Source organism: Crinia signifera, chromosome 7, assembly GCF_055691185.1.
Source record: "Crinia signifera chromosome 7, ASM5569118v1, whole genome shotgun sequence".
NCBI classification, from domain to species: domain Eukaryota; kingdom Metazoa; phylum Chordata; class Amphibia; order Anura; family Myobatrachidae; genus Crinia; species Crinia signifera.
The window spans coordinates 194,722,236-194,843,735 of NC_139223.1; the positions used below are offsets into that span (position 1 = coordinate 194,722,236).

At 44.3% G+C, this 121,500-nt stretch overlaps 1 protein-coding gene and 1 long non-coding RNA gene across 6 annotated transcripts; one reads left to right on the plus strand and one right to left on the minus strand.

Annotated features, from left to right (window-relative positions):
- Window positions 1–11,110: 11,110 nt before the first annotated feature.
- LOC146021019 (uncharacterized) lies at window positions 11,111–22,552 on the minus strand. 2 transcript variants are annotated; one of them, XR_014450863.1, is made up of 3 exons: window positions 22,202–22,552; window positions 15,854–15,933; window positions 11,111–11,285 (listed from the first exon to the last, which is right to left on the minus strand). It is a non-coding gene; the product is annotated as an uncharacterized LOC146021019 (long non-coding RNA). The 2 variants fall into 2 exon arrangements; XR_014450864.1 differs by having other exon boundaries at window positions 22,187–22,552.
- A 123-nt stretch (window positions 22,553–22,675) lies between these two features.
- On the plus strand, window positions 22,676–115,331 carry LOC146021018 (neurabin-1-like). Of its 4 annotated transcripts, none has more exons than XM_083154800.1 (19): window positions 22,676–22,921; window positions 24,518–26,238; window positions 63,220–63,352; window positions 65,047–65,167; window positions 67,614–67,718; window positions 78,987–79,116; window positions 79,261–79,416; window positions 81,581–81,634; window positions 83,344–83,573; window positions 86,671–86,767; window positions 88,511–88,685; window positions 91,436–91,587; window positions 93,654–93,783; window positions 95,504–95,582; window positions 96,165–96,236; window positions 96,515–96,701; window positions 99,376–99,492; window positions 107,221–107,409; window positions 113,042–115,331. In XM_083154800.1, the coding sequence occupies exons 2-19, from the start codon at window positions 24,697–24,699 to the stop codon at window positions 113,204–113,206; spliced, it is 3,834 nt and encodes a 1,277-aa protein (XP_083010926.1). In that variant the 5' UTR covers window positions 22,676–22,921; window positions 24,518–24,696; the 3' UTR covers window positions 113,207–115,331. The 4 variants fall into 4 exon arrangements, with proteins under 4 accessions (XP_083010926.1, XP_083010922.1, XP_083010924.1 ...); XM_083154796.1 differs by having other exon boundaries at window positions 22,679–22,921; window positions 93,654–93,969; XM_083154798.1 differs by having other exon boundaries at window positions 22,679–22,921; window positions 24,521–26,238; window positions 93,654–93,969.
- The last annotated feature ends 6,169 nt before the right edge of the window (window positions 115,332–121,500 follow it).

Consider the following 121,500-nt stretch of genomic DNA (forward strand, 5'->3'; position numbering starts at 1 on the left):
GGTTGATGTGTGTGTTGGCAGACGAACATGAAACCTGCACAGGTCCGAGAGATCTGGGCATCTCTGTGTAATTGTAATTAAATGGTTGCATATCAGAGAAAAAATAGTACCCCCCCCCCCCAACAAACAGCATGATATGGTACAGGTAAGTCTACCAAATAACCAGACAGTAGTTCGTGGGGCTCGGAATAAGCAGAATCTAATGTTGATGTTTTGGGGCAAGACATTGCCAACTGCATCTTGTCCTTTGTGGAATGATCAGAGTGCTGGTTCCTGCTTCATGCGAGTTAGAGACCTAGATGCATTTCCTCTGTGAAAGATCAGTCTCAGCAGTAAAGGTGCCCATACACATACCAATTACCCGGTACTTTTTGTGCTAAAATAGCATCACATCGCATGCAAAACTATGTTATTTTAGCACAAAAAGTACCGGGTAATTGGTACATTTATGGGCACCTTAAGGCCCTTTTCTAGCATCAGTTGCAAAGATTAAAACCAGAAGCCTCTCAAGGCAAATAGCATGTGTCCGGTAAAGCACCAGGCAATTGCTATCTATTGCCTTTCTGAAAGGGAGGGGTCCAACAGCTATATACATCAGGGCTGCCATGATAAACCATGGGGCCCGGGGCTGACAAAAATTGTCAGGGCCCCCTCTCCCAGGAAGTATAGGTGGATGGTGGTAGGCAGAGGTGGGAGGAGCTACAACGTGGGGGGGAATATCAATAAGTGCAATTGACACCCACGTGCCTGAATCGGGCCCAGTATCCCAATAATGTTTTCCAAGCTCAGAGAGCTAGCTCTGGGCCCCCGACACAGACAGGCGGATGGACAGGCGGGTGGACGGTGGCCACATGCTGCTCTCCCTTCAACACTCCTTATCCTCATTGTCTAGAGTGGAGACAGCGTAACGTCATTACATGGCGGCGGTCGCTCGGTGGGGGCTTTCTGTGGGAGCTCCCGGCTTTCCTGCTGCCCTCTGCACTGCCTGTTTGGCCTAGGGTTACCACCTTTGTGTTGAGAGATTCCCAGATAGTGGCACACCCCTTGACCCACTCACAGCTCACCCCTTGACCCGCCCGATCTTTGCTTCAATTCTATTCTTGATTATGCACACCGTTATGCCCATTACACTTTATGCCACACACCATGATGCCCATTACACATTATGCCTCACACCGTAATGCCCATTACACATTATGCCTCACACCATGATGCCCATTACACATTATGCCACATACCCTGATGCCCATTACACATTATGTGACATGTTGTAATGACTATTACATATTATGCCACATAAGTGCTGCTTACCTACATGTTAATTGCCAGGGGCTGCTTCATCCTCGATGCGAGCGTTCATGCTCAATGTCAGGGCCTTAAGGCATAATGTCAGGGCCTTCATGCTTGTCATGCTTGATGCCATGGGGGAAGATCTCCCATTCTTAAAGTACAGTCTTTTGTGATCCTTGAAGTTCCCCGGTCGGGTGGGGCAGCTGCTGCCCTAGTCATCTGGCCGAATTGGCAGGGTGGTAATGCTGCCTGCTAGCATGCCCCTTCTCCTTTGCACACTAGTGAGGGTACAGCAGGTAGCAGCTCCCAGTTCTCCAGACACAGACTCACAGTCCTCCTGACACAGACTCACAGTCCCTCCACAGTCGATGTCTCCTCGCTGCTTATTCAATTGCTGATTGCTGGAAGTAGCTGTAGTGTAGTAGCTGCGGCAGCTACATATTAATCAGAGCTAGTGGGAGTAGCGGCTACTACTCCGGACAACAAGGCCCCTCGCTCTCATGATGGCACTGGTGTGATACGGAGGTTCAGGTGGTCGCCGCAACTGTGCTGCACAGCACATAGAACAGGCGGGCCTGTAAAATTGGCCCTGGGTACAAGATTTAAAATAACCATGGCCCTGCTCCCAGCACAGAGGGGGATGATGGCCAGACGACCCATGGCCGGGCGCAGCTATTTGTGAAGGGGGTGCTGATGGCCCTGCAGGGATAGAGCTGCCCGGGCCCAGTTCTCTGATGGCGTCCCTGAGATAGATCACTGTGGGTGAGATGTACCAAGCCTTGAAAAGTGATAAAATGAAGAGTGATACACCACTAACCAGTGTGTGGCTATAACCAGTGCACAGCACTGCTCACACCCACACTGCCTACACCAACACTGCACTGGTTATAATCACACGCAGTGACCACACTGCACTGCTCACACGTACACAGCACTGCTCACACCCACACACACTGCCCATACCAACACTGCACTGGTTATAATCACACACGGTGACTACACTGCACTGCCCACACCAACACTGTACTGCTCACACCCACACACACACTGCCCACATCCACACAGTGCTGGTTATAACCACACACACAGTAACCTACACAGCACTGCTCAGGCCCACACACACACCGCCCACACCAACACTGCACCGGTTATAATCACACACTGCACTGCTCACACCTACACAGCACTGCTCATGCCCACACACACTGCCCACATCCACACAGCGCTGGTTATAAGTGACCACACTGCACTGCTCACACCTACACAGCATTGCTGACGCCCACACCAACAATGCACTGGTTATAACCGCACACAGTGACCACACAGCACTGCCCACACCAACCCTGCACTGGTTATAGCCACACACAGTGACCACGCTGTACTGCTCACACCTACACAGCACCGCTCACACCCACACACACTGCCCACACCAACACTGTACTGCTCACACCCACACAGCACTGACCACATCCACAGAGAGCTGGTCACACTGACAAACACTGGCCACACCTCTTCTGCGTCTCGCAAACATAAATTTTGGCCTTTAATTCGGCTTTGTTAAAAGTGCATGAAATGCAAAATAATAACGTGTGAAAAATGTGTTTCCATGTGAATGAAAGTAAAGGAAAGAGAAGCTATACAAAGTTTACACTCTGCTTTCTAATGACACTAGGAGCAAGAGTGGCAATGCCACGCTCCTGCTCAAGGTTGCTATGAGACCCAACAATGTATTATTCCACCAGTGGATGTGATCATTGTGTTAGTGATAGAGAAAATCAGGGGAGAAGTATTATCCATGATATTTTGTAAAATTCACTTTAAGATAATGGCAGTAAGAAGCTGAAATATTGTGACGATACAAAATCAGAAATTAAATTATAAGGAAGACGGCATCTTTGGAGTACTGCAATTAATTTGACTATTGTAGGTGTATAGGCATCATTTAATGGCTTGTAAATATATTAGTTCATCGCTGATTAGTGAATTATCAACTGCCTGCAGACATGTATTGGGGTGGGCTAGGGACAGCCATCGACCAACGATGATTCGAAATAATCAATGGTTTATGGCCGATGTCGAATAATTTTGCCATCGATGGGGAGAACCAGATGGTTTCCCTCCATCGATGGCACAGCAAAACGATGTTTCACTTTTTTTTTTAAAGTGCCGGGACACAGAGCATAGCTCCACCCCTGACACCTGCGAAGCTCCGCCCCATGTTTTGATTGGCCCACAGGCCAAACAGACAAACACAATTGATGACCATCGATTAAAAATAAAACCACTATGGCAATGGCAACGATGGCCATCCCTAGGGCGGGTCCAAATATTGGAAGAAATTGCGTATGGATCGTCAATACAAAACGACCGGAGTTTGACTAACAGGAAGCCGGTGTTTGTGGGTGCACTCCTGCCATTTTCAGGTAGTGTCAGAAAAAAAAACAGACATGCACTAACCAAGTCTATGCATGGCAGTTGTCAGTCAAATGTGGTTTAGTAAGAGACAACCCTATTTTTTTTTTTTTGTGCACAACTGCGTTATTTGGAAAGAAGTAAGATAATAGGGAAAAAGCCCCCCCCCACCTTCCTTGTTGCCCTTGGAATAACAATATACATTGAAGCTTTAAACTAAAAAAGCTTTTAAACTAAAAAGTGATTGCAGTTTGACACAGGTTTTTGCGCATGGAATTTACACTAATCATTATTAGTCATTTCTTAAGTTGCAGATGTTAGCCATGTAACCTAGGGCAACCACAAGGAATAAATAAACAATGGTAATTATACATTCTCTCAGGGTTTTGTAATCAGCCTTCCGGCTGGGTGGCATTTCTGACATACTGTATATTTATGAATTAATTGAAACAATCTGAAGGAAAATACTTATTTCACTGATTGGAAGAATCATTTTAGAGTAAATATTTCCTTAAAAGAGAGAAAGTTGCTTCATTATGTCATTTACATACATAAACCCTTCTGATGAACTTGAAGTAGGGCCTCCTGAACGTCCAAAAAAGTTTAGAATAGTGATGTGTTTAGGGGGGTTGTCACTGGTGGTGTTTCTACCTATGTTAACCCCCCCCCCCCCCCAAAAAAAAAAAAAACACAGAAACACACACTCACATATACAGACACAGTAAATATGATTGGCTTATGTTCAGCCAATCATTATTTGCAACCAATGGGAGAACACTGTTTTTCCATTGACTATTACTATTTCAGGTGATAAAGTGCTGAAAAAACTATGGTGGAAGTTCCTGCGTTACAGAAACACCGATATCTGGCATATAGGCTCTGGTTAATTTCAATCAGTTAATTCAACTAGTGTAAACCACGGAACCTGTAGTTCCTTTGTGCTTTATAAAAATATGTAGGTTCCAAATGATTTGATCTTTGCCCTAGATCAATGATTTTGAACCTTTTCCAAGGTACACCATCAGACCCCCCCCCCCCCCGCCCCCACACACACACACACACACACACACACACACACACACACACACAGAAAAACATAAAAGATTTGGCTCCATATGAAGAAAAAAAATCACACTGGTCGACACAGATAACAAAAATTATATTCACTGGTCTTCAAATGAAAGCAAGAGACCAGTGAGTAACAGTTGAACTGGTGTTGGTGGTGTTGGTGGTGGTGGTGGCGGCTGTAAACACTTATTGAAAAATGCTGCCCTAGAGCCTTTTAAATTGTCCTAGTTCTCCTGAACTGCTCTTTTGAGGAAACTATGGACCTTATTCTGACCCATTGGTTGGCCAGCGTGCATTCGCACAGGGCCGATGTTTGCAGCTTGCATGTGCTGGATGCGTGCACCCACAGCAAACAAACTGTTCGCTGGGTGCACGCTGGGGGGCGGCGGACTGGCCCATTAGCATATGGGAACATCACTGGATGTCAGCTGCCCCCCACTTCCCCCCGAGCTTACACGCATATGAAAGGTTGCTCAGAGCAACCTTACATATTCAGGCACCTTCCACATCTTCCGATGGCCGGGGACCATGAAAAGATGTGGGAGGGTCCCAGTGGCCGGCAATTGGATGTTTTTGTAAAACATCCGTTCGCAGCCAGTGCGAACATACGTGCCTTGCGAATGGTAGGCCGGCGTACCACCATTCACAAGGCGGGTTCTGGTTCACTCGCAAGGATGCAAATTCGCATCCGAGCAAATGAACCAGAATACCCCCCCCCCCCCCTATAAATTCTAGTTTTTTGGGTACCCTTGTAAAATGCCTCTTATGTTTTAAAAGAAGGCAGAGTCATCAAATGTGCTCCTTATCCTGTACCAGAATATCTTATAACAGCTTTGGCTATTCCTTCCAAAATTGTTTCTAATTTTGGATCATTTGGAAATATTGTGGAAATGGGATTTCAGCAAAAACATTTCTTAGAATTCCTCAAACGTTTTCAGTGTTTGTCAGTTGCGATGACACCCCTATCGATGCCAAGAAAAGATAAAGGAGACTAAACCGCTTTCTCTGTGGATCAATCGCTGTCTATTTCAGAGGACAGCTGTGTTTTTCTAGGAGCTAGAATAAGAACCGTTAAATTTTGCAAAGACAATTGAATTTCTACATAATCATGATCATTACTTTACAGGGCGGACTCTTTGCTTTCCAAAGTGTTCTAGTTTACTGTTCCATAGTACAATATCAACAACCAAAGTGTGTTATCTAATATACTGTATGGGTGCAGAGGACACATTCTGTTCCCCATAACAGTAACTTGCATACATGAGGGCCCATCATCTATGGCTGGGTAAGTTCAGGACCCCAGCTTACAAGGGAAAATTCCTGGACAATTTATGTTTTTTTCACTTGCAGATCATTGCAGATAACATGAATACAAAGCTAAAATAATACATAAAATCTCAATAAAAAGTCGTTCTATATCACAAGAAGGATGTCATTGTAAGGATGTCTTCTGACAGCCTTCTACCAGGTCCAAAAAGTGCACAATGAATGGAACAAGGGCCAAAATGAATCAACTGCGGATTTTTAGCCCTGCCGATTATCGAACTACTGCGCATGGGCACTGTACACAGTGAGGTGTCCGTGCTAACGAAGCCAGCGATGGATTGTCATCATTGGCATTCATGCCACCCATTCGTGGGTGGCATGCCTACATTTTCTGGCAGTGCCCCAGAAACTGCAGGCAGCGCCCAGCTGTTTAAAGTAGAGATGTGCAGGCTCTGATTTACTCTGATTTCAAAGCAGGATCTTATTGGCTATCAACTGTCCACAACTGTCATGTGATTTGGGATAGCCAATAAGATCCTGCTTTGAAATCAGAGTAACTCAGAGTAAATCAGAGCCTGCACATCTCCAGTTTAAAGGGAGAGGCGCTGATGTCAGCAGTGGCCCCGATATTCCTACGGCCTTCGCAACGCTGACTAAGTTTCGATGGTGAGAGATTGCAAATGGATTCCCCCCTATGTGCATGGCGGCGAATGCATTTGTAGCCATGCACAGGGACAGGGATCCATACTGGCAGGGCGGGGTTTACCTGACCACTAGGCTGAAAAGATTTACTGCCCAGCGATCAGTTCTGAATCAGGCCCATAGAGCCAGATTAGTGGAACACCAAACAGCAGGCCATTCTATTATTGGTTACTACTAAAACTGACTACTCCAGGCTATTTACAGCTGCATTTACTGTTCCTCCTGATTGCAGCACATCATTGCAGTTAACAACATGTTATTTATTGGTCATTTAATACAAGTGAAACCATAGGTGTCAACCAGACAATTTGTGGATTGGTTGCGGCTATTCGATACATGTCTTTTACCTAATTGCAATGGAGAGTACAAGATATTGTGCACTGTGAATTCAGCATGTGCAATGTAGTTGCTAGGTACACCATAATATAATAGGATTAACATATAAGTGCAGGTGCTGGAGAAAGTGGAATGGGATAAGTGTGGACTGGGATAGGGTAAGAAATGAGAGTGTTCCCTCTAAACTTCCTACATTTTGGAACGTGGTCCTGATTCAAAGCAATGGTTTGCATAGCAGTATATCCATAGCAGTATATCTTTGCTGCTGAGTGCAGGCGGCATCTATAGAGAACCTTGGCATGTGCACAGTCTATCAATATCAAGCTGCGTGAACATTGGCATTGCGTACAATATATGAATCAGGCCCTGGGTCTTTTGAAAGTAGCTGAATACCTGTGTCACATTTACAGTAAACTGACTGCCCACATACACGTCCACTTTGTGTGTGTCCAAACATTTTATATCCTATCAAAGGGACTTTGGGAGTGCGGCAGGTTTGCGCGATGACATGACACAACACGGTAGTCGCGCAATGTTCCTCTGGACACATTTTGAATAACCAGGATATCTTTATGGGGCACCTTGAGACCTGCTGGGCCATAGGCAGGTGCCTAGGTGGCCTTGTAGAAAATCGTCCTCTGCTACAGTATTAGTAGAGACTCATGAACATTGTTATTACTTATATTATCAGCATACTTATATTTATAATGCTCCCATAAATCCATAAAAAAACATCATGTTTGTTAATAATTGTTAGATTCCAATAGAGCATTGTGCTACTAAAAAATCGTCTCTAAGAAATCAGGAAAGTATGAAAAATAAATGAGTATATAATTTACTATACGCTAGCCAGACATACCCTGATGTGCATATAGATTCTGTTGCAGAAGGTTCTGTGTGTGGGCGGATGTACAAGTATCCCGTATTTCCAGCAGCGGATAACCCCTTCATTAACCTCTGCCTAGTGTCGTTTCCCTGCACACAGATTCATGTAAATAACACAGTGGATGATGCTACATGATAACTACTTATAAGTGATGATTAGGTGGGTGGAGACAATTTCATAATAACATTATATATACATACATACACTACAGCAGGCATGTCCAAACTATGGCCCTTCAGCTGTGGTGAAACTACACATCCCAGCATGCCTTGCCATAGTTTTAGCATTCCCTAATAGCAAAACTGTGGCAAGGCATGATGGGGCTTGTAGTTTCACCACAGCTGGAGGGCCATAGTTTGGACATGCCTGCACTAGAGGGATGTCCGAGCATTTCAATGAAGTCAAATGGAGCAGTTGCACATATTGGGGCAGAATCATTTATTGAATAGTAATAATCTCTATACGATGATTTGCGCTATGCTGAGCAAGTGCACACGCCGCAGGCTGAGGGCTTAAACTGCGTTCATTTTCCAGAAAAGGGAACTGCAGTCTAAGTGACGGTGGGAGGTGGCAAAGTGTTGTTGGGTGGGTGGTGATGCGGCGTTGGACGGCACGGTCAAGACAACGGTCTGGACCATTTTTGGAACGTCACACGCAACCGCTGTGTGCCAGAACATGGGCCCTTATTCTGGTTGGTGCGGATATGTCCGCGTGCGTTCGTTCCGCCGATGTTTTGTGTCTGCGCATGTGCAGAGGCATATCTGCGCATGTGCGAAAGGGACATACGTCCAAATTCCGCATGAATTGTTTACACTACGAACAGGAGGAGGAGAGGGGCGTGAAGGGCTGTTTGGCCTCATTAACATATGCATACGCCCTGCGTTTCATGGGCGTTCCCATGAAAACGCTGGGCGTACGTATGGTAATGCGGCCGTGACGCACGTGTAGGGGGCGGACATATGACATTGCCGGATGTCAGCTGCCCGCCCAGATCCGTGCTTTTGCACGGAGAAATGCCCAAGTGGTCTGAGCTCGCGGGAGCTGCCTGACCGCTCGGTCCTGCATTCGATGGTCTGCGACCATCGAATGATGGGGGAGGTTCCCAGAGATGGAGGAGGTGTATACATGAGAAATCCACTCGTGCTCCGTGCGGTCAGCGGCTTACCGCATTCGGATGGAGTGAGCGATCCGTACGGAAGGCGGGGTTTAGGACGCACGGTCCTGGCCGCATATTCGGCTCCGGCCGCACAGACCAGAATAAGGCCCTTGGTGTCCCCAGAACCTGCCCTCACAGCTACTGTAGGCTGCACAGTGGGCTACCAAAGCTATATGAGCGCATCACATTTTTGCACTGTGCTTGCATTTATGCAATGAGATTGCAAATATTTAGCAACTGATACTAGATCAGGCCCATTGTACTGCAGCAACCAATTAGCTGTAGCGATCTATTAATTGATGTTATGAGCTTGCCATTTTTAAAATTCAAGAGGGTAACGGTGAGCCAATCGTGGTCTCCCGTGCCATTGCTCTACGCACTGCCTAATATTAGACAGTGTCAGGGGGTAGATGAGCATGTAAGAGCGCCTAAGCAACAAATATGTCCAAATCGACCACATTGTAGGAACATATGGCTGAAAAGCAAAATTTGCCAAAAGCCCCGATATGTACAACAGCATTGCAGGTTTAAAGCCCAATTCAGCATGGACCGCTTATAGGAGCATCTGCAGTCCAACCAATTCTTTGCAGTCTGACCGCATGCGCAGTGTTCGCATTGTGCATGTGCATATTGCGAATAAATATCCATATGCATAGCAGTCGCAGGTTGATTGACTGGAAGCCGGCATTTAGAGACAGACACGTGGTCTTTTCTGGGTGTGATTGTGAAAACGCTGGTGTGCCCAGGTAGTTTTTGGGTGGGTCTCTGATGTCAGCGATGACCACTTCCAGCCTGGTTCCTTAGCAGATTTGTATAAGCCCTTAGACTGGTGCAGATGGAAAAAAAATGATGTTTTGGGTTTTGCAAATGGATCTGTGATGCATGGCTATTTGTGATGCATTCCCAATTTTGCAATGGGTGCAATTCTTTCTTTCTGGGGGTGACTTTTTTCTCTAATTAGCAATCCATGCCGACTAAGGCCTGTAGGGGTAGATTCAAATTTTCAACATTAGTTCCCATGTATTATCCACATTGGAATTGAAGGTTTTACAAAAGGGTCTAAAATATGTCCCGAAATTTGAGACCTTTGTAGACGTACATAAGTTTATCAGAAAGTTATGTATTAAAAAGTTTTTTCTTCAGAAAGATTCTGAGACACCAAATCTCACACAAATAGTCCCACAGATGGAACAGAATAGATTTAAACCTAAATCATTTTTTTTTCCTGCTCATGTAAAGGGGAATTTCCTGGACACTTTTAGTAGTCTTGTCCAGGAAGATATCAAAAATATTAAACCGGTGAATGTGAAATACAATTTATCTCTGAAGGAAAAATAAATTTTGGGGAAAATAAATCAATTATAATCAAACCTGTCGAAGAAGGAGGAGGAAATGTGGTAATGGACAAAGTTTGGTATGTGAGAGAGGTATTATCACAAATAGGATGGATCTTTTTACCAAAAATTATGAACAGACCCTACAGAGAGGATCCAAAAGAAACTAAAAATCTTTTTAGAGAAATTTAAACAAAAGGGAGTTTTGGCTGATAATAATGTGAAATTCCTTTATAATGAGGAACCCTCAGTACCCGCCATTTATTTATTACCAAAAGTCAATAAAAGTGTCACCCATCCTCCCAATAGGCCTATAATGTCAGGTACAAATTCTGTTACTGCCAACCTCTCTGAATTTATTGATTTTTATCTCCAACCCCTGGTTTTAACTAATTGTTCACATTTGAGAGACACTAAGAGCCTTTTAAGTATTCTTCCCACCATACCATATAATGAGGGTCTCATCATGGTCACTGCAGAAGTCCCTATATACCATTATTGACCACAAGATGGGACTCTCAGCCATAAAAAGTTTTTTATGTACCTGCACTTTAAGTCCAGGTCTTTAGGCTTTCCTGGTTGAAGGGATCGATTTTATATTAAATAACAATTATTTTTTATTTGAAGATGGTTTTTATTTGCAGAGAACAGGTACTGCAATGGGCACCAGGTTCGTTCCAAGTTACGCAAATATCTTCATGAGCCAATGGGAGCAAGATCCAGTGTGGTCAAATAATGCTTATGGGGCGAACCTGGTGACCTGGAAAAGATACATCGACGATGTTATCTTCTTTTGGAATGGGACAGAGGATGATCTTACCCTTTTTGCAGCCACCTAAATGAGAATGATAGAAATATTGATTTGAGTTTTAATATAAGTAAAACCACGATTGACTTTTTAGATATAACCGTATTTATTAAAGATAGTAGTATTAAACCAAAGACCTTCATAAAGCCCACTGATTCACAATTGTATATACAACGTGACAGTTGCCATCAAGTCCAATGGCTTGATGCGATTCCGGGGGGGTGGATAGTTTAAGAGGTTAAGACGAAACTGCACGGATGATACTATTTTTCATGAACAATCTGATAAAATGGGCAAAAGATTTTTAAGTAGTGGTTATAATTCTGATTTTTATTGATAAAAAGGTTAATGATACCAGTGAGATTAATAGGAGTGATCTGTTGAGAGATACGGCAACCAAACCTAGCTGATGAACACGCATTAGCTTTTATTACTGGTTTTAATGCTCAATGTAAAATTTTAGAAGGATCCTTTAAAAAGAATTGGGGGATCTTAAAGAAAGACCCCATATTGGGGAAAATTTTACCTGATCACCCAAAATTTATATACAGAAAAGCACCCACCATTAAAAAGAAAATTGTACGTAGTGCCCTTCTTCTTCCGCCGGAAGCAACATTGCCGGAGCATGATGCGAGTTCCGGTCCAGGCGGCAAGCCACGCCGGAAGGATAGTGCGTGCACCGGAAGTGATTTAAGACGTTGATCGCCGGGGCAGATATGGGCATTGTCTCTCTTTTTCTATTTGATGTTATTTTGATGCTTTTCTTTATTGGTTAAATACAATGTGTAAATCATGTTGGATTTGTCTGGGATTGGCTAATGTCATCTTAAAATCCATTCTGGGCTTCACTAGAGACACTCTCCTTGAGAAAGACCGAAGTGACGGTCGAAAACGCGTTTGGAGCTCAAGCCATCTATCACATGGGACTGTGGATGTGATTTGAACCAATTGCCTGCCTAGCCTGATTTGGAGGAGGCATCCCGGGTTTATCCTCGTTTTTCATGCGCTTATGAAAACTATTCTATCTGGTTCTCCACCATCTGGGTAATTGGCCATTTTTTACATTCCATGTTCCATGTTTCTGTGTGTTTATATGAAATAAAATGGTGTTACACCATATACCATTTTCTCATTTATTTCCGGTATTATCCTGAGTAACTGTGGACTATCCAGTGTTATAACCGTTTTGGAATAAGGGTATTCTGTCATATGCTGTCTATTATTTGGAGAAGAGGATATGCCCCTTGACATGGAGGAACGTATGGTATATTTAATTTATCTGTTCAATACGGAGAAGAGGATCGTCCCCTCATCTTAAGGGACATATTATTCTGTAGAGGCGCCATTGAAGGGAACATCTCTGTTGTACCTTAGGGGTAGCTGTATGAAGCAGTGATAAGGGAGGAGAAGTGATAAAGTGCCTGGTACTTTATCACCGGCCAATCAGCTCCTGACTACTCATTTTTAAACCCAGCCTATAACTTAACAGTCAGGAGCTGATGGGCCGGTCATAAAGTACCAGACACTTTACCACTTCTCATCCCTTATCACTGCTTCATACAGCTACCCCTCAATTCCATGTCAGCTGCCGGCGCTACTTGTTGGGATGCTTCAGGGACAATAGTGCCCTAGGCATTCGCCTAGGTTCACATCGTAGTAGTATATGCCCTAGCGACAGATGCTTTAATTCCTAAAATTTCATTATGCAGTCTCTAACTATAAGATTCAGATCATTAAGATGTGTTGTGTCAAAATGCAGCATGTCGATGTGCACACTGAGGAAATTTTGACATTATAGAATGGGGACAAACCATTCTCTTTTGTTAAATTCTATGCATACATTCTCCATACACCCACTGTATTTTTATGAGGAAAATAAGTGACTTGCATTGGAATGTAGATCTTGCCTTCTCCAGGATGCGTGGTTGTGTAACCTGTGTCCAGCACACTGCATTGCGTTACCTGCTACAGCTTGCTGCAACTCGCTTTTGAAAAAGTCATCGTTCCGTGTGATTCTTGCTGAATCAACATGTCTAGAAAGTCACGTACTCGACAATTCCGTATTGTCAAACACTTGTAATACATGATATGGGCTATGAAGGACTGATGGCTCAAACAGGAAGCACATCCAGGTATATATTTGTTGAAGTGGCGACCAATGATAATGGGTTTGGCTGCAAAATAATTAAATGCACAACTAAGTGTGCTGTGCATGAAACACCATTGTGGTTTTAATACTGTGGCCAAAACTGTGGACACTTGGTGGCTTTTAAGACCCGCCACTTTGTAAATATGCTGTGGTATATACTGTAATGTGGACATTCATAATGGCAGCAGGAGTATGTCAAATGGTCCAAAGGTCAACATGCAGCATGTTGACAGTCACCATAGGCACACTGATGAAATGTCGACATTAGAGAATGCTGATAAATCCTTCTTGGAGGTCTAGCAGTGCTCCCGATAGTAGTGACATCTCCTAACGTGGCTTCTGGGTCCTGGTGGTCTCTAGTGGAGCAGTTTTGGTGCAGACATCTGATGGAGCAACGGTTGCAGTATTTCTCCCTATTTTGACAATAGGCCGCACTGGGAGTTGCTCTCATCTCCCAGCGCCGGCTCAGAACCGACTTCCGGTGACATCACCCGCCCTGGCACTATGCCGGGTGGCGGGGGCAATGTAAAAGGGGTCTTCAAGCCGCGTCGCATCCTGATTAGAGCCAGGTCTAAAATCCTGGGTACGATCAGACTTGCTGGTGTAAAAGGGGTATTACAGACAATGTCTAGGTTGACAGTCATTAGGGCAACACCAAAAGGTTGACGTGTACAAGGTTGAATTTAACAAAAGGTCCCCGAAACCCTCAACATGACCTGACCACTGTTGGCATTTACCTATTGACGGTTGATGTAGCTACCCAGATACCGCACAGAATATAGTCGTGCCACATATCATTTTAAACAGCATAACTTGTTTGTGTGTTCTATTGCCATCACTTTGCAAATAAGACTCATATTAATGGAAAAAGTTGCACAGCGCAGAGATGTTCTGCACTACCAAGTCACGCCACTAGAGGGGCTGTTTACCACGCAAGGAGGCTAGATGCATGTGGACACATCTGTATTTTTGCAATTTGTAAATAAAGTTTGAGAACAGGCAATATTGTAATGCGATGGCTGGCACTCCACATTCTCTATGATTGTTTGAATGTCTGGCAGGTAACCCGAAGCTCCCATTCTAACACAATTGTCAACATCATCTTCAGTCATCCTGTATATGATCTTTCATTGTTGAAAAGGAAGACTCACAAGCAAGTCAAGCAGAACTAACATTTCCCACAAAGCGGAATCGGATATTTATGTTTCGGTAGAAGAGGCCAAATAGTGGATCCAGAGTAATGTTTTTCACTGGAAAGGTCACTTTGCAGCACTATGCTCTCCAATTCTGTTGATGGTATATCTTCCTGAAATAGTTCAATAAAACTGGAGGTTTGCGCGATGTAAGCTTCCAGAAAAAGTAAATGAATTAAACTGAACGAGGGGCTCAAATTTTGTTGTAATCATTGAAACACCGCTGGAACTATAAGGGGTGTCCTGGTTGCTTCTGCGAATAGTGGAATTGCTGGGTGCACCCACCCAGGACAGCGGGCTGGGCTGGTGTCAGCCTTGTCCCCACCCCCCTGACGTGTTGCCTCTCCGGCTTCCTCCTGGAGATGCGACAATAAAAGTAGGCAAGTAGGCAAGTATGCACACACCCCATGTGACACAAATCATGGCCACCGGCGCCTGACTTCTCAGCTGCCCTCAAGATCCGAGCACTACTCTGTATAGCAAAGTTATGCAACTTCACCTTAAACAATATAAACAGACCACTGTTATCAGCTCTTTGATGTAAAGAAAAGCACAGTGCAGATGCTATAAAAAATAAGAGTTTTATCCAGAGTTATATACATCTAGCTCCATTATCGTGCTTTTAGTAGTCTGTATAAATAAATGCTTTTAAATCCATGACACACAAATAATACAGGTAGATTACTGTCAATGCATAATTTATTTTTAAAGAGAGAACAGTTTCTTGGCACCTTATTTCATGCTGAACATTATGCCATACAAGCCACAAACAGCCGCAGCGTTTAGCTGTACAAATAATGAGCAAAAATTTTTTAGAGATAGACGTAGGGAAGGCCATCGGGGCAGTCGCCATCGATGGCGATTCTGCACCTAGTCAACGATAGTCATAAACTATGTGATGGATAACCATTGATAGTTTTTAGCTATCGCTGGTTAGCCATTATCTTTGACTGAGACGGCACGAAGGGCCAATAACAATGTGGGGGTGGGGCTTCTGGGTGTCAGGGGTGGAACTATGCTCTGTGTCCTGACACACGAAAAAAAAAAAAAAGAAACGTCTGTTTTCCTTTGCCAACGATGTAGCGAAACCATCTGGTTCTCCCACATCGATGGCAAAAGAATTCAACATCGCCATAAACCATCGATGATGGCAAAACATCGATGGTCGATGGCCATCCCAAGATAGACAATGGCTCAGTTATACGGAAGACGTGAGATTATATATTTCATTTGTAAGCTCTTCATTTGTCTACCTCAAGATGCTGTATTGCAGGCTGGATGGCTTCCGTCTCTGATTGATGTTGTCCATTTCTCCAATCACCCTTTAATTAACCTTTAAAACAAAGACATAAGATGTGCATTTTGCTTTTGAACTTATCATCCAATACCTAAAATGAGAAACTGTTTAAAAATGCAATAAGCAATTAGGGGCAATCTTTAGAAAAAATATAACAACACAATAAAACCGAAGACTTTGAAATAGCAGACACACCCAATGCATTAGAGAAACTCTAAAGGCATTTGCCAATAGTGCAGAATAGGCGGTGAACAATTGTCAAAGGAGGGCGTGAACATGTGACTTCATGTCCAACCATAAAAAACACTAGGGGGGGGGGCGATTCTCTAACACAGAAATGCGGTAAAAAACCCCGTTATTAAGGTTTTTACCGCATTTCTGTATGCTCTACCCCCCTCCGCAGTGTCCCTTGTGTTAATAACCGCATATGTTAGAGCATATGTGGTTATTAATAATGGGATGCCCGGCGATAATGGGCAGCGGGTGTTAGAACATCCCGCCCTAGATCTGTAGCTATAGAGCGGAGTACACACCAATACAATCCATGGTCCAAGCACCAATATCAGGTGAAGACACTGACATTTATATTGGTGTGTATGCAGGTCCTTTGCAGGAGTATTAGCTGATAGCACATCCAGGGGCTGGCTGGCAACCTCTAGCCTGGGGGGCAAGACCAGAGCACTGGCCCTGTATAATAACAACAACAACAGGACCCACAGACTGCTCCTCTACTATAAGAAACCAGAACACCACGGGCTGCTCCCCTGCATAATAACAGTAGGACACTAAAGGCTGCTCTCCCTGCATAATAAGAGAACACCACTGGCTGTTCCCCCTGCATAATAAGAGAACACCACTGGCTGTTCCCCCTGCATAATAACTGGAAACCTCCGACTGCTCCCCCTGCGTAATAACGACACCACAGGCTGCTCAACCTTCATAATAACAGGACACCACAGGCTACTACCCCTTCATAATAACAGGACACCACAGGATACTCCCCCTGCATAATAACTGGACACCACAGGCTGCTGCCCCTGCATTATAACTGGACAGCATAGGCTACTCCTCCTTCATAATAAAAGGACACCACATGCTACTCCCCCTGCATAATAACGACACCACAGGCTGCTGCCCCTGCATTATAACTGGACACCACAGGCTACTCCCCCTTCATAATAAAAGGACACCACAGGCTACTCACCCTGCATAATAACGACACCACAGGCTGCTCCCCCTGCATTATAACTGGACAACACAGGCTACTCCCCCTTCATAATAAAAGGACACCACAGGCTACTCCCCCTGCATAATAACGACACCACAGGCTGCTCCCCCTGCATTGTAACTGGACACCACAGGCTACTCCCCCTTCATAATAACAGGTGAGGAGTCAGGACATCACAGGCTTCTCCTCAGTCCTGTTCTCCCGGCCTGTACAGATGCTATTACCTACTGTAAGTCTGGGCGCTCCACCACCGCCGGGCGGACACAGAGGCTCTGTTGCAGGGGGGAGGTGGACGGCTGGACGCATAGGCCGGCCGCCGGAAGTAGGGTGCCGTGTGATGCACTGCTGGCATCTCGTCCCGCCCACAGCCTGCCCTCTAGTGGCCTCCTGCACTGTCTGTGATATGTCCTCAGTGCAGGAGGCCGGCGGCCATGTTCTTAAAGCCACGGACGGTGCTGCAGTGCTGAACAGAGGATGTAGCAATCCTCGGTGGACCACCAGGCGGCCGACCCCTCAGTACTAACTGATGAAGCGGCCCGGGGGGCATATGGCATCCTGCCACCCGGCCCAGCCCGCCACTGAGCACATCTACAATGGTTGGGATCAAATGCTCATATCTTATCTTATGTGCTGTTTAATATTTGTCAAGCTGACCTCCTGATCCCATAGGAGCCCACACGCACTGAGCTTGATCTAGCACAGGGGTAAATGTGTGACGCTAGAGAACTGGTATCTATCCCCATAAAGAATGTTTTGTGCAAGGTGATAATGCTCCAGCCAATTAGCTCCATCTGTCAATTTACATATTGCAGCTGATTGGCTGGTGCATTATCACCTTGCACATAATGGGGTAGAAGTATGAAGCCGTTATAATGGAGGAGAAGTGATAAAGGGGCAGATGTATTAAGCCTTAACAAGAGATAAATCCCAGGGTGATAAAGAGAGATCCACGTCCAGCCAATCACCTGCTAACTGCCATGTTACAGGCTGTGTTTGAAAAAAGTAAGTAAGGAGCTGATTGGCTGGACGTTTATCTCTCTTTATCACCCTTGCATTTATCTCTTGTTAAGGCTTAATACACCTGCCCCAATGTGTCTGGTACTTTATCACTGGCCAATCAGCTCCTGACTGTTAAGTTGTAGGCTGGGTTTAAAAAGGGACAGTAAGGAGCTGATTGGTCGCTGATAAAGTACCAGACACTTTTATCACTTTTCCTCCCTTATCACTGCTTCATACATCTACCCTAATGTTCTCTATAGGGACAGATACCACTTCTCCAAGCTTCACACATTCACCACACAAAGGGGGAAATTTACTAAGATGGGAATAAGACTTCACATGAGATGTTGCTATGGGCAACCAATCAGATCATGTCTACTATCTTTTAGAGGGTGCTAAATAAGTAGATTCTGATTGGTTGCCTATAGCAACATCCCATGTGAAGTAGAATTCCCATCTTAGTAAATTTCCCCCACATTGTGCTGTGGTTCCAGCTGATAGGTCGACAGTCAGTAGGTCGACCACTATTGGTTGGCAGGCAATAGGTCAGCACGTGAAAAAGGTCAACATGGATTAGATTGACATTGAAAAAAGGTGGACGTGGTAATGAATGACACATGAAAAGGCCACCCTGCTATGAAATCCTGATACTTTTTATCGCTGGCCGTAGGCAAGTTGAGTGACATGATGCCGGCGTTTGGGGGTGGTAACCGGACAGGCATGCCCAAGTGTTTGTGGGGAAGACATGTGACGTCAGCTCCGCCCCCGATCTGCCTGTTCCTATTGCACTGGCCGAGTATGTCCTGGGCTACGCACAGACTGCACACACTGGGGATTGTGCAGTGATTACCTGACCGCGGGGCTCTGCAAATTAGCAGCCCAGCGATCAAGTCTGAATAACCCCCTTTGCATTACCGCTGTGTTAAAACATTTTTCCTGTTGAACATTATTAATACATTTATATTACATACTTCTCAAAACATAACTTCTTATTGTTGTGATTAATAACAGTAACAAATGATACTTTATGCATACCTCCCAACTGTCCCGTTTTTTGCTGGACTGTCCTGATTTTTTGGGACAGTCGCACTTCCCTCCCAGGGCCGGCACTGTCCCGCGGCGGGGGTTGGGTGTCGGGGGGGGAGGCAGTTGGGAGTACACTCAGCCTAATGAATAGACACTGTGGGTGAGATTTAATAGGATGGGATATTCAAAAAGTGAGAGATTTGGTAAAGCGGCAATCATTTACACTGCAAAATCAGACAGGTTGTAAATGATTGCCGCTTTAAAAAAACTGGAGATTTCTTACCAAATCTCTCACTTTCTGAATCTCTCATCCTATTAAATCTCACCCTGTGCGTCTATTGAGCGCCGCAGATGGGAAAAACGGGGGCATGGCCTAATCACTGATAATTTGCATATGCCGTGGCCTCATTAGCATAGGCAATGCCCCCTTTCTGGCCGCGTGAGTGTCCCTACTTCACATTGACAGAAGTTGGGAGGTATGCTTTATGAGCCATAAGGCCGATAATTGATACAGTGCATCTGCCTCGTAATCCTTCTCCTGAAGAAGCTCCCATATTTGCACAAGCATTACCAGTCACCTTGGCAACTGTTAAAATGTGCAAAGAGTAGCAGCCAACAATATAAAGAAAATTGATCACAATACAATGTTAATGTATTGAAAATTAAGAATATATGTCTTGTTACGATGTTGATTAAAACAGGGTACAAATTTTCTGATGTCACAGATCTGATATCGCAAAGTAACATAATTCACTTTGTTGTGATGCACGAATATAAAATATTGTAATAAATAAAAATGTTACCAGGAATACATAGAAGTATTGTGTGCATTTTCAATAATAATATTTCACTATTAAAATATTGTTCATTTTTAGTGACCATCATGGGCCTGATTCAGAGATAAAAAAGGAGCAATAAATAAATAAAAAGGGGACGGGGGAATAAATAAAGCTGTTCTCTGAGAGTGTCAGGGAAAATGCAGAGGTGCCCAGGTATTTGAGGGGAAGTTGTGTGATGTCAGCTCCAGGCCCGATCAGCCTGTTTCTATCGCAGCCGCCGAGTAATTCCTGGGCTACCCACAGACTGCACACAATGGAATAATAACTTAAACTTATGTTCTCACTGCCAGTGGGAAATACACGGCTTTTCTCCGGCATTAAAATGCTGGGGACTGCAGGGACGGACCCCCATTCTCACTGCAAGGCAAATTCCTGGGTGAAGAAGTTCTACCTGGTATTTTGCCTTTTAACATGGGTTTTTCTGCAGTGTGAACGGGTCAACCTGTGTCTGCATACCCGGATCTCAAACACGGGTAAAAAGAAGGGTTTTACCCGTGTATGAGATCCGGGTATGCGACCCGTTCACACTGTAGAAAAACCTGTGTTAAAAGGCAAATTCCCGGGTCGACATGCTAGACCCGGAAATTTGCCTGCAGTGAGAACGGGGTATTAGAAATGGATTTGCAGCCAATCGCAGTTCTGTGATTTTTTTCGCAAGCCCAGCTAAGCAAATTGCAGGCCTGCTGGGGCAGGATTTCACTTTTGCAGGGCGGCAAATACTCGATCGTAGGGCTCCTAAAATTAGCAGACATGTGATCATATCTGATTTAGGCCCTTAGGGGGGATTCTGCTTCATTCGGGCGCCCCTGATGAAGACTGGTAGGACCCAGTTGAAACAGCTGTCGGGACCGCTGTTATAACTCTTGTACTTATGGAATAAACCACATCTTTTTCTTCACTACTCGTGTGCCGGTTTGGACTCCTTCCGCAGTGGGGGGGGGGGGGGGGGGGGGTGTAAGTGTACTATATATATATATATATATATATATATATATATATATAGTAGATGATCAGTGTCATCCTACGTTGACACAGAAACGGAAAAGCTTAAAAACCCCTCATGTCAACATCTTGTTTTGTCGAACGTTTGCCCTGTCGACATAATGCACATCGACTTTTTTTATTATTTAATCAATAGTGCATGGGAGCGCAATGTTTTTGTCATGCGCATTTATGCACACGTGCATGCGCTGTGTGCTAGAGGTCACAGCGAAGTGTTCTCCGGGCGCTTGCACACAACAGTGTGGGCGCGGGGCTTGCCTATGGGAATGCTTAGTTTTGCGTGTACTCACCACATCATTCGATAGTCGGCGATCATGAAATGATGTGGGTGTTGCCTCATAGGTTGCGAATGCATGTTTATGCAAAACATCCATTCACAGCTGTGCAGATGAATTTGCACTGTGAAGGGTGGGCAGGCTTCACATCGCTGCGTGTCAACTAGAATAAGGTTTTTAGAAAAATCCAAAACAATTGAAAAAAAGACTACAAAAGACCATCAAACACTGTGTGTGACATCCTGTGTTTTGTACATAAAGCACCTTTTAATGATGGGTCATTGCTCTTAAGGCACCCATACACTACGCCGAGGTATTGCATGCGAGGCCACCTCGGCAACTGCACATCGGAGACCCGGCAGGCTCCCCGGCAGCTAGGATCGCATACGTTACAACACATACTTGTGGCAGCCATGACGATCTCTGCATCCATTCCAATACCCACGGGACCGTGCAATGGATCGGAAGTAAGTCACATACAATAAGGCACTTTTCACAAGTGCAATCGCATGTAGTTTGTATACCCCCAGATAGCCCAGCCCTAATTACCCCATTTCAGGTCGCAAGGGGCATGCAATTAATTGCATCCAAATCAAATGCTAAAAAGTGGAAATGTGATTTATTGCACGGGGAGCTTCAATGGAAATCTCAGCGCGATATCGCATAACCTCGCTCAATGTGTACACACGGTGAGATTTGACATTAGATGTATAGTCAAAATCGTACGCAGATCATATGCGGATCGCACAGGTTTTTTACCTTGCGATACCGACGCACGCTCCCGGGACAGCACAAATCGAAACCCAGATAGACAGGGCTGCGATGACTATATAGTGCAAATCGAATGTAGATTGCATGAATTGTATGTAAATAGTACAGTTGGCAAAGATTGCATAAGTCGAATAGCAAGGGACTCTCACCGTGTGTGCACACACCTTATGGGTAGGGGTACCATTACTTCCAGTGGCTGTCACCCTGCACGACCCTGCATTGGGCAAGAAAGAGCCTGCCATCTGCCTGCATAACACACTGTATATACTGTGCCCGGCCAGCTGCTGTGTGTGGGCACTTGTATCCCCCAGGCGGCAGAGCATGCTGGGAGTTATAGATCCCCAGCGCCATGCACTGGGCAGCCACATGTTGCTGCTGCCTAGCTTCTGGGATCATCATGGATGATGATGATGGCTACATCGTGTCCGCGGCCGCGTCCTGAGGACGACGCAGCAGGCAGAAGAAGCGGTCCGGGGGCGCGCCTTGGGAAGCTCTCTCTCTCTCTCTCTCCAACCCTCCTCCCGTGCTGCCCGCTCCCCCTCCTCCCCGCGGCGCAGGAGAGGGGGGAGCGCGGGCGCGCGCAAGCCCTGGAGCGGGGACGCGCCCTCCGCTTAGCCCACGATTGGCTGGGAGCCGGGGTGCGCGCGCTCCGCTTGCGCTTGGCAGTTTAGTTATTATTTGGGAAGAGGAGGAAGAAGGAGACGGACGGAGCCCGGGGGAGGAGGAGGGAGAAGTCATGGCGGCACGGCCAAGAGTGGCATAAGACACGCTCTCTGGGTGCAGGCAACCCCTCCGGCCCCGGTTGGATTGTTCCTTGGCTTCGTATCTCACACGGGACGGATCCAACGAGAACACCGCGGCGGGGGGGAGACGGAGAAGTTCAGGTACTTTCCGAAGTTTTCCCGCGAGATGGGACGCAGCCTGGGAAGTTTATTTGGGGCCGGGGCGAGCATGGAGGTGCCTCCTGTACTGTACCTGCGTACTGGGGAGGCAGCGTGGGGTGTCCAAGCTCCCCCTGTCATGGTGGATGCACTAATTCATCAGCCCCCCTACATCCATTGTCTGCTCCTCCTGAGATCACCCAGCTGGGCTGCCTTCCAGCAAGAGAGGAGGCTGGGGAGCGCTGTGTGCTGCTGCATGGGAGCCTCCTCAGGGCTGCGGCATCTGCTGCATGGGAGCCTCCTCAGGGCTGCGGCATCTGCTGCATGGGAGCCTCCTCAGGGCTGCGGCATCTGCTGCATGGGAGCCTCCCCTGTTCCACAACTAAAGTTATTCTTCCACCTTGAACCACTGAAGCCTATTTACTAATCTTACCCTCCAGCTGTGGTGCTTTTACATCAAAACATACACTGGCACTAAAGCTTACTGAGACTTATAGTTCCACAACTGCCTGAGCGCCCCAAAAAAGCTTTGTTTTTATGAGGCATGAAGTTTTACTTCATTGAATTGTGTCCAGCGAGTCTTGGAAAGTGTTTATGCCAAGGGGTAAAGCTGGGTACACACTTGGTGATCACCGGCGGTAACACTGATATGGTTAACTACATCGACATAATGTCTGCCGGAGAATGATACAGTGCTTACACACTGATTGATATAGTTAATGATATCGGTCTGTGATGTCACCTATCCCCCCCCCATACTTGCAGGCTCTGACTATATTGTCAGGTTGAGCTGCATATATACGCAAACAACAGAGGTGGTAATTAAGGAAGAGCAATATAGTGGGTACTCGAGGAGCATTTTGCATTATATATCTTTAACAATATCAATATTGTCCATATTGTTAACATTGCTATATTGATAAACATTGATATATCACCCAGTGTGTAGGCAGCTTAAAGGCCCAAATGCACTAGACGACTAGGGGCACTGGCCAAGCAATATGAAGTGTAAGCATTGATTCCGGAAAACCATTTTGTTCAATGACCTCACCTGGACACGCAGAACATGTTGGCCATGTGCTATGTAGCCAAAGTTGGCCTACATGTTGAGGTGGGGGTGAAGGGTCGTTAACAATGCATCGTTAATGATATTGACTGTACACACGTAATTTTTTTTTTAAGATATCGCTCAGAAGGGCGTCTTAAGACTACGGTGTAGCCCTCCTAATTCAATGCGTGTGTTGGTTTGTGACAATACTGTATGTTCTGAACAGCTGTGGGTTATGGCGCATCAGACTTTTTTTATTTTTTTGGGGTATGTCTGTACCCATCATCTGTATTTTTAACAGGGAAGCAATATGCAGCCTACCGCTGGGGCACTGTAAGTCTCAGCATGACCTGCCAGCCTCAGTTGCTTGAGACTGATATATCTACCATTATGGTTTGGACACTGTCACTTTATTATTTAGTGCAGGTGTTCCAGTTTGGGCACTTGAAATACGTTTGATTTTGACACACATCGGGGCTTTGTCATACTAGTAGCTTGCATGCATGTTGCAAAATGTTTTGTCCGTGGTTTGATTTTCTTTCTTCCTTCAGCAGATGGTTGTCTTGTTGCGATGAAATTATTCTGGCAGCTGAGCAAGGAGGCAGTGATTCATTGCTTGGGATTTCCCATGCACCCAGCACAGCAATAATTCCTATGATCCTTGTTGTCCATGTGGAAAAGGGAGTAACACTGCTAAGTTTCTCCAGCGGTTGTAGTTTGTGGCACAAAAATGATGAAAACTGAAGGGAAAGGGGAGAGGACCCTCCGGAGTGCTTCTCCACACAGAAATTCATACAAGTCTGATTTTCATGCCATCAAGTGTTCGTTTGATGGTATAAAGCCTGAAATCTCTCCAAAGCCTGCATCATTAAAGCTTAACACCAATGGGGCCCCAGCCGACCTTACCCGAGGTCGTGCCTCGTATGGTAACAGGGTTCATAAGATCAAAAATATGTTTATGCAGATGAGCTCAACTCCCAATGAAAATCAGATTGAAACCAAACTTATAAAGTCTGATGTTTCCCCTCCACCAACAAACTCTACTGTTGTAAATGTTCAAAAGAATAATGCCTTAAACATCAGCCCTGATCTTTCATCTCCCGACAAGGTGGCCAAGACCAGCGAGGAAGTGGACCTAGACAAGTTTGCCCTGGCAGAGAAGTTCTCCGAAACCAGGAAACTATTTGAAAGGAATCTTAATCGCCAAGCCACTATTGAAGGGTCTTCACCGACCAAGGAGGAGGTGACCAGAACTGAACGCCGACAAGGGTCTTTCGAAGTGGAAAGTACCTCCAGCGATCTTAGTCCAACTAGTACACCTTCGTATGTCACCAAGTCAACGTCGGCTGAGGATAGTACATATAGCCGAAAGTCTACTTCCTCTTCAACTTCTTCTTCTCTCAATGCAGGGCCAATAAGCAGGAGGCTGGAAAGTTTTCTTGCTGACAGTGATGGGGAGGAGCCCAGAAACTTGTCCAAGACGGAGGAGATTTTAATAGATGCAAGTAGTACTTCCGCTCCAGCATCTGTAAACCACTTGGCTACGTTGACAAATGCAGGCGTCAACACAAATAATAATGATGGGCCCAGTAGTGTAATTACTACTAAGGACCAAAGGTTAGAAAAGAAAGTGAGCTTTGATGATGAAGGCCACATAAAAAATTCTGTAAGGGACGAGGACGCTGCTTCTTCTCAGAATAACAATATATCTCCAGCTAGAGAAGTCGGTGATTCTAAGGTTCCTACATCCGACAAAACGCAGACGGAAATGGTAAGAGCAGAACTAGTGGTATTACAAAATGAATCTTCAGAGAGTGAAGAAGATGAAATCTTAAAGGATGACGTATTTGACGACATAAAACCTCTTGATCCGAAGATTTGTCTCAACGACAGCGTCCAGATTGCAAAGAGTCATGTCAAAGAGAAAGGTGAGGGTCACTTGGCAGAACCTGGCAAGGAAGTGAGTGCTAAGCCCACCGATGAAGCCACGGGTGACCTAGAAAGCGACGAAGAGGACGGCAGTGAATTTGATGAACAGATTGATAAGAACAAAAACTTGCTGAGGTATTCCACTGGGGCGTTTGGTATCGAAAATGCTGCTTTTGATGATGATCGAGAGACAGAACAGCCAACAACTAAAAGTCAGAAGTTATTGGCCAATGAAGAAGAGGATTATGATCTCTGTAGTGATTATGAGGAAGTACCCGGTCTGCCCGAGGAGGAAGACCCAATGCCAACACGAACAGTCAAGTTCTCTACAGCCCCTATTAAGGTATTTATTGTAGAAAAATCCATATTTCGAATATCTAAGTATTACCAAAACAAAATTTACCTAATGTTATGTTTTATTTCCATCTAGTGTTTCAAAATAGTTTTACTTTTTTGTTCTTGTTTCTTGTATAACTCTTGCTGACTTCCCTGACTTGTGGTCTACCTGAATTATCATCAATGCTAGTTAGGTTCCATCTGATACTTGTCCACTTTGAGAATGTGTTGTGATGATTTAAAGGTTTATCTTGTAGCTATCACGTATGGTCCCTGTATTTGATTTTTCAATATTAGAAATGAAAAAATGCCCAATTGATTGTGAGCTCATTGATGATGATATGGATTGAACTTTGTGGGGTAGCACAGACAGTGTAATGGTTAGCAATGCTGCCTTATAGCACTGAGGTCATGGGTTGGAGTTTGTATTAGTCTTGTGCTTGCCTAGGTTTCCGGTTTTCTGCCACAATCCTTGACTCTAGTGGGGGGGTGTGTATGTCGTTGGGAATATAGATTGTAAGCTCCACAGGGACGTGTTTGTGTGTGTGTGTGACAAATATTCTCAGTAAAGCGCTGCGGAAAATGTATGCGCTATATAAATAACTGGTATTAAATAAATCTATGGGCCAGTCAAAGTACTTTACTGCAGGGCATTTTAGGATATGTTTATGGAAACTGTACTTAAGTATTCAGGTTATTTTTAGTATCTTTATGATTTTACCATCTTTATATTATCATGGAACATTAAGTAGAAATATGATGCTGAGTAATGTGTTCCTGCACAATTATCAGTAATATACTGTATATTTGTTTACTTCCAGTTCCTCCTTGGTTTTAGGAAGTTATTGCCTCTGACCTACTGTAGGGAAAGAGCTGATAATAGTTATCACAGACATAAAGCAACGTGTAGGCCTGTATCTCCCAGCATCAGTCCTCCGGGACCCCTAACAGTGCATGTTTTCCCATACTCCTTGCTACGTTACTGATTCACTGGTGTTTCTGTAAGGAGACCTGGAAGACACTCGCTGTTTGGGTCCCCTGGGGACTGGAGTTGGAAAATACTGACAGGCCGTTGTTAGTATTGTAAATCAATATATGGTTTTGTTATAAAATTAGAGCTTAGTTAATGGTGCAGATTTGAATAATGTACCCCTTTCCAAACTTGGAATTTCTGTTTCACGGCACCTGTCATGTCGGTGTCTATGGCTACATTGCCTACACCTCGCTCAATGACACACACTGCTGATGTGCCCGGAGGCTTGAAATGTGTGTTCCTACTGCGGTTGTTGAATTATACTATGATTAGGTGCGGAGGGTGTGGGATGATTATCTCACGTTTGGCGAGGTTGCCAGAACCTGGACCTCTGTGGATCTATTGGTCGAGGAATGTTACAGCCTCATTTTCATTCTGGGTGGAGTTATTTAATCTCCTTACTGGTTTAATTGCAGATTTAAGACCATGTAAAGTAAACTGTAGTATTCTGCAGGTTTGTTTACTGGCTGTTTTTAACCATACAAACACTCCGGGGTGAATTTACTAAGGTGAGAGTTATATTGAAGATTGGATGTTGCCCATAGCAACCATATTCAACATTAATCTCTTCTAGAAGGTGCTAAATAATGTTCAATAGAAATTCCATTTTAGTTATTTCACCCCTTTGTGTCTAAAGTTGCCCATACACAGTGCATTTTTGCAATACGATACACGCTCCTGATCACATCGCGTAGTACGAAAAGTATTTGCAGACAGTACTTTTTGTACTAGATCGCATTTAGGCCCTTATCCTGGTTCACTCACAAAGGCAAATTCCTTCTCAAATGGACAAAACCATGTGCACTGCAGGTGGGGCAGATGTAACCTGTGCAGAGAGAATTAGATTTGCGTGGGGTTTCAAAGTGTGATCTGTATTGCAGTTTAAAATAAAGCAGTCAGTATATTCCCTGCACAGAAAGAAAATCTCACCCAAATCTAATTCTCTCTGCACATGTTACATCTGCCCCACCTGCAGTGCACATGGGTTTTGTCCATATGAGAAGGAATTTGCCTTTGTGAGTGAACCAGAATAAGGGCCCTAGTTGAAAACGCATGCTGTTGTAGCGTATCGCATGCAATTTGAACGCGATACGTTTAGTGTTCCCGCTAGGCTGTTTTAGCGGGGCGCTGCACCCTGCCCGATTTTTAAAGGGCAAAATGCGCCCTGCCCGTCTCGCAGCGCCCCGCTAAAACAGCCTCACGGGGAAGACCAGCGTCGCCGTTGACGGCGATGCCTGGCGCTTCCCCGGCAGCACAGTGTATTCGGGGTCCGGGCACGCCCCCTTCATGACGTCGGCGGCCCGGGCATGCCCCCTTCATGACGTCGGTGTGCCCAGTCCGCCCCCCAGCGCCCTGCCCGGTGTCACTCCTAGAGTGAACACTAACGTTCTAGTACAAAACGCACAGAGCACATTGCACCTTGTGGCCACCTTTTAATGCAACATTCCACAAACGGTACTCTATTAGAAATTAGTTTTCCAGCTATGCTGTTTTAGTGGGGCGCTGCGCCCATTGCCTGATTTTTGCCAACGTCTTTCACTTTCTTGGGTGCTGTATTTAACTAAACTTCATTTAATTGACTTGGCTGTATCGGTATTTATACTAAAAGAACATTCGCTGTGAGCAACTTGTAGCGGATGTTTTTGGGGATCTCTCACAAACGTTGGCACTCAAAAGGTTAAACCCTCCCACTGGTTCTTTCACCCCTATAAGTGTGGCATCTGCATTCTATTCACATTATTGGATATTTACAATTGGTCCACTGTATTTTAGACCAGGAAAGCAAATTTCCATTTTTTTTTTTCATCTCTATTTAATTGAACTTAATATATTATTGACCTATTAATAACACTGTCCACACATAGGTTAATTGAACTTAATATATTATTGACCTATTAATAACACTGTCCACACATAGGGCAGTATCCAATCTGGGATTCCGACTGTCAGAACATCCTGGCAGTCGGATTCCAGGGCCATTTTCGCTCATCAGGCAGAATTCAATCGAAAAGCGGCTGTGACTTCGACAATCCACGGCAGTTTCTGCCAAAACAGATCCGACTTTTTTTTTTAAAGTCTGATCTGTCTTGTCGAAATCCGCCTTCAGACTGACTGTATACCGGTATATGATGCTTATTTTATGTACTGGAATTAAAAACAATTAAGGCTGTATTACTATGAGCGACATCTGCTGGTGTTTTTCAGGTGCTTATACTACTTTTTTGTCCTGGTCTGAACTGAGCGCAAATACCAATGTTCTCTCATGGCATAGATGTAGTCCATATGCTACCCCTCTACAAGCTGAGCAGAAAGACAGATTGTGTGTTTTTATTTATATTTTTTTTAGGCACATTTTACACATTTATTAGAAACCGATGGCAGATAAGAATCACTTGGCCCAGCAATTCTGTTGCTTATGTCTTTGTCACATATAAGTAACTACATTTTGAGGGTTTACAATGTTTCACTTTAAAACCAGTGTGTGGGGTATTCTACAATCACGCAATTGCCCAGCTATGTCATCATTATACATGGCATCAGTAAGAAGGGCGAATGAGTTCAAAAACCACTGTACACTGTTCATCAGTCTACAATAAAGTTTAATCTGCATTTTTTTTAATTTTTTTTGTTTTTTAAGAGTAAGTAATTGTTTTGTGTATGTTGTCATGATGATCTTTTCCTGTTGATATTGCAGCATGTGATAGTCCACTGTCGCTATAAGAGTCTACTCTAGAACAACTGTGATGTCTCATTTACGGGCCGATTTATCCCGATTTATCCCCATTCTCAGATGTGAATGTGACACGATAAAGTCGGACAGATTTATAATGCGATAATTGATTGCATTGCACGCATGTATGAATTATTGGACTTGCGAGTAAGCTCTGTCCCTACAATGCCTCTCCACCGCCATATCTATATGCCGGTGCTGTAAAGTAAGCTGCCGCTTTGCAGCGTTGCTTTACTGTATCGGAGGTCATAGTATCATCAGGGAGCCTCAATGGCCGACAAAACAATGTGAAAAGGGTGTGAAGACGTATTGATGGCTCAACATTGGATTTCACGGAACTCCATTCTATCCTTTCTCACGATTTCACGCGCGCACAATGTACCCATTAGTTGTCGTTACACAGTCCTTTCGCACTTTCTTCTGTGGTATTGGACATGGATGTTCTGTTTATGCCACTAGGTACTTAACATACTGTTCGCACAGACTTTGTCCTCTGGATCCCTCAGATTGATAAGCCATAAAAGCACTTCAACAAGCTAATATTCCTTTGTATAAGTCCACATGGTAACTGAATGTCCCGCAACGGTGGTAGTATAAATAGTGGCTGTCCAATACAGGGTTAGAACCCCCCAAAAATTGTGTGGAACCCCATTTCATATTTTGAATTAAGTAACGAGGAAACTTCAGTTAGGTAGATGGTGAGAATTTTGATAAAAATAATTCTGCGATTGGAAAGAACATTGCATTCTCCAACCACGCATATTTACGCTGGAAGATATAGTTACTATGGAAACCCCTTTTTCATTTGCCCTTTCTTTTTGTCTATTTTTTCTAAATTCTGTGACATTGCTACACACGTGTGCGTTCCCCCCCCCCCCCTTCCCGAAAAAACTATTATCATTCTAGAAGTAAGGTCTCTCTGTTCTGCCACTAATATGCTTTTATACAACTAACCTCGCAGAGCTGTGATGCTGTCACTTCATATCCCGTGTTCTGCTGTATATGTTGGTACCTGTTGCTGTCTCCGCACTTAAGATATCTGTTACAGAATACCTTCTGTACGCAGCATTTCTCCGCTCCTGTTGCTGCAGTTTTCTGGTAGTAGAACTAGAGATGAGCAAATCGGATTTACTCGGTTCTTATCGCCAAATTTAGCGCATGTTTGGATTTTTCCTATTGGCTGCCACATGTTTTGGATCGCCAATATGATCCTGCTTTAGGAGCCGAGCAAAATAGATTTTGCACATCTCTGATTAAAACATGATGTTGATAACTGTAACTGTTTTAGAAAAGCATTGTTAGAAGAACTTCTATTCTACCTGCATAGTATATTGTATTATTGACATTGGCAGCTTATGCAGTCGTTTAAAGTTCTGTGTTGGAAGCTGACAGATGGGTAAAGACGCAGAGGCCATGATCAATCTGTGCTTGATGAGCAAGTTCCACTAATATCAGGCCTGGTTCACAGCTGTACGCATTGTGTGGTGATCAGGCGACTGTCCTGTTCACACTGGGCACTAGTCATGGCGGTTGCAGAGAATTTATTCTCCTAGTGATAGGCCGGGACCATTTTATGGGAGGTGACGTTGGTGGCATAAAAGCAGGCATGTCACGTAAGTTTTTGCGGCATGTCTCCGTCTAGTATTCAGAAATCATGACGCCAAAGTCTCAATTCCCACCCCCAATCTCCAGAGCCGTAGAGTTATTCAGGAATGATCTGAGACCGATGCCACGTCCTGGTTGCACAGTTGCTTGGATCCGAAAAGCCTCATTAACAGGTCATTTTGACATCTGGTTGACCAGTTGTTCCACCAGCATTGTGCATCCAGAGCTGGCGCAGCACAATTCTGATTTCTACCTGTTGCCCTTGGTAGCATTTAATGCGCCGCTTGGTACAAATTTGTGTACACAGATGTTTCGCAAAACAATGGGTAATAACAGGGCCTGCCTAATATAGTATTTCCCTTTTTGTAAGGATATAAAAAATAATCCTAGTGACTTTCAGCCAATACAATTAGTGCACGATGTCCCTCCGTATGGTTCACTTCTTCTCTCTTAGGCGTAAAATTACTAAGATTGGGGTTCTATTGAAGATAGCAACCAATATAGTCCACCCACTTAGTCCATGAGGGTGGTCAAGTATGAAAAAGATGAAAGATTTTGACCGTATGCGTTCGACCTTTTTAACCATGTCTACCTAGTACATGTCGACCAAGAGTGGCTGACCTATTGACCCCTAAAATCCAGTTTATGCCACAGTTGACGCTCGGAATACAGACCGGTTTGGGCCTACAACATATAAAGGACTGTTAGGGCAACAAGGCACCGGGCCACAGATAAATCACCGGCGGGCATTTTGTAGTCCATTCCTTTTTTAAAACCATTGTGTAGCTGGCAGATGATTACAATAGTCTTGTTGTTATGGCGATACAAGATGTAATATTTTTTACCAATGTTCTGTTCCTGTCATAGCTGTCTGTCATCCTCAGAAATACATAAACCAGCTTCTGTTTTGGAAACAACGTTTCATTGTACCGCTTGTGATTGCTAAGAAGAAAAAAGTTTTTTGTTAATGGAGTCAAGTTCATTCTCCATGCTGTGAAAAGCAATACTAACCAGCGCACTTGGGTGGTATTCAATGTTAGGGTCACGGTAATCGAGCTTGCTTGAGCGCCGTGACCCAGCCCCGTTCACGGTCAGCTTGACCGAGAACATGCAGGCGGGATTCAATGTCCCGCCTGCCGGGGAGCGAAAAGGGGGCGTGGCCGCGAGTTGCAGCCCGGAAGAAGCGAGCTGCAGCTCGTCACTTCCCAGCTGTTCTAGGCAGAACGAGGTCAGGCTCGTTCTGCCGAGATACCTTGCTCAATGCTGTCGGGGAAGACAGCATTGAATAGGGCCCGGCGAGCATCTCCCCGACGAGAGGTGCTCACCGGAGTTTGAATATCCCCCTAAGTTGGAGAGTGCCGGTATCCACTGGGGGTTTAGTCTCGTGTGCCGGCATTTTCTGACTTAAGTGCCCCGTGGCGATGCTGTTTGCACCACGCTAGGGCTTAAAAGAGCATTTAAAAAAAAAAAATGGAATTGTAATCCATATTAATAAAATTAATGACTTAGGGAATGGACCTATTGGTCTCTTCAAGTGATGCGGTTCAGCTTTCCTCATGTTCCATAAAGCAGCTGCAACAGTAACTATGGTCCCACCGCTCTCACAAGGTTGTTTAGCTGATTGTTCTGTGAAATATTTGTTTAAGTAGCCGAGTGAAGATACTTTGTATGTGTTTTTGGTTTTTGCTTTTTAGCTGTAATCTAAACAATTCCTGATGTGTTTTGTACTTGAAAAACAATGCTAACTTAAAAAAAAAAAATCTTTGTATCCTGTTGTAATGGTCTTTTTAGATTCAGTTTAATATAGAACACAAGGGGAGTGTGACCTTCTTAAGTAAACTTTCTTATTTACAATCCAAGCTTTAGGCCTCCATAAACTCCCCGAGTGCCCTTCCCTACAATTTGGTACTTGATGTGCTGTTTGCACATACGAGATATCTCCGGAGGCGACAAATCACGTACGATATATCGTACTGCATACATATTGTCCCTTATTCTGGTTCACTCGCAAAGGCAAATTCCTTCTCAAACCATGTGCACTGCAGATGGGGCAGATGTAACTTGTGCAGAGAGAGTTAGATTTGTGTGGGGTTTTACTTCAAAGTGAGATCTATATTGCAGTGTAAAAGTAAAGCAGCCAGTATTTATCCTGCACAGAAAGAAAACTCACCTAAATCTAACTCTCGCTGCACATGGTACACCTGCAGTGCACATGGTTTTGTCCATTTGAGAAGGAATGTGCCTTTGTGAGTGAACTAGAATAAGGGCCATTGTACCTACAATTTATCTGATGGGCCAGACTATAGGGTGCCAGTAATGCCAGTCAAGTGAGTTGTGGAACATATTGCATGCAATTTATCACAGGTACTACAAACGCTCCCAATGTGAAACATTCTGCCTGCTATTCCAATAAATCTGGATCTCCGGCTCTGATCCGATGCCCATTATACCATAACCCATCACATCACACGTGTAGTCAGCAGACAGCACATACATGGCAGCTTTGTGGAGGCACAGAGTGATGGGAGGAGTCTGATATACCATAACCCATCACATCACACGTGTAGTCAGCAGACAGCACATACATGGCAGCATTGTGGAGGCACAGAGTGATGGGAGGAGTCTAATATACCATAACCCATCACATCACATGTGTAGGCAGCAGACAGCACATACATGGCAGCATTGTGGAGGCACAGAGTGATGGGAGGAGTCTAATATGCCATAACCCATCACATCACACGTGTAGTCAGCAGACAGCACATACATGGCAGCATTGTGGAGGCACAGAGTGATGGGAGGAGTCTAATATACCATAACCCATCACATCACATGTGTAGGCAGCAGACAGCACATACATGGCAGCATTGTGGAGGCACAGAGTGATGGGAGGAGTCTAATATACCATAACCCATCACATCACACGTGTAGTCAGCATACAGCACATACATGGCAGCATTGTGGAGGCACAGAGTGATGGGAGGAGTCTAATATACCATAACCCATCACATCACATGTGTAGTCAGCAGACAGCACATACATGGCAGCATTGTAGGGGCACAGAGTGATGGGAGGAGTCTAATATACCATAACCCATCACATCACACGTGTAGTCAGCACACAGCACATACATGGCAGCATTGTGGGGGCACAGAGTGATGGGAGGAGTCTGATATACCATAACCCACCACATCACACGTGTAGCCAGCAGACAGCATATACATGGCAGCATTGTAGGGGCACAGAGTGATGGGAGGAGTCTAATATACCATAACCCATCACATCACACATGTAGTCAGCAGATAACACATACATGGCAGCATTGTGGAGGTACAGAGTGATGGGAGGAGTCTGATATACCATATCCCATCACACGTGCAGACAGCACATACATGGCAGCATTGTGGAGGCACAGAGTGATGGGAGGAGTCTAATATACCATAACCCATCACATCACACGTGTAGTCAGCAGACAGCACATACATGGCAGCATTGTGGAGGTACAGAATGATGGGAGGAGTCTGACATAACAGAAAATTCAACTGATCTATCAGACTCATTGAATCGACCCCATGCTGAGAAGGTCGGGTCCCACTTTGGGGCCAGGACCCACCGTTTGAGAACCACCGATCTAGTATATAGTTTGGGCTTTCTTTCAAAGTGGTCGGAGGAATGGCCATTAAACCGAAGAACTAAGGGGGGAAATTGATCACTCCATTCGACACATTATCCCTGAACATTAACATCTATAGTGTATGATTGGATCCCATGTTTACAGAATTGTGTTTCAGTGTACAAGGCAATGAAGTAAGATAAACATTGTTTTTACAGTTTGGGTAAACGGGGAGATTTGCTGAGCGATGATAGATCGCTCAGCACACAGCGCTGTGTGCTGAGCGATCGTCAGGGCCAGTGTTCTTCATTGTCCCTTCGTGTGTAGCCCCCATTTTTGTATGTGCTATAAACTTCTGTGTGAGCTGCTGCTGTCGTTGTTTTGTAATTCAAAAATGACAATGAAATGCTTCCAGCTCACATGGAACTGTTTCCACTTGCTTTATCCTACTTAATCCCCATTCAGATACATAGGGATCATTGTGCGAGTGGAACAGCCTTCATCATCTTTTACAAGGGGAAACTTACTTTAAAGTTTGTGTGTGCAATTGTTAGAAGTCCGATTTATTGCGTCTTGTTTACATATAATTTGCCGGTACTGTTAACATTTACTAGCTAGTTGAAGCATTGAATTGTTACTATTGAAGGCTGCCGATTTTACCTGAAAGAGTTTGTATAATCTCCCTGTGGTTTATATACTTTTACGGGTTTCGATTACGCTTGTAGTAACGAATGTAGTGTTTTTAGACGCACGCTTTTCGTGTTGAAGCAGAAAATTAGACAACACAGGAGTAGGTGTGGGCTGCTTTGCATTAAATGTAAGCATGGGAAAATCATAAATGGTTAGGTTATAAACCATGTGATGTACTAGTGATCCGATAGCCCAGCGGTTCTCAAACTGTGAGTCCCGACCTTCTCAGCATGGGGCCGTGACTCCACGTTGCTGGAGAGTTTTCTAATCTCAGTCAGTGATTCAAGGAGTCTGATAAATCTGATGAATTGTCTGTTATGTCAGACTCTTCCCATCAGTTTGTGCCTCCACAATGCTGCCATGTATGTGCTGTCTTCTGCACATGTGATGTGATGGGTTATGGTATATTAGACTCCTCCCATCACTCTGTACCTCCACAATGCTGCCATGTATGTGCTGTCTGCTGACTACACATATGATGTGATGGGTTATGGTATATTAGACTCCTCCCATCACTCTGTGCCTCCACAGTGCTGCCATGTATGTGCTGTCTGCTGACTACACGTGTGATGTGATGGGTTATGGTATATTAGACTCCTCCCATCACTCTGTGCCTCCACAATGCTGTCGTGTTTGTGCTGACTACACGTGTGATGTGGTGGGTTATGGTATATCAGACTCCTCCCATCACTCTGTGCCCCCACAATGCTGCCATGTATGTGCTGTCTGCTGACTACACGTGTTATGTGATGGGTTATGGTATATTAGACTCCTCCCATCAGTCTGTGCCTCCACAATGCTGCCATGTATGTGCTGTCTGCTGACTACACGTGTGATGGGATGGGTTATGGTATATTAGACTCCTCCCATCAGTCTGTGCCTCCACAATGCTGCCATGTATGTGCTGTCTGCTGACTACACGTGTGATGTGATGGGTTATGGTATATTAGACTCCTCCCATCACTCTGTGCCTCCACAATGCTGCCATGTATGTGCTGTCTGCTGCCCACACATGATGTGAGGACCTTCTGTATCAACTTGCTGGTGTCCTGTAATTATTTTTATTGTCTGATGGGGTCCCAGAGCAAAATAGATTGAGGACCCCTGTGATATCCATTCGAACCGGGTATGGTATGAGTTTCCGAGAGCTGGGATTCCAATGGTCATTGCGCCAACATCGGAATCCAAACTGTCAGAATCTTAATAGGGGACAAGCACATTTAAGCCCCTTCTGGGCCCGGTGGCAGGCTGACCTCTCAACCTATTCTATTTTCCCTCTATGGGGGTTGTGGACCCCCATGAGGGAAAATAGCCCTTAAAAGTCGAGATTCCAATGTCTGGGAAAGGACCGTCTGAATCCTGATTTGTCAGTGAGTTATTCGGCACCCATTCAGCCCACAGGTTTGTCGTCTGTAGGTCACTCCATAGTAATAGGATGACATTCGCAGAGCAGTTGTACATAAGTAAATCACCTGTCTGATTACTCTGCAGGGCCGACGAACGCCCTGGTGCATTTTTGTGTTGCAGTCTTTTCAGTGCTGGCTGCATGACTCAATAGCTCTATTCTTCTGAGCTTTTCTCTGCTGTAGATTTGGGCCTCTGTATTGGATAACAAATGACAGCAAACCTATTGTCTTACAGTGTTTACATGTGATGTAAAACAGGATCGCAGCCAAAGTCAAGTTGCAGGATTGTACAGTACTCTCTCCCCTAATCTGCTCTGCTTCACATGAGCCATCCAGCAGCTAGATCCCATGCACCGCACACAGTGACAGTTACTCTGTTTGTACAACTGGACATTAGATGATTGTTCATTAGTGACTGCCTACTGTAGGCCGCATTAAAGGACCTTGAGAGAAAGTTATATTGTAGCCACTATGACCTTCTACACATAACCTTTTACAATGATGTGATCGAATAACCGGAAAGCCGGGGCGCTGATGTGGCTTCTGGCCGTAGTGGGTGGAACTAATGGATGTATTTATAAAAGTCTGGGTATAATTAATGGATCCTCTTATCTGTGTACTTGTCACTTTGGTATTTGGTACGAGCACGGTTCAAGGTGTGTGTTTTTTTTTTTTTCTTTTTTTTTTTCATACTTTCAATATCCAAGTGGGCAAACATGGAGACTATAAAAGTGTGGCCAAAGAAGTGCAAGCGAATCGGTACTTATATGGTTTACATGTTGCCGTAAATTGACATATACACCAATAAAATGTGAAAAACTTTTCTTTTCAATTAAAAAAATGGTTTACATTGATTGATTGTAGAACGATGTTAATGTTTTTATTTTAAAGTGGTTCACCATTGGATCTGCTACTAGCGCTAGGGCTGTTGAGCCTGACTAGATGTTGGACTTGAATGGCTTAATTTACAGATGTACTTCGAAAAGTGAGTTTGGAATGAAGTTGCAAATTTAATTTGCAGTTCGATCTCGCCAATCATGAGTTTGGTTTTCATGAGTTTGGTTCGCCCCCATGTCCCAGTATGTCCCAGGATTCCTCCTGTGCTGGTAAGTATGCACCTTGATTCATTTAAACATGCTTTTGTACATAACAACCCAATGGCATAAAGACTTCTCAAAAATGTTTGCAACTCTTTCCACATCCACATTGTGCTTACATCTTTGCCAGCTGGCAAAGATGTAAGCACCACACTCGCAACAAAATTAAAACTGGTTTTCCAAGAAGGCATACCAAAAGACAATTTGTTGTAACATTAGGAACAACGTGGAAGTTATTCCAAAGAAAATGCGAATGATTCTGCACAGACAGCCAATTTGTTATAAGCAACCGACCTAACGTTAGCAATGGCAATTTCAGAAAGGCGTAACGTTAGTGATAAAGCAAAATAGTCTTTTTAGAAATGTATGCGTTCTTTATCTAATAAGCAGCTCAGCGTGATATCCGTGGAGAAGCAGAGCAGTTTTTCTGTATGTGCTTGAGGTTTATTACCAATAAGTAGTTCAGCACAACACTGATGGAAAAATAAGTCTTTTATATAGGATTGGGTACGAAATCCCAAGTCAGGATGTGTCAGTGGTGGCATCCCCACAGTCAAAATTCTAATTCATCTGGGTAAATAATTTAACCCTATCCTTTCCCCCAAATCCGTTCCTAGTGTCTAACTTTAACGCCAAACCCAGTACTTCCCTTTGGGATTCTGAGCGCATCTGTTGCATGTCATTGGTGGAACAGCAAAACAGTCCTCCTGTAGATGTATGCGATTTACACTTCATCCCCTCCATTGTTTACATGACAACATCTTGCCACAGATATATATAATTAGATCGGATGTATTTATTTTAGTTTCCTATGGGCGTCCGAGGTTTCTTGCCTCTGAACTTTAATACTGCTGTTGGCACTCGTCCTGGATTTCTCTGGGGCACTGATTATTGGTACTCCTAAATATCAGGAGGTCCTGTCCTTACTGGTTTACTGCTCATTCATTGTCGGCTCTCCTGATCTCAGGGTCTCCAACAGATGCGGTTGTTACTTTGCTCCTGGTCCATCTGTCAGTGGTGCCAGCTTCTTCGGAAATAGAATGCCTTTGACCCCATATCAGCAGGCTCCTCTGCCATCGGTAGCCACTGCTTACAACTGAGTGTTCCTCCATCATGGCTGCAAAATAGTCACTCCATAACTTTTGTCTCCTCGCTGTCCTTGCCTCACTTCCAGGCTGATGACCTGATGTAAACAACCTCACAGGCTTTCCTTCCCAGGCTTGCTCTCTGCAGAGGCCACTGTCACCTTTTATCGCCTCTATTCAACCCCTGCCCCCTGATGAGACTTCTTCCCATTGGTTTACGTTTCTTATGACCAGGGGACCGCTACCCAATACCTAATAGTGTCTAAAGAAAATCTAGAATTAACCAGCGAATGGAAATGTAGTTAAACATTTGCCAATCATAACACGTGTCAGCCACATTTTTCTTTCATTAGCTTGTTCTGTGCGTCCATCTCTGGTCATTTCTCATTTTTTGGATGTTAAATGTGAATTATGTACATAGTTAAACAGTCATAGGGCCTAATTCAGACCTGATCGCAGGACAAAATTGTTCTCAAAATGGGAAAAAACGTGCTGCACTGCAGGTGGGTCAGATGTAACATGTGCAGAGAAAGTTAGGTTTGGGCGAGGTGTGTTCAAACTCAAAATATAAATTGCAGTGGAAAAAAAATAGCAACCAGTATTTACGCTGCACAGAAACATCTCTCTCCTTAGGCCCATATGGTTCATTCTAGCACCCTGCACCTTTCAAACCCCATGTAGTTCCTCTTTCCTGCCTGGGGTGTCGCTGTCTGCTTTTGTGCTTTTAGTACAGTCTGGTCTGTAGTGAGATACAGGCTACAATGCGATGAACACGACAGCAGACTGTGACACTCCAAGCAGGCAAGAGGGATTGCACGTGTTTTGAAAGGTGCAGGGTGGTAGAATGGACATTAAAACACATCTTTTAAAGTAGGACATAAATTCAAAGTGATAGGAGAATATTAGCTCTTAGCTGAGCAATTCAGGAGTTTAAAGAGGTGGAAAACAGCAGAACAATCTCAGAAATCTCTGCTTCTCAGGACTGCTTTCATCTAGCTGCTGTGAGTCAGTGGTGGCACCAGGGTCAGTGTTACCTGTTATAGAGATCCGCTGCATGTGTGGCTGTGAAGGGGGGGTCTGGGATTCAAGTTAACCCCTCCCACCACCTTATGTCACCATAACCTGGACATTCTTTGTTGAACTCCCTGTCTGGACATTGCAATGACTTGCCACATTGCTCTTTTATTCCCCCCCCCCCCCCATAACTTAATTTATGTATCATTTAACAATGTTACCTTGAACACCCCTCACATTTCTGTCTATTGTCAGTATTCAATGTGAAAAATTCTCCGTGCATGGCGAGAGATTTCTCTCGCCATGCACTCGCCCTGTTCCGGAGGGCTCGCTGCCACTCCTGCTCCCACTATTCAATGTGGTTAAGACTCGCCGCCACTCGCGGCGAGTCTTAACCCCTGCAGCAGACGAGCGTCCGTGGCAGGGAGCTGGCAGGGAGCCGGGGGACGGTGGCAGCCAGGGAGATTAAAGTCTCCCTGGCTGCCCCAGAACATATTTGGAGGGGAGGTGGGATTTCCGGAACCCAGGCAGCACAAGCTGCCCCCCCCTATAGCCAGCGGGGGACCCAGTATTCACTGCACCCGATCGTGCATATGTAATGATCGGATGCAGTGAATATATGAATATCTAATGAGCGGCTCGAGAGCTCCGGCCCCCTGCTGGCTGCTCTGTGTAAATAAAATTTAAAAAATATATATTTTTTTAATTAAATATATATTCATGTGCTATAAGCACATGAATAAAAATAACATGCCCCTTCACAGAAAAAAAAATCCTGATTTTTTTTTTTTTTTTTTTTACACCAAAAAACAAACACCTTTTAGTTTAAAAGTTCACATTCCAGTTCTCCATGAAAAGATGGAGAATTGCTACACGGAGAGACACGGCGAAAATCACTTAAAAAGACGGCGAAAATATCACATTGAATAGGGTTGGTTCACTTTTGGAGAGCAAAACAGCACAAACTCGCCATAAAACAAGGCGAATTTTTTCTCATTGAATACTGGCCTATGTTGCCATAGCTTTTTACCACACCCACACATCAATGCATGCACTTCTAATACTGTTATTTAACACACGTTATTTTATTCCTTGAACCACAACCTCTCCTGTTTTTTTCCTAACAATACACTATTGTACTTGTACTTATAACTTTCACTGTTCTGACCTGTTTTTTTTCTTAATTCATGTCATTGCATTGTCTCCATCTACTGCACACTGCGCAACGCTCTACTGCTTACTGGCTGGAGCACTCCCAGAAAGGAGCCTACAAGAGCCATGATAATGTCATTCCTGTGGGACACCCCCTTTTTTTTATTTTGTGGCACTCTGTGTAAGAATAGCGCATATAAGCGAAGTGATGGAGGGACAAATATACAGGGCGACAGTAGGACATATACAAGAGGCCGTAGTTCACTGCCACGTGCACAGAATGACAGGGACGTTCAGTACATCATATTAAAATGGGACATACGCACACACTGTACAATGACCATTCCCCCCCCCCCCCCCTCTTCATCCAGGGTCCGATCCGTACTGTGTGCTAAGCGGCTGCATTTCCCCTGTACAAAGACATGCGCGGATGCTGTCCTAGATCCTGATTCAGACCGGATCGCTCATCTGCAACGTTGCACGGGGCCTGAGAGGTGTTTCTGGCTGGTGAAATAGCAGCTGCTGGTGACTCCTATGAAGTCTGAGTATTTATAGGAGTCACCAGACTCCGGAACATGAAGTGTAGGCCACAGCTACATAGGTCGTATTCTGTGGTTCCGTTTGTGTCCAACACTGAATGAGGCTCACTGTCTATAAACAAAGGGCCTGATTCAGACATGAGCGTTTATCTGTACAGTTGCAGCTTACTGCAAGTGGTCGCCACTGCCCCGGGCAAATCTGCTAATTAATTTTTTATTCGCTATACAGTCGCGAATCCATACGCAATCGCAAACCATCTAGTGCGAGTCTGTGCAAATGTAATTCTGAACTGAACGGTCATCTGCTACAGATTACCCCCCCCCCCCCCCCGATTATCACCCCCAAACGCCGGCTTCCTGTCAGTCAAATTGCAAGGGGATTGCAATGACAACCCAGTGTACCATTTTTGCTGCTGTTTGGGTTTGCGCATGCGTAGTCAATTGATAGTCGCTCGATTTGCGAATTTGCACATCAGCGATCAATTCTGAATCAGGCCCTTAGTCGGGACTCCAGCAAGCCGCTGGGTCCTAGTTCCCAGCAGGTTTAAGGCTCCCCACCCACCGGGCTGAGGCGATTGGCATTGATGCTGCTCGGTTTAAAAAAAAAAAACACAAATGGTTCTGGATTCATAGGCGCTGCCTCTCAAGGTGGGCAGAGTGAGCGTATAAAGCTGGAGGTACTGTATAAATATTACCTTTGGACATCAATGACCAAGCAAGTGAATTACGTTTGACAGACATTTCTCGCTCAACTCTGTGAAAGATCCAGAACTTATAGCCATAAATCAAATAATACTTTGTTTATTGTATGTTGTTGCTTCTTTCGTATACAAAGGTGAATGTTAAACAAGGATTAATCGATGACTGCCTCAGCTGGTACCTTGTGAGGGTGGACTACATAACCCGGGGAAGTTATTACTCCTGCACCCTGCATTATGCTTACGGTGCACTCTTGGTTTTCTATTTCTGTCTGCTGATGTATTACTTAACCCCTTCCCGACATTGCCTTTTTTGTTAATTTTTTTTTTTTTTCCTCCTTGTGTTCAAATAAGCGTAACTTTTTTAATTTTCCGGCTATATAGACACATGAGGGCTTTTTTTTTGCGGGACAAGTTGTACTTTGTAATGGTACCATTTACTATACCGTATAATATTCTGGGGAATCAGGAAATAATTCAATGTGTGGTAAAAAAAAAAAAACGCCATTCCACAATTTTGCGCTGGTTACGCTTTTTTTGGAGTTCATAGTTCGTTTAAAATGATGGGTTATCTTTATTCTATGGGTCGTTACGATTTTGGTGATACCAAACTTATATAGTTTTCGTTATGTTTTACCACTAAAAAAAAAAATAGCAACTTTTACGGTTTTTCTAATTTGCGTCGCGTCGCCATGTTCTGCGGCTTATAACTTTTTTATTTTTCCACCTACGGACCTGGGTGAGGGCTCATTTTTTGCGGGCTGAAGTGTACTTTTTAATTAATACCATTATGGGATATGGGCGACTTTCTGATCTCTTTTAGTTATTTTTTTTTGGGTACGCGATGCGACCAAAAAACGTAGTTTTGGCGTTTGGAATTATTTTCCGTTTACGCCTTTAACCGTGCGGGATAACTAATGTTATATTTTAATAGATCGGACTTTTAGGAACGCGGCGATACCAAATATGTTTATTTTTTTTATTTTTTATTTATTTTTATTTGTGAAATGGGGAAAGGGGGGTAATTTGAACTTTTTTTTTTTTGTATTTTTTTGTATTTTTAAACTTTTTTTTTTTTTTTTTTTTTTTTTTTTACTTTTACTACAAGGCCCCCTAGTGTACTTGACCACTAGGGGGCGCGATCGCCTGTACTAGGTTCAGCCATAGAGCTCTATGGCTGAACATAGTGATTTTCAGCACTTTCTATTACATCCTGCCTCAGGCAGGATGTAATAGGAATACTGACACGGCCAGCACAGGGGTCTACATTAGACCCCTGGCTACCATGGCAACCGATCGTCACCCTCCGATCTTGCCGCGGGGGGCCCCGATCGGCGCCGGAGGGGGGCGCCCCCCCTCCGATCAGCTATTTAAGCACTGCGGGTGCTTTGCCCGCGGTGCTTAAAGGGTTAAACGGCCACGATCGGCGAACTCGCCGCTCGTGGCCGTGAGAGCAGGTGCCTGGCTGTAATATACAGCCATTACCTGCTCTCTTTCAAGCCAGCTCACTCCGTGAGCTGGCTTGATTCCCCCGCAACCGACACATGACGTATATATACGTCATGTGTCGGGAAGGGGTTAAATCTGGGGAAGCCAACTCCAGTCCTCGAGAGCTACCAACAGTGCATATTTTCCAGATCTCACAGAATCACAAGCAATTAGCTCCACCTGTGGATCATTTAACATGTTAGTGAGTAATGAGTGCACCTGTGCAGCAGCTAGGTTGTCTGGAAAATGTGAACTGTTGGTAGCTCTCGAGGACTGGAGTTGGCTACCACTGACTTAAATCTTCTGTATTATGTGCATTTTTTTTTTTTTTGTCAAGTGCCTTGAGTCATGTTGGGGAAATCGCTATATAAATATTATAATTCTATCATCTTTAAGTCCTTATCAATGTGTAGTGCAGCTTCTGTGCTACCCCCAAATAGCTGAGAGGTCTGGATACGGTCACTAGGTTTACAAGCATTAGGTCGACATGCAGGAAGGTTGACATGGGTTATTAGGTGGACAAGTATTAGGTCAACATGGGGAAAGACGACAGTCAAAAAGTTGACGTGGGGGTCTTCCCGTTTTTTTTTTTTTTTATTTTTGAGCTGGCAGGTTGTATTTCTTGACCTACCATCCACTAGGGCGTGGTGGGAGAATAAAATAGTGTGCCGAGCAGACGCGGTGATACGTTTCAGTGTCCATGTCGACTGTGTCTACATTCGGGACAAAAAAAGTGAAAAAACCCCATGTGTACCTAATGCTTGTTGACCTAGTTGCTGTCTATCTAATGATCCATACCCGAGAGGTCTGCTTTAGGTTCTTGTAAGGGGCTTGGGGATAGAGCCATTGCGAATCATGCAGACATTTCTTTGTTAAAGTAATTGTACAGCTAATACTGGTTTCCAGTTCTAGGCATAGCCACATTAATAGGTAGCCGAATGTTTCATTACATTTTATTTTGAGTATTCAATATATTCAAGGACATTGTGCATCATCTCCCAGGGTTGAAGACCTCACAAATGATGTATACCTGAAAGAAGCATCTTCTTATTCAGCAAACACTGGTAGTGCTTTCCCTTGTGCAGTTGTTGACGGTTTTCAGAACTCTGGTAGTAAAAACCCATCTCCGTGTTGGCCGGGAAGTCACAGACTTTGCTGCCAAAGATGAGCTTCTACGTCAGCACTGAAATTGTACTTTTATTAATGCTGCTGTGATCGCGCTTTACAAGCCAACTTGCGTATATCTCCTTTATGTTGGACTTTTGTGTTCTCTCCTGAATACCTGTAGCTATGGCATCTAGCCGGTTGTCATGGAAATAATGAATGCTTCAACAGAACACACGGGAACTTTAAAGCGTTGACCAGTTACCTTGGCTGAGGTGGTAGGAGTAGGAGGACGGTGTTCATCCTAGCACCCTGCATCTTTCAAAGCCCATGCCCTTCTCTTTGCTGTGGTGCTCTAGCACAGGGTGGCCTGTATTTTAGCACTGATATGCAGACAAGATGTGTGCTAGAAGCAGAGAGAGACACTCCAGGCAGGGAACCAGATCTGCACGGATTTTGAAAAATGCAGGGTGCTAAAATGCACATAGTATATATACTGTCCTTGAAAACGGGGGTGTGTTGCCCCGAAACGCCGTTGGAAATAAAGGCTGTTTTAATCTATATTGGAATGAAGTCTGATTGAGTGCCGCCCTCTTCACTGGTATATATATATATATATATATTGTTCACTCTAGGATTTTTTTTAGGGCAGGGTGCTGACCACCGAGAAGGGCACTTTTTTCAATCGGGAGGGCACACATTGTATATTCGAAAATTTACACTTGATTACTCCCATTAAACATTGCTATGTCCATTACATATTCTGTGGTAATGACAATTACAAATTATGGCACACACTGTAGTGCCTGTTACACATTGTGCCACATACATTAATGCCCATTACACATGATGGCATACACTGTAATAGCCATGACACATGATGGGACACACTGAATGTTGTCAATGGCATGTCAGCACGGTGGGGGGGCATCGTAACGGCACAATTGTCACACAAAAAGGGAAGGGTGGTGCATTTTGAGGTTTTAAAAATGGTCAGGGCGCGGCACCCTGCAAAAGAAGCTTAGAGGGAACACTAACTAGACATATGTGGCATTGTACTTGTGCGTGTGTTTTGCATGACCACTGCGTGCCGTGTTCCCAGCTCGGACACGGTGTATATAGACGTGCATAAGACATCTGGGCTATTTATTTATTTATTTTGCAATTAGGTCTCGTTGCTATGCTTGCGAAGGCATGCTGGCTGAACGAGAGCATATCATTTGGGATTTGCTTGGCTTCCCTCTACTAAGAGGCTTTTGGTGAAGAATGAGGCATTGTGTGCCATAGCTGAGGTATTCCATAGCAACCGCTGGCATTCTTTCTGTAAGACACAAGCTGCAGTTTATGTTTCCGTGGCATAGTTCTGGGAGTAGAGCAAACCACAGTGTCCTGATTAGCAGAAGGATGCAGGGATCCTAAATAAATCTGTGTATTTATTTCTAGTAACTTTTCTTACGAACGCAAACACGTGGCTTTTTGTTCTATTTATATATTTGTGATACGGGAACATTTTGACCTTCTACAGGCAGGATGCAATCCACATAAAGAGCTCTCTGAGCTAGGGAATTCATTGTTTTGAGGTGTGTCCGTTCCTGGCATGCAGAATCCCATAAGGCAAACGATAGGTATGTCTCGCGCTCCCAACTGTCATGATTTGTATCCTGTCCGATGTGGGACCCCTGCTTGATGCCAGAGCTTTTGAAAAGGATCATAGTGGGGTTGTATCTTCTATGGGAACAGATGGAATATCTCTTTTTAAGGCAGCGGTTCTCAAAGCCAGTCCTCAGGACCCCACACCGTGCACATTTTCCTGGTCACCCGACAGGTGCATTCATTACTCACTGACACATTTTAAAAGATCCACAGGTGGAGTTAAATATTTCGCTTGATTCTGCGAAGAGACCTGCAAAACATGCACTGTGTGGGGTGCTGAGGACTGATTTTGAGAACCTTTGTCAATTTGTAGAACTGTGTGTTTTATTCATTGGGATTTATGCAGTTGTTCAGAACACCTGCTATTAATCCCGGCTGCAGGACATTATTGATGTGATCAGCCGTGCTTCACCTGGGTGTATTACTGTACTAGGGGCCTGATTCAAGTATGTAAGTAAAGCAAATCCATGATGCACTGCAGGTGGGGTAGATGTAACATGTGCAGGGAGTTTTAGATTTAAGTGGGCTGTGTTCAAACTGAAATTGCAGTCTATAAATAAAGCTGTCTAGCATATATATGCTACAAACAAAAGCATGCAGTATTTATCCTGCACAGAAATCAGGCACTTGGACCAGACATTTTTAAACTATAGTCACACTGGTTAAATGCGGCATTGTCGCCTATGCAGATTTGACTGCCGCTAAATTGTCGAATCTGTAGCTGTTTTCCACCATCTACTGTGTTTTTACCAATACACGGCTTTCTGACCATCAGAAAATATCTGACCTTTTTGGATAGATTTAAATAGGTTGAATGTAAAGTGCAATTGAGAAGTGCCGATTGTGATGTGTTAGGGGCCCACTGCATACTAGTGTAAGGAATTGTAGTTTTGCGATTGCCTGCAAAACTGGAACTCCTACTGATTTAGGGTTGAATAAACTTTTGAGTTTGGTTGTAAACGAAACTAGAATATCAACTAATTTGGCGATTTTTTTTTTTTTTTTTTTTTATTATTATTTTTTTTTTTATTTTAAATCGCGTTTCCTCCCAAGCACTGGCTTGGTACCGATAAGTGTCCTTAAAATGTTACATACGCTAGAACGATGTTTGCCGATCTGCACTATTTTGACGGGTCATGAAATCAATTGTGTGCACATGCGCTGCACATTGCGAGGTATATCGGTATGATCCGCAGTTCGAGAGGTCGTTCATACATGCTGCACATATGATCTGTCGGCTGCAGATCGTATGTGGTTATAAAGCCCACAATCACTTGTGCGTACGGCATATGATCATGTATACACGCAGTTGACAATTACATTTTTACTTGTTTTGCAGGTTGAATTTGGGCTTTAGTTTTCAGTCCTTCGTGAACCACGTATTACTTATTTAGGTGTTCTAGAGTTATGTCACTGTTCCAAGGGATTTTATTTATTAAAAAAAATAAAATAAAAAAAAATAATGACATGGTGCATAGTGAGTGGGTCCTACAGCGCTGGTTGTAAATCTGGGGATCTAACTGCTTAGGCAACGGGACATACAATAGGGAGACTGTATAACCCGGAGCCTGACGTGTCACACCTGTGGAATGTGCTCTTCCTCTATCTACAGTACATTCTTGTTTTCTAGCTTCTGAGGCTGTACACACCCATAAACCTTTTGTGGAACAGGTGAGAGCTTCCCATGGTATAATGGTTCCGGCATTATCCCGGCCTGTATGCCTCACTACATGAAGTGCTAAGTAATCTACACGGTAGTATGATTTTTCGATTGAACCGACAAACTGCATGACTTTTTTCTGCCAGTAATACTGATTGTATACCAAATAGCCGGGTTGCACCCGGGACTTTGTATCCAGCTCCAACTTAGGTGTGACCCTTTTCTATTGATTTCCCCTCCCGGCATAATGCCGAGTGGATGACGTCAGCAGCACCACTGGTAAACACCTATGGACCTTATTGGATTTAATACATCTCCCTGTTGTTCTGCTGCATTTAAAGGTGCCCATACACGGTACAATTGCTGGGTGCGATGAGATGCGCCTTCCCGTCCCACATCTCATTGCACAGCTCAAAAAAAAAATATTTTTGTACTAGATCTCATATCATCGCATTGCAAAACCTATGCAATGAGATGCGATATTGTATACAATAATTGTACCGTGTATGGGCACCTTAAGGTTTTGCACACCCCTTTTAACTTCCAACTCCGATCCGAACGGGTCTGCGCTTCTTATCCAATGTCATACACATGCGATTTGAGCCAATTTCTTGGCCCAATCAGCTGGAACCTGGTGAAATCAGGCACAGATCGTATAGTGTATGGGGTCCTTTAGACGGTTTGTGAAATTTATACCTACTGCATATTCCAGAGTCAACTGTAAGTGATATTATTAGAAAGGAGAAACTTATAGAACAGCAACTCTGCAACAAAGCGGAAGAACACTAAAGATCACATGGTTAATCACTGCTAATGTATATCGTGTGCGAAAGTCACCAATCTTCAGCTGATTTCACACTTACACTGGCAGTAGTGTAAGAACAAAAACACTGTGGCAGGAGCTTAATGGAATGGGTTTCAATGGCCAAGCAGCTACAGGAAAACTTCACATCACCAAGTCCAATGCCAAGTGTCAGATGGAGTGGTCTATAGCGCACGGACACTGGACTGTGGATCAGTCAATCGATGAATCACATTTTTCTGTTTGGCAGTGAGATGGGCGAGTGTGGGTTTGGTAGATGGCAGGAAAACTGGGGTACAAAGACCTGGTTTGAATAGTTCGGTGTGTAAGAACTTGACTGGCCCGTGCAGAGCTCTGGCCTCAATCCCATAGAGCACCTTTGAGATGAACTGGAACGGGGATTGTGAGCCTGACCTCATAAATGTTCTATAGCAGGGGTGGCCAAACCTGTCCTCAAGATCTACCAACGGTGCATGTTTTCCAGGCAACCTGTGGATCTATAGAAGGAATGAATGCAGCATGTTTTAAAATGTGACCGTTGGAAATGACCACAGCTGTGCACCAGCTAGGTAACCTGGAAAACGTGGACCATTGGTTGATCTCGAGGACCGTTTTGGCTACACCTGTTCTATAGAATGAATAGGCACAGATTCCTAAAGAAACCATCAAATCTTGTGGAAAGCTTTACAAGAAGAGTGGAAGCTGTTATAGCTGCAGAGGGGGGACCAAGTCCATATTAAAATATATGTATTTGAATTCTGGACCTCATTCCATATGCGTTGCAGCTTTGCTAAAATGGCTGAGTCCCCTAGCATGCAATGTGATTGCAGTTCAATTGCAATCGCATCACAGACCCAGGAAATAAGGGTAGACCCCCTGCATACGCATTCGGTCTCCCCGAATATGCTCTGGACAATGCCTGCTTTGGCCGGACCACTCCCGCAGAATAGTTTGTTGCTGTTAATCACTGTGACCGCATCCTTCCGGATGCAAACGCACTGTGAATGTTTGTGCATGTGGGCTGCGTCAGCTGTGCATGCCTAGAAGTAGGAAAATCGACTGTTTCTGAATCCTAAGGGTGCCATACATCTACAGATTGATTGTCAGATTGGGCTGGTTGGAACAAAAACCTGGTAATATCTGAATGACAGTTTTTGGCAGTTTTCCAGCAATTCAAAGCAAATGGTCAACTGTCATTTGCTCTCATCCATTACCAGGATTTTGTTCCAACCAGCCAGATCTGACAATCGATCTGTAGATGTATGGCTGGCTTTAGACTATTGTGTCTGAATAAGCCTCACAATGCCATTACAGTCCCTGTTGGTGAATTATCATTCGTCCAAATACTTGTGTCCATATTACATACATACATACATGCATACAATGTATATATAGAGGTTTCTAGTTGTCCCACATATTTTACATTTGGTTCCTCCGTCCTCATTCTATGGGTTTTCCTGAGCATTTAGTGTAAGCTATAGTTTGACTATATGATTTTGCGTTGTTCTGAAGTCCCTTCACTTGGGGAGAACTGCCCTGGATGGTTCCTGCTAGGGCAGGCCATGTTCACACTTTGCCTCCAGAACAGTCTTTCACCTGTACAGGTGTGTACATGTTATTGGAAGCTATGACAAATGCATGCAATGATAACATGTGGGATGTACTCTCAGACCTGCATTTTTTGTAAAATACTAGACGCCATTCCCCTGACAGGTAGCTTTTATTTAACCCTTTGTGTGCCAACATGTGTGTTGATGTTGGCATGTGCTATATTTCCGCTAAATTTGCCAGCATCACTCACGTGTTATATCAATTCAAATAAATGTGTTAAAAAAAAAATATATATATATATATATATCAATATTTATTTTCTATATAAGGTCTTTATGATGAAGAAAATGGGTACTTATGTTGTTGGGCACCCACTATAGTTAGTATGCTCATACCCCCACTATCCATGTCGGCATGGAGTTGATTTTATTTAGTGTGGCGAGCGGACGCAGAAAACTAAGCAAATAGCTTAGCGGGAGCCCAACTAATATATAAGTACCGAAAAATGTTTGCTTGGCAATTTTCACACCTATTTTGACAAATTCACTTGGAAGTCAAAGGGTTAATCAGTATTCTACTTAATAAATACTATGGGCCAGATTCTCTAAGCTTCAAAAGTGATAAAATGGAGAGTGATAAACAACCAGCCAATCAGCTCCTGTCTGACATTTTTTAAACACAGCCTGTGACATGGCAAGTAGGAGCTGATTGGCTGGCTGTTTATCACTCTATTTTATCACTTTTGAAGCTTAGAGAATCTGGCCCTGTGTAATGGTACACAATGCTATTTGCATAGTTGTGTCTCGCACAGTATAGAGCATGTACTGGGATATGTAGTCAGATATCTCCGTGTGAATCCTCCTCTTCAGATTTACCTTTGCCTTGGGAATGACCTTTCTATTCCCCAGTGATGTCTGACATCCCTTTTGTCCAAACCATAACACTAAGCTCTTGTATTGCTGGAGGATTATTACACCAATTAAAGGGACTGTGACGAAGAGAATGCAAATAATGGAACAACTTGAAATGCTTTTTTTTTTTTTTTTAATCTTTATAAAAAGGATTTTTAAAAATCAAAATGTATTAACAGTATATACTGGGGGGGGGGGGCGTGGCCTGGGCGCTGATGGAGTAGGCAGCAGATCCTTTGTGCTCCCTCAAAAAATCCTGCAAAATATCCTGTATTGCCTGCCATCAAGAATCCTGACGCCTGCTATCTGTGTGTGATACCCCGCTCACCGTTCTGCACCAACGCTGCTCTTTCTCCGGGGCTGTGTGTCTGCGGGATTGAAGTTTGGAGAGACCACGGCCTACATCCACGCCGAGCTCCGGGCACTGCTGCTGATCCCCTGCGCCCCTGAGGTATTGCTGCGACGCTGCCGCTGCCCCTCTGGAGTCGGGGCGGGGGGAGAGACGGGTGCCGGACGCTCTCTATTCACTGTGCGGAGAGAGTGGGAAGCGCTCCCGTTAGGGAAGCGCTGCTGCGGGCCGCGCAGGGAGTGCCGGCGCCATCTTGCCCGCGTGACTCCAGGGCTGTGGCACTTGCGGCACAGTTCTCCTGCACCCAGCTGAAGCTGCCTCTCCGGGCCTAACCCCGAGCACTCTGTGACCTCTTGGCGGGTGAGTGCTGCGGAAACCTGATGACCACAGCTAAATACGATCTCCCATATCTAAGTGGAGGACAGACCTGGGCAGTAACTCCCTACTGATACACTGGCCACTTATCAGCGCTCTCCAGACCTATATCCAGAAAGTGCTCTCCGATCAAGCCCTGCTGTTGAAGGTGGGAGTGTGAGACATCTTGCTACTGCTTTTCTGGTTGCAACATTGAGGCGTGCTGGCCGTCTCTATATACACCTGCAGTTACCCAGCAGCTTAAGATGGAAGCTTCCCTGCATTATATCTTGCAGGCTATTACATCCTCGGCCAATAGGCTTGTGGTCAGGCTGTCTGAGATACTCTGACACCACCTCTCGCTCCTACATTGATGCTAACTTTGACGCCAGACATAAATACAATCTGTATATATGCTGCGATACTATATGCCCCATGGCTTCTGATAATATCTCTTGCACCTACACTGATGATGCATCTGTTGGCATGACTGAAGATACCCTGACTACATGCTATGACACCGTACGCCCCATGGCTTTTGATCCTCCACAGTGTGACCCCACCACTCGCTCCTGTGTTGACGATGCATTTGCTGATACCTCTGAAGACACCCTTACTGCATGCTGTGACACCGTATGCCCCATGGCTTCTGATCGTCTGCTGTTTCGGGATGCAGGTCTACAGGGTCCTGCTTTAATTTTTGGAAACTCCTTTAAAGCCCTGGCCTGCTACTTCATGCTTGGCACCACTTGCTCAGGACTGCCCCACTTTTATATGTTATACTCTGCATTGGGCTGGATATGGTCATACTACCATTGTGGGGTTTATCCTAATACCCCGTTCGAAGATGGAGTGAATCCTGTTCCCATGATCGCTTCTCCTCCTGCTTTCGATGCCTAGCTAGCTACGACGCCTAGATTACTAAACTGGAACTTGTGCCCTTCTATCCGGGACAGTATATGGATATGCTTCTTTAATTTCCACAGATATACAAATGGCAATAGTTTTATCTATATAACTCCATAACATAAGACACTAGTACCTTTACTAACATGTCCAGTACATATTATACATGTATCCTTCTCTTTTTTTTTTTTTTTTTTTGCCCCTGCCAGTTATCCGGCTAATATCCTATGACTATATATATGTGTGGGGGTGGGGGGGGGGGAAGTAGTTAAGTTACCTTAATGTAGTAGGGGTTAAGGGGCAGTATAGTTGCAGGGCTCCAGGTACACCTAAGTTGGGGGTGGGTAGTACAGGGTGGGGGGTTGGGGGGTTATCTGGTGGGTTGTTTTGGGTCATTTGGGAGGTTTTTTTTTTTTACTGGGGTTCATTTCCTATCAATAATGTTAGTCTATTTTAGTTAGACGATGATATTATTGTTAGCTGTTTACTATATGAGCTAGATCATTGGTGCTTAGAGAACTGCTTTAAAACATGGCCATGCACTTCTACTATCCGTATATCTCTACAATCCTGGGAGCTCGGATGGCGCCTCCGAGTGCTTGATTTAATACATGCCCAGCTACACTTTGTGCAGTTGATTTCCTGTCTGTGCACATTATGTATGTTGTGAGTGTAAATGGCTATGGGCCGCATTTGTATGCATATCAATGTACGACATTCTACCTATTGTATAATTTATGCGTACACCATTGGATCTAGCACTAACCTGATGTTTGCAGGGTTAAATGTCTTTTACTGCTAATGTAAAACCAATAAAAAATACGTAATTTAAAAAAAAAAAACAGTATATACTGGATACAAGAGGCTTTAAATGTATGTCTAGAGTACCATAATCCCCCCCCCCCCCCCCCCCCCCCCGACCAACAAAACAAACACCTTGCTGTATGATACGGTGGGGATCAGGAGGGTGGATAATATGGATATGAGTGGACTGTTCAGTGGGGATGTGATTAGATAGGAACGGTATATGAAGGTTAAGTCGCTAGTTCTGGAATTTGATCAGCTTGCCTGAAGAGGTGAGGTTTCAGGGAACGCTTGTAGGTTTGGAGACTGGAGGAGAGTCTTATTGTGCGTGGGAGAGCATTCCACAGAGCAATCGCCACAAAATTTACCACCAGTTCCGGGTATGCTGCAGGTGAAGCTGCCCACTGTGACCATTTTCAGTGTTATGGAGTTAAACTGTGATCCATATTCTTGCTTTTGAAATACTCCATCAATATACAGCTACAATATTAGATGGTAATAATTGCATCTAGAATGCAGAATTCAATACTGATGAGTAAGGAGACGTCCACTGTGGGCTTGTGAGAACCTGAGCTGTAATAGTAATCAAGGAGCGATGACCACCATGATCTTATAGTTCTGCAACTTTAATGCGTATTATTGTGTAGCCTGCAAACCAAGCACATCATTTCCTTCGTCCGCTATTTATCGCTGTCTTGTTATACTATATTTCTTCATTTGTATTTTATTTTCCAGTTCCTCATACAGTCATAGGAAGCACATCGCCTTTGTTGTTCTAACATAGATTCCTGAACATTATTAATGCAGTCTACACATCTTCCCTCCTGAAACATTAATGACTCACTGTTCTAGGCCAGATCTTGGTGTCGCGTCCATTCCTTACATGCCAGTGGGGAAGATGCTCGGATAATCCTCCTTCCCACTATTTAGCGTAACCAGATTCCACAAGCAGCTGCTCTTTATATAATGGGGAGTATTCAATGCTCTGGCGAGCACACAGCAGCGAATCCTGTTTTGGATTCGCTGTGCGCTCGCCGTGATTCACTGCCACCCAGCTATTCGCCGTCAGCTCCCAGCCCACACTATTCAATGCGTCAGGGGCTCGCTGCCCCTGACGGCGAAAATAACCCCATACGGCGAATTACAGTCAGCGCTCTACTGCCGGGAGCCGAGGATGGGGACGGGACAGCACTCTGGGGATGGAGCTGGAGAAACGGCGGGGGTGCACGGGGACGGGTCAGCAGCAGTACCAGACCTCCGGCTCCAGCAGCCCTGGCACCGACATCTGCAATCACCTCGCAGGGTCTGCCGAAGCCGGAGGTCTGCTGCTGCTGCTGCTGGAGCCTTCTCCCTACTCACACGGCAACTTGCTGAGAGGGAGGGGAGCTACTAGCGGCACTGTTACAGCAGACACCCGAGAGCACGCAGTGGTGGGACAGCCAGCAGATCATCGGGTGTTGGAGGGTGGCTGTGTCGCAGACGGAGATGACGATGCTGTAGCCGCTGCAGCGAGAGTCCGTCCAGATGGGGGGGTCTGGTCTGGCTTAGAGGCTGCGGCGGGTGACAGGCGCGATGCTGCGTGTTTTAGCCACTCCAGAGGGGTAGGAGGGCTACTGCTGGAGGCGGAGCGCATCATGGCTAAATCCCTGCTGATCAAGATGGGGCAGCTAATTATCATGAATGAATCATTCAGGTGAGCGGCAGGGTTGGGGTGGTTGTGTAAACTGCTGCTTTCCCAACACCTCTATATTAGAGGGTCAAGCCTGTTCATCCGTCTATGCCACCTTCTGGCTGTTCCTTTCTTTTTGCCCCCTTCCATCTGTGCCCCTTCCCATCCATCAATGTTCCTCCTCACGCACAGCAGTAGCAGACCTCCGGCTGCAGCAGTCCTAGCGCTGACATCTACTATCTGGGGCTGGGGCTGCTGTACTACTGCTGGACCCATCTCCTTTACTTATCAGTGGCATTGTTTTGTCCCGGCTGTCCCTTCCAATAGCAGCTCACATCCCCCGCATCCCCGTCCCCCTGCTCAGCTGGCTATCAGTTCGCTGAGGGAAAAAAAAAAAGAGGTGCTTGTAAAGGCGTAAAAAAAGCATGACCCTTCAAATAAAATTAAAACTGATTTTTTTTTTGGTCATAAAAAAATAAAAGAAAACATTTGATTTACAAGTACACATCAGTTCACCAAAAAAAGATGACGAATGTAAAATGGAGAATCCAGGGGAAAATCAATGGAGAAAGCAGTTCTCCATTTGAGCATTGAATACACTGTTGGCGAATTCCACTAAAAACCCCATTGAAAATCACAGGCGAATTGTGGAGAATCATTTACGGCGAATCGGCAGACATTCGCTGTTCATTTGTGGCGAATTGCCTCCATTGAATATGGCGAATTGTTTTTTCTAACAGAAAATTCGCCTTTAACCCAGCGAATTGCCAGATTCACTGAAAAAAACGGCGAATCTGAGGCAATGAATACTGGCCAATGTATTAATAACGTTTTAAGTGGAATTTAAAAACTGGCAATGTGCTGCTAGATGGCATACAGACGCGTGTTTGAGATTGTGTGGTCTGTGCTGGCATGATCCAGTTGTGTACTGTAGTATGCGTTCACATTTCAGGGAAAGCCACAGCAAGTATGATGCAGTACAAGTTCAATCCATGGCACTTTATTTGATATAAATGAGGACTTCATGCTGATTCGCCCCTCCCGTCTTCATTCAACTTCCATACTGTGATGTGTCTGACTCTACATTTGATTTAATTGATCCCCTCTTTATCCATTTACTTTAGACCCATATGTGCCTACTTTTATATTATGCTCACTCTGTTATCCTAGAGAAGGGATTCTGATGTGTGTGTGTGTGTGTGTGTGTGTGTGTGTGTGTGTGTGTGTGTGGGGGGGGGGCCTCTGCAGTTTGCGTTATCACTGTTGTCATTTATACTGCATTTATAGTGTTGTGTCATTAGTATGCAGTTCACTACAAATTGGGTCATCACACCACAGAATTACCCAACTAATTGAAATTCTGGAGCCTCCTGGACAATCCAGAAGAGTAGTCAGCCATTCATAGAACTCCATGGCCATTAGATTCCTAAACATAATAATCTATTATTAATCCATACAAGTAAGTACGGTAACCATGCCCGTTTCCAAAACCAAGACATATTTGCTGCCTCTTGGCAAATGATATAATTACAGACATGGTCGGCGAGTTGGCTTCTCAAAAGATCATTCAGTGGTGGTGGCAGTGTGGGAGATACGATAGGGTTAATTTATTTTTCGCAAAATACTAATGCTTGTGGGATTATTTTTTTTTATACATTTTTTTTATTTTATTTTTTTGACTGCTTTCCATTCTCTCCTGAATCACGACACCCTAGAGCCTCAACATATTTTATTTTTTTGGAATATGTCTGGTCTGCATATCCGTGCTGAAATACAGACCACACTGCTAGAAGCAGCGCAGCAGAGAGCGACACCCCAGGCAGGGAAGAGGAACTGCATGGGTTTTGGAAGATGCAGGGTGCTAAAATGAATACTATTTTCCGTCTGAGTCAGGTTTCTGTAATTTACTATTCGTTCCCTAGTTTATAATTTTCGGATTGGTGGAAATGTGAACTCCAAAGTGATGCAGCAATTTAGCCATTTACAGCATCAATAGTGTATTTATGATTTGTGCTTCACATCGTTTGACATATGTATTGAGCTTTCTGTTTTACAATTTTTTTTGTTACTTTTTTATATTTTGAGCAATGTGGTACTTTTGAAGAAGATACTTACTGATGTACATTGTTTCCATATTTCACATGCAGGTGTACTGTACATGGTCATAAGGTCCACATTGTATAGATCTGCAGTCAAAAATTGACATACATCCAAAACAAATTAAAAATTTGTCAACCTTTTAAATGTTGACTTATTGCTCGTGTCAACCTACAGATGGAGCCGCTGACAGACAGCCTGCCCGGGGCAGATGGGGACGCAGAGGGCTGCAAGGCTTCCGGGAGAATGGGGCATGCGAGCCCTATTCTGACGGACTCCGGTGGGGGACGGCGAATGGCGATAGAATCGCCAGGAGCCGCTATGGGACTCGCTCCATCTGTATTTGGTGTTCACACTAGGATTTTAGTAGGTTGTTTCCACCGAGTAGCGCCCCCCCCCCCCCCCCCACTTCCTCCAACAGAGGGGGCAAACCCCCACCCCCCAGGATTAGATTGCATCGTTCTCAGCAGAGGACTTGAGCCGCGTGCCAATGTGGCGGGGGATGGGGTGAAGCTGGAAAAGCTGGCCACCCGCGTTCAGCAACAAGTCAGCGCAAAGGGGGGCAGCAGCAGCAGGAAGGCCTGACACTGACAGCAGCGGATAGAAAAGTCCTCCGCAACATGTCGGCGTGGCGGGGGCGCACACAAAAGGGGAAGGTCGCATTTTAAAAGCTTTAACGGGCATGGCGTGGCACCTTGCATAAGAAATACAGGGGTGGGGTCCTGGGGTGCACACCAATTGAGAGGTGCGACCCTGCGGAGACCTTTCAGTAGAACTGCATACAAAGTCAAAGGTGCAGGTGCACAAATTAAACTCCCAATTTCAAAATTTTTGCAATAAAATTTTGCATTTTTAGCGAGGTTCTTCGCTTAGTTATGGCCATAAGTAACGGCTTGCCCACCGCGACCAGGTGACCTCATTAGTCGGGCAAGTCCCTAACATTTTGCGGGGTACAAATCTAGGGCACAGGGCACCCCAAAAATGGTGCAGCTGAGTGACCCCAGGGCAACACAAGACTGAAAGAAATATATAGTGAAACAAAGTGAGGATAGGTTAGTGAGAGAGGCTGCTAAAAGATAGCAGGGATAAGTAAGTGAGAGGTAAAAAAATGAGAGGTGAAGTAGTGAGAGCTAAAGGTTAGAAATGAATTACATTGAAATAAAACACACAATAGGGATGAAAGTGAAAATGAAAATAAGTGTTAATTTGTGTTGCTCCTGAGGCCAAACAGCCACACCAGTCCAGGGGGGCCCACAACCCAGAAATGCACCCCCCCATCTGATAATCCATTAAACATTTGTGCAGGTCTCACCTTGCTCTGCATGCAGTCTAAGAAATGTCAGGAACCTAATTAAAACCAATATATAGGACAGGTGGGCGTGGGTGCTACCACCAGGCGCAGAAGGGGTCTCTGGCCTTCTAATGTGTATGGAAATACACGGCATTAGATATACAGGGGTGGGGTCCTGGGGTGCACACCAATTGAGAGGTGCGACCCTGCGGAGACCTTTCAGTAGAACTGCATACAAAGTCAAAGGTGCAGGTGCACAAATTAAACTCCCAATTTCAAAATTTTTGCAATAAAATTTAAAAATTTTGAAATTGGGAGTTTAATTTGTGCACCTGCACCTTTGACTTTGTATGCAGTTCTACCTTGCATAAGAAGCCTAGAGCAGGCATGTCCAAACTATGGCCCTCCCAGCTGTTGTGAAACTATACATCCCAGCATCCCTTGCCATAGTTTTAGAATTCCCTAATAGCAAAACTGTGGCAAGGCATAATGGGACTTGTAGTTTCACAACAGCTGGAGGGCCACAGTTTGGACATGCCTGGTCTAGAAGAAACCCTTCTATTGACTGTCATCCAATAGTGGTCGATTTTATCGATCTACTGATTAACACGCGCGCATGCATCCTGCACTATTTCTTCCTCTGGTGTAATTGTCCACATTATACATCGAGGAAGGCTGATTTTGAAGAGGTTTCAGGAGGTGCTGGAAGTGCCTGGTATGTTTCACCTCTTTATAATACAGCTGAATAGATGATCTCCTGTCTGGTGTTCTAACCATGCACCATTGTGTGATGAAAGCCTCTATCATTGCCATGCATCTCTGGCAGGTAATTGCAAAACCCAAAGGATTTCCGCATTCCTCATTATTACATTGTACAAACAGACATTCGTATAAAAGGTATGCTGTGTTTGCCCAGGGTATCTCTGTGTGTGCTTTTGTGGTGTCTTGGCATGCTTACGCCCTGACACGTCTGATACTGTAGATATGGCATTGTAACATATTAAACTTCTCTGTACAGAGTTTAAGTTGAAAATTGACAGACTTTGTCCTGCATCTTGAAAACCTCAGCTGATTCTGGGAAGGGCAAAAACATTAATGTATGGGAATATAAATGTGGTTAGATTGCCTTGGTCTTCCAACCACCCTGGGAAAATGCAGCCTGTGTGTAAATTCTCTAGTTTGTTAACTCCTATATATAAAAAAACAATACATTTTGTCGGTTTCTTTTATTCTGGACAATGACCGTGTCCTCTGTGTCTTGTCTTATTTCTCGGTCTTGTCTTACTTCTTGGTCTTGTAGTACTGTATGCACATCTGAAATTGGGGCAGAGGCATCGTTATAACAAGGAAAAAATCAGGACTGCTTAGGAATTAGTTTGTGGAGCTTTCTCTGTTCCTATTAAGTAGTCCATTGTCTGAAGGGGAGTTGAATGGGTTGCAGTAATAAAGTTTAGATAAGGACTTTACACTTACCATGTGCTAGTTGCTTCATGGAACCTGTAATTGAACAGTCAGGTGTTATATACTTTGGAAGCGATAAACTTGATATAAACCACTGTCGTCTTGGTAACTTGCTGTCCTATCCTGGCCATACATTAGACCGACTTTCATCCAACCATCCAACTAGATGGTTGGAATAAAAAAATCTGGTACTGAATAGTTTGCATCCAAAATCTGGATTAAACTGTCGCTCACACAAGGTGCTGTAGTTCAGTCTGGTTAATTTAAACCATTTGACTGTTTTTGTCCATTTTCCTGGGGTTGTGAGCAAATTGATGATTGTCATTTACTCTCATACAGTACCAGATTTTCCGTCCGACCAACCAACTTGTTGGATGGTTGGGTGAACGTCCGTCTAGTTGAAGGCATTCCCAACTATGGTCCTCAAGGCACACCAACAGTGCAGGTTTAAGTAATCTCCAAGCTTCAGCACAGGTTGTTAAATCAGATTAACTCAGGCACTAAATAAGTCACCTGTGCTCAAGCCTGGATATCACGAAAACCTGCACTGTTTGTGTGCCTTGAGGACCGAGGTTGTGAAGGCCTGGTCATGAGATTAGCTAATAATCTTGATGGATTTATTTAATAAAGTGATTACAGGTTCATATGAAATAACACTATCCGTGATTAATTTTCCTAAGGTCAAGTAATTTATATTGAGAGATCATTTTCTGGGTATGTCCAGAAATTTTCTAATTGTGCCCTCGAGACCTCCTATCCTTTACTAACTATCTGAGGTTTCTGGATACATGTAATGTGGACAAGCTGGAATACAATGCTGTATACTGTACATTTTGTGCGATCTCTTATTGCTACGTTCTGGGAGCTCTCATCTTTCCTGTGCAAATTCGTGAGTAAAGGGGCATACACATAGGGCGATTTTTTCACCCCATATCTGTCTAGATCGCTGAAATGGAGATTCCTAAACGCCCATTTGGCAGGGTCCTGTATATTGGATGGAATGTTGGCTTTGGTGAAATTGATAAAGACCGTGGTAAAATATTTTATTTTCTTGCGGTTCAGTGAATGAATTAACCAGTCCTCTAGTGAATTCTATTCGTTCCAGCTGCCACCCAGCATGTCATTGTTGTTTAATGACTGTATATATGCGAGTCCTGACTGCTGTGTGTTCACCGCAAGCAATTGAAGTTAATTTATATGGAACTGCCTTTTGTTTACATAAACTGACAAATCCTGTTGGTCGAGCATTATGTCATTTACATGCAATGCCATGAAACCGATCTTCTATGCTCGCCATTAGCTGTGTGTGTGTATATATAGGAGTGTCAGAACATTTTACATAGATGCTATATTAAAACAAATAATTGCATTACATTTTATGGAACAAAGCTATGGCTTGGATCTAATTAGCCCAACATTGAAAGCATTATCTACACTGTACGCCTTTCCTATTGGTTATGTTGTTCCCGCCTGGCCAATGGAGTTTGAGTTTTTTTTCTTCTTCTAGTGACCCGAAGCAAAAGACCTAGAAGTCCTTAACATGTATTGCCTTTACAGGAGTACGTTTGTATCAGTGTGGATCCGTTGACTTTGTTTAGGACTCCCTTGGCCTAGACCTACATTGAGTTTATTAGGATGACCATTTTGTATTGTTTGGGATAGAATGTCTTGTCCTGTTGTAGGTCTTTCCCTTATTCCCCATGACTCTTCTTTCTTCACTCTAGAACAGGGCTGGCCAAACCGGTCCTCGAGATCTACCAACGGTCCACGTTTCCAGATTACCTAGCTGGTGTATAGGTGCAGTCATTACTAACTGTCACATTTTCAAACCAGCTGCATTCATTCCTACTATAGAGTCACAGGTTGACTGAAAAACATGAACTGTTGGTAGATCTTGACAGATTTGGCCACCCCTGCTCTAGAGTAAAGCAAATTAGTAATTCTAGTATGAGTAACTGATGGATTTGCTGCAGGCACATGGGAATGGTCCCTTTTGGATTAGATTGCAGTGAATTTGACCTGTCATTGGAAGGCCGTAGTGCTATCTGAACACAGATATAAATGTTCTTTCTCATTGTAGCATGTTTATGTAGGCCTATAGTTTGTCAGACACTAAGATGCAAAACAAGTGATAAAAACATTGTTTTTAGTAAAACCAAAGATATTACTCCTCTTTTACACCTTACATCTATAGCTATTTTTTTTTTTTATTAATTTTTGTCTAGGTGTTCTCCACGTTCTCCAATGAAGACTATGACCGACGCAATGAGGAGGTGGACCCGGTTGCAGCCTCTGCTGAGTATGAGTTGGAGAAAAGAGTGGAAAAAATGGATGTTTTTCCTGTAGAGATTGAAAAAGGTATATCTTGTGTTTTAAACGTATGTAAAAAAAAAGTCCAAGTGATTGTAGCAGCACAGACAATATCTGAAATAGAACTCTTCCAGGATAAACATTTTTACCTTTGCCCAAATTGCCACACTTCAAACTGCAGTCTACAGGGGCCTTAGTTGTTTACATAGATCACTTCGACCAGTCTACAGGGGGCCTTGGTAATTTACATAAAGTTGGCCAGTCAAGTGCCTGTACACACTGAGGAAAAGTATGTGTGGCATGATCACCATCCGTTTCTTAGAAGGTGTATATTGCACGGACACTTGTAGTGATCATTGGCTCCTAATTTAAGATTTTCATCAGTGTCCTATGTTCACAGCAGTGAGAATCATGTGGCCAATGAGCATCTATGTAATTGGATCATTTCCCATGTATCTAGTCTTGTAAAGTGTAACTATGGAGTTGTTTCACTTGTCCATTGTGCGCGTCAGCTGTTCTACTCTATTTTATTTTTTTATAATTCTGAAACGAAATGAACAAAGCAAGCATTATCAGTAAGCAGTGACGCAATACAATAGCGTAATATCCCTAAATATAGAACTATCAAATAACACCTAAACTATCACTATGTTGAAGAGAACATAAGTAATCATTAGCTGTGAGGAGCAATTAACTATGACTACAACAGTAAAAGGGGGATTGTCTACCATTCTTAATTCTTACCATGATATGGAAGAAAAGGACTGATGAAGTAGATGCTGTGTATGTAATATAATAGCTATATAGCTTAACCAACCTCCATCTGTGGAAAAGGAACCTTCCAACCAGCCCATTCAATAGAAATAAAAAAAATAATAATTATTGAATAAGGACTATGGAGGCGTTCTTGGTTGAATCCAAACTTTTTATTTTATAATAAGCAGCATCATTCTGGGTAAGTAGGCATTTCCGGTATACACTATAAATCATATGCCTTATGTAGGCAATGCTGGGCTAAAGGTTAACTAACTAGGGGGCGGATTTATTAAGCCTGGAGAAATGATAGAGTGGACGTACTGTATGAACCAACGTTAAGTGCATATGCTATTTATTTGTGTATAAAAAAAATTAAATGTATTGTGTACTAGGGTCAGGCCGCCGCATAACACTCAGCGTAGCTGTCCCCTTCAAGCCTCCCTAGTGTTTGCAGCGCAGGCGGTGTATGGCTGTCAGGTATACATCGCCCGTTAAAGCGGCAGTGTCCACTTCGCCAGCCCCATGCTTGCGTTGTCCTATCCTTATATCAGGGACAAAACTAACCCTGCTGCTGGCTCCGTGCTGTGCTTGAGATCTCACTTGAGTACCCAGATCTCGCGTATGCCCAGAAAGGCCGGGCCGGGAAGAAGAGACAGTGCGTCCCCTTCGCTCCCAAGTTTTGGTGGATAAGATGTTAATACATCTTGTCGATGTCCCTTCCTGCTTCGCCTCATTAATGAGGCGAAGCAGGAATTATTATAGCGGTGCGATGAGCGCAGCTATAATACATCTGCCCTAGTGGCTGCTGTGTTATCACCGGCCAATAAGCTCCCAACGGACATTTTTTTTAAACCCATCCTATAACTTGACAGATAGGAGGTGATTGGTGCATTATCACCTTCCAAATTATCGCTCCACCAAGCTTAATACATCTGCCCCTAGGTAATCTGTACTATTGTTTATACAGTTGTTGTCTCTGTGTCCAGGTGACAGTGGCCTTGGGATCAGCATCATCGGAATGGGAGTTGGTGCAGACCAGGGACTGGAGAAGTTGGGAATATTTGTTAAAACGATAACAGAGGGAGGAGCGGCCCAAAGGGATGGACGGTAAGTAACCCCTCGCTGGAAAACACACTTTGGTCATTAAAAATACATAAGTACGGTAGCGCTATTATAGTCACTGACTTTACTGAGTGTGGGGTAGGGTTGTAAAGAAATAAGGAAGGTCTTTTATTTCACCTGTACCCAGCAAGGGATATATGCAAATTAGTGTTCATTCTAGCACCCGCCATATTTGAAAACCCCTGAAGTTTCTCTTCCCTGCCTGGGGTGTCGCTGTCTGCTGTGGTGTTTCTAGCACAGGTCTGGTTTGCATATCAGAGCTGACATACAAACCACACTGTGCTAGAAGCACTACAGCAGGGAAGAGGAACTGCATGGGTTTTCAACTATGGTGGGTGCTAGAATGAACACTATGCAAATAACGGGAGGGATGGTTCACTGCAAGTGCATGTATAACCCTTAGGTAGCTCCACACCTGCCACTGGCACCTCCCACAGATTGCTGCAGAATGATTTCAATAGAACATTGTTGGTTGTATGAAGTGGCGTCTTTTTTTAGGGGGAGGGCTGCTGCACAGTCCATAATTTTAAATAGGGGAGTCACAACTGCCAGTGAGTCTGTTTGGAATGTCAGGTAGTGGCAGTTGCTGTGCCTTCCCTGTTTGAATTTTGAACTCCGATATTGACCCTCCTCCTCTTGAGCCTCCCCGGTAATGTGCCATTGTCTACTTTTAAAAGGGGTTTCCTGTTTTAGACAACTTCACATACTTTAGGTAGTTTCTTCTTGGGATCTACTGTACCTCTGATTAGGTAGATTCTTCTTGAGATCTACTGTACCTCTGATTCTGAAGGACCATCTAGTGCGGCGCCACCTTTGGCTAAACGAGGGAACAGCAGGCCATGACTGCTCTGTGAGGCATTTAGTTTCCCACAGGGCTTTGCATTTCGTGGAATAGACTTCTATCACTGTACTGATGTAATGCTTAGTGTCATGCAGGTTACATGTTCTGTATACATAACCAGACCTGGTCTGTGATCTGCTCCCTAACATACATAGTGTAATAGTCACTGGACTGTTTTACCTTCAGGGTGTGTTTAGTATTCAATCAATGTCAGGAATTCCATATGAATGGCATGTTTTCTTACCGAGATGATTATCGCATGTCACGTGCTAGTATGTTAAACTGGATATAAAGTTGTTTCTTTATTAAAGCTGATGAATAGGAAATGCATTTGTTTGTGTAATGAGTAACCATCCTGCATGGTACGATCCTCTATAGTTACATGCTTGTCACAACCTTCTATTCCGTAATATAGCACAATGCGTTATTGTAATCCGTCTGCAGTAGGTGTTTTGTGTTCCTGTTTATTTTAAACTGAAATAGTTTTTGTTTTGTGTGTATCTGTATCTAAAGTGCTTTTTGGTATAATAAGTTCAAACTTGAGTTGTACCCATAACTGGTATGATTGCTACGGCTTATTGATGCCACATTTATTGGATGTTTTAAAACTGTACAGAAACACATGGTCTCGGACGTCTAACCCAGAGAAGTTGCAGGACAGATTTGTATTATTCTACTTTTATTGGTTTGGTCCATGTGGCTCGCAACCTTCACGTGTATGTACTGATTAAACAATGTCTGAAGGGAATTAGGGGAGGCTTTGATGTCACATCACTGCAGCACTTAGACACAGTAACCTCCCAGAATAAAAAGTAGATTGTAGGCAGAGTAAATTTGGGCGAAGGCTCGCTTATTAAAGCTTAAATGACCAAACAGACCTTATAAACATTGTTAATGTTTACTTAAATAAGCTCCAGCATATTCGTTTGCCCTTCACAATTGGGAACAAAATGGTAATAAAACTGGTTATGAATAGATAGGTTTAGGGGGACATCCTAGTGGCATCGGTCATTTAGCGTTACTATTAGGTCCTCTGGGTGCTTTGCTATGAGTCCCAATGCCAGCACTTATTGGGGATTATTCTTCGGGTGCACCTAAACCATAATCCGCGATAAGCAGCCAACACGTGGGTCCGGGAACATATCCCGGATCCCATGTATTCTTGTCCAATTGGATAGCGCGTTAATGGCGGCCATTTTTCATTTTTTTCACTATCTGGGAGAATGGTATACCCCTTACGGGTGCCATGCTCGTGGATTATAGGCATTTGAATACATGAGGATAAGTGTTGCAATAGGTCATCCTGTTATGCAATGATTGACAGGTAACATTTTTTGTAACTGCTGGGTAAAAGTGACCAGTACAGGACACTGTACCTACTCTTTGTGGTCAATATTGATTCTTATTACCTAATCATCAAATGTCTGTTAATGATTGAAACTGCTTCAGAGAACAGAGATGATTTGACTCTACTGGGCTAGTCAGAGATTTTAGTTTTTGAAGTGGCTGTGACCACCCCATACCTGTCCTTTTTTTATTTTTTACTTCCAGCATTTCTAACTACTTTTTCTATAACTATTTTATCCTTAGGATTCAGGTGAATGACCAAATCGTGGAAGTCGATGGTACAAGTTTAGTGGGAGTTACACAATTATTTGCAGCTACGGTACTGAAGAACACCAAAGGCGCAGTCAGGTAGGTTTATAATTAGGTGGCCATGGAGCAAAGTTTCTACTGATTGCTCTTACTTCAGCGGTAGTGGGTTTGATCTAATATGATGGTCCACTGTACTAATGAAAATCTAAAACAAAACCTGCTCCACCTGCAGTATCGGTACAATGCTCTCTGTAAAGCAGTATTCTGCTAGGCTGGCACTAAAGCTGTAATTGTACTGAAGTCATTTTTTACTGAAGTCATTTTGGAGCTACTGTATTATTTCTGTAGATTTGAGCGTTTTCATGTAAACTCCTACAAAAAGAGAATTCACTTGCAAGAACCACGAAGTATGTATTGAGTGTGGTTAGTTCATTTCATTTTCTTGCAAATTCAATAAAGTAAATAAAATACACTTTTTTGCCATGTTTGGTATATTCTTTGCTGTGAGGCGATCAATAATAGCTTCAGGAACATCAAAGCCTAATAGGGAAAAACATAATTTGTGTGCATGCTGCATAGACTACTTTGGATATTGGTGTTGAATAGGACCAGGCCAAAAAGTGTCTGCAGGGTTTGTAGGTGATTGAGCTGTGGAATTTCACTATAATCATGCTATACCAATTTGACTGTCATTTTTCAAACCCAGTATGAAGCAGGGCAGTTAGGAGTTGATTGGCTGGCTGTTAATCAATTTCCATTTTATCAGTTTTTGAAGCTTGGTATATCTGGCCCTATTGACTGTATACTGTATAATGCCCCGTATACAATTTTCTGCCTAGCCTTACATGCTGAGCGATGCAAGCTTGGGAAACAGCTTTTGAGCTTCCCGGGGGCTAGATCGCCCATACACACGTAGCGGTGTGTGTATTGGCGATCTGTACTAACTTTGTGCACATGCAGGAGATCTATTTTTGATCTTGACTGCACGCTCTTAAGATCTGAGCGGGTGATGGTGACTCGCGGTGTACACACAAAGCCATGTGTCCTTAATTTATATCTGGACAGATCGCTTGGAAAAGTGCCACAAATCGCCATGTGTGTATGCACCCTTAGGCTATTTTGGGGGGAGGAGAATCGGGACCCTTACTGGGAAACACTATTGTTAAATATTAAGCTCTGATTTAATACTTTATGATGTTGATGCTAATAGAATTTTTGTGCTTCTGAAAGCTCTGGGTTAAGCAGGGTACACACCAGGCGATACGTCGCCAGACCCGGCAAACTTGAACAACATACCATTCACAACGAGCTGCTTCTATGCCCAATATGTGTGCCAACGCCATGTCTGTGTGAGCCCTTCTGCAGGGCCGACAAATTACCTCTATAGAGATGCCATGTTGCAAAATGCTGCATGGCATCAGGCATTGCTCCATTGCCCTCTGTACAGATCTGCGAATCATCTGGGTACACACGTCATGTAGTGTGTGTATCCAGCCTTACAATGTACAGCAGTGCACCACTTCTAATGTGTCCAGAGAGTAACTATAGATCTCGCACGCTTATGCTTTTTTATGCCATTTGGCTCAAGATGCCTGGCTTCATGCCCCCCCTCTATTTTTTCTATTTTAGCCCAATTGTGCATCTAAGTTTGCATATAGTGTACTAAGCTCTTAGGGTTTCTTTTGTCACAAATGAAATCGTGTAAAGTCGTATATAATGCATAATGATCTATGGCGCGGGTCGGGTCACACCTGTGGTTTACCTTCTTACAGACTGCATACCTTTTCTTCAATTTTGCTTATAGTGTACTATATACAGTGTTTAAGATTAGTATTTTGTAGAAAAAGAAATGGCATAAAGTTGCAGTTTAAGCATAATGCGTGGCGCTGGTTACTCACACACCTGTTTTTGCCTAGATTGTGTACTAGTTACTTAATTGTGTTACTTTTTACACCGCTGTTCTACGTGTTGGATAATTCTGTGTCTTAGATTGCTTCTAGTATACTAGGTACGTAATATTAGTGTTTTGGCGCTGCTACTGTATGTCGCAAGGCCTGCAACGAGCTAAATGTGGCTGCTGGGTGTGATTTGAGAATAGGTGTTTGGCAACACATTTGTGCCGAGTCTATTAGGGTATTAGGCTGGAGACAGCAGCGATCTTCAGAATAGCAACTCCTGGTCTGGTTTCCGCTATTTTTTTAGACGGTGCCTAAAAATGGCTTCCAGCAATTGCGTAAAACATTGGTGTTCCAGCCCCAGTGACTGCAATGATACATGACCATTCTTGGCCACAAAAACCGCCACCATCTGCTTGGCCATGATCCATCATGTTTGGCCATCTGTGGTGGTGCACATTCAACTGTGGTCTGCTGGGCTGGCTGTTTGGTTTTGGGGTCTAAATGGTAGATTCAGGATTCCTAGCCACTAATGATTGCCCAAATCGAGTTTGAGCGACAACTATCAAACTTAGCCAGCATGTTGCGAAATCAAACCAACCAAGCCTCCCTGTTCTCAAGTCAGCTGACGGGGCATCAAGTGTGCAGAAACCTTGCCAAGGTTTTAGTTGAGTTTTAAGTGGATGGATCCCGAAGAGTTGCTTATCTTCTGTAACTGGGATAAGGTCACCCTGGAGTCCACCTCAAACTATGGTCTACACATCAGCAATGTTGTCCTCGGTGATGGTGGACAAAGCTTGCCCGGAGCACTCCTCCTCTTGCGTTGACTGCTTTCAGCATTGAAATTCTGCAAACCACTCAAATACTTGTTCAGGACGGTGCTTCAGCCTAAAGCAGCTTGTAGCCGATCAAATCTCCTGCTGTCGTTGACCACTCTTCCAGTGACCTCTGACTTCCATAACGAGTTTATGAAGGAGGAGAACATGCTGACTACTTCGGCGTGCTGTGCTGCTTGTGTACGGTTCTGTGCCCTGAAATTTCACAAAAACTTTTGTTCGTAGATTGCAGTTCTCAACCAGTTACATTGTGTATATTTTACCTATGTGATGCACATCCAGAAACTTATTACACACCCCTCCTATTTTGCTGCGCTAGCCTATCTATATACCTCTGGTTTCCCTGCTGAACTGGGAGGCTGGATATTTTCCTATACTAGCCTACACACCACTGAAGTGTGCCCTGTTATTTGGTGATGCATCAGTGAAGGCTGAATAAGGGCGGGGCTGCACAGCGTTCCTATTGGTCATGTGCAATTCTTATAGAACCAGCAACAACTGAACTGTACAATGGTGTTTTTATTGGATGTAACAGACTCTGTAATCTCTCCACACATTCCTGTTTACTTCCTGGGCAGAAATTCCTGACCAGGGAAATACCTTTTTCATTTAACTATCAGGTATTATGTACTTGTCACTATCCCATCAACCTGACTGTGTGTGTCCGCCCCCAAACGGAGCTCTATCTGGCACCATCTAGTGGTTGCTGGCACACCATACAGGTGAGGAGTAAAGTTAGACCCTGATTATATAGGATGATCTCTTCTATAGTACTATTATGTATAAGATATGATTGCACAATTTACTTTTGCAGCTTTTTATTGTTATAGAAATTATTCATTTTTTTCAAAGGGTTGCAAAAACCGGAGTTTACTATTTCCTTTTAGAATAATAATGTAGGTTTTATATATCGATTTGCAAACTGTGTATATTTAAGAACATTTTAAATATGGTTTAGAGCAGGCATGTCCAAACTGTGGCCCTCCAGCTGTTGTGAAACTATACATCCCAGCATGCCTTGCCATAGTTTTATAGTGTTCATTCTAGCACCTGCCATCTTTGAAAACCCATGCAGTTCCGCTTCCCTGCCTGGGGTGTCGCTGTTTGCTGTGGTCTTTCTAGCACAGGCTTGGTTTGCATATCAGTGCTGATATACAGACCACATACAGCAGACGGCGACACCCCAGGCAGGGAAGAGGAACTGCATGGGTTTTCAAAGATGGCGGGTGCTAGAATGAACACTAGTTTTAGCATTCCCTAATAGCAAAACTGTGGCAAGGCATGATGGGACTTGTAGTTTCCCAACATCTGGAGGGCCATAGTTTGTACAGGTTTAGAGGAAGTCCGAATTTTCCATTTCCCCCTCTCCATTATTTACTTAAGTTATTTATATAGTGCACACATACTGTATTCCGCAGCGCTTTACAAAGAATATTTGAACATTCACATCAGTCCCTGCCCCACTGGAGCTTACAATCTATATGCTGGCTGTATGTCTGCCATTAACTATGTCAATTTCCATTAGAAAAGTTTTTTCTCTACCATCCAATGGGATACTGGGCTTCACTACTATGGGGATTGAGACCTCCGCAGGAGAGACAGGCACATAAAAGAACTTTCAGTGTGGGTGCACTGGCTCCTCCCCTCAATCTCCCTCCACTAGTCAGTTTTGAAATGTGCCTCAGGAGAGGCAGTGCTTCTGGATGCTCCAGAGTTTTTCTACATTTATTTTTAAAGTTTGTTATTTTGGGGCGCTGTGGTGACCACACAGCTGTCCTGCTTCGTGGGTGTCAGGGGAAGGGTCAGTTCCCGACCTCTTCAGGTGCAGAGCTGACCCTGCTACAGGACAATTCGGTCCTGCGTGGGACTTGTCACCGCACAGCATTGCGCTGTGGCGAGCAAGTCTCCTAGCCGCCGCACACCCCTGACAGGTCTGAAGACTTCGGTGGTGAGTACAGGCTGGGGGTCCCACAAGGGGTCCCCGCAGCCATTTCTGATGCGGCAAGACGACGGCTAGTAATGGCGGCTCTCCAGCAGGGACCGCGTGAACACCGCGTCTGGTAACTGGCATAGGGGTGCTGCCGCTGGACCACCAGGGACACCCCTCAGGTTATAATGTATTATATATATATTTTACACCTTTATTAATGTCAGTATAAATATATAGAAGCGCCAGCTCCGTGTACAGGGGGCGGGGCTTCACTCAGAGCGGGACCAAGCTCTGCTGGGCGCGCGCTGTCACTTCCTGCTTCTTCAACACGCTGCCAGACTCCATTACAGAGGGCTCCTCACTGGCGTGGTGGATCCGGGTACTTGCAGCACGGCAGAGACAGCAGGTTTTTCATAGCGATTTAGCGCTTCTGCGCTATCTGGCTCATTAGACACTGTGTTGTTCATATCACTGTGTAAGCGTTACCAGCTCACCCAGATCTGTGAGTTCAGGTTAAGGGTGTATTTGGCTCCCCAATTGCTCTGTTTTTTCCCCACTGATTAGTTACAGACACAGCATAAAACAAGCACATAGTCTGTTTTTCATATCCAGTGGTGCGGTGTGTGCACGTGTGTGACTGCGTGGGGGTTGTGTTGTACTGCAGATTGTACAGCAGACATTGTTAGTACTGTCTCATCATGGTGAAAAAGTTCACTTGCATGGTGTGTAGCACCAAGTTTGTGCCCAAGTCACAGTCACAGGTTACTTGTGAGGCTTGTATGTCACCTCAGCCCAGCAGTGCTGACACCCAGATCAGTGGGGTGCCCCCACAGCTTGTGGGGCCATCGCAGGCAGACGAGCAGGAGCCTGCTTGGGCCTCCAACATAAAGACCTTGTTGGATTCTGTGGCTTCACAGCTTTCCACTAACACTCAGCAAACGCAGAGGGTTCAGAGGGAATTGTCCATGTTAGCTGCCAGGGTGGATATTCTTCATACCCTTAATGTACCTCCTCCTCCCGCACAGCCTCAAAAGAGGCAGGCTACTGAAATGGATCCTGACACAGATGATGACGATGAGGACATATTGGAGGAGGGTGAGGAGCAGGGTCTGCAGGAACCAGCTCCTGAGGCGGCAGTGCATGGTCCAGAGCCACTTATCAGGGCCATTAGGGATGTTTTAGATCTCCCAGTGGAGGCATCCGCAGAAGGAGATCCCTTCTTCATGACTCAGAGGAAACAGCCAGTATACTTCCCTGAGCAGGCGGAGTTAGAAACTGTTTTCAGGGCTGCATGGCAAAACCCTGATAAGAGGTTTACCCTTTCAAAGCGGTTCACAAATGCTTATCCTTTTGAACCTTTGGGCAGAAAGAAGTGGGAGGAGCCACCGGTAGTGGACTCCTCTGTCTCCCGCCTTTCTAAAAAGGTGTTGTTACCAGTCCCAGGGGTATCCACCCTTAAGGACGGGGCGGACAGAAGGCTGGAAGCTACCCTCAAGTCCATTTATACGGCTAGTGGGGCATCCCAGCGTCCAGTTTTAGCCAGCTGCTGGATGGCCAAGGCTATCATACCTGGTCAACCCAGATTCAGGAAGGGTTGTTGGGTGACATGACTGTGGCCCAGATAGGGGACAGCCTGCGTCACATTCAGGATACCGCAAAAATCCTGTGCGAGGCACAAAAGGAACTGGGCGCAATAAACGCGCGCAATTCAGCCATGGCGGTTTCAGCCAGACGGGCCTTGTGGCTGCGTCAGTGGTCTGCAGATGTAGACTCGAGTGTGGAGGGTATTCCCTTTACAGGAGAATGGCTGTTTGGCAGTGAATTAGACGGTTGGATTTCCAAAGCCACGGCAGGAAAATCTACCTTCCTTCCATCAGCCCCCACGGTTGCAAAGCGTACCTTCACAGGTGCTTCCCAGCAGTCCTTTCGTGGGAACAGGTTTCGCCCCAAGGCTAGGGGCGCCTCCAATGCCAGCAGGGGAACGAGAGGCAAGTTTAGGAAGCCTAACACCTCCAACACCCAGGACCGTCCAAATGCCGCGACTTCCTCTAAGCCTGCAGCATGACGGGGTTTTCCCGCCACGAGACTCTCTCGCGGTGGGAGCGCGATTGTTGCATTTCAGCCATGTGTGGGACGCCTCGGGTCTGGATTCCTGGGCCAGGGGTCTCATTTCTCTAGGTTACAGGCTGGAATTCGACAAACCCCCTCCCAGACGATACTTCAGGTCGGCACTTCCAGCATCCCAGGAAGATCAGGTGCTCCTTCAGGGGGCCATTACCAGGCTGCTTCAGTCTCAGGTAATTGTACCGGTGCCAGACACGGAGCAGGGCCAGGGATATTATTCCAACTTATTCCTGGTACCGAAGCCAGACGGCTCAGTAAGACCCATCCTGAATCTAAAGTCACTGAACCCCTTCCTGCGCGTGTTCAAGTTCAGGATGGAGTCCTTGCGCTCTGTGATCGCCAGCCTAGAAAGAGGGGAGTTCCTGGCCTCTATAGACGTCAAAGACGCCTATCTACACATTCCTATCTGGCCCCCACACCAAATCTATCTCAGGTTTGCCTTGGGGAACGACCATTACCAATTCCGGGCGTTACCTTTCGGCCTGTCGACAGCCCCGCGGGTTTTCACAAAGGTAATGGCGGAAATGATGTCACTACTCAGGCTCCGAAGGGTGAATGTAGTGCCATACCTGGACGACCTGCTAATAAAAGCAGGGTCGGCGGAGGCTTTAAGCAGTGCTCTCAATCTGTCCATACAGGTTCTAAGAGACCACGGGTGGATCCTGAACATGCCCAAATCATCGCTGGTTCCGACCCAGAGGATGGTTTTCTTGGGCATGATCCTGGATACATCGGAACAAAAAAGTCTTTCTGCCGATGGAAAAGGTCACTGCAATACAACAGCTGGTCAGGGAGGTCCTACAGTCACCTCTGGTACAGATCCATCTTTGCCTCCGGCTTCTAGGCAAGATGGTGGCTTCATTCGAAGCAATACAATTTGGCCGCTTCCATTCCAGGACTTTTCAATTGGATATTCTGACAAAATGGTCCGGCTCCCCCCTGCAGATGCGCAGAAGGATTGGCCTTGCAACAAGAACCAGGATCTCGCTACAGTGGTGGCTAGATTCATCCAATTTGTTGGCAGGCAGACGGTTCCAGATCCAGGACTGGATTCTGGTAACCACGGACGCCAGTCTGAGGGGCTGGGGAGCTGTGACACAGGGAGTCCGCCTACAGGGTCGATGGTCTCCACTGGAGTCGGGCCTTCATATCAACAAGCTGGAGTTGAGGGCAGTCTACTATGCCCTGTTACAGGCAGCTCCATTGTTACGGGGCAAGGCGATCCAGGTCCAGTCGGACAATGCCACCACCGTGGCCTATATAAATCGGCAGGGTGGTACCAAGAGCATGCCTTGCATGAGAGAAGCGTCAAAAATTCTGTCCTGGGCGGAACAGAATGTCCAGGCCCTGTCTGCCATTTTTATCCCGGGGGTCGACAATTGGGAGGCGGACTTCCTGAGTCGTCACGATCTTCACCCGGGAGAGTGGGGCCTTCACACTCAAGTGTTCGATGCCATAGCGGATCTGTGGGGGCTCCCTCAGATCGACCTGATGGCTTCACGATTGAACCACAAGGTAGCAATGTACTGTGCACGGACCAGAGACCCAGGGGCGATAGCGGTGGACGCTCTCACCTGGACCTGGGATTTCCAGTTGGTGTACCTCTTCCCACCTCTCCCATTGTTGGCTCGGGTGCTAAAGCGGCTCCGGCATCAGGAGACGGAGGCCATACTGGTGGCACCAGACTGGCCAAGAAGGGCCTGGTACGGGGACATTCAGGCCATGCTAGTGGAAGACCCGTGGCGTCTGCCCCTAAGAGAAGACCTGCTCCTCCAGGGCCCGTTAGTCTTCCAGGACTTACAGCGGCTACGTTTAACGGCCTGGAGGTTGAGCGGCAGATCTTAGCCCACAAGGGTCTCCATCCCTCTGTCGTCACTACAATGATAAAAGCCAGGAAGCCGGTGACGGCGTCTCATTATCATGTAATATGGCGCAGATATATTGCCTGGTGTGAGAAGAATGACTTGCCTCCGGCCAGTTTTCGATTAAACAGTCTGCTACGTTTCCTTCAGGCTGGCTTGGATAAGGGACTCAGATTGGGTTCCTTAAAGGTCCAAATCTCCGCACTATCTGTGTTTTTCCAGAAAAAGATTGCGGCCTTGCCGGAAGTGCAAACCTTCTTACAGGGGGTGCTGAGGATTCAGCCCCCCTTTGTGCCTCCCACTGCACCATGGGATTTGGAAGTAGTTCTTACTTTCTTAAAATCAGCCCGGTTTGTTCCACTGGAGGAGTCTGAGCTGCGACACCTCACTTGGAAGACTGTTGTTCTGCTGGCTCTAGCTTCGGCCAGGAGGGTGTCCGAGCTCGGGGCCTTATCTTGTCGGAGCCCTTACCTTGTGTTCCACAACGATAGGGCGGAACTCAGGACTAGACCACAATTCCTTCCAAAGGTGGTGTCAGGGTTCCACCTAAACCAACCTATTGTGGTTCCTTCTAGCGCGACACACCCAGATATACCAGATACCTTGGATGTGGTCCTCACCCTTAAGGGGTATGTCAAGCGCACAGCTAGGATCCGTAAGACGGACAGCCTGTTTGTGCTTTATGATGCGCAGAAGAAGGGTTTACCTGCTTCAACGCGTACCATTGCCAGGTGGATAAGATGTACTATCCAGCAGGCTTATGCATCAGCTGGTTTGTCGCTTCCTTTTTCAGTAAAGGCTCATTCAACCATGTCGGTAGGTACCTCTTGGGCGGCTGCTCGAGGGGTGTCGGCAATGCAGCTCTGCAGGGCCGCAACTTGGTCAGGGCAACACACATTTGTGAAGTTCTACAAGTTTGACACCCTGGCCAGGGAGGATTCCCAGTTCGGGAATGCGGTTCTACAGCAGAATCCGCACGTTCCCACCCGTTCTGGTAGCTTTGGGACCTCCCCATAGTAGTGAAGCCCAGTATCCCATTGGACGGTAGAGAAAATAGGATTTTGGGTACCTACCGGTAAATCCTTTTCTCGTAGTCCATATGGGATACTGGGAGCCCGCCTCAGTGCGGCTTTTTCTGCTGTCAGATCCTACTTCATTGTTAGGCTTATTGCCTTGTTTTCTATAGGATAAATATGACTATAGATTTGTTCTAGTTACAGGTGTCCTCTTAAGTTGTTAGGATTCACCTCTTTTATATGTTTTTTGTTCGTTTGGGTGTGCTGGATGAATCTCACCACAATACATTATCACATACTCCTCACATGCTCTCCTTCGGCACAGTTTTTGCATTAACTGACTAGTGGAGGGAGATTGAGGGGAGGAGCCAGTGCACCCACACTGAAAGTTCTTTTATGTGCCTGTCTCTCCTGCGGAGGTCTCAATCCCCATAGTAGTGAAGCCCAGTATCCCATATGGACTACGAGAAAAGGATTTACCGGTAGGTACCCAAAATCCTATTTTTTTTTCTGAGAATCCAGTCCTTCGCTATGTTAAAGAACTTGGGTGATCTTATACAACCTTGCTTGATGCCATATGAGATTCCGGATGGTTGTGACATTTGGCCTTAATATATAACGTTGATCCTTTTGTTGTGACAGCTTAAAGTAAAAAAAGAACTAAAATATAAAAATGTGGTCACTGTATCCTCGACGGGCCTAAATTCAGCTTGTTCTCTGCTGTTGCTTTAATCTGTTGTTAGTAGTCCGGAGTTCATTATAATCATTTGTTGGTGATATGATACCTCTAGGTAAACTTTTTGTATGAATGGGATTTAGGGCATGTTTGAAGTCTTCTAGAACACAGGAGTCTTTCCAGGCAATTGCTTATGTCTCTAAGTTGGTTTCGTTTCCTCCTGCTTTTAAAGCTTCTGCTGGGATGTTCTCGGTGCCTACTGCTTTTCCACTCATCCGCTTTATAATTGCATGTTTAATTTGGTCTGCATTTGGGTGGGTTAGCCGTTATGTCACTATGATATTGAGGGTCATTGTTTTCCAGTAACTAGGGGGTCTAAGTTTTCAGGCCTGGGGCAATTTAATAGGTGCTTAAACTGTCCTTGCCATCTTTCAAGTTTGCCGCTCATTAAGTGTAATTTTTTCCATTTACATCTTTGGAGGTTCTAAGTTTTCCATTGTAGCAATATGAGAACTATGCTAGCCAGGAATCGTGTTTTCTAATGGCCTCTTCCATTTCTACCTCAATAAAACACTTATTCTGTCAAATGAAGTTGATGTCATCACGTGCCTGGGATACTACAGCTGGTGTCAGATGTGGGCCCTATAATCAAACATATGTGGCCCCAAATTGGCTGAGATTCCGATCCTACAAAACAGGATTTTTGGGTGTCTTCTTTATGTGGGTGGAAGATGATGACCTGCGAGTCCGATAACCAGGATTCCTACTATGGTGGCAGCCCGCTTGTGTGGCTGAATTGGGTGGTAATCGTGGCTCTTGGGCTGAGCATGGGTGTTCTGTGTTTCAGAGATTTAAAGTGCTGCAGGCTCCTCCCCTTCTGCATCCCATCATGCTTCAGTTTGTTTTAGGTGCCCACAGAAGTGGGATTTAAAAAGTGTTTAAATGTATTTGACACCTCTTTGTAATGTTGAGCAATCTGTCTTGAACAAAAGATTTTTTTTACTATGTTTTGTTTGTTGTGCATTTAGATTCCTAATTGGGCGAGAGAAGCCGGGGGCGCAGAGCGAGGTGGCCCGACTCATCAGCGAGACTCTAGAGCAAGAGCGATGCCAGCAGCAGATGTATGAGCAGCACTACTCGGAGGGCAGCACTGGGCAGGTAGGGAAACCTTCAATGCATTTCCTCATTGATTCCCTCGTCTATTTTTTTGTGTGTGTCCACACTTTTACTATAGATCACTGCTTTACCTAACACCTGGATGTTTACTTATGTACTTTCTATGATTGTCCGCTGTTCCTACAGGAAGATGATTCTGAAGATGACGATGATGAAGATGATGAGTATAATCTAGAGCCACTACATGGGAATTCTGTTGAAGTGTTTGAGCTGTCGGAAAGCGACGACCTACATTTCCCGATGGATATGGATGCATCTCAGCTGCCACTCAAGTTTAAAGAGGTAGCTTGTTGGCTTGGTCACAATTTTTGGGTGTGGATCAGAGGGTCAACAAGGTCTAGGTGGACATGACCAAGGCTGACGTGAGGTTTTTTTGGTACACAGACCCCCAATTTGTGTTCTCATACCCCCATGGTGCCTCACTATGCTCGGCACACTTTACCTTTCTCAAACGTAGTCTGCTTGGATCGTACAGCAAAAAAAAAAAGTACAAAGAAAATAACATTTAAAACTCATGTCGACCGTTGGCTTCTGTCCATGTTGACCAATAGCGGTCATCACGTCAACCAGAACCAACCATTTTTAATAGAATTTTTAGACATAATGATTTTCCTATTTGGTTTGCCTGACTCTAATGTTGAGCAATGACTGCAGGAAAGTATTATCACTTAGTTTAGGTTCGCTTTGTTTTATGAGGTCTCCTGTGCATAATGCCTTTATCAGTTCGGGCAGCAGTGTTGGTGATGTCATTGTGGTGTGATAAACCTCTTGTCATACCAATAGCCTGGAGACGTGGCCTAAGGTGGGGAGAGGTTTTCAGTTGTCTTGAAGTCTGTGTGAGATTGTTATGCAGACTACAGTCGGCGCAATTTCAGGGCATTTTTAGATCACTTAGAAATTGCCCCATCATCACTAACACCGGGCGATTTAATATGCAACATGCTGGATATTAATCGTTCAGGGCCAGTGTTCTCACCGGAGAACACTGGCCCTGACGGATCGCTCAGCACACAGCGCTGACACATCACTGTATGCTGAGCAATCTCCCCGTGTGGAGGGCCCCATTAGTTAACACATTTGTATACTAGGAGGTATATTTATTAACTGTCAATTTTAATCAATTTCAGCTTCCAGGGTTAAAACACATCACTAACATTTTAAAAATGAATATATATATAAAAAAGTCATTTAAATGTTTGTTTTAACCATAAAAGCCCAACACACGATTACATTAATCCTTTAGTAAACCTGCCCCTAGTAAACAAATTCCTTGTATATTATAGTAATAGTTTACCTGATCGATGGGGCTATAGAACATATATATGACCTGGAGAATGCAGCACGACAGACCACTAGTAATTACTTGCAGTGTATTCCCAGGAGTATCGGTCACCCATATAATAATGTATACGGCACTGACAGGTCCCAGCATTCTGCAGGTGTGGTATATAGTCCCGACAGTCATTAGCCCGATGTCGGGATCCTGACTGGCCGGACTCACACAGCGGGGCAAGCGCAACAAAGCCCCTTGCGGGCTCGCCACCTATTCTAGTCTCCCTCTATGGTGGTCGTGGACCACCACGAGGGAGAATTGCCGGTGACTGTTGGGATCCCGACTGTCGAAACTGTCTGGCACCCGCATTCTGCAGCAGGTTTGATTTCTTCCTTAGCAGAAATGACAGTAGTTTAGCTTTTTCAATGGTTTAAGACTATTACAAGGGTTAGGAAAATACTGGCTGCTTTTGCGTGTTCCTTGAACTCCATGTGCTTCATAAACAGTTTGATCATCCACACACAAATAGGTACATTTAGCTAAGCTTCTAAAAATGAAGAGGTGGTGTTGCCCATAACAACCAATCAGATTCTCTCTCATTTTCTAGGATGCAATAGAGAACAATAGACCATATCTGATTGGTTGCTAAGGCTAACATCACATCTTTTCAGTTTTAGAAGCTTTAGTAAATTTACCCTCATAGATTCTATGTAAGAAGTCGAACACTGCTCTTAAAATCTATGGGGGGTTTTCAAGTGTTTTGCGCATCAGCGCCCACTAGATGGCGCCCAGTTGAGCAGTTCAAGTGGTGTTCTGATGTCGTTGCTCTTTAAGTTTTTTTGTTTTTTTTTGAGTGGCTGGTGACTAGTCTGTAATCGGTCTTCAGCTTGCCACCGGTCTAGTAACTGGTATAATATCTGAGTCGTGTTATTTGTTAACCTTTTACAGTTTCTTTTTTGTATTACTTCCTCTGGTTAAACCAGTGGATGGGGCTGGTAGGCCGTGTTCTTTAGCATAATACTTTATTATAAGGAATTGGGAAAACAGTACGTGACCATGCTGATCTCTACCTCTAGTTTTTGTCTGCTTTTATTTTATTGATTTCTATTTACAGACTTAAACAAAAAGGTTTTGTGTATTTGTCAATATGTATATTTTTTTCTCTCCCACCAGCTTCAGCTGAAGCACGCTGTCACCACGGCGGAGGTGAACCAGCTGAAAGACCGGGTAAGTCTGCAGCTCTGTCTGGGAGAGATGTACTAATGGAGCCTACACAACTAGCAATTAAGGGGTATTTTCTAAGCATTCTCAGTAGATCGCTTGGAAAATGCCCCTACATCACTCTGTGTGTGGAGGTGTATCGCTACGTGTGTAGGCCCCATACACCTTGGAGAGGGATAAAGGGTACTTGTTTCCTAGAATGGCGCCCACGATTTCCATCGCATCCCCCTTGAATATAGCGGCATGCGATGCGATTTAATTGTACAAGCACCCATGCCATGAGATGTGATGGGTGCTTACAATGAGATGTAACCCCCAGTATCCACGCCATCCCGAAGCGTGGCTTGCACAGCGGCGGTACGCGTCCTCCGACCTTTTCATACCCCCACTATCCACGTTGGCGTGGAGTTGATTCTAGATAGTGTAGCGAGCGCAGCGAGCCAGAAGCTTGGCGAGCGAATGTGGAATACGAGCCCGAAGCATGGCGAGCGAACGCGGAATACGAGCCCGAAGCGTGGCGAGCAAACGCGGAATACGAGCCCGAAGCTCGCCACGGAATACGAGCACGCTTCGGGATGCCATGGATACTTGGGGGTTACATCTCATTGTAAGCACCCATCACATCTCATGGCATGGGTGCTTGTACAATTAAAAATTGCATCCCATTTGCCGGCATGCGATGCTATGCGATATTAAATTGTACAAGCATCGCACGCAGCGGACCCCACTAAATAAGGTACACGATGCCATGCTAGGAAACAAGTACCGGATAAAGTATCAGCCAATCGGCTTCTAACTGACATATTACTGGCTTTGTTTGAAGAATGGCAGTCAAGAGCTTTTTTAAAGTTCTACATTTTCTTTGGAATGGTGTTGCTTATATACAGAGGGCAGCGCAGTAATAGCTACAACAGGAGGCTTACCAGATATGATGTAACTGTGGTTTGCCAGCCATGTGGAAGCCTGTTCACAACTTTCATTTAGCAGCTTAGTAGCATTAAGTTTTGAGACAGTTGTAATGCAAATGAGTTATGTTGTGAATACAATATATAAAGCATAAATCATTCTAGCCAGGAAATGCTTCATGATGCTGTACTCTAAAATGTAAACACTGCTATATGAAACATGAAGGTGCAATGCATGAACCGGCTGCAATAGCTATACAAGTGTTCATGTAGGACAGAAAAAATATATAGAAGGGTATTCTTGCTGTGACAACCCTTTTCTTCGTTTTCTGGTGAAATATCACTCTGTTCAAAGCATTTTCGTTACCCAGGAGGCTGCAAGTGAATAGTCTGTACATTGCATAGCAGGGCATGCAAGCTGTGGTGTATATCACACGGGAAAATAATTCTGTATGAAATAATCGATGCTGGGGATTTCAGGATGTGTGTGTGTGTGTGTGTGTGTGTATACTGCGTTCATCAGACTTTTTTATCTTGATTAACGAAATCTGTTTTTCAAGTATATCGTAGCTACAAGTAGTTACTGGCTAAATGCGATACTTTGCCTATTGCAGTATTGTTGCCATTTCCTGGGTTCAGTACTTCTATAAACATGACAAGGTCCTAGAAAAGGCAATGTCCCAAGATCCTGTACATTTGTTTTAGGGAAAACATGGTCATAGGAAACCCATCCAATTTGAATGTCATTATTCTATGATGTCCATTTTAAACTTGATGTCATAACTGTCCTTTTATTCTTCATGTTTAAAGATAAAGGCTGCAGAGGCTGAAAAACTGGACTGGGAAACCAACCGTCTGAAGTATCTGCAATCCGTGGATGAAAACAAGGAGAAGATTAAGAAATTAGAGACCTACTGGCTGGAGGCTCAGGCACTGTGTAAAACAGTCAACGAGCATCTGAAAGAAACCCAGGAACAGTACGACACACTAGAGAAGAAATATACCAAGGCCAAGAAGTTACTCAAAGAATTTCAGCTAAAGTATGCTTCGCCTTTCCATATAATCATGTGATGCACAAACCGCTTGTGACCTGTTTATCCCTTCTATTCCCAATGAGAGCAAATATGTACACTACTGTACAAAAGATTCAGGCAGGTGTGGAAAAAATTGCTGCAAAGTAAGAATCCTTTTGAAAGTAGAAGTGTTAATAGTTTTTTATTTAGTAAATGCAAAGTGAATAAACAGATGAGAAACTTAGATCAAATCAATATTTGGTGTGACCACACTTTGCCTTCAAAACAGCCTCAGATCTTCTACATACACATGTGAAGAGCTAGGGAGATTGGTAAATCATACACCTGACTATAATCCAACAAGCATACCAAACAGGCAATAATAATGATCGTTTTCATATGCAGGATGAAACCTGTTATTAACTGAAACAGCTGCGTAGGAGGCTTAAAACTAGGCAAGGAACAGCCAAATTCTGCTACATGAGGTTGTGGAAGATCGGGACAGGTCATACGCCATGGCAAGAAATGATGGTTATACTGCATCAACAAGGTCTCTCCCAGGCAAAAACCTCAGCAGACTGGGGTGAAGGTGTTTCCCCCCTGCCGAGTTCACTCAAAAACTGCATGCATGTATACCTAGAAGAACTAATGCTCTTTTGAAGGCTAAGCATGGACACCGCAAAGATTGATGGGATTTCAAATTCAAATTGATCTTTGCATTGCATTAATTGAGGCAGATAAACCAATGATCCATAGACGCGGTGCAGATCGCTTAGTACAAAGTGATGCACCAGTGATGTGACCTGGCATGGCCAGTGGTGTCTGGGGATAGAACACTGGGGTGCCTATACCCGGAGCATTCAGGGCTCAATCTATCTAGTCAGATATCTTAGAAATAGGGCTAAAATGTGTGTATGCTGCATATCACTTTTTTTTAACGCAATATTACTTTGCAGCATCTGCCTAAAACATTTGCACAATACTGAGAGTTTGGATATTTTATGCCATCTTTTGCTGAATTGTGTATAGCGCACTGACGCACGTTCTTATGTTCTCAGGAGCATCTAAGCTGATCTATATTTATCCGCGTTCGGCCCTATAAACCCCTATCTGCGCACACAGAACTGTGTTCAGCGTACAGGCTGAAGCCTTTGTGAGTAATGGCGCCTTTTTATAGTGCGTTGGAAGTGGGATGACAGCACTTAGTGTTACATTTCCTGAAACTGAAAGCCATTAACCCAGTTCAAGGCTCGTCTTTCTCCCCCTCATAACTCGCATCATTCATAATTTAAAAGGCTGGAAAAAAATAAACTGAAAAGTAAGTTGCGCATCAATAGAGTAGAAAGTAGAATTCTGTTATTCATGCTTGTGACCTGTCCCTGTCCTAGTCTGGGACTTGTTTCTTTCAGTCTCTATTCATATATATTGTTGCACGATACTTGTCTTCTGCTCTGATGTATGCTTCTCTATGGCAGTTCACCAGGGCGGAAATATATCACACCATCTAGAGATTGGAGAAGGTGCTCAGATCAACCAATCTGCTTCTAGATTGCATTCTATAAAATGTTAAGTAGAAGCTGATTGGTTGCTGTAGCCACCTGTCCGCTTGTGCAGGCTTAGACTATTACCCAGTCATCTACTTCAGGTCTCTCCACCACATCTCCTCCCACAAATTCCTCTCTGTACTCTGTGTAGGAGTGTCAATTGCACCTATCATGGGGTGCAAGGTAAAATAGGTGGTGGGATTTCCAGGCCATTCTGAAAACCTAATATACCTAACCTAAATATCTGAATGACAGTTTGTCAGTTTTCCAGCATTTCGAAGCAAATGGTCAACTGTCATTTTGCTCTCATCCATTACCAGATTTTTGTTCCAACCAGCCAGATCGGACAATAAATCTGTAGATGTATGACCAGCTTTAGGGGGGTATTCAATGTCAGGGGCATGGCTGTCGAGCAAGCTCGACAGCCGTGCCCCTGTCCCGTTCTCGTTTTGCTCGCCTGGAGCTCGGCAGTCGGGATTCAATGTCCCGGCCGCCGAGCGGCGAGAAGGGGGCATGGCCACGAGTTGATGACGAAAATAGACGAGCTCCGGCCAGGAGCTCGCCTATTTCCGGCTTTTCTCGGCAGAACGAGCCCGACAGCTTGTGATGTCGGGCTCGTTTTGCGCAAAACCCCTGTTCAATGCTGTCGGGGAAGACCGCATTGAATAGGGCCCCGCAGCCATCTCCCCCGTCGGTAGATGGCTGCGTGTGCATGACAAAGATTGAATACCCCCCTTAGTCTGAGTCGTCTTAGGATGTACCAGGAGACTTCTGGTTTTATAAGCTCCATTGTGTATCTGTGTGTGACTGAATCTGTATACGAAACGCAACAGAACTTGGCCATGGGAAACCGCTGCAGACGCTACATTGTAGCACTATATCTTATGGATAGACAAGTGTTGCATATTAAATGTATCAGCAGTCTCCTGGTGCATCCTAGATGCATTGGGTTGAGGGGGGGGGGGGGGGTGGGAAGATGCGTTTTCAGCAAAAAAACTGTCTCTCAAAACCTGGTTCGCCGAGTGGAGCAGTTTGGCGCTACTGCAGCAGTCATGTAGAAGGGCTCATCTGTAGACTTTGGCCAACAATCCGTATTTTACAGTCTTCCTTTGTGTAGGACCATAGGCAGACAAATCCTTCAGGGATGGCAATTGTTACAGAGTGCGTCTCTGTCCAGCACATACACAGAATAGCGCTTATAGTGGCAGAACAGACTCTTGGGGACAGTTTACAGGTTTAATCTCTAATGTAAATGGGATGAGTGAGTCTTCAAAGGTGGGTTTATGTACTGTAACCCATGATTTAGTCATTGAGGAACACACCGTATTGTATTTAAAATGATTAATTTATCTCTGCCACCCTAGTAACTGCTTCAGTGTCCTCTCCCGATGCAATTATATTTATGTACCATGTACGTGTCCTAAATTGCCTTGTAAATCATTATTTTTCTATTTTCTCATTTATGTATTGTTAGGCGCTGTGAAACACTTGCGGCACCATATAAATCAACCATAGTAATAACCAATGACTAATTCTGTCATGAGATTGTTTAGTAGCATTATTGTGCTTTTCTTTTCTAGGGAAATAGAATTTGAAAAAAAAGAGGAGACTCACAAGGAACTTTTAAAAGAAAAAGACCGGCGACATACGGAACAAATGAATCAGCTCAACGCCAGGGTAAGCCACTCTTATTGCGCTAGGTGCTCAGATTTTGTGTTGAATCCTCAAGCTTAGATTTTGGATCATTGGTCTACAATGAGCTCTTAAGATAGTGATCCCAACTATAAGGAAGAGTAATTGCATCATAAAGTACATACAAGCCATGCGGGTGTACCCAGTCTGATTAGCTGCAGTGTGTGAGCATTCTTCCAATGGCTATAATTAGGCAACCCAAAGGTAAATATGTGAAATAGCATTTACCGCTGCTAATTGGTTATCGGCCTTTGTGGAAATTACCTAGAAATAAAACATTTTTGGAAATACTTGACATGCAGGCTGCAAGATTATATTTAAATAAATGAAAGAATTAAAATTAAGATATTTGTCAGATTTGACCACTTTTCATCCGATTCAGACGGATCGGGCCGAGATATCGGATGAAATGTGGCCAGATCGGATGTGTTTGATATCTGATCAGATGCGTGGTCCCGTGCACGTTGGTGGTCTGTCCTGCTCGGGCTCCGACTCGGCTGGCCTCCCGGCAGTATGGCGCAGTATTACATGTGGCATATCCCATCCAATCCTGCCTTCCAGGAATGTCCCGGGCGGCTCAAGGGGATCCGCTGCGACTTCTCGGAGGGCAATAATGTATGGTCACCTTTTTAGTATGGAGTATTTTTGCTAAAAGCACTGCTGGTGACCTCTGTACCAGCACTACTGAAGACATGACATGGACCTGGCACTACTGGGGACATCAGTAACTGGCACTACTGGGGACATGACATGTAACTGGCACTAAATATCTGCAAGAAAATCATTGCTCGGCATTTAAATTCCGTATCTAAGATAGTACACAGACTTTGTTTCATGTTTTGAAACCTTGTTTTATGCACAAAATGTATTTGCGTGTATTTCATGTGGTTGATGTGTTTATACAACATAAATGCAAGATACTTTAAGATACATCATTGAAATATAAAAATATTCAGAAATACGAAATAATCAGTTATCCAAAATTCTTCTGGTCCCCGAGCATTTTGGATAAGGGATGCTCAACCTGTATAACATTCAACTTATTATGCAGATACAGCCGGAGTCACACACTAAATACAGGCAGGTCACCTATTTTAGTCGTCAGTAGCTGCTTGTGCGTCGCGCCATGTTACGACTAGAAGGCCTGTCTAACTCGAGAGACTAGAAGTTCGTGAACACGTCTGTAGGACTGGAGCAAAAGCTAAACGAGATGGGGATAGTACAGGTGCCTGAATGCATACAGCTCTGCAGGAAGAGTTGTACGCCTACATATTGCCTTCATGGTCCTTTTAAATTGTGTAGACGATAAATGTGTTCTTAGATGAGATCTATTATTGTTTTTTCTCCTGTAACTGTAGCGTCTTTGGAACTGTTGATGGGAATTTAAAATCGTCCAAATGCAGCAGTTGTGTAGGCGGAAGTGTTATCAACTTAAACCTCTTCGCGAAGATGAGGATGGTGCTTTTAAAATATATTTAAAACCATTGAAATCATTCCTGGCAGCCTTTAAATAGTCATAATTACATACGCCTCTTGGCTATTGGATTAGGTGGAATTTGTACTTTTATTAAAATAGCATCTGACAGGAGATAGTGTCTTGCATAAGACTTAATGAGGAAACTTTGCAGAGAATTCATGAGAATACTGTATGTCATTGCACTGTATCGGTGTACACGTCACCAGACGTGGGATGCCCAGATAACCAGACTCTGCTCTTTCCTTTACCAGATCTTAGCTCTGGAGAACAAACTTTGTGCGTATGAGGGGACGATTCATGTGATCCCCAACAATAAACATAAGGAGGTGAATGAGGAAGGTGTCGAATCTTCGCAGACCGCTGCAGAGAAAACTTCAGAAGATCTGGAAACTGAAAGATCCGCACTTCTCGATTGTTCCCTATACGGTAAAACTAAATAACATTATATAGGCCCAAGTCTTAAAATAGTTGCTAACATGAACAGGGATGCTCCATTATACATATGCCCCACACCTGGATGCTCATTATACATATGCCCCACACATGATGCCCATTATGCAAACGTCCCACAGCGTGACGCTCCATTAAACATATGCCACACACATGATGCCCATTAAACATATGCCACGAACATGATGCTCCATTAAACATATGCCACACACCGTGATGCTCCATTAAACATATGCCACACACCGTGATGCTCCATTAAACATATGCCACACACCGTGATGCTCCATTAAACATATGCCACACACCGTGATGCTCCATTAAACATATGCCACACACCGTGATGCTCCATTAAACATATGCCACACACCGTGATGCTCCATTATACATATGCCACACACCGTGATGCCCATTCTACATATGCCCATTATACATATGCCCCACACATGATGCCCCATTATACATATGCCCATTATACATATGCCACACACATGATGCCCATTGTACATATGCCACACATGATGCCCATTGTACATATGCCTTACACATGATGCCCATTGTACATATGCCCCACACATGATGCCCCACACATGATGCCCATTATACATATGCCCCAAACATGATGCCCATTATACATATGTCCCACACATGATGCCCATTATACAGCAGTGAAAGCTGTATGCGGATGGGAGTCACAGGCAAATGCGCACTGAGAATTTAAAAAAAACAGCAAAGTGACAGTTACCAGCTACAGGAGGTGGTGGCGCCAACGGCATGGGGGTGAAGGCGTGTAATCTCCTGCTGGGAAGTCACCTCACGCCGCACGATCGTGGAGCGGCAGGAAGTCACTTTCTGACCTCCTGCTTTCAAGCGAGGAACCAATACACACCGGCAGGAGGTTATTATCATGCGCATTTGACCTCCTGCCGCAAAGTGACGCCGCGAGCTACCGCATAACACCCGGAGAGCTACCCGTCGCTCGTGAGCGACAGGTTGGCGATCCCTGCTCTAGTCTAATACATCCAAACTAATGATGGGCAGTGTCGGTTTTGTGTCGTCATGTGTGAGCCTGCATGCATCCTCCCAACACAGCCTAATTCCTGTGGGACAGTCTCTCATATGTTAGGCCTGGTAGAACCTAATACAGCCAACAATTGTGGTGATGGTCGGCCCGATTTCCCCTCTCCACACCAGAATGCTGGTACACACTAAGCACGGTAATGAACAATGGAACAACTTCTCGTTCTGCCCTTCATAATGCTGTGCCAGGTGGCAAGTAATGTGTTCCAGTTGGGAAACGGCAGAGCTAAGATGTTGCATGCAACCCTCGGTAGCGTACATTCACAGATACACCTTAGACTATCAATACAATTTGCCATCCGCTACGTCAAATTGTGCCAATATCGTCTTAAGCAGTGGCGGTTTTTACCTATGGGTTGCAGGGCTGCAGCCCCTTCAGGTAAAATCCACCACTGTGTGAAGCCAGATGCAGTCTGTGAGACTGCACTGGCTTCACTGTGACTAGCAGTGACTTCCTATTGGAAGTCCGACCTGCCAGTCACCCAAAGCAGTCCCATTGGGAGGTGTTCCCTCTCTCCAGAATGCCTCTCGATGCGCAGCTGCGGGGCAGCCCCTAAAATAGGAGTTCTGCGTATGCGCAGTACAGCGAATGATACTGCGCATGTGCCGGACCTGGGACCATCAATATGATTCTGCGGGTATGCTCCCAACACAGCCCCGTAGAGGCTGGGGCCAGCGCATTTGCAGTACCAAAGAGGCTTGGCAGCAGCCCCTCGCCTCCACCAAGGCAAGAGCTGCCACTGGTCTTAAGTGTTTCTCCCACTATAGCCATGTATCACCCCCGTATAATATCATGTACGCACAAAGGTTAGGATGTCTTTTACCTAAATAATATTGGATTTATAGGTTCTAGACCAGTGGTTCCCAACCTTTTTTCTCTCCCGTACCCCTTGATTAGGGCTTTTCATTGATGAGTACCCCCTCCTCTCAATTTAAAATATAGACAGTACTTATGAGTGGAGTGGAAGTGAGCGGTATGCTTACCCTTATGCATGGCCTTATATTAAGGAGTAGCGGACAGGAATCGTGACCTTCCGTGTGTGGCCGCTGGTTTTGTATTGTCTCCAGGGTTCCCACACACCTGTAGGAATAATGCCGCTGCTTCCTCCACCCGTGTCAGTGCAGGGCAGATGATTGCTGATGTCTGAGGGCAGCACAGGTAGCTCCCATTGGATTGCTGGTCAGGTAAAAGCACAATGAGACACTGATGACGCTGAAGACAGAACCATAAGTGACACAACATGGTTCTTCTCCATAGCAATGGGTCTTCTTCTGCCATCAAAAGACTTTTTTGAATCTTCCGCCATTACCAATATTATTTTCAAGTACCCCCAACTGGTCTGCAGAGTACCCCCAGGGGTACTAGTACCTCAGGTTGGGAACCACTGTTCTAGACAATGATCTGCATGGTGTCTTAGTTTTGTGTCACAGGCTTATGATACAAAATACTGGCTTATGACTTGTAATTGTGTATGAATGTTATCTTTTTTTGGAGGGCGGGGTTAATAGCCCCCACCTTTTATTAGTCAGTTGAATGGAGAGCATCATTATATAAAGTATCCAAGCTAAGCTGCCACTTTCCCAGCAATTGTTAGATACTGATCCACACGAGGGCTATGGCTCGGATTATAAGCTGCCTTGTCCTGCAGATTTTGATGCATGCGTGGGAGAGATCCAGCGCCTGGACACCAGCGCTCACCGCGCCAAAGCTCAGCTTGCCCTACAAGTGAAACGTAATCGGCCATCAAGGAACAAATTAAAGGAGCCTTTCATTGGCGGGGGGCAAAAGCCGTGCACAGAGGTGAGATCTTAAGTGGCCATTGTGATCGAGATATTCCATGCATTAAAAAACAAATGTTTTATGGAGCTTTTGGTAGAGAAGCGGTTTAGAGGTGGGAAGTGTATAAAAAGGATCTTTTATGAAAGGAGCACAGCGAGTCCTCTGTATCCCATCCACTACATGTTCACATACCTAGTTTGGACCTCTTAGGGTTCTCCAGTCCCAGTAAGCTTTCATTCCTGTTTGTTCTGGCAATGTGGAGCTTCTGCACCAGGGGTGTGGTATAGGGTTCCGACAGTCGGGATCCCTATAGTCATTAGCACGACGTCTGGATCCCGACTGGCTGGACTCAGAGAGCATGTCGAGCGCAACAAAGCCCCTTGCGGGCTCGTTGCAGGCTCGGTGGCTTGCTACGCTCGCCACCTATTCCATTCTCCCTCTATGGGGGTCGTGGACTCTAACGAGGGAGAATAGCCGGTGGCCGTCGGGAACCCGTCTGTGTTTTAGCAGTCGGGATCCCGACTTCGGGTAAATGACTGTCGGGATCCCATCCTGCACCAGAACTGTTTAGGATACTGGTGGAGCACCTATTTGGGGATGTGGTCCGTGTCCTGACAGCGGCATCCCGACTAACAGAATCCTGACACATTTTGCTAAGAAGTATTCTAGTTATTCTGCAGCGGGGGGAGCTTTAGTGTTTGGCTGCATGGTTGGGGGGAGGGTAAGGGTTACTTAGGATCCCTAAAACTGTGTTTTGACCATCTATTTCCTGACTGTCAGGATCCCATACCCAGCCCCCTATTGGCAGTGAGTAAGATTTCTTCTCTTCTTGGAGGTTCTTTGACCTAATCTTTCTGTTGGGGACATTACTCATCACAGTGAAATGCTGCATTCTGGCTGGGATTGCCAGCGTGAAAGTATTACTACTTCGAATAGGCTGTTTGCCATAGATACTTTCTTGGCCTTTTCCCACTTACTCAGACATGTCTGAAAGCAGCGGCTTTTGGTTTCTATAAATGATTAATGGGTTTAGAAATGCCTCATCATTCCTTTTTATTACACATACTCCTTTACTTTGCTGTACAACGATGGCTGTAAGCTGACAGGATCTTCTACAGGAGCAATGGCTATCTAACATTGGGGTAGATGTATGAAGCAATGATAAGGAAGGAGAAGAGATCACTGGCCAATCAGCTCATGACTGTCCTTTCTTAAACTCAGCCTGTAACTTAACAGTCAGGAGCTGATTGGACCCGGTGATGAAGTACCAGGCACATTGGGGCAGATGTATTAAGCCTGGTGAAGAGATAAACTGGAGATAAATTGGAAGGAGATAACGCACCAGCCAATCAGATCCCAACTGTCATATTTCAAACACAGCTGATTGGCTGGTGCGTTAACTCTTCCAAGTTATCTCCACTTTATCTCCAGTTTATCTCTTCTCCAGGCTTAATACATCTGCCCCATTATCACTTCTCCCTTATGACTGCTTCATACATCTACCCCATTGTTTAATCTTCTGCCCTGTGTAGCTAGTTCAGATAATAATAATTTTATTTATATAGCGCTCTTTCTCCAATAGGACTCAAGGCTCTTAACAGATAGAATGAATGTAATACAGTACAGAAACAATGAAGTACAGAAAAGCTTTTCATAAACAATACTTAAGGGACTGAAGGAAACGCTGAGTAAATAGGAAAGTCTTGAGTCTGTTTTTGAAGCATTCTAGAGTTGGGGTCTCTCGAACTGTGCGGGGACGTGAGTTCCATAAAGTCGGAGCTGAATGGCTAAAAGCTCGACCCCCAGATGAATTACGGGAGATCCTAGGTACTGCTAAAAGTCCTTCATCTACAGATCGCAGTAATCGGGTGGGACAGTATGGAATCAGAAGCTGCTTCAGGTACCTTGGGCCTTGGTAGATGAGCCCCCAAAGGGGAAATCTCTGCTCTAATGCTTCACTTTGGTGTTCGGCAGTTTGAATACACCCAGATAAAGCTGGACAGGCCAATAAAGCTGATTCTGATATTTTCCTAACCTCTGCATGTTCTATGGTTAAACTGTCAAATTCTATTACATTGAATATACAGGAGGACGAGGTAGAGGAAACCCTCTTAGAGGAAACTGGGAGCCCTGAGAGAAGACCTGAAGACCCCGAGGAACTTGGTGGCCAAGACAACGATCAAAGGATCGAAAAGTCTCGGGCGACAGAAAGTTTAGGTAGTCTCCCGGAGTCCGACCCCTCCATTTCCACTTCCTCCTCCCCAGCCCACAGGACTAACACTGAAACCATTCTAACCTCCAGTCAGTCTCCCACTGGGGAAGGGCTAGCTCAGAGTTCCTCAGGAGGATACGTTAGGAATACCAAGCTGAGAGAATCTAAAGGAAAAGGCAAAGCCGTTAAAGGTAAGCTGAGACATTCGATAACATTTAGTAAATTCTGGCGGCAATCATAAGACCGAAGCATAATAGTCAGGGAGTGGTCAACTCCTCTCTGTACGAGCAGGAATCATGTGGTTGACGTGAGGTTCTAGAACGGCTCCTGTAGCAGACTGTTGTGTTCAGCAGAGATGGGGGTGTGTTCCGGGCCAGTGCCGAATACATAGAGCTGTATTTGCTTACACAAGTCATGTGACTCCTGCGGGGACAGTACTATGTTGTGTATTGCTTTGCATGAGAACACTGCAAATGAAACCCATGGGTTAGATGAAGATATCCTATTTATAACTATTCAGGTATTGCAGATCTCCCATCGGATTCTTACATTACAATATTTAAGGACAGGTTGATAGATTTGGCGAGTGGTGCGTTTTCTCTGATGCAATATAGATTTGTGTACAGCTAGTGTCATACAGCTGCTTGCATGTCCACAAATAATACGTCATAGACATTGGTCACTTGTAAAATCACTCTAATCTCTCCCGCTAACTGGTTCAATTAACTCTTGCTGCCTTACTAATTAGTATTTCTTTCATTGCCATTCATTGAGACACCGACCTAAGAGCTGTGAACTCCAGAAGAGAAAATAAACTTGTTACATTTAATAATTGTTTTACAGGGCATTGTTATCCCCAAGCATATTGAAGTTTCTAGAGACAATTTTACTTATATGAAGTATACATTTGCCTACATGCAGCACCGGCAGCCATTTTGTGCATTGAACCAATGTGTGTGTGGGGGGGGGGGGGGGGCTACAGATTCACCAGTTACCTCATAGATGCCTCGTACCTCACAGTTCTCTCTGGTTCCAGGTGAACTCCTACACTAAATTTTCATGAATATTGGTTCTAGGCACAAAATGGCTGCCTGCATTGCCCATCTGTCAGACATTGCACAGTCCCTTGTGGCCACCAGCACCACCCCAGCATATATATTTTCCAAAATTATAATTTCATTTTTCTCTTCTGGAAAACAGCTGTTTATTTTGTGTTTGTGTTTTGCATTGATGCGTTCGCCGCATGCTACACACGGATTCAGTATTGAATCCCGGCGGTCGGGATCCCGGCGTTCAGAATCCCGACAGCCGAAATGCCGACAAGGGGGGGACGTGGATCGCCCCCCCTTGCGGGCGCGCTGCGCTCACCACGCAGCGGGCCCGGTGCCTCGCTACGCTCGGCACACTAATTTATTCTCCCTCCAGGGGTGTCGTGGACACCCCAGGAGGGAGAAAGTGTCGGCATTTCGGCGGTCGGGATTCCGGTGTCGGGATTCTGAACGCCGGGATCCCGACCGCCGGGATCTTAACTGCATCCCGCTACACACAGTGTTATGAGCTTATTCACACCATGAGGAGAGTTGGACATGGGCCACTTTTTATTTTCCGCCTGTACCCAAGCAGGCACCAAGCTCAAGGTCTTGCACTTGTGACCATTCCAAGTGCTTAATAGTCTCTTTGTGTTACCATCTCTTAGCAATTCTCCTTTTTCATTGTCTTCTATAGATGAGAAGAGAAATGACGAGAAACCTGGGGAATCAAATGAAACCGCTGGGAAGCACAAAAGAAGATTCCCTGATTTTGGGTAAGATCGTTAAATCCTATCGACTGAGGTACTAATTAATTTAACTGTGGCCAAGCATAGATATATATATATGTAAAATGTGGACCAATAGCCATGAGGACAGAGTTTGGGAATCCTTGAACTACAGTGTGTGTAGATTCTATATTAAAAAGTGTAACCATTCTCTCTGTGAGGTAGTGTTGTGTTTCCAATAAACTACAACCTTTTAAGGTATTGCCCATTTTAATAATCCTTATTTATGAGCAGATATATCCGTTACTTGTGTTAGGATTCCACCCATCACCTTGCCTATTAAAGGTATAAGACCTTAAACTTAATTCAGTTTTGCCAAGCACCTTTTTCAGTCATTCTCATAGTTATGTCCTTTAATCCTGGGGGGAGGGGGGGCCTGGCCTTTGTCGCTGGACGGCGGGGGAGCCGGCCCGGCCCCTGTCGCTGCACAGTGGGGGAGTCGGCCCCTGTCGCTGGACGGCGGGGGGTGAGAGAGACATAAGTGTCTCCCTGGTAATCACACTAAACTACAGAATATTGTCCAATATTCTAGTCTAAACCAGAGCTATAACTGTGGCTTTGTTGCTTTAGGGGGCTGAGAAAGTCTGGCGGTAAAGGCAAAAAACACGACCGGGAGAACCAGAGAGGATCCATGGACAGTCGGTAAATAATATGGTTCTGTGTTTTTTTGGGGTGGGGGTTGTACTTTTCTATTTGCATTATATGGATTGGAATACCGTTAAGATAAAGTTATTGCTACACAAGGCTTTCGCTGTATTAACTGTAATTGTATTAGGCATTTTAAATATTCAATGCCATATAAGGAAAAGTAAACGATCCTAATATAATTCTAATATAAAGGGTTATTTGTCCTTCGCTGAATTTTGGATGCTGCTGTTGAGTTCTTGTGTGGTGACTCTGTCCCTTCTCCATGTTACCAGCGGATCTAGAGACCTGCTAGATGAAGCTGGCAATCAGTCCCTGTCGGACTCGGACTCCCCAGTCCCTACCTGCATGCCTTTCTCTTGGTTTGGCGAGAGCCACAGAGAATCTCCTTCCAGTGGCAGCTTGAACATCCCACCAAGTGGCTCTGACCTTACTACTGAACAGGAGAGAACCCGGAGCAAGGTAAACGCCAATAATACTCTGTAGCGATGCTCCGCTGGCTGCAACCCCTTGTATGATCTCGGTATATGTGTATGCAACCTGTGGCCCTGCACATTCCAGCCTGCCCTGCCACAGTTACAGCAGGCCATAACTGCAAAACCAGGCAGCTGATGCTGGGATGTCAAATTCCACACCATCTGGAGTTCAAGAGGTGGTCTACTGGCTCAGTACAGATGGAGCCGCTCGCATCGCGCCATCCACCAGAATGTGGCACGAGTGGCTCGTGCGCCCCATTCTTGGCAATAAGATGCTCGTGCGTCCCAGTCCTGCCGTCCGCCAGCTCTGGAGCGGGTTCATCTGTACATAGTCATCTGATGTTGGCCAAAAAAGCTGACTTGTTTAGTTATAGGTGGCAGCACTTTATTGTTACAATGTTAGTAAGTAACCCTTTGTTATTTCAAGCTGCACTCGCTCTTCCTATGCTTCATAATAGTTGAGAGAGAAAATACAGGATTTAGTGGGGTATTCAATCCTGAATCCAACTGTCGGGAGGTTCCGGACAGTTGTATTCCCGGCCACTTTCGACCTGTTCCAACTGTAACTCTACAGTCTGTTTTTCAATTTTCCGACTGTCCAGTTTCGAAACTGATCCTAAATTGGCAGAATCTTCCTCGAATTCGATAATCAGCAGTTTCCAACCATTGATTTTCATTTACAAAACAAATCTGAATCTGAAAGCCTTCAGTTCTGTCAGATGGCAGCATCGAATAGGTGAGTTCCGCTGGCAGAAATAGTGGAACAGATTGACTGCCCTCTTATATGGAGTCATGGAGGAAACAAAAAAAAAAACGGTATCGGAAGTGAAAACTTTGCATGTAAACTCGTTAACACAATGAGCTGAGGATTTTAGTTAAGACCAATTTAAAAAAAAAAATCACGATCTTTGCTGAATTATATACAGTCATATTAACAGCGTTACGGTTTCCTGGTTGTGATTCATTCGCTATTTTACCTGGATAATGTTGACATTTTATATTATCTAAAAAATGCAGGAAATTGCCTTTATTACTTACAGATCTTTACACGAAAGCTTTCTATTTTCGCATTGCTTTTTACAAGTATGCACTGCTATGTAAATGAATGCAAATTAATTAATTAGTAAGGCGCTTTAACACACCCAGCATGGTGTAAATTCCCGGTCAGCCTTATTGATGAAAACTGCGTTATGGAGATTTCTGGAAATGCCGCCAGTGCCCCACTCACAGCTGACTTTAGTAACACGCTACATTATGTCATACCTGCTCAGTGCTTGCTTGTGTGGGTTTTAATTATCTCACCGTGTTTTCGGAGTCAATTGCTGAAAAACAATAATCGCGGGTTCCTGCTAAGCAGACGGTTTTCCTCCTGAATGTGATTTCCTAATCCAGTATCTTAGTGGATAATTGCAGTCACTCATTCCTAGCTCCTGTTTGAGACTGAGAGCAATCTGAATATACACTAGGATTTGCCCACTCTGCAGAACACTTACCACTTCTGAGTTACTTTAATGTTTCACAGCGCAAAAAAAGATTGTACTAATGTATGTTGGCTGACTATATGTTTAGAAGACGGACTTTTAATTTGCATTTTTTTAAATTTTGTTCTTTGTAATGTTGTTCAGGTTTATCTGCTGGCTTAGAATGTATTTTAAAGTCGTAGCAAATCAATACAGAATTCAGGGACTAGGATGTGTAGTCTAGGAGGCAGCAGGAACTGCAAAGGAGCCAGGATAGATCCCGTATAACTGATTTCTGATGACTTGCGTTGTCCATTTATGGAAACATCCAATCTCCCAACTAGCAGAACTGTGCAGTCTCCTAAAGCTGCTTCTGTAAGACCCAAGCTGACTTGTAGATCTCATTTAAATATATCTTCTCTATACTGGAGAGATGTCTTCGCCATAGCAAGTGACGGTTGGTCTTGGAGAATGATTTGAAATTAGTCCATAAGCCAGGCATGTCCAAACTATGGCCCTCCAGCTGTTGTGAAACTACAAGTTCCATCATGCCTTGTTTTTGCTTGTAAGGAACACTGAAACTATGGCAAGGCATGATGGGACTTGTAGTTTCACAACAGCTGGAGGGCCATAGTTTGGGCATGCCTGCCATCAGCGGTACAGGCAGGTGCTTTGATCTCATGAAGTTATGAGATTCTACTTTGCAGTGTGCAGCCCTAATATGTCCTAGGATGAAGGGTCATGTTCAGCATAACCGCAAGCAACTGGGAAAAAGCATGCAGCACTGCAGGTGGGGCAGAGGTAACGTGCAGAGAGAGAGTTAGATTTGGATAGGGGGTCTTCACACTGAATTCTAAATCGCAGTGTAAAATAAAGCTGTCTTAACAGTTGCGGGCTACATGCAAAAGCGGCCGGTATTTACCCTGCACAGGAGAAATATAACCCATCAAAACTTTTTTCCCCCACCTGCAGTGCCACATGAATCCAGCCCTGAACCCATCATGCTTTGGTGCGCTCCAGTTCATATGAACGTTGTGTGACCCCCATCCTATTTGTAGCTCTGATCTGAGGCCGTAATTCCCATGTTACAATCACTGCTTGGATATGTGCGCACTGAGCTAGAAGTGCACAAATGTTATGGATGTTCTCCTCCTTGTTGGGGGGCATGGATAATACAATCTTATCTCTACTTGTTTTCAGAGTAGAATGGTCATAGATGACTCACACAGTATCAGCCCCTACTCTGATCTGTCAGGGTTAGTGGCAGAGCCGTCCCTATCTGGGCGCTCACACACTATCACCTTCTCTTCTAATGAGGTGAGTTCCATAGTGTGTACATGTGGTGTGGTGTAGTGTTGTGTTTTTGTGTAACCGCATGTCTCCTGTTCGGTCTTCATCTAGTAAATGGAGGAAAATGCTCGCACCTTACGGCCTACCTATGTACAAGTCAGTATGTGCGACTGCAACTTTTTCAGTGCCCAATATAAGACCTAGGTGCCAGTACTGGGACATGGGGCAGAGTCCTGCAAATTTGGGGCCGATGTGTCCTCTAGATCTGTATTTAATTGTCAAACAGGCACTTAAAAAGTTAATTGTGCATTTCTTTCATTTTCCCCATTGATGAGTTTACCAGAACTTCAAAACCTGAAACCAGTACGTTAAGCCAACATTTAGTGACTGACATGTTCACGGTCTCCCGGTGAATGAGTCTGATTTAATTTTAATCAATAGCACTCGTTTAAAATAAAAAAAAAAGTAAAGTAGTATTTCAAATGAATACTTGAAATTCCGAATCCATAATTCTGGTATACAAAAGTCTGTGTGTCTAACATATGTATCATGGTACTATTAAGTGTTGGTATTTTGGGAGTAATGTCCTTTTGTCCCAATAAGTTTTAAGCATTGCCATCCTATTATGAGATATGATTGTACTGGGCAGGCTGGATTACACAACTCTCATCATTCCTCCCACTGGCTAGTGATGTGGTGACCCCTCTGTTATAGTGTGGCTCGCTCTGCCTCCCTGGCTTGTGCGAACTGTAACCATCAGAAGCCTAAGACGTGGGCAGCACTAAGTTTCCACACACATTTAGGTCACTTAATTGGAGGTATTTGGTAGAAAGGGAGGTGAGTCGGATCTTCCATAACATGAGCTAACTCCTTAGCTGTGTAGAGGCAGGTAGAAGAACGGATCTATGCATTTTGTCTTTTCCTTCCCTTCAGGGGCTTGACGAATCCTCTTCCCAAAGTGTCCTTCAAATGTAAACAAACAACAACTATGGCAGTCATAACATTTGAGGTGTACCCAAACGATATCTCAAAGTAGAGGGTGGGGTATGCATAATCAACAATAGAAGTGTAAAAGAGCAGTAATAGACTGTTTCTTTGTTAAAGAACCGTTTAAATGATCGTCCTTCCAGCCTGAGCATCAACAGACTAGGTCATCTCCAAACATGTAGTGGCTTCCAAATCCTGCAGCAGCTAGAGGGAGAATTGTTCGTTTTCTTACGTCACCATAAATAACTTTCTCAGACTCCTTTGCAGTGACAACTCAATCTCCTTGCCTTAAAATGCAGGGCATTTGTGTTGGGTTGCTGGGTCTCTGATCAGAAGGTCTGACCAAGGTGGCTGAAGCAAAGACCGTTCCACAAGCCTTACCATAGCCACTTCACACCATGGGCTGCATGGACAAAATGGAACCATCTGAATCTTCTCTCTAGTTTTTTCTTGATGATCCATGGGTTATTACAATGACAGAAGGGGGAAACATATATTCTGTTTCAGTGGTTCTCAAACATGGTCTTCAAAAGTTAATTTCCCAGGTCATCTACCAGGTGCACAGGTGTGGTTATTACTCAATGACACATTTCAAAAGATCCACTGGTTGAAATAATCATTTCCCAAATGATTCTATGAAATGACTTGGAACTGTGTGGAGTCCTGAAGATCCAGTTTGAGATCCTACATTCTAGTTGAATGTTCTATGGCACTGACAGAACATTTTTTGGGTTATGGAAGGAAACTTTGCTCTTGGAAGAAACCCATGCAAACCAGGGATGAAACCTACACGCTATAGACAGGTAGTACTTTGGTTAGGAAATTACCCCAGGGCTTTTGAGAGAGTAATGCTTACCACTACACCAACAGCGCTGCCACCTTGTCTGTGTCAGGTTGAGGAGCTGTTAACGGTTTTATTTTTGCAAAATGATTGCACTTGTTTCCATTATAAGCGGGTCACTTCTTTCACATTCAAGGCAGTAAGACTTTATTAATGTTTAACGTGACATTTTTATATTATAAACACACATTTATTACATTAATTATAAAAATCTATTAAAATAACAAGTTACAGTGCCTATCTGTTACCCTGGTTACCAGGAAGGGCCCATTGCTATTCTGTATGTTTGTTCACCCCTCACTCCCTATCAGATGGACCAGGTTATGAATAGTATGGAGCTGTTATGTGGAGACCTACAGTACACTTTTCCCCTTTTCATTTATTTCTTTTTAACGCATTGATACAATTTGCTATTAGGTCCCTGCAAATTTGCACTTTATTAGATTTTTACCCATAGCTGCGTCTGTCCGTATCCATAAGAATGTAGCGGATGAGAAGTCGTCAAATGACTTTCTACTGTATTGAGGATAGTGCCAGGTTCCACCCATAGACGCAGCCATGAGAATTACCTGGTTACTGCTAGATACTTCATCTGGGTACACACCTGAACAATACGTTGATTATAGCATTGGTATGATATGATGTAACAATGTATCACGTCTGCGTACACCCTACACAATCTGCCCAATTGATGACGCTGTATATCGCTACTGGGTAGTATTAAGGGACATGCAGCGCATCCGTTGGGAAGACTCTACAAGACCATTCGGCAAATGAATTGTGAGTTCACACTATGCACTGATCATTACACATGGCAACATTGACCCATCTATCACCTGGTGTGTCCAGCTTTACTCCTGGATGAGATGTCATTTCAACCAATTAAGCTTCACATAGACGATATTTAAATAAAAGCATCAACGTAATGCTATGGAATGTCTATGTTCCCTAGTGTATACTATTGAAGGATCTCTGCCCGTACTTTATGCCCCCTGGGGAACAAAGCTGTAGCCACCAGAGGAAACTGCTGGTCTCCATTCTCCTACCTACAGGATCTTAGTGTTCACTCTAGGATTTTTTTAGGGCATGGTGCTGACCACCGGGCAGGGCACTTTTTTCAATCGGAAGGGCACATTTTATATTAGAAATTTATATTAGAAACAAAAACAAAAATGGCACACTGCACTAGGATTACTCCCATTAAACATTGTCAGACTCTGCTATGCATATTACATATTCTGTCGTAATGACAATTGCCCATTATGGCATACACTGTAATGCCTCTTACACATTATACCACACACCATAATGCCCATTACACATGATGGCACACCCCAAAAGTTCTCAGCTGCATGTCATGGGGGGCAGTGTAAGGGTGCACAGTGCCACACACAAAAAGGGCAGGGTGCATTTTGAGGTTTTAAAAATGGGCAGGGTGCGGCACTATGCAAAAGAAGCTTAGAGGGAACACTACGATCTGTCCGTAGACCTTTGTCTTTTGTTGGAATATTTGCCCTTGTGGACAGACTGGCTGCAGCTACAACACCACACACCACTTAGAGGCTGAAAGGGATACAGAGAAGTCTCTTAAGATTAAACTGACGTCTTTCCATTTGTTCCCATTCTTTATTAATGAGCTGTTTCATAACACAGTGTACAAGAAGCTTTGCCTGTTTGATCATCCGCAAAGAGTGAACTATCCCCTGGGTTTGCTTAATATAAAAGTAGAACATCCACAACATCACGGTTGCATAGTCTTGGCTCCTACGGACTCCTTTCTGGATGACCACTCAAACTCTGTAAAGGAAACCAGAGACCAATTGCCACCAGAGGGATCAAGCTGTATTTATTGCCCACATTTATTTACTGCCTGGGACTATTTTACCCCTGTTCATTAATCTCTTTTGTGACTAATTTTATCCTGCGGTGATGTCATTGTCAAGGAAAATAACTTTCATTTGCCCATGGCAACCAATCAGCTTTGAGGTAACCTTTATCAAGTGCATTATAGATAGAAGCTGATTGGTTCTTCACTGGATCACTTCGCCACTGTTAGTGCTTTATACATTTCCAGCTTCGTAATAAAGAGTAGGAAGGTAAAGAGGGATCGGGGATATTAAACATGTGTAAAAATCAAAATTCCCCGATCCCATCGGAAATTGTCAAATCTGGACTTTTTAACATTCTAGATATTCCCGATCCCTTGGCGGATTGCTGATTATCGCTGCTCACAGATTGGCTTATACGGTCGGCGGGGCCGGGGGTCAAGGTATTGAGCCCGCGTATGTATGGGCCACTTTAGTCTCCAACATCACATTTGCTAAATGGAAGGAGCGATTTGTGTCCTCAGGGTGGAAAAAGATAAGCCTGTAGTAATTTCCCAATTGCTGTGCCATAACTGCACCAGGTTCTGTGTATTCCTGCAATGCAAGTCTGTCACACGGTCAGATATTCTGTGCAGAATAACTTTCCTTGTAACATGGCAATCTACTGGAGAGGTGTAACAGTACGGTGGGTATTACTGGTTTACATATACACTTGGGGGCAAATTCATATAGTTGTGGGACTTACTGTTGGCCTTTCGCTCCTGTTTTAAGTGGCCAGAGCTGTGCTGTTTTTTCAATGCAGTAAACCAGCAACTAGCCCACAGAACACAGATTTTTGGCCACGCCCTCCTGAGGTGCCAATAGAAATGTGCGATAAGTGCATCTTGGGTAGTAACTGAATCTCTCTGGGTCATAGCCTGGGTGCGAAAAGCCTGCGTTAAATACCACAGCTAATTGAATTCCCACCAAGTTACTCTAAATTTTTTGTTTTATTATGCAGATCAATGAAACATATCCTCTCCTATATGATCGGGCTTTACTTTTACTTGCATTGAGACGGTGTTTCCTTTTCCTTTTAATGACTACAGCTCAGTCCAGTCTGGGAGCTCGTTGAATTTTGTTGTTGGCATAATTGGACACGTTGGAAAATGCAAATCCATAGAAAAGACTGTAAAGGCTCTTCAGATCCCAGATAGATCAATGATTAACCTGATTTAAATGTGGTTTGATCTGTGTCCACCGTGACGTAGCACTGATTTTCAGCAATTCCAGCACCCATGGGTCCTGCGACACAAGAGGAAGAGCGAATGCAGACTGTCTGTGATTGACAGGGTGGGGGGGGGGGGGTGGATGGAGTCCGCCTCCGTTTGTGAAGAGGGAAGGGAAGCGGCCAGGGAGCTTAGTCGTAGGACAGAGGTTTCCCGGCCTCTGCACTTAGTAATGTGATTTTCGTTTTTTGTTTTTTTAAACCATTTTTTATTTTTTTTTGGTAACTACATAACTGTAAAAACTCATGTCCAAAAGGCAGCCAAGTACAATCATGAACAGGGCCAATGTCCAGGAAACAATATCAAAATACATTTCATACTCCTTCCCCAGCTGGTAAATGTTACAGGATACAGGAAAGGAAACCATAATTCCCCTGGCAGAAGCTAATTCTTGAAGTTCCGGGTACCCGATACCTCGTTCTGCTGTTATGTGGAAGACGGTTGTTTTATGTCCTCATCCTAATATTCTGTAAACTCATTTTCTATCCACCCTCATTTTTGTCTACAACATTGTGATAGTGAATTCATAGTAACACTGCTACAATAATGTTTCTTTGTCTAGGTCAGAGTGTAACTGCTGTAATTTTAATCCCTTAGTGTTCTTAGACTTCAAAGGCATCCTCGGGCAAAGCTGGACAGAATTCAATGGTCCTGTGCTACAAAGAGACACTCATAAGCCTAGGCTGTACCCTGCTGTGCATTGATTTAACGTTCTACTTGGGTTGGAGTGCTTCCTAGGGAATCCACAGGGCTTTCTACCTATTGATCAAAGGGACAGGCAAAGCTTGATCACAGCCTTACATGCTCTGCTATTTCCTGTATACTAAGAGCGGTCAGCCATTTAGGCCCGTAGTAGTCACATCAAATTTTACATGTTTGTAAACCTGTGTTGCATGACCGTGGCTATGTATGTTAATGTAAGACGAGAGGCCTGTTTAATGCAATACATTTTATTGAAAGGGAACGATTCAATATGTACATGGTAACTTCCAGGTAAAGCGGTCAAAGCTTTTTAATTAAAGACCAGCGAGCAGCCTGAAGCCGCAATTATTGCTGGGTTCTGCACACGCCCTCCTGAGGTCAGAGCCGAAATCAGCATGGTTTGCTGCCTCTGGGCGGAGATTACTACTGATTCTCCCTATATGGCCTCTGGGCTGCTATACCCAGTGGAACAGACCCCTCCATGCACCACCTGCTGCTAAGTAAATCTGCCCCAAAGTGGTGGCAAAGCTTTGCCTCTAGCGGAGACCAGTCATGTATGGTGCCCTCTTCTGTGTAAGATGGATCGCTCCTTCCCATCTAGTCCTTCATACTGCCCTGTGCACACTTCCAGGCTAGCGGCTTATTGCAATGCTCTCCCGCTGTGCGTAGGGGAGTATGAGCAGCAACGCAGGCCATTAAAATAGTTCTAAATTATACAAATTGTCCCCTCCCGACCCCATGAAAAGACATTTCTGGTTTTATCTTACAGTTCCATAGGCTTACTACATACTAAATACATTGTGTAGCAAAGCTGTACTCCTGTTACCTGGCAACAGGTCAGTGATACGTACCCGTTACATGTACCTAGGGTGATCCAGAGGAGTACTTCAACCATGAAACTCCACGGATCCGTTTATGGCCTCCATAAAAGAGAGAACGTCTGTGCTCCAGAAATGTGGGGGAGCAGATCTTAGACACTTTGGGGCAAGTTTAATTAGAGAGCGTCTTCTGATCACTCAATGGGGTCGATCCCAATAGCTGCAGATGGTGCGAATAATCACGCCACCAGACGCACTTTACCACGGATGGAATTTGACAAAAATCACTCTCTGTTCTATAGGGTTTGCTAACAATTTTTTGTGAATTCGGGCCTGTAAAGGTGCAAGATCGGGTTAAATCGGGTGCCATTGCTGGCGTTTAAACACTGTTGGAACGGCCCCTCACGCCCTTCACAAATAATACGATGGACCCCATTCTAGCAGTCATAAATGGTGCTCCAGCCAATCAGATCCTATCTGTTGTGTTTAAAAATGTCAGGAGCTGATTGGCTGGAGCATAGCATGAGCGATAACAAGAATATCACATTAAACTTTCTGAAATGTTATAAGCAGTAATGACTATAATGGATAATTGGTAAAATTATATAGACATTAAGGACCAGGGCATTACAAAGTGGGCGGAAAACGGATACCGTTCATATTGAAATGAGACGTTTTCAAATATTTTATCATTTTAAAGGATTTACTTTATATTTGTGATAAGCATATGGCCTTATGTTCTATTTTACACCATTTAATTGCTTTTGGATTTCTGCAGCAGTCAAACCAACCTCCTCAAAGACATGACAATGATGTATACAACTTTACATATATACTATGCGGGAGGGTGAACCAGCTTTGTACATAATACTCTAATCTGTTATGCTTCCTCCTTCATAGAGAGATATTGAGTTAAATCTGCTTCCTGTAACCTGGCCCCACACATACAGATCTCTGACAAGCCAAATCATAGAGAACTGTGGCTTCTGGTAGGCTGCGGATAGAGGGAATTGCTTTCTGTCCACACACTTTTATCATATTCCACTGTCCTAAACTGAAATCTTAGAAGACGGGGAGAATTACCAAATAAGCTCAACCAGATAGAACTCCAGGATCAGGGCCAAGAATGTACTAGATCATGAAGAATTTGTACTAGATCATGCCAAATTTGGGGAACGAGGGGGGGGGGGGTGTATGTCTTTCCTACCACTGTTTCATGTTCTGGAGCCCATCCAGTTAGCTATACCCAGCGGACCACTAAGCAGCAAAGATCTGAAGAGTCACTAAGCCGTTCTCTTTTTTTTTTTTTGCAGACGTTAGACGATGATGTCACCACAAGCGGGAAACAAAATCAGTGGCATAGTCGTCCTGTGTGTGATTGGACCGCTCAGCAAGTGTGTCACTGGTTGATGGGAATGAACTTGGAGCAGTACATCACAGATTTCACAGCCAAAAACATTGATGGCCAGCAGTTAATGATGCTGGACAGTGAGCGATTGAAGGTACTGTAAGGCGCAGGATATTTTCTCTCGCATAGGCCAGCCTGACTCTCATTTATTTTATTCTATGAATGAAGTTTGCGGATGTATCCAGCGATATCTCACACTGCGCGTGTGCTGCACATATGCCGCCATGATATATCGCATCAGCTGTAATGGAGTAACTGGGCAGTAGCTGCTCATTCACATATAGGACAAATGTACGGTGAGCGTGTTGTGGTAGTATACACGGTGCTACATGCTATGAGAGGTCTGTTTGCTTTCAGACAGATGTCCTGCACCAGGTATAGGGCTGGTACACATGCATACTGACAGTGACAACACCACATGTACGATCGGATGGATAGGGGTGATGCAGTCAGGTCTGAGTATGGGTGAAGATCAGCGTTTATTTCCTAGCATGCAGTAAAGCCGTTATCCTGTGGGGCCACACACGCCAGTCACGTTGCTCTGATAAGCTAGTTGGCGGTAGTCGAATATCCCCAAATATGGGGACAGAGTGATCAGCGAGGATTTCCTGAACTCCAGTAGTGGCCGTAACACAGCAGGTGTAGTCCCGGGGATTAGGGGATCCGGTCTCGGTTTTCGCTGTGTTATTTCTAGCATTCCACCATCTTTCTTCCCACTGAACAAAAGAGATCATTCTGGTTTGCGAACGTACGCACGGGGGTTCGATGTTGAAGCTCTGCGCATGCCCATATTCGCTTATGCGCATGTGCAGGGTTTCTCTGCGGGCACCTTCCGAGACGTGCATAGTCTCTGTGACGCTTGCAAAGGGAGGGGTGGGGGGCGGCATGGGAGAGGCAGCCCAGGAAACTGCTGGCCGTTGCCATGCGCACACAGGCGGGTACCTGGCTTCCGGGAAGCACACGGCTGATGTAACCAGCTGCCCGCACAGTTCTCTGAGCTGGACACTGCAGATCTAAGACAGCAGAGACGGACTTAGATTTGCGAGCACTGCAAATGATTTCTGGCCCGCATGCCAGCCTGCGAATAGATGTTTATGGAGAACATCCATTTGCCATGCGGCGGGTACACAGTGCAGCAAGGGGCAGGCATTCGTAAAGGCCCACGGGTGGCATTACAAGGCTCGCTAAACAGCAAAACAACCAGAATGACCTCCAAAATGTGTGTGATTAGGTCTACAGTCAAAAGGTCAACATGGTGGGTTTTTTTTACAGTTTTTTTGAGTCGACATGTGCCGAAAGCCGGTCGGCACATGTCTTACCCTGCCAGACGGTGCTGCAGCTGTCGTAGCCGGTGATGTGATGACGTCATCCAGGAGCGGCCGCGGCCATAGTCAAACTGTTCAAAGCCGCGGCCATATTTTGTGTGGGCAGGGCAGCGGCCCAGCCTTGGGGGGTATAGTAGTAAATGTGGTCCGGCCCAATGGGAAATCGCCCGGATGCTGGTGGCCCAATCCGCCCCTGGAACAATACATTAGGGGATTAGCAGAGGGCTAAGTCTGACAGCTCTGGCTCACTTAATTTTATTAAAGGGCTAGACAAGGATGTCTCTATCTGTATATCTATCGATCTCTATAATATATAGCACACAGATATATTCTATAAAGGCATATAGTGCCATCTGCTGGTGAAATAAACACTGTACTGAATTAAGACTATTACAAATCAAAGGAGAAAGAAAGAATTCCCAATTTGGGGCACTCATTCAACTGATATATTATGTAATAGATCCTGTAGGGAGTGTCCACCAACAAATTCAATATTAAAATGTAACTGTTATTAGTATTATTTAAAATTGCTGAACGCCAGCGAAGTATAGACAAACCTATAGAGGTGCAAATTCATAGAATTGTAGTGATTCAAATGTATTGCACTGTGTTTGTGTTTTATTCTATTCTGTCCTCCGTAAATGTAAGTGTATGATACCACTGGAAATAATAACCAAATAATAAATTTTTATCTGGATGCAGGGAATCTTTGGTACACAGCAAAGAGTTTGCACCAGAAAGCTATTAAAGCTAAGAGCCATATAACTGATATTAGCCTTTAAGTGCGGCAGCGCGCATCTCAGAGTGTGTACACACGGTTCGATGTTCTGTGCGATCCGATGTACGATTCGATGTTTTGTCCGATTTTTACTTTTCCCTTTTTTTTTTTTTTTCTCTACTCCTTAAGATATGCCTTAAGATATATGCTTAAGATTTTGACTTTTTACCATACAATTTGCTATGCGATTTCCTATTTAATTTACTATGCGATTTCCTATGTGCCTTAAGATTTGCTTAAGATTTTGACTAAGCGATTTTGACTTAACAACAGGATGACTGACAGGGCCCTGGAAATCGTATAGCACATCGCATCTTAAGCATATCGCAAGGCACATACGATGCATGCGATATGCTGGCGATTTGTGCTAGATAGAGTGTGCTGCCCACTCTATCTCCCCTCCGATCTCTCCTTAAACGGGAGCGCGCATCGGGCTAGGAAGCCCTTACAATGCATACAATCAGTATGCGATATGGCTTCCGATGTTGACGATATCGTCAACATCGGAAGCCATATCGAACCGTGTGTACACACTATCAGGGTTAATGTGACAGCCGGGCTCCTAATGCCATCACCATTTAATGCGGGTTATAATGTCAAATTTATAAGTATTCTTTACCAGCTTCTGTCTCTAAAGAAGTGAGCACAAATAATACTAAATTGATTTGTGCTACGTAGTCCGGCAGCACATTGCAGTACAAATTCTTAGAGCAGCTTAAAGTTCGGGCTGTGATACATTCAAGTACATACTACACGATATCATATAAAAATAAATTAGATTTACCAGTCTTTGCTACTATTGATAGGATTAGTGCATCATATATTTAAACCCAGAATTGGGCTAAACAGCGCTATAACTCATAAGCGCACAGTTGAGCACCTTCAAGAGCTTTGGCTGCAATACACAGCTCAATCCCTGAAAGAACTGCGGCCTACCAGCTGCAATAGTGCACACCACATGCAAATGTAAGTGATTCATAGGAAGTCACATCCAAGACTATTTAGCAGTGGACAGGGAGTGAATCATTTCAAGTTACTTTATTGTGGCTACATTGTATGTGAGTGCTTTCATACAACCTATAAAACAACACAGTTTCATCTTATAAGCATATACCTATCTGTAGAAAAAGAGAAACAGAGTGCGCCCCTAATGTAAATTCCACCACCAGAATATGACCAATAACCATAAATCAATGGTAATTCCAGCAAAATATTCACAATTTGTGATTTAATACAACATTTATTAAAAACATGTAGTTTTCATCTGTGCAGTATAATTCATACAGGACATGGAAATACACCCAACGCGTTTCGTCGATATGAGTTCCTCAGGGGTAAAATTTCCGTATGTTGGTGGGTAGTGAGAATATTCACTCCCGATATGTAAACCTTCTAAAAAACGGATCCTATGAGGATATTTAATATATAGTGCACAGCTGCATCAAATTCCAACTGTATTCCAATAATGGATCAAGGAAAATGTAGATATCCTTCTATACGATCGGATCCTGTTGAGGATCTTAATATTTAGAGCTCAGCTGCATCAAATTCCGTCTGAAAACGTGTATGGGTCCTAGGTAATGTAGAATGAGGACTCCTCTGGATAAGGAACACAGCAAGCCAACAATGAACCACCTGCAGGACCCATACACGTTTTCAGACGGAATTTGATGCAGCTGAGCTCTAAATATTAAGATCCTCAACAGGATCCGATCGTATAGAAGGATATCTACATTTTCCTTGATCCATTATTGGAATACAGTTGGAATTTGATGCAGCTGTGCACTATATATTAAATATCCTCATAGGATCCGTTTTTTAGAAGGTTTACATACCGGGAGTGAGTATTCTCACTACCCACCAACATACGGAAATTTTACCCCTGAGGAAGTCATATCGACGAAACGCGTTGGGTGTATTTCCATGTTCTGTATGAATTATACTGCACAGATGAAAACTACATGTTTCTAATAAATGTTGTATTAAATCACAAATTGTGAATATTTTGCTGGAATTACCATTGATTTATGGTTATTGGTCATATTCTGGTGGTGGAATTTACATTAGGGGCACAGTCTGTTTCTCTTTTTCTCCATTTCTCCCACTTCCCCCACTAACAGGGGGGACTAATAGAGTTGCTGCCCCGACAGATATCTATTAGCGCATTGAAAGGGTATTTCTTTTGTTATATACCTATCTGTATTAACAAGATTGGTAGTAATACAATAGAACAGGGCAGCTATGAACACTCTTTGCTGTGTACCAAAGATTCCCTGCATCCAAGACAGATACAATTTTATTATTTGGTTATTATTTTCAGTGGTATCATACACTTACATTTACTGAGGACAGAATAGAATAAAACACAAACACCGTGCAATATATATTTGAATCGCTATAATTCTATGATTTTGCACCTATATAGGTTTGTCCACCGACAAATTCATTATTAAAATGTAACTGTTATTAGTATTATCTAAAATTGCTGAATGCCAAGTATTATCTAAAATTGCTGAATGCCAGCGGAGTATAGACACTCTACACCGGTGGTTCCCAACCCTGATCCTCAAGTACCCCCAACAGTGCATGTTTTGCAGGTCTCTACACAGAATCACAAGTGCTATAATTAGCTCCACCAGTGATCTTTTCAAATGTGCCTGAATAATCTGTGCACCTGCCGGGTCACCTAAAAAACGTGCACTGTTGGGGGTACTTGAGGACCAGGGTTGGGAACCACTGCTCTACAGGATCTATCTATTACATAATATATCAGTTGAATGAGTGCCCGAATTGGGAATTCTTTCTTTCTCCTTCTGATTGTACTAGTAACAAATATTCCCGGGAGCATCTCCAGAATCTAACAATTGGTAGTTCACATAGAAAACCTGGAAAAGTCTGATTTTAAAGAAGATAACAGAAGTCTGTGTGGACATCTACAACTCCTCTGAATTAAGACTATGTAAACCCCAGAGAATGCTTAGAGGCAAGAAAACCTTTTTGGCCTTGCAGAATATTTGCTTTATTCTACCTTTGTTTGCACGTTCTGGCCAAAGAAATCCCACACACTGTAAAGCGTTCCATTCTGGGTCAAGACTTAGCCATGTGTGGCTCTGCGGTGAACTTGGCCCAATGAGTTGTTAAGATCCACCGCGGGTGACATCCAGTGCACTGGTTTCCTTCCCTCCCTGCCCTGTTTTTGGAGGACACCTGGGAGTTTATTGTGGATCTTATATGTATTCCACTGGACTGCAATTTGCTGCACACTACCACAAGGGATTTTTGGGGGGTTTCGACATGTGAGCACATGGACTTCCGATATTGTAGTTAAATGAAGCCACTCGACTTATAGTGCGTGACATCCGGACAAGGTTCTTTCAATCAAGGCTAGGTGTGTGCGTGTGTGTGTGTTTCACAAAACAACCCTTGTCTGGATGTTGCCCTCTGCAGCTAATTGCACTCACCTCTCTGCTGAAATTAACTGGTGTGCTGGGCCTGTATAGAAAGTTGGGGTCCCTTGACAATGAGCCACACCATTTTTATGTTTTGGTCAAATGTGTGATATCAATTCTATTGGAGACATCTATTATACATATTATACATGTTTTTATTTATTCATTTTTAAGGCACTTGGTGTTTCAAGCCAGACAGACCGAGCCACCATCAAGAAGAAAATTAAAGAAATCAAAAAAGCGCAAGAGAAACTGGAAAAACAAAAGGAAAAATGTTCAAAAAAGGAAGTCCAGAAGAAAAGTGGTAAAGTGGGAGCAACTGTGGAATCGAGCTGCTAAACCATCCCACCCTTATCAGTCCACATGTTGTATATGTATATAGGTGTACAATTAAAAAGGAGTGACAAATCTTTAACATATTTAGAACATTTAACTACTTCTAGTGGCCGCTTCTAAAACGAGCATCGCCCAAGGAGCATAATTTTATTTAGTATTTTTATGAAGACCAGTTACTATATTTGTACTGATTTCTCGGAAGTGTCTTTTTTTCTTTTTATACGTGTCTGAAGTTGTGCATATTTTAAACGAACCCTCATGCCCCCAAACAACCACTTTAATATAGCACGGACAGCGCTAGAACCTTCCAGCTGCCAGAAGAAGGGAGGTTCCCTGTCGCTCTCCAGGGCAAGATGTGCCCATGTCTTACTATCCCTAGTAACAACACTGGTTTGCTTGTAGTGTGTCTGTAGTTTGTGTTCTATGTGACTGACCCCAATACCACTGTCTTATCATGTTGCTTTCTAATACAATCTGTGGCTGCTAACTGTAATTCAGTGACATGAACTTTACTGCAAGATAAGTGAACAACTGTGGCCTGTTCCGATGGGGACTGTGATTGGCTTGTGCGCCTTTTTTGGGTTGTTAAAGAACAGCCAATTAATCCTGTATGACCACCTGTAATGCAAGAACAAACTTTCCTCTAGTTGCCGGCATTGAGACACTGTACAGCAGGGGTGGCCAAACTTTTTCTTAAGATCTACCAACCGTTCATGTGGCTCAGGCAACCTGTGGCTCTATAGTAGGAATGAATGCAGCAGGTTTGAAAATGTGACAGTTAGTAATGACTACAGCTGTACACCAGCTAGGGAGTCTGGGAAATGTGACCGTTAGTAATGACTATAGTGGTGCACCAGCTAAGGAGTCTGGGAAATGTGACAGTTAGTAATGACTACAGCAGTGCACCTAGGGGTTTTTGAAAACGTTGACCGTTGGTAGATCTCGAGGACCGGTTTGGCCAGTCCTGCTGTACATCATAACTTACATGTTCTAATGCACTTGGTCATACAGAGGATTTGCTGGGACATTATCCTGTGAAGAATTCAATAAATATTAAGAAGATAGAAATGCCAGTGCAATGATTTTGTTTTGTCCCCCATACTAAACTCTCTTCACTTCTATGTAAAATGATGGCTGCAATGATGGTACTAGAGAGCGGACAAAGAAAATATTGTGCACCCATCCACGTCTGTGGTACGCTGTATAAATGTGCTTTAAAATTGTGGTATTAGCAGTTTATGGAACAAGTCTTACAACTTCGTTATTCCTCCTCTCCTACCCTCTTCCCTCATCATTGCTGGTATTCTACTGCCATAGGGTGCTAATACGCAGCCTTGGTGTCGGCTGCTTGCTTGTCTAAGTGCTCCTCTTTTGTAGAGGGGACCATGGATCTTTTTGCCTAGTGCACTCAGGCTGTAAATTGCAATGTTAGTAAATGCTGACCCAATATCACTCATAATCCATGCAATACGGGCTGAGCAAGTTCAGCACTGTGCTGGTTCTTGCGTCATTTTCTGTCAAGTATGACGCGCGGATCACAGTGTGATGAATGAGAGACTGGCCAGGCTGTGTGGTAGCCATTTTATACGTCTGCCATTTTGTATCTTTTCTTAAGCTCGACACTCGCACAATATCTGATTTTTGTACTGCTAGATGTAAGTAGAGTTTGGATAAGGCCGTACAATGCAGCTTGTTCTACTTTGTTCAAGTGACCGTATCAAAAGAATAGAAAGGTTTCATGTAAATGACTTGACTACATTCTCCCATATATCCCCTGAGCTTTGTTCAGCGGATACTGACGTGACTATACATTCCTATCACTTTGACCCATATCCTTCCTCCTCAATTGCTTGATATTAGGTGATACTGTCCCTTTAAGCATAAGATAACTTTGTAGAAGTAAAATGAACTCTATTTTTTCACAGTCAGAATGAATTGTTTATACAGTCGGAATGTTACAGTACGATTACTTCTGTGCTTCTCCAGATGATGGACTTGTCAATTGTGGACCAATTCATGCTGTGGGGTTTTTCCACTAAATGTAGATCTTTAAACAAAATCATGAAAACCTTAGAAACATTTTGTAAACAAAAGAAAGTTTTATATAATAAAACTGACCATTTTCTGATCTTGTGTGTGTTTTTCATTTCTCTCAACTGGATATGAGACGGACGCATCTGATGCAGCGTGCCAAGGATGAGTAAGTTCTTAGGGTGCCCATACACATCTCTCCCCCGTGGGGGAATCGGCGTATGTGGCAGCATTAGCCGCAATCCTCGCGAGGATTTCCCCGGAACATTTGACTAGGTTGAAAGGCCGGCGAGGGGATTGCTCAAAATGTGAAAACGGAGCTACTTTAAGTTCAGAATCACCTATAGTGTATGGACCTTTTACTCTTAACGTTTCCTATGTCTGTCTGTGTTCCCCATTTCACCGCTTCCTACTCTCTATCCCAGTAATTCCCAGCTTGCAGTATGCTGCAGCCTGGTTGGGGGTACTTGAAAATAATATTGGTAAAATTGGTGGAAAAAAATTAATTTCTCCTTGCCATGGAGACATGACCAATGTTGCATGACTTCCGGCACCCTCTGCAGATTCTCCTTGTGCTTTTGCCTGACCAGCAGTCCACTTGAGCTACCTGCATTGCCCTCAAAGATCAGCGTTTGTCTACCCCATGCTGACACAAGTGGAGGAAGCAGCAGCATTAATCCTACAAGTTTTAGCGTGAAACCCAGAGACAGCAAACAGCCAGTGGCCAGATACAGAGGGACACTTCCTGTCCGCGCATTACACCTCCTTAACCACTTCAGTGGTATGCCCAGAAATTCTCCAGGCTCAGCTGTGCTGGCGCAGTGGGCTTTCCCAGAAAATTTCTGGGCGCACCACCCTCCCATTGCTCCCACCTGACGATCGTACAACGGAGCTCCCCTGCTGCTTCCATTAGCACTACATCAGTGACCAGATGGCAGGGGTGGCTCAGGAGTTCAGGCGCCCAAGTCCCCATGAGTGTGATCTGCCACCTGGTCACTGCTGCAGTGTGAATGGCGGCGGGGAGCTCCAGTGTAAGATCGCAGGAGGTCAGGAACAGGGGGAGGTGGGAGTCGGGACTGGCTGCTGCCCTTGAGTGGTGAGTATTGCTGGGGCAGGACGATCCTACACTGGTAGGTTTGTCCTGCCCCAGCAAATCCCACCACTCAAGGGGTTGATATAAGGACATGCATACCAATCACTTCCACTCTACTCAGAAGTACTTTGGATATTTAAAATTGAGAGGAGGGGGTACGTATAAATTAAAAAGCCTAATCAAGGGGTAAGGGAGAGAGGGGAAAAAAGGTTGGGAATTGCTGGTCTATCCTCACTGGCTACTGATGTAGTCTGAGTAACTAGTATCAGCCCAGTCATGGATAAATGTGTGCTAGAGAGGGGGTGGTCTGACAGACATCCGAGATGTTCTCCAGAGGGTCTCTGGGACGGTGGTGGAGTCCGAGGTGCTGGTCAGCTAAGAGAAAGAAGTGGCTTTAGTGCCTGGTGGCCGGTAAGAGCTGGGAGGAGGTAGCGCCTAATAAACAGGTCTGGGCATAAGGCTTGTGGTTGTAAAAAGCTGGGGAATGGAGATGGGCAGACAAGCGCAGTGCCAGAGTCCAGACACCGTGGACCAAAACTAAATGGACAGAGCGCCCTCTCCCCTCCGTAACAGGAATTATTTTGTAAATAATTGTAAATAGTTCATGTGTAGGGACGAATCACATTTCCACACGCACCATACATACGGCAGGGTGCGGGTATGGAGACAAGATAACTTCAAATGATACCAAAATGTTTTATTTTCAAAGATAGATTTAAAAAAAAATAATAATAATTAAACCATACACGTACCAATTAGACATGTCAGCTCAATAGCCGTTTGCAATGTACAATACTGCTATAGTATAAGCATACACTGTAAGATGGGTCGGCGCTGTCAGTGGTTTCTACTAATCCTATACAGCCCCCATAATTCATATAGGAAAGTCTCTCTGGTCATCCAGCAGCTATAGACAAAGGAAAAAACATTTCTCATTCGGGTATGACGAGAAAAAACATAAGCTGTAAATACATGCCAAAAGGGATGGTGTGTGATTTTTCAAATGCGCCTCTCACCTAGCAGCCTGAGAAATCTCCAGCTGGTTCAATCGGCCAGCCAATATCATAGATGAAAGAGGGGGGGTTGGAGAAGTTTCAACACAGGCGCTTATGGTCAGATGTATACAAGTTCCAATATATTTATTTAAAAAGGTTTATTTTCTAAACTGCATGAAAAAAATAAACTTTGCAGAAAAAACAAATATTTTAAAAATAATAGAAAAAATAGTTCACTCACAAAGGGGTCCGATGGAAGTGGTGCGCTAAATGCATCCTAGCGCTATATATCCAGGATGTGAAGGGTGGATTTTTAAAACCACCTGCCGCTTCTGTTTAACAGGTAAATGTTATAGGTTGCTCCTGCCGCAATTTGTACTCCACGACTCTCTGCTATCTCCCGCAGCTGTGGTCCCAGCTTGTAGGTAGAGAGAAAGTCTGTCTAGTACTGACATACAATACCGGCTCCGTTGTGCGGCTCCGTATGCGGCTCCTGTTCTGGGGGGTGGTTGGAAGGTAGAAAAAAAGTGACCACGTTCACCTGGCCAACGCGTTTCAATCCGCAACGGGATCTTTGTCAAGGCTGAGGTGATAGTGGTCACGTGGTCACATTTATATCCGTCCGTCTTCTTCATCCATATTCCTCCTAAGTTATTCCTTATCCATATCGCCTGGCGTTTTTAAAGGCATATTAGGTGTTATCCGCAAGTGTATTACCTACAAACACTGACTATTTAAAACGTAAAAAGGTATTTGTCTTTATTAAATAATTTTATTTAAAAACGGGATATATTCTATTTTATTCTATCCTAGGTCAGTACAATGCCTATTTTATCTATTAGTTATGGCATATATTTGTACAGACATCATACAGACTCTAATAGTTTTATGTATCTAAAATGTTGCTAAAAGATCTATTTGTTTTTATGGGAAGGAAATTGTATCTTTATTTTATTCCATTAATGGACAAGTGGTAACCTCTTCTGTTACATGAACCATTTGAGCTCGAAGTCCCCATTTAGTCCTTGGGGACTTAGGGTCTTCAGCTCATAGATCCAACGCATCTCTGCCTGGGCTAGTGCAACCTCCACATTGTTTTTACGCCAATTGCCTTTCACTTGTTCTATTACTTTAAAACTGACAAGATCATTAATAGAGCAGTTGTGTGACTGTTTAAAATGGGCAGACATGCAATGGTTTTCAAAACCGTTCTTAATGTTTCTAAAATGCTCCCCTAAGCGTACCTTTAGGGCCCTGCTTGTCTTGCCTATATATTGTTTCTCACATTTACATTGCATTTACGTTTTTGCTATTACAGGTCGCAAAACTTTTTATTTTGTATTCTTTTTTTGTGGAGCATGATTTAAAAGTTTCTATTTTGCTGCCTTCCTTATTTTTGCAGTTTCTGCAGGCTATGCATAGCCCGCAGCGGAAAAAACCCTGCGTTCAAATACATGCGTTTGTGGAAATGACCAAAAGTCTGGGGCAATCATTTTATAACTTTAAAGGGAATAATTTATATTACAGGACAACATCTTAAATAGGGCATCAGTGTATAATCTATAACATGCTGAACAATTAGCAAGACTGAGGTGAAAGCCTGCTCACCCACAGGGCCTGAGGGGAAGATGTATGAAGCAGTGATAAGGAAGGAGAAGTGAGCCAGAGGAGGAGTGGCCCATGGCAACCAATCAGCACTGAAGTAACATTAATTTGCAGAATATAAAATTATACAGAGCAGCTGATTGGTTGCCATGGGCCATGTTTCCCTTATCACTGCTGCATGCATCTACCTCTAACCCAGGATATAAATGAATTGGGGTTTGGATATGTGTCGTATCTCATTGTTGGGGATGTTGATTATATCAGGAATGAAGTTACTCTATTGCCCAGTGTAAAGTTACAGACTATGGTATTGGAAAATCTATTACCAGCATTCCAAAGCCCACAACACTGGTAGTAACACAGGTACTTGTTTCCTAGAACGGCCACAATCGGGGGTAATCGTGTACCTTAACTTACTTTCCTTTGCAATCAGGTCCATTTTGCCATAGGGTTCAATGTTAAAATATTTTTAACATTGTAATCGGGAAATGGGCCATTTCTCATTGTATACGCTACCCCCCCATTGTGAACGTCACCCCATGATTGACGCCAACCCGAAGCGTGGCGAGCCCGCGAGGGGCGGCGGTACGCGGCCTCTGACCTTTTCATACCCCTACTATCCACGTCGGCGTGGAGTTGAGAATATAAAGTGTGGCGAGCCACCGAGCCCGTAGCGTGGCGAGCGGACGCGTATACCTGTGAAGTTATACGCTGCGCTCGCCACACTTTATATTCTCAACTCCACGCCGACGTGGATAGTAGGGGTATGAAAAGGTCGGAGGACGCGTAACGCCGCCCCTCGCGGGCTCGCCACGCTTCGGGTTGGCGTCAATCGTGGGGTGCCGTTGAGGGGGTTAAAATTGGGGTCTGGGGAGAATTTTACATTGAATCCAATGTAAAATAGGGTCCCAGTGACCCTATTCACATTTCAATCAATGTAAAAATCGGGACCATCGCGTCGGTCGCATGCGATCGATGCGACGCGACCGACCCGATCAACATCGGTGTGGCCGTTCTAGGAAACAAGTGCCGTAACACAGATATGGATAATACAGATAAAACCATTTATAGGCTGTAAAAACCTGTTTTACATGTCCGTAAGAAGCCTTACTACTGGCCGCCTGTACATGGAAATAGTATATAAGAGGTTAGATATTTAGCATGTCATTGACCCTAGCAAATCACAGGCAAAGCTATAGTAAGCATTGGCACATTGTGTTATGTATCAACATATGGTACAAAAATTCTGTTAATCTCCTAGTTAGCATCTCTACCATTGCCTCCGCTTCTCCCTGTACAGATTTCAGGTAGTACAGGACAGGTACGGACAGGTAAAGGGTGCTTATTACAAGGTGTATAGCAGGTCGCAGAATGGCGGTCACTGGTGGGCTGTCAGTCATTGTTCAGCTCTTTACATCAAGAAGACATAGGGCAGCGTGTATCGCCTACTTGTTACAATGCCATACATCCAACCCCTATTCACCCGTATATCAGTGTTTACGTAACACCAGTATGTGTAATTACTTACCCGCTGAGACACGTATTACAATGTAGCGCTGTCCCAGCAAAGAACAGACTTCTGGGATTATGACGTGCGAGTCACCATGTAGCCATCAGCCATCACATATGGAGGGGATGGAAAGGGCTCCTTTGAAAACCTCTGCAAGGACTTGTAATAAAAAGTAATTCATAGTCACCAGAGGGGGAATCTGGTAAGTGACTTACCAAGATCATCGGGATTGTGAATGTCTGGAATACTGTATTGCGTAAATGGCAGTTTGGGGCAGGCGATGGGTTGTTACATGGTAATTATGCCGCCTTCGTGAGCCGGTGACCGTTACTCTACCAAACATTTGGAGAAACCCAGAAGTCCTGCAGTTGCCTGTATTTTACACAACCTGTGCAACACAGTCGTCAGTAAAACAATTACTTTGTATATCGATAGTGTTAAACAAGATGTTGAAGAAGAAAAACAAAAAAGCCAATTTTTAACAGGCGCCACTGTCCAAATTTATAAATACACTGGAAATGTAATACTGACAGTAATTTGCTGTTGACCAGAGATCGTCACTTCCATAAAAAATAAAATGGACAGCACCAATACTATATTATATTACAATCTTAAAAACAAAAACATTTATTAGCAGTGGTTGCTTTTGTCAGTAATGTATATTAATAGTACAAAACAAAAACAACATGTTTAATAAAAAGGATTAAAAATAAATAAAAAGCACAATAAAACAAAGAAAAAAATATATATTTAAAAAGTTGTATTAACGCAATACTGTTTAATTAACATCCACATGAATGGACACTGAAGTCAAAGTACCTTATTCAATCGGTTCCCCGCGCATTCAAATTTTTGCTTCTACGCAGGTGCATTTCTGCGCATGTGCAAACGCAGGATGCAAGCGGGCACGGGGAACTACGTTTGCCACCCCGCTCGCACCTAGCAATGCGGGCGGGGGCAGGTCCCATGGAAAAATGATGTCAGCTGCCCGCCTGTGAGTGGTGCGTGTCTGTACTCGCAGATATAAAATAGATGAACTAATCTCATGAAAGAAAAAGCTGCA

Excerpts from the sequence above, each read along its gene's own strand:
- LOC146021018 (XM_083154796.1), top strand. The coding sequence starts at position 24,697 with ATGATGAAAACTGAAGGGAAAGGGGAGAGGACCCTCCGGAGTGCTTCT. Across the intron at positions 26,239-63,219 it reads TCTCTACAGCCCCTATTAAG|GTGTTCTCCACGTTCTCCAA; the intron begins GTATTTATTGTA and ends ATTTTTGTCTAG. Across the intron at positions 99,493-107,220 it reads TCACCTTCTCTTCTAATGAG|ACGTTAGACGATGATGTCAC; the intron begins GTGAGTTCCATA and ends TTTTTTTTGCAG.